The sequence below is a fragment of the Chaetodon trifascialis genome, chromosome 11 (assembly GCF_039877785.1).
Source record: "Chaetodon trifascialis isolate fChaTrf1 chromosome 11, fChaTrf1.hap1, whole genome shotgun sequence".
Taxonomy (NCBI): Eukaryota; Metazoa; Chordata; class Actinopteri; order Chaetodontiformes; family Chaetodontidae; genus Chaetodon; species Chaetodon trifascialis.
The window spans coordinates 2,628,037-2,767,500 of NC_092066.1; the positions used below are offsets into that span (position 1 = coordinate 2,628,037).

At 43.9% G+C, this 139,464-nt stretch overlaps 1 protein-coding gene across 1 annotated transcript; it reads right to left on the minus strand.

The window, feature by feature from the left end:
- Positions 1-22,253: 22,253 nt before the first annotated feature.
- On the minus strand, positions 22,254-111,152 carry LOC139338528 (contactin-associated protein-like 4). Its single transcript, XM_070973644.1, has 24 exons — positions 110,970-111,152; positions 86,658-86,768; positions 76,770-76,963; positions 73,138-73,285; positions 71,140-71,343; positions 65,473-65,648; positions 65,194-65,340; positions 63,302-63,569; positions 61,584-61,733; positions 61,084-61,255; positions 55,160-55,266; positions 52,765-52,884; positions 51,806-52,006; positions 50,349-50,511; positions 49,058-49,185; positions 48,485-48,655; positions 45,352-45,570; positions 39,832-40,071; positions 36,314-36,538; positions 34,448-34,581; positions 30,338-30,425; positions 27,499-27,717; positions 26,197-26,268; positions 22,254-25,410 (listed from the first exon to the last, which is right to left on the minus strand). The coding sequence occupies exons 1-24, from the start codon at positions 111,052-111,054 to the stop codon at positions 25,214-25,216; spliced, it is 3,939 nt and encodes a 1,312-aa protein (XP_070829745.1). The 5' UTR covers positions 111,055-111,152; the 3' UTR covers positions 22,254-25,213.
- Positions 111,153-139,464: the final 28,312 nt, after the last annotated feature.

A 139,464-nucleotide genomic window follows, 5' to 3' on the forward strand; every position in this document is an offset into this window, starting at 1 on the left:
TGATCTTCTTGTCGAACTCTCACTAAGAAAGTGAATTTGCACATTTCCTCTCCTGTTGTTAGTCAGAAAAATATTATAGTTCGACAAAAGTGCTGCTGAAAATGATCAAAGTGCCCTGAAAATCAGACCAAAAGAGGTTCACCTGGAAAATAATTAACAGTCCAGAGACACAGACTCCTCTCAGACACATCGGTTTGGCTTCAATAAGAGAACAAAGCCTTAACCTAAAACCTCATCCTGGCCTTTCCAGGCTCCAGACGAAGGCGCTCACCTCCAGTCCTGATCCCAGCTCAACCTCATCCTGCACCCGTGGCCTCAGAGTCCTGCACCGTCCCGGCCAGCGAACAAACCCTCCCACCTGATCCGCCCTCTGCCCGGCCTCCTGCTCCAGTCTGAGCTCCATCGTTCAGCCCTCAGCTGTCAATCACCTGCAGCTGCAGCCGTGGATCCAGCAGACCGGTCGCTCTGTTTTCCACCTCAGGCAGCAAAACCAATTAGTGTCTCTGACAGCCGGCCACAGAGCTTCCCCTCAACTTTCCAAACTCTGTTTTCATTTTCTTCTCCCTGTGACCACAAAACAATCTCGTCCATTGACCCGTGTCAGCGCAGGTCAGGCGGGGAGGAGACGCTGCAGGATACCTCAGTGTTGTTGTGATTCATTTGTTTCCAGACTGTCCACATCAGATCCCGTTCGCCTGCGTGTTTGTGCCTCAGGAGGGGCTGGTCTGAGTCTCTGTTGTGGTTTATCTCCATGCAGAAAGCTTTTTTTCTGCATTTACTGACTATATTTTCTCACAGAAGAAATCCCACAGAGGACATAACAATCACAGCTGAATTACCAGCCGAGTTTGTGCGAGCTTCCTAATCTGAGATGAGGCCAGACACAAACGACCTCGGCATAGCTGATGATTCCCTGAGCAGCATGTGTCTGCTTTGTTTGGCTGTGAAATGTTTCTTATTGTTTTCTAATCAGTCTTCCAGATCTGTGGCATTTAGAAAACACATGCTTCCACTATGGTTTCCATCTGGCAAGTGTTAGCATAGCGCGTGTGACCATGAGACAGAAATATGACGGCATCCATCGTTCCTTTGAATCACTTCATCAGCACTTCTCTTATTGTGGGGAACGACAGTAATTAAGTTAAATCTCTCTCTGTGCTTTGTTAAATGTTTCTGATTACAAAAGTCTGAGAGAAGCTCTGAAGGGATTTGTCTTATTTAAAGAGTTTTGTCCTGTAATGAGTTACCCAGTGTCTGAAACAACTACGCAAACAAACTGATTTTGCGGCGGCACGGTGGGGCAGCAGGTAGTACGTGTGTCTCACAGCAAGAAGGTCGCCCGTTTGATCCCCGGGTCGGGCAGGGCCTTTCTGTGTGAAGTTTGCATGTTCTTCCCGTGCATGCGTGGGTTCTCTCCGGCTTCCTCCCACAGACCAAAAACATGCTCATTAGGTTAATTGGTGACCTTAGGTGTGAGTGTGAGCGTGAATGGTTGTCTGTCTCTATACAGTATGTTGCCCTGCGATCGGCTGGTGACCGGTTCAGGGTGTACCCCGCCCTTCGCCCAATGACAGCTGGGATAGGCTCCAGCCCCCCGCAACCCCGGAAAGGGATAGTCAGTATAGAAAATGGATGGATGGAAATTGATTTTACATAAAAATCCTTAAATGACAAAACGACGAGGCTCGTATGTTTAATATTTTCCAACAGTTTTGGAAATGTGCATTTCCATCAAAAACGTCCTTTTTACCTGCTTTCCATTCAGACAGGGTTGCAGCTTTGAAGGGCGCTCTGATTGCATTGTACATCAGCAAGTGAAATGACAAAGAACAGAACGAAAAAACCCAGATGTTTTCACAGAGAACAAAAAAAAACATAAGTGCAGAAGTAAACTTTTGAGCAAGTCCTTGGGCATAAAACAAAAGTTGGACAAATTGGAGAAAAATCCAAAGTGGGGAAGGTGAAGGAGAGATGGATGCCGAGATACTTTCAGGAAGACAAGGTATAATTTAAGATGATTTCACCTTGAGTGCCTTTCACCAGCTTTCTCATTATGACTTCTTTTCTTCCCCTCACCTCTAATACATCCACTCAGCTACCTCTCAAACTTTTCTTCCCATGTTTTCTCTCCCTCGCCTGCAGACCTTCTTCTCTTCGAGTCCCACCTGAGTGGTCATCATCACCATCAGAAGTGCTCTTAAATACTTTTATTATCTCCAGCCTCTCCTACGCTGTACATGAAGCAGGATTTCAGCATTTTAAGTTTTTCACTTTCTGAATCATTTCCACTCCTTCCTGTCAGCCCACTCAGTTAACTGGCAAATTAATATGCACGATATTAAGAAGAAAACAAACTATTCACTGGCATTTTGACTCTAGCCATAGTTATTATACATCATATGCTAATTATTCATTAATTATTTGTTCTTGTGTTTCCTTTCTAATTTGAATTTTAAATCATTTTCGACCAGTTAAATGTTTTGTTCAATATTCGTCCTTTTTTTACCAAACATGTTCAGAACATGGACGATGGTTTCGATCAGACAGCTCAAATAGTTTCATTCCCACACAACGTCCAATTAATTAATTCATGTTTTTATTGATAAACCAAGATTTTCAACTCAGTAAAGCACACAGTCTTTTGTGATCAGTCAAATTATCTCTTGGATTTTAGTTGAAAATGTGCATAAAAACAGGCAGATGGAAACACTTTATGTATGAACAGATTGCTTAGATGCTCAGTTTGGCCTTGAAAGGCTCCCAGAACAGAACCATGTTTATACTGCAATCTGCATAAAGAAGCGTTTTTCCTTTTTATCGAGCTTTCTTCGCCCTCTCTTTCTTGGCTTCAAAAGAAAACTCAACAGGACAGCAGGTAGAAGAAAGAAAAGGTGAGCTCTAATACGAAAAAGCTAAAACTGCAAGCAGCAAAAACTGAGGGAGCAGACTGAGGCAAATCCAGGAACAACACTGAACTCCGAACAGACTGGGACGAACAGGCAGGAGTGCTGATGAGAACACAGGACTAGAAAGAGACGCAGAAGCCCTCAGGTGCGTTTCTGATCTCCTCGTTCCAGATCTCGGGCAGCAAAAAGACAAAATCAGGAAATAAAGCAAAACACGGCGCATGAGGGGATTGAACTTTCAAAACAGAACAGGAAGCAGACTACAAGCAAAGCCCAGGACCACGGCCCCTCGCAGGCTGCAGCCGGCTGATAGCAGGCCTTCAGTCAGAGAGGACGGCGCTGTGATGCTTCTATCAGCAGGCCGATCGTCCAGCGGCGCCTCTGAAACTCTCCCCCACTCTGCCCTCTCACCTCCGTCCTTTTCTCTGTCCTCTCCATGCCTGTCCATTTGTCCCGTTGTCTTCCTATATCACTCTGCGACTCCTTTCCATCTTCTATCCAAACTGCTGTCACTCCTAGAATGTGCTTTATTCGTCCATCGGCCACTTCAGCTTTGTCTTTGCGTGCTCCAGGAGCTGTGCAACCTTTCTCTGTGGAAACACCAGAGTCTCGTTAATCTTTTCAGAGTCGTCTGTCCTGATCGGGCGTTTGAACGGCTGACGAGGTTTGGACTGGTGGTTGGTGTTTGGGTGGCGCGGTGCCTTCGACTCCTCAGTGGGAGTTCATCCAGAAGCTGCTGTTGAAGCCGAGATCAGAGCTGCTGCTGCTCAACAGCCTGACGCTGTTTGTCCGATCATTAGCTCACCAGATGTTTTTTAACATTTTGCTTAAATCTCACATGATGTGTAACGCAACATTAGTTAATTTAAGGAGAAAGTAAGTACAAGTGATTGCTATTAATGACTTAGAGTCTGATTTGGATCTGAGAGCAGCTAATCAACAGTTTCTTGAAAATCATTCCTGGTGAAATAATCTCTTCCGAGACAAAGTTGCTCTGTACAATTTGCAGGAAATTTGGTCGCGCTGTGATGAGAAACAACTCAAAATGATGCTTCTGGTAATGAATGCAAAGAGAGAAACGCAAATGTTGACATGCTAAAGTCCCTGAAAGTAATGAATTTACAGAAGTCCTAAAACTCTGAGCTTTGTGCTGCACATTTATTCATTTTTATGCTCAGCGTTTGGATAGAAAGCACTTGAATTGATGTGCTTTCTGTCAGGCGGACGTGAGGCGTGTGAACATGGGGAAACACTGCAGGTAGATCAGACAATATCCACTTAAAGGCCTGACTGAACAGATCCAGTACCTCTCAGCTCTGAGCCTCTGCTGCTCAATGTGACCAAACCAGGCTGCCTTCATCTAGACCTGGTCCAGAGGCCCCTCTCTGGATCCATGTTGGAGAGAAACTGGACTTCCTGAGCTTTTATTTGTGTCACCTTTGTGTTAAAACTGGAAACCAATAGGCTGCTTTGAGGTGATTCAGTCAGTTTTCACCTGTTTCCAGAATTCATTTGCGGACTCTGTGTCGGCGCCGACCTGCCACGTTTCCTCCAGGAATCACAGATTTTATTCTCATCACAGAAAAGACAATGTTATCACGTCATCTGTTTTAGTTGATCCTCATTCTGCTCTGATGACGAAGTGTTTGTGGAAAACACTCGGCCGAATTGATTAGGATCACTTCAAGCTGCTCGCATTCATTTGCACTCACAGCAGTACAAAGACCCAATCTTCCTGTTTTCTGCAGCTGGGGTAAACATGGGGCTCAGGAGATTGGAAAGCGGTGATTAGATTCTCCTGAAATCTAATGTGGGTTTCAAAAGTGAAGACGTGAACCGAGAGATGCGGTTTTGGGGTTTGCCTCAGAATGAATCAGAGTGAAACAGCGTGTTTTACAACAGTGTGTGTGATTGATCATTGCATTTCCACGACAGTCCAATTACAACCCCGGTTTCAAAAAAGCTGTGACTCCGAGAAACATAAATAAAAACAGGACACAGAATTAAAAAGTGCCCCTGAGTCCATGCAGTAACACCCTTTGTGCCTGTGCATGAACCAGCTGATGTGCATAAAGAACCATCGAAACATCATTTATGGCCACTGACATCACTTACCTTCACAGTGAAAGTAATCATCAGAATTTGCTATCAGCGGTGCATTTTTACATTTATTTTATATTATTGAACCGTCGTCATCATCATTAAACACATTAAAGTAGAGGTGAAGTGAAAGCAGCTTCAGTGTCTGCACATGATGCGTTCAAGCACAGTGCAGCCTGTAGGTCACGTGCACATTGCAGCAGTCAGAGCCAAATACACAAATCAACTGTGGCTATGAGCATAAAACAGAAGCAGATTGACTCGAGGCATGAAAAGACACTTCAGACGGCAGGTGGCTGTAATGTGTTCCCAAACTGTGGATCAAAAAGAAGCGTACCTGAGCTGTGACAGACAGGTGGAAAACGTGGCTAAAGATGGCGGCTATCATCACATTTGAAGATGACTCACTTTAATCACTTTCTTGCTTCAGGAAACAACTTTTTACTAATCATTCTGGACAAATGGAGGAATAATTATATCAACAGTAATTGTTTTCTCTGATTGTGCGCAGTTAATTAAGAGTCAGTGGGAGTGGATTTGGGGTCTAAGCCAGCGAGGCTGAAACATCAAACAATGGATAATGACACTTGTGTTTACACAGACACTGGATGAACAATTACCCATAAGCCTCTGGGGCCAGGCTGATGCATGCAGACAGAGTCGTGGGTGGTCAGCGAGTTGGCACAGTAACAAGCTGTGAGCCAGCGGCCTTCTGGGAAGAGGCGGCCATGACAGACTGCAGGCTGCGTGAGAAGCAAACAGCGGATGATTAATGGCTGCTGGTGGTTTTACAGCGTGAGGAATATAAAAGTAAATGATATTAGAGGAGAAGCAGAGAAGTGGCTGCTATCAGAACAGAAGAATAACAGGTATTACAGGCCGTCAACGGAGCTGCACAATCATTTGTTGATCCATGTTTTGGTGTCGGGCTGCAGAGTAATGAGAAGGTCTGAGAAACGGAGCAGAAACAAGCCAACAAAGGGCCGTACCGAGGAGATGTGAGGCTCCTGGGAAATCAACATAATGAAACCTTCTCACCTGAAAACACAGACCGCCGGCCGCAGAGAGATTGCCTTTCATCTGGCCGTCTGGATCAGATGGAAAAATGAGCCGACGACGGCGTGGACAAACAGAGGCTTCTGAGTGAGGAGGATAACGGCCTGTAAAGATCTGCCACCGCTGTTATAGACTGTGTGTTAGCCTCTAACCGCCCTGTTGCTTTATAAAACTGAATACACCGACACACAGAGAGAAACATTTGCTTTCTGCAGAACGGAGCGAGTGTCCCAGCAGAGGCACTGCAGCAATGTGATGCTGTGGATCTACAAACATAATGAAACAAGCGTCCTAACAGAGTGAGGACAGCCAGCAGGACGAGACACTGAAACAGACCAAATCAAGTGGCAGAACATGGATGGAAACTCTGAAATCTGAAGTTTTGCTGTTTCAAAAGGAGTTATAGTATTACAGGTTAAGACCTGTGATACTAAATGAAATAAATAACTATATCTACCAATTTCCTGAGTTAATTACTAAACACATGCGGCTCTAGCTGGGAGCAACAGTTCAGAACAAAGCAGCAGAGCGGCACACTTCTGCTCCTCAGAGTTTCCAAATCGTCTCCATCTAATGAGTATAAATGTTTGCCTCAGTCACTTTAAACAGAGCTCGGGTCTTCAGTTTTATCTTTAAATCTCAGCCAACATTGACAAACTATCAACACAATACAGGCTGCAGCCACACTGAGAGCTAATGAGAGCTATGACTATTGCTAACACGCTAATCGCAATTAGCATCTATAGACTGCAATGTCCATTAATCGTTAATCTTCGATTAAAAAAATTTGAATTCAATGTCCTCCTCTAGTCAAATGTGCATTTATTAAATATGTATTTTCTTCTTGTTTCCGCAGTTGAATGTTTGAGCTTTGCTGTGCAGACTGATGTGTGTGGGTGCAGGTCTATCATGCAGGTAATGGAAAGAGCCACCATCTCCAACGGCAGCAAACGCGAATTAACAACCAAATGATGCTGAAATTAATATGGATCAGATCTCGTTACGTCTGCAGGTGTTTTCTTTCAGCCATGCGTGAGTTTATTCCCTCTCATTAACTGTGTGTGTGTGTGTGTGTGTGTGTGTGTGTGTGCGTGATGAGGCGATTCCAGTGTTAAATACATGACACTTTTCATCTGGGTAGAGAAAGCGGTTTGGTGTCACGGCCGGTTTTTCTGCTGTTTGTGATTAGGAAATTATGTAAATCTAGATCTCTGTCATCTGCTCCGGTGGTTTCATTGGTTTTTAATGGGTCATCACACCAGAATCGAATCCGTGGATGCAACATACTGTGATGAATTCGTGGAGGCGTGTGCGTCCATTTGTCATCGCAGGTTAAGAAACTGATAAATTTCCCTCTAAGCTGTCAGTTTCTTGCACTGAGGGAGCTCGAGCAAAAGTTATTGCGGCTTAATGAAGGTCAATCAACAGAAGACCTCAGAGGAACGTCTCTGGAAGTGGTTTCAAGAAGAAATCCACGTTCCAGCAGTGTGTGCATGTAGAAGGAGAAGCAGAGTTTTCCTCCGAGATAAGTGAAAATCCCCCATGATTCCCCGCACAGAGCTGTCTGGGAGCCCAATGTTTCTGATGCTGCAGTCATTTCTTTGCTCCCATCAAACAGCTGTGGCTGTGAAAGCCTTGAGGAGCGCTGAGCCGTGCCAGCACTTATCAAAACTCCTGAGACTGGAGCTGAAAACCAGTCAGATGGCAGCAGGCCTGTTGAACACGGAGACACAGCGAGGCTTGATTTGTCGGGGCTGTAACAAACTGTGTGGGTGCGTTCAGTCGAACCGTGACTGAACATGAAAGCCCACAGCGAGACCAGGTTGTTGTTTCCTTCCCAGGTGGATCCCCAGAGATCCCTTTTCCCCGCTTATCAAACAAAACAACACTGAACTGATTGTGCAGTTGAGAGCAAAGAGCGAACACGAGCTGAAGTCGATTTTTAGATTTAAAATTAAGTGGTGGGAGAAGGTAAAACAAAGTTAAAGCAGTCTGGATGAGCTGCATCGGCGCATCGAGTGCCTGAGCGCTACACACAAACTCCTGTATAACTTCACTGATATGATATCAATTATTTTCCTGCAGCGTGTTGAAATCTCTTCACCAGGAATGAAAATATTTTTCACACTGTCATTGTGATCACTTCATTCCTCTAAAACCGCTCTCTCGTTTCATTTTGATGAATCCAAAGTTACCTTTTATATCACTGACAGTGACACAGTGCAGGCAGTGTTTTAGCTTCAGGCTTGTTTTTGTTCTCTTATTTCGTGCATCCATGTGGAGCTAAACAGTGCTGTAACAGTGAACTATGGCCGCCATCTTTGCACATGGATTGTTTGTTTGGCTCTACTGACCTTTCCCAGAGACAAACAGAGCACAACTGCCACACTTCCTGTTTCTTCCGTATGTGGTCATATTAGGGCATACCTGTCAGCATTGGGTTATGCTGGGATCAGACTACAACGCCCACTGATAACAGCTCATCTTAAAGGTCTGTGTAAGGCAGCCCTGGCCTGCTTAAACCATGACAACAAAACTGTGAGGACAGTATCACAGGTGCTGTGCAGAAACACAAGTCCATTAAATACAAACAGGGAAGAAGATCCAAAAGAACGTCTTTGAATTTTCATTAACAGCTTTAATACACATATTCTGATCAGCTGGGCTCCACAAAGTGTTGCAGAATTGTTCACTTTCTCCGGCCTTGTTTCCTCCTCTGGATCGGCACAGCTGAGCTGCTTTGTTAATTCTCTGAGCAGTCTTTATGTTTACGCATCAGAGCCACTGTGTGACAGACAGATCAGGTCAATCACTCACAAAGTTCAGACAGGTGCAGCTGCAGGTGCCACAGATGACAGCATGATTGCTGAAGGATGCATCATCCAATAGGACGCTTTGATTGCGTCTGATTGAACAGTATAAAGAGAGGTTTCTGACCATTGTTTCAGTTCAGTATAGCTGCAACAGAAATATTTGGATTAGACTCAGCTTAGTGTGGTTTGCCTGAAGATGACAATGTAAACAGAATGGAGTCTGTGATCCTTCTTCTTCTCTGTTGGGGTTGAGCTGCTTCATCTTTCGACGGTCTGAACAAATAAGCACATGCTCGACATGCTCCTTTTACAGCTGTTTACTCTCTGTTTAAACATGAAAGTATGACCATCCCATAAATACTCAACTTTCAGATAACTTCATTTCACTTTGTCCAACAACTGGGTCACTAAGACAAAGAGAGACCAGAATACAGACTGCATAAAAGGGATTTTCATTGCTGTTAGTGGCACATGAATTCTGTCTCAAGGCTTTTTAAACAGAACAAGATAATTAGTTTTTAAGTTAACTGTCCTGCTAACCTTCGCTTTCTAAAAACTGCATTTTAATGCACTTTTTAACGCTTTTTTGTGTGATGTGGGCTTATGTACATTCAGTAAAATGTACTTTTCTAATTAATCATAATCATCATGCAATGGTCACCAGAGAATGTAGAAATATGATTTTTGGACCAGATACACTAAGACTGAAAAGGTGTTGCTGTCTAAAATCAAACTCAGCAGCCTCTCCAGCACCTCTTTAAACAACAGAGACTGAAACTGTGAGATCCCACAGAAAGCTGCCTTTTCCTGTTTGAGTCTCGTAAACTAATAATCCATCACTGCGCTCTGACCTTGTGCCATAAACAGCATCACTGTGCTGTGACAGGACACACAGTCAGTGACGGCGCCGAGCTGTGGACGAGCTTCAACACCCGCTCCGATTGGCTCAATATGGACGAGCGGAAACATGGATCCAGGTGGGATCTGAAGACGGATGTGATCACAGCTCTGATTACAAACTGTAAGAGTTAATGAGATGGAACGAGGACGGCAGCATTGACTCGATGATGAAATCACACAGAGAGCGTTTAATACGGTGCAGTCTGTTTGTGGTCGACTGTGACAAATCTGATATGGAAAAACTGTGACAGTGAGGAAGCTGGAGCACATCAGGACAGATGTTGTACATCCTGATGCACTGATGAAAAACATGACTGGATTTATGATCATATGTTTGTCAGATACTCTCATAGATGCTTATTTAGTTTACTAAGAGACCATCCATGAGGCGATGCACTGGGCCGCCCGCCTGCTGCCTCTGAGGCTGCTTCTGGCTGGAGCCTGGCCATTCACAGACTGCACTCATCAACACTGCACATTACAAATGATTTGCACATGGGCATGATCGAAAGGCCTCCTGTTTACATGTCAGTTCACCCCACCGACTGTCTGCTGTCAGTTGCTGCCATTTGTTTGGGAAACTGGACGTTGATGCAAATTGCACTTTCACTCCATCTGAAAACAATCATGCTGCACAACGATGGCAAGGTGTTCAATTTAAACTTTCAGTTTTGAGGACACCTCTCCAAAATGAAAAAGTGATGCTCAAGTCTAACTTCAATGCTGTAAACTGTCTCATCTGTGTATATTTTTTGACGACATTGACAAATAATGCAACTAAACACAATCGTTCTACCTGCACATGTGGTATTTGTTGCTAATTGTGTAATAAGAGGTAAAATTAAGCAGCTCTTCATCATCCACAATCTCAGTGGCCCGTGCAAAGTGTGGGACCTCAAAGCGTATAGAAGCTTATAGAAGTGTATTGAAATGGTTGATATTCCAAAAAATAAAGCCCAAAATCACCAAGAAACCTGCTGTTGACCAGTCCAAACTGGCATATTACCATTCATCGCTTTGGCAAAGATGATGGACTTCTGAGATATGTATTAATTACTATTTATCACAAGCCATTTGATGGATATATCATGGTGTTTTACGCTAAGTCCCTCAAATTTCCATGTAAATATTGTGGATCTGTAACCTCAAACAAACAGGTCCCATCTCACTTTCTTTTGAGAAAAATTGGGCGCAGTGAACTGTCAACATTTTGGCAGCTTACATAAATTTGTTTCCGGATCAAAGACTTGCAAACATTTTTAAAACTGAGTTTGGAAGAACATCGTTTCAACACTGTTCGGTCTTAAACCGTGTCCACACACTGGACCTCATGATTTCATCTGTGATGGCAGACGTGTCATAAGCCTGGACCGGACATGATTTCAGTGAGTAACAGCCACAACAGGAGCAGATCATATCGCTATAATCTCCATTAGCTCAGTTATTAATTGTACATATGTAGAGCTTTCCACACACACTCCACACAAAACAAATGGCACCATCCTTAGCAGGACAAGCATTTGTCCAGAAGACTGTTTAAGTTAATATAATGACACCTGACATGACAGAAACTGGCTGAACTCGAACATCTGGAGGCGAAAAAAGAAAACGGCAGAATTCACTGAGTCCAGATCAGTCTGTCTTCACTGAACAAGATGACTCAAGACACATCTGATTTCCAGTGGGGCTCCAGGATTTCATGCACGCTGTCCTGTGGAGTTAGTTGAATTTCCAGCCTTTAATATGAAACAACAAACGTGCTCCTTCTATTGACGCCGTCTGCTTTCAGGCTGCTGCAAAGCAAGCCCGTCTCTGCCTTTTCCATCTCATCACACTGTCTGTCGCGCTGCTAAAATGTCCTTTTAGTTCCACTGAAGTGAGACCGCGTGTCCTCAGAAGGACACAGTGTGTGCTCTCACTGCAGGCAGAGTCCACCCCTCTTTGAACCCTGTCAGCTCATGTTGTGCCGGGCGTCCCCACAGAGAGGCCAGGGCGCCATATCTCATTTTCTCTCTGTTAATAGTTCATAACAGATCTCATTTCATCTGCGTACAGAAAAACGTGGAATGCACTGAGTTTCTCTTAAAATAAGGGATGTAATTTTAGAAGAACATCATCAATGATGTCATGAAAAACCTTCCCTCCACCTCTGGAGTCCCTCTTCGACCACAGGTAAAATCCTTGGGTCTGATAAGAACTTTTGACTGATGGGACATAATGAAATCATTTGTCTCCACATTTCCTCTTGATGTGGTTCCTGTAAACCAGGAAGTGGTGAAGAGGGGTGGTGTAATTCCTCCATGTAAGTGTTTTCCACGTGCCACATCAGTACGAACACCAAAAGATGACACAAACTAAAGCATTGGTTTATTGTACAGACTGGTGACCTCATGCACAAGATTTAAGATTTAAGATCCATACTTCATTAATCACCACACAACATGTAAACAACAACACACACAACATGCACGTGTCATGCTTTTTGGTGAAATTATTCTTCCGCGTTTGACCCATCCTTGGTCCGTCCTTCCTCCGCGGCAGACCAGGAGCAGTGGGCTGCCAGTCGACAGCGGCGCCCGGGGACCAGTTCCTCTGTCGCCCCCGTCAGTCAGGTGGTTCTTCTTGCATGTTTTTAGTGGGTTTTTTAATGGAGGATGCCCCAGGTGAACACGGGGAGAACATGCAAACTCCACACAGAAAAGCCCTTTTTCCTAAAGGGCAGCATGCACCGAAGACATGGTGGAGGACACGCCCCCCAGCGCCCCAGGCGGGAATCGAATACGGGACCTTCTAGCTGTAAGGTGACAGTGTTACCACTTGTGCCACTGTGCCACCTAAAAAAAGGTGTCCTCTTTAATCAAAACTCAGTACGTTGTTGTAGTGGGCCTGACGGGAATGACGTTTGTGGAAAATAGCCGATAAAATCTCATTTATAAGTTTCAGCTTGTTTTGCCAAATTATTTGTTTCCTCGTGGCCTGTTAGCAAATGCGTGTGTGGCGTGGACATCTGTTATACGTAACCTGTGCGATGGGAGCAGCTCTCCAAAGGCCTCATGTTGAGAGAACCAAATCTCCCCGAAGCTGAAATTGAATTGCATCCGTCACTTTCACGACCCCCTCGGCAGCCGCCCGCTGCTGATGGTTCTCGTTGTGATTGGCGTCTTTGAGCATTAGACATGGCATTCTCTTTGCTGAACGACTGACAATCAGCAGCTGACAAGAAGTGACTGATACTGTCACCATATTCGATTTGGGGCAAACAGACGCTTGCAACGACGTGACGTCCATTCAGCTCGACGTTTTCTTTACACATGCTGTATGTCCTGCTGAGATGGAGCGCTTTCTAAAACCCTCATTTCAACAGGGCCAAATCTGCCCAGTGGGGAAATTAAACTGTAGCCGTCAGCTCCACCTCAGCTGTGCTGCTCTCGGCGTGAACACACAAACCAGCAGAGAAAACCTCATCTCAGTTTAAATAGGTCCATTTGCAAATACATTATTCATGCTTCCCCTGTAAACATTAATGTATCTTTACCTGCTGCTATGTTTAATTCATTACCCGGAGACATTCTCCTGCCTCCAAACTGGCTGAATAAATTGCAAGATATGTTGTGTGATATTTCTCAGAGGCTGTTGCGTCCGCTCAGACTGCATGCCCCGGATGGCGCTAATGATTCCCACAGCACCAAAACTGGCCTGACTTTAGCAGTAAATATTTCTCTAGGGGTTACCAAATTGGAAGGAATGGCAGGTGCTACAAGTGCCAGTTGGTCGCAAAACTGTAATTATTTTCCCCGAACAACACGACCCCGTCGCACTTTACAGCAACTGTCTGGCACTTTCTGAATGTGCAACTTTTTTTGCTGCACTTTTTCAGTTCACTGCTGCAACAATTTGCAATTCAGAGTTTCACAAGATGGAAGAAAAAGAGTTTCCGTATTGATTTTTAATTCCTAAAAATGCTGACATGATATTGCAAATGTCCACACAGCTATCAGCAGAAAAAAGAAATTAAGATCTGTTCCAGTCAGGAAAAGGCTGAATACAGTGAACTAACTCAAACTTACAGAGCAGCTTTTCTAAAAACGTCTTAACTGCCAGCACAGGACAGATGTTTCTGTTCAGCTGTTAATTCATCAAGTTGATAATATACAATAAAATAAGACTCAATTCAGAGTCTCCATGTGTTTTATCTCTACTAAACACACGGCATATTGATCAGCATTCAAGCATCATGCAGAAAAACTGCAGATTACAAGCAGCAATGGGCGAAAAAGTCGACAACAGAGCAAGACACAAAAAAACTAAGCCAGAAAGAAACAAGAGGTTGGGCGAAGAGAACGGGAAGAAGGAGCCGGCTGAACTGAAAACAGCTTCATTGCGTCTGTGTGTGAGGTAACAACAAAATACCACTCCAGTGTAAATGTCAGGATGTAGGTGTGTGTAATTGGAAAGGAGCAGTCGGGTAAATGAGACACTTTAGCAAGCGAATGCCTGAAGGTACCGATGACAGCGGAGCACCTCGCAGAAGATCTACAGAGAAATGAGAGCTTTCAGCGCATGATTCAAATCAGAAGTCTCAGATGACTTTTTAAAATCAGACTGTTCTTGCTAATGAAACTCCCAGCGGTAAGCGTTGGCGCAGAGAGCGCGGGGCACTTTGTCTTGTTAGCTCTATCGACAAATCCCATGAAAATACAAAAAACAACAATGAAGTTGTTGAAGAGCATTTAGCTATCAAGCTCCTCTCCTGTGGAACCATCTTCCAGTCTTTGTCCGGGAGGCAGACACTGTCTCTACATTTAAGAGTAGGCTTAAAACTTTCCTCTTTGATAAAGCTTATAGTTAGGGCTGGCTCAGGCTGGTCCTGGACCAGCCCCTAGTTATGCTGCTATAGGATTAGACTGTCGGGGGACATCCAAAGATACACCGAGCTCCTCCGTCCTTCCCCGGAGTCTCTGTGCTTTGTCGTCTTGCAGGTTCCCATGGACAGTGGCTGAATCTGGATTGTGGATTTCAGCTGCGTCTCCTGCCTTGGCCCTGCCTGACATCCACTGAAACTGCTACTGCTGTTATTACATCCACTGTCACTGTTACTGTGACTGCATGTCTGTCTCTCTGTCTCTGTCTCTGTCTCTGTCTCTGTCTCTGTCTCTGTCTCTGTCTCTCTCTCTCTGACTGCTTTTCTGTCTGTCTGTCTGTCTGTCTGTCTGTCTGTCTGTCTGTCTGTCTGTCTGTCTGTCTGTCTGTCTGTCTGTCTGTCTGTCTGTCTGTCTGTCTGTCTGTCTGTTAAAAGGAAGTTTTTCCTCGCCACTGTCGCCAAGTGCTTGCTCATGGGGGAATTGTTGGTTTCTTTGTAGATAAAAGAGCTTGGTCTGTACCAGCTCTATATGAAAAGTGTCCTGAGACAACTTCTGTTGTGATTTGGCGCTATACAAATAAAATTGAATTGAATTGAATTGAATTGAATTGAATTGAACTGAAGTTATCTGACAAGCATTCGTCTTGATACAACATAGACCTCAGCGCCTCCTCGCAGCGTAAGTCCACAGTGGCTGAAGCTTTTTGTCAGGATGCCTCTCATGATCAGGCTGTGAGATGCCTCAAAGGCTGTTGTCTTTAATGCTTTTGTACTGGAAGCTTACATGTTGGTTTATGTTGAGACCTCAGGCCCATAACAAGAGCTAAAGCGGAGCAGAAGGAGGCTGATAGAAAAAACATGAGGTGTGATCACTTTATTTATGGAGCCTGAAGATTTAATCAACAGAGCTTCAACTGCAAATGATCTACGTCTTTACTCTCTGTCAGATTTAAGTGTTTGCTGCTTATCAGAGGGATTTAAAGCTGGCAGACAAAAAAATCTTAATTAATAGTGGAGGTCGTCTGGATTCCACCGTGTCGCCCTCCTCCTCTTCCTCACATCTCTCCACCTGCCTGATAAGAGCACGCTGAGGTGAAGCTGAAGAACGCTTTTTGGTGAAAGTCAATTTATTATTGGACAGCGGTGCTGCGAGGTGGCTGATATGTATCAGGGTGAACGCTGACTCCTCTGTGAGGAGGCAGACAGAGAGGAGGAGCTGGAAATGTTTGGGAGGGAGAAGATGAGGATAATCCTTTAGAAGTGAGCGTCGTCTGCAGACGGCCATGTTGAAAAAGTTGTCCTCCGCTGTTATTCTGTCACAGATTAGCTCCTTTTCTCCAGGGACTGTTATTTTCCCATCAGAGATTAGACCAGTGTTATCTCCCATTAAGAAGGAAAGGTGGGAAGAGTCAAGGTGCTCTTAAACCTGTAAACTGTAGAGCAATCTGATAAATATCCTCTGCAGACATACACATAAAGCCCTCTTTCAGCTCTCATTGCCTCTCCTCAGACGTCAGGTAACAGGTGACAGCCATCAGACACGGAGGCGTGAAGTAATTCACTGAGAACAAAGAGGGTGGAAAGAACTGTCAGACAGAAGCATCTAGGTAGAAACACGCAGAACCTGTTTTGTTCTCCAGTCTGATTGGCTGACAGGAAAGCCTTAGACTTCTTTTAGTTACTGCGCCAGACAAGACAAGACCTGGACGAGGACGAGGACTGAGCTGTTGGTTTGGCTAATGTACATCAGGTTAACTTCCCCTCCCCGTGACAGAAGCAACACATGGCTGTTTCTTAACTGGTGGCACGGTGGGACAAGTGGTAACACTGTCGCCTCACAGCCAGAAGGTCCCATTTCGATACCCACCGTGGACGCTGGTGGCGTGTCCTCCACCATGCCTTCGGCACCTGCTGCTCGAGGAAGAAGGGCCTTTCTGTGTGGAGTCTGCATGTTCTCCCTGTGTTCACCTGGGGTTTCCTCCTTAAAAAACCCCCACCAAAAACATGCAAGAAGATCACCACCTGACCAATGGTGACAGGAGAGATTGGGTCCCCGGGCGCCGGTCGGATGGCAGCCCACCACTCCTGGTCTGCCGCAGAGCAGGAGTGGACCAGGATGGGTTAAAGGCGGAGGACAAATTTCACCAAATTGAATGGCGTGTGTTGCATGTATGTAATTGTGTGACAAATAAAGGGGATTGTCCCTCTGATTCTTCTTCTTCTTCTTCTAAAAGGCTTTTCAGGGGGAAACTTTGAACTTCCCCAACCAGTGGATGAGAAAGTCCCAAACAAGCTGACCAACCCATAGACGAGTGTGGCCATATCAGCTAATGCTGCCATGAGGGATCTGTTTTTCCTGTATTTCCTCATGCATTATTTTTCCAAACTGAAAACATGTTCCTTCAAACCTGTAATTAACCTCCTTAATTGTAACCCCAACCGTCTTCATCCTGGAGCAGCATCATGTGTACTCTTATTGCAACTTCTGTCAATGGATAACGAATCCTTTTTTTCCTAAACACGATGCTGCAGGTCCATCAGAGATGATTGCATGTACTCTCTCACATCAGGATTAGTTCTTGATGAATACTTTCAGGGTCTCGGACGTCACGTTCATCATTGTTTATAGATTTTAATGAGCTGTTCGGTCGAGGCGGGCACAAATCTAGCAGATGCTCTGAATTAATCAGCCCACACGTGAATGAAGGGTTTGTTAGATCATTTGTTAGATAAGAGAAATGAGGATTGAAGGGGAGTGATAGTGGACTGACTCCGCTCTCTCCGTCTGTGGGCGGTTTCATAATTAGCAGGACAAACTCCGCCGTCTCATCACTCGTCTGTTTGAGTTCGAGCTCCACAGTGAGAGACGCTGGGATTATAAACTGTGGGTGGGCTGGATAACTGCTGGCAGAGATCCTTTCCCTCCAGCAGAGTGTCATGACAAAACACTGGGGGCTTCAAGTCGAAGGAGAGAGAAACTCCTCTGTTACTCAGCTGCTGTGTAATGAGATCCTCCTTTAACTCCCCATCAGCGTCTCCCCATCTCCATTGACAGTGATGACACAGCAAGTCAAATCTGAAGGAAGCAAGTTTCCAGGAGCTTTCAACCGTATCTCATGGCTTTCGTGAGTGGATGGAGTTTGCTCTGAGAAAGTTCTGGAAAACTGTCATTTAGTCGCCTAAACGTAGCCACAGAGACTGGAGACCAGACAGTATTACAGAAAGCGTATCACGAAGCGCGTTCAGCCATCGGCAGCCGGTATCTGTCACAGCCTGTCTGCTCCTCTTCTCCGGCCGCGTTCCATTTCATTGCCATTTTCCAGCCATCACCTGACTGCTCATGCGTTCACACACCTGTTCCCACTTCGCTCATCTCCAGTTGCCTGGCTTACCCGCCCTCCTCTTCACCTGCATCTCATTTCCTCGTCGGCCCAGCAGGTATTTGAGTGGCCCGTTCCAGCTCGTCATGCTCGCTCTTTTTTTTTTTGCTTTGTGTTTTTGTGTTCATGCTTCAGTTTCCTTGATGTTAATCTGAACTTGCACCTGCCTGTGCAAACGAGCTATTTAATTTTCCTGCTCTCAGTTTAGCCATTAAACATTAAACTCAAACTTACTGCTGGGCTGTTACCTATTTTACTTATTTGCCTTTATTTTTGAGATATATTTTTCTGCGTGACTTTTATTGTTGTTCTACAATACTTTTGGTCTAACTCTCTTATTGTAAGTATAGTTGGGTCGCTGCAGAAGGTGCTCAAGCTTTATTACACCACCAGCTCTGCTGACTGACACAAGATAAGTTGAACTTTCCAGATATTAAGTTGCAGACCGTATCGCCTGATCCACCTATCAATCATCTTAAAGCCTAAAAATCCCTCCCCAACTCGTCTGCCTCTGTTTGCATCTTCTCCTTTGTGGACTTAGATTCGATAAGAGAAATCAATACGAGGAAATGGCTTTTACCCACATTCATCTTATCAGTGCATGTAATAAAAAGAGCAAGTATCCCTGGATTTTTTTGTACTTGCAGTGTGCATCTCTAACAGCCCTGATGCAGCCGGTGCTGGTGGGCTGTTTGGTGTCTGCACAAGGAGCAGTCACGCTGCAGTCTGTAAACTTTGGGTAATGTCATCATAACCTTCTGGATGACTGAAATAGATCCAGACTGATGGGACACTGGAAATCTGAGAGCTGAGAGTGTGAGCTAGTGAGTTCATGAAACTGGTTTGCCAAATGTCATTATTCAGCTCAATTACAGCAACACATTCAGCCAAATCACCCACCCTATGCCAACATTTCCTTATGTTTTAATTCAAATTAGAGACATTATTCGTTAATAAAACTTGACTTATTCATGGACTTTGCAACAGATCAAACTCAATTGCTATTCTAGAGGGGAGCAATAGATGTGCACAGTGTCCACACCTGCATGTCAGAAGTAATATGATGTTATGACTGTGCGACTTGTGTGAAAGCAGCAATTATCCTGAAATGATGATAGGTCGGTCCGTTAAAAGACGCTGAAGATGCTGCAAACAGGAACCACCTGAAAGCAATAGCAGGAAGAGAGGATACTGAGTTACGCCCCAAAATGTTTGTGCACTGCAAACGGATGAAAAGCTGCTAAGGGAGAGATATTAGCACTTGAATTTAAAGAGTGTTTGGAAGATGATGTTAATCTATAAATTACTTCTAAAGGGAAAATGAGTTATCCACCTCATTATTAATCAGAATCTTTACAGCTCCTGCAGTAAATGTTGGCAGTGTTATTCTGCTTTATTCATATGATTCAATGAATTTTCTTCTCCTGCCTCAATGAATAAAATAACAGCTGATCTTAATCTTTAAATTACCTTCATTTTAAGCCCCACAAATGAGAAGGTGCTGCAGTGAATGAGCAGGTGTCAGTCAGTGTGAGTTCCTCTGTGCTGAGCTGCCGTTGAGGGGATCCACCTCCTCCAGAGGGACAACAACATCTGCATCGCGTGGAGCGCTGGAGACGAGTGGCTGTTCAGGATTAGATGGAGGGAAATGCGTATGAAAGGAACAGAGAGAGGCAGAGGAACGACTTTCCACTCTGCTTCATTACCACTAAGCCATCGACACAGCTGTTTACTGCATTATCGGCAGGCTGACGTTAGAACAGCTCTTGAGGAAGAAATAATCTCCTGGAGTGAGCTAATCAGTCGGGGCCAGTGTTGTTTCTTTCTACCGAATTTAAGTGTATAAACCAGACACTCACACCTCTCGGCTTGAAAGGCGGCTGTTAAAAATCTGCTTCTTCTCAAAACCTGGCCCAAATTACTTGGCCGAAGATGCTTTCATGGCTGGAAATTAGAATTTCCACAGAATCTTTCTAAATTCGCTTCATCTCCGTCCGTCTGCTCGTGAACTTTAACACAACACTAAATGCAATCAGATGATGAAAGTTTCACAATCTGCACGGCACAAATAATGAAAACTAAACCATCCCTATGACAACTGATCAAGGCCCATTCATAGACGGCCAGGAGGTTGTGGCAAAAAGCCCGTAAGACATCTGCAACATGAGTTAAGAATATTTTGTTGGTGGTAAAAAGGCAGTTTCCATTTTTAACCACCTTCCTCAAAGTTTCAAAGTACAACCAGATTTAACGTATTTATTCATGTTTAAATTAAACTCAGTGTGCGACGTGTTCGGTGGCACTGTGGTAACACTGTCGCCTCACAGCTAGAAGGTCCCGGGTTCGATTCCCGCTGTGGGCGCTCGACCATGCCTTCAGTCTGCATGTTCTCCCCGTCTTCACCTGGGGTTTCCTCCTTAAAAAAAAAAACACTAAAAACATGCATGAAGATCACCACCTGACCAATGGTGATGACAAAGGAAACTGGGTCCCCGGGCGCCGGTCGGACGGCAGCCCACCGCTCCTGGTCTGCCGCAGAGGAAGGACGACCAGGATGGGTCAAACGCGGAGGACAAATTTCACCAATGCATGGCGTGTGTTGCATGTCCGTTGTAGTGTGTGTGTGTGTGTGTGTAGTGTCTGATTCTTCTTCTTCTACTGAGGATATTCATGGAAAGATGGTAGCAGAGTCTCTGTGTGACTTTCACATGTCTACTGTACATCTCTGAAGGCCAGCCTGCTTCCTTTATACAGCACATTTCAAACAGAGGCAGTTCAAAGTGTTTTACATAGACAGAGAAAAGCGTTAGAATGACATTTAAAAACAATAAGCAATAAAAACCATGTGGAAAAAATACAGAAAATGGAACAAAATACAGAAAATGAAATAAAACCAACCAGAAATAAAGTTGGAGCCGAGCGCAGTAATAAGCAGTAAGATGCCCCAAATGAAATAAAAGTGCAGCAGAGAAACCAATCAATCAAAAGTACAGAAGAAGAGTTTTTCATTTAGAGCGAGAGTGCTTTTGAGATCATCATCTGTGTGCAGCGTCGTCGCTCAAAGCAGTTTCATCCTGGGAGCCTTCGAGGAGATCAGAGATGTATGTTGGCCTTCGATCGAGTGATTCATCAACCAGCAGCACCGTTTCAAAAACTGTTCTGCGAGTGACTGGAAGCCAGTTAAAAGCTGTAGGAACAGGAGCACTGTGGTTACTCCCTTGGTTCTCATTAGACCTCTGGCTCGTTCACTCGTTCCGAGCGAGCTGAAGATGTCTGACAGCCTTTTTGGGAAGTCCAGACAAGAGACCTTTACAGTGATCCACCCTGCTGGAAATGAAGCCAGGATGAGCGTCTCTAAATCTTGTCTGACATGAGACCTCTCACTCTTGGTCTTGCTGGTTTCGTACCACCAGTTTCACTTCCACTATAGTACGTTAGCACTGGTCAGTAAGTTGGCGGCCCCCTGCTGTAAGCCTGGTGCCCCCTGTGGATATTTGTTCTAGCACTGACGCTGCCAGAGCATGAAATGAAGTAACTTTAATGTCCTGTTCAGTGGAAAATAGACTTATGGTGTAGTGCAAAACCCTCAGCCGGTTCAGGAAGATGAGAGTTGGGATAGTTAAGCAGGGAGGCTTCATGTAATGGGAAGAAATCCATGTTTCACACAAACCAATCATTTCCACATTATGTTCAAGAATCAAATCATTCATCAGGAATGTTTTGGTCCACAGTGATCCGATATTTAGAACAAATTAAAGGGACTTTAAGGCAGCAATGGGACAATCAGCAGGCCACTATGATATGCAGTGAGGATCCTTGACTCAGGAGACCCCAGGTGGCGAGGGGGGGCGGACACATCTCCTCCACCCTCATCCTTAACACCGGAGCACCCCAGGGCTGCGTTTTAAGGCCCCGGCTTTCCTCCACGCACACACGACTGTTTAGCCACTTTCAACACCATCAAGTTTGCTGTCAGGACAACAACCTACTCCGCAGGGAAGGAACTACGCCCCCCGAAGTATAACCGAGGGCGGCAGTGGGTGGACAGCTTCAACGTGTCCACGTCACTGAGGGCCTGATGTGGGTGCTGCATACTGGCAGAGACTGTTTCACCTGAGACGCTTGAAGAGCTTCTGTGAATCGTGAACATACTGAAGGTGCGTGGAGTGTGTAACTTTTCATACGTGTATATTTCTGGATTCAAATCCACCAAATGAAATGAAATTCATTCTCAATCTCTGAAAAAAAAAACAACTTTATTGTCATCAAACAGGATTTTGTCTGTAACCAAACAACCAGAATATGGTTAAAATCTTCTTTTTCTATGGCATGTCACTCAAACTCACTGACATCACTGTTATTCACCAATCACCAATACTAAGTACCGTTACATGACTACAGTTACACTGAGAACCATTCAGCTTCACGACAAACCTCGCCAGGAAATAAACCAAACCAAGATCAGCAAAACCTGATGGCTCAAATTTAATGCCAAACATGATTTTAGTGATGCAAGTCTAAACCGACACTACGGGGAGACAGCGGGACTACGGGGAGACAGCGGGACTCACAGCCGACTGCCCAGTTTTCTTTGCGTGTCATGGACGATGCAGTCCATTGAGACTTTTTGTCCTCTGCATGACGACGTGACGCAGCTTCATAACAAAAAGCTCAGTGTTTATCATCATTTCTGTGTGGAGAACCCCTTTCAGAGGACAACAAAGGCAGAGATAATGGTTCATTAGCTGAATTTGTTGCCACTCACTCGCACTGTTACCTGTGTAGACATGATTATGTCTTCAGTTTTAAAGTTCGGAGCGATGCAGCAGAGATGCACTGGCAGCTACTTGTTAACGCCAGTGGCAGAAACACGGCAGTTAATGTCTGCAGTAAGCTGTTCACTCAATGAAAATTTAAAAACAACTATTGTCATTAAAATCCCATCTGCGTTTTGGGGTCTTTGCAGAGACACAGACCAACAGCTGCTGTCTTCCTGCTCCTCACCTCCCTCAACCAGCAGCGCTCTGCACACATGGAGGGATCTGCTTCATTTACGGTGTTAATATCAGAATAGCTGTTTTCATCACATCCGAGCCCGCTTGACTCAGTCTCTCGGATTATCTTCCCATCTCATTCTGATCATCTCCCTGCTTTCCGTCGAGTCACAGTCCACCTGTTGTTGGAGCAGATTAGCATTTCAGAAACACATTAAGCGTCTCTGCGTGCAGCGAACGAGGTGACAGACAGCCACAGCGTCGCAGCGTCTGTGCTGCTGTCAGTGTTAAAAGCTTTGCTGTTCAGAGACATTTAGAGAGCTGGGAGAGGAAGCTCCCAGCAGGCGGCATTCAGCAGGGACGAGAAAACTTTCAGTGGGGGTAGAAAGAGAAAGCAAAGTGAACACGGTGTGAAGGAGAAGTGCTCTTGTGACAGAAGCGATCAAAGTTCATGGATGAGGTTGGGGGTCCCGCCAAAGCCTCCTTGTTTAGGAAAGAAAGAATGAGCATCCTGAAAGCCACCGTTGGCCTCATTATGGCTCAGACGTCTCAGACCTTCACTGCAAGAAGCATTCACATACAAAAGCTCTGAGAAATGAATCCAGGCGACAGACTAGGCTCCTAGTCTCAGTAGTTGTTTGAAGCACGGGAGTCACACTTTCTGTGGAGAAACTGAACGACTTCCCCTCATGAAAATCTGGAAAAGCCTTCTCAGGCTGCGTTACATAAGAGGCCCCTCCGATAAGCTGCAGATAAACCTTTTGTAGCTGCAGCTTTAACCAAGCTTTTGGTGGTACTGTGTGCGGGGTAAAGGTTAATTAACAGATTCACAGCTTTCTTACTCAGATTTTTTCTAGCTTCAAGCAACATTTTCAAGAGTCTGTGGACCCTGCTTGGCTTGTAAATTAGCTGATTGTGTGTGTGACTGATCGTGGATAAGTCATTTATGTCTTTATAAGCTTGTGTGCTTTGTATTCCTAAAGACATTCATTAAATGATTTTTTTATGGTGGCTTTTTTTCAGTAATAACCTTTCAATTCATTTACTTTGTGTAATTACCTTTCTTTAAATCAGCTGGTGGCAGAGTCCGCCTTTCCCGCCCTGGCTTCAAACTGCCTCCCTACGCTTACCTACGCTGTAAATACGACAGAGCAGCGGCAGTATCTGTTTTCAAAGCAGAGTGTCAACATGCAATAACTGATTTTTCTGGCCAGCGGATACAAGTTCTGATCACCTTTTAAGTCAATACAGCTGACTTGTTAGCAAACGATTGCTTATTTACGCATCCAGCAGTGACAGAGCAACATTATAATTCATTTAGAGTCCTGTGTTTCTGGCCATCAGGGCAGTTTTCACTGTCTTTTAGCTTCTGATTAAGTCTTGCTGGGGGAAATATTCAGTAGTATTAAGCTAATGTGCAGTGGGTTAGCTTCTGTGCTCTCCAGCGATGGCTGAAAATGACGCTATGAGAGTGATAATACTGATTACACTGCAGCTGCTTTAAGGATTGCAATGTTAAATCTTGGTAAATCATGAATAAGCTCATGAATTTGGAGTCGTTTTTGGAATATGGTGAAAGAAAATTCTCCTTCATGTACATATTTTTACTGAATTTAAGCGAAACGTTAAAACGTGAAAGCTTAAACCTTCAAACATGAGTTAAAAACTGCAAGAAAGTGGAAGGATGGTGGAAAGAAAAGAAAAATCAGGGGGTTTAAAACAACATCCTGTTATTTTCAAGTTCTCTCCTGTCCCTGCCCATCAATCCCCGAGAGAAACCCAACCACAAGAGGGCGCAGCTTCACATTTTTCCCACCAGTCCGCCATAAAAATACCAATACCTCCATTATTTCCAACATTTCAATATGACAAAGTGACATTAGCCAGAGATTGTTACAAAGACGTGAATTAAACATTTACATTTTTTTGAGTATTTACAGTTGAAACAAGGATATCAACACCTCATAAGTCCAACACTGCTGCCTGTTTGTGTCGGCATATCCACAATTTATAGTAAAGCAACAAAAAGACAACACTGTGTGAATTGTTCTTTTTGGCCTCCACATGCTGTGGAGCCACTTCTGCCAGCAAAGTCTCTGTGTGGCTCTGAGTGCAGTTTCAAGTCCTGAGGCGTAACAGGACGCCCCCCGTCTGCACCCTCCGCTCCAAAACCCAGCAGTTCATCAGCTCTTCAGGCCTCCGCTTAAATGAAATACTCCTTCGGGTTTTCACCGGAGACGTTCTGCGAGTCGGCCTGGTTGTTGAAAGGGAAGTCTTGGCTGTCCTCCTGTTTGACTCCCTTCACTTCCTGGTTTCGATACGTCTCTTTTCTCCGGTAGAGGAATCTGGCGGTTATCGCCAGGCCGGTCACGATCACAAAGATCACCACTGCTATGACACCTGCACGGCACAGGAGTTTCAAGATGTAAGAGGCTGAAATTGTAGATCGTCGTCTTTTCTTTTCAATGCTTGAAAAATGTGCCAGTTACTCCAAATTCAAAGCAAAACATAAGCCTGTTTTTCCCACTGCAGCGTCATTCTCGCTAATCTGACTTTCAGGTACATTAAACAGCATTTTAAATCTGTTGAATCTATCGAGCACACTTGGGAATATGAGGACAGGTTTCATTTAATTGGAATTCCAAAATACATCTGAAATCGATTCAACACCACATCACATTATAAAGAGACCAGACTTTTTATAGATAACAGCAGAAAGTTTTCCCATCAGCAAGTCATTCCTGCATCGGTTTAATTAGGTGAGCCGCCCTTTGTGCACTGAGACGCGGTCAGGCCACTTTAATGGACAGTTTTAAATGACTTTTCTCTGTCTCTCACCTTTTCTATCTACACGATTATAGATTGAACCTTTTCAGTCTTCACTTTGAATCAATCTGTGCTGGCAGAGCAACAAAGTTTTAAATGAGTTTTAAATGGACTCTTGTCTGGCACTTCACTCTGTCCTGGAGCTCAACATCTGTACACAACTTTGTTTACTCCAGCAAAAGTGATGTGCAACCTTTAAAACTAATCTATTTTAAAATGCACTCAACAAATAGATTAATTACTAATATTTGATTGGTGAAAATCAGATTGACTTGACAATGACTGTGCACCAAAAACCGAAGATCCTGGTGTTATACCAGTAAAACCGTTCCAGTTTAACACAGTGAAAAGGGTCAGTACCTCCAATCAGAGCAGAGTCGGTCCTGATGGCATTGACTAAAGGTTGACCTGAACCCATTGAACCAGACTGGTCTACAGCAGAGAGAGAGAAGAGAATAGTGGTGGAGGAAAGCAGGCAGTCAGAGGGGAAAAAGATAAGAACGAAGAAACAAAATAATAATAATAATAAGCAGATCAGATCAGAAAGAGACAGACAAAACCCCAGAGACAAGATCAGAACATCATCATTCAGAGCAGACAGGGAATCCCACATCAGCTCCCCAAAGGCCTCTAATAAAGCACCACAAACCGGATGAGAACAAGCCCAGAGGACAGAAATCCCAACGGAGGCTTTCCCCTCTGTGGTCCAAATTAATTAAAGCATTGATCACACTGTCACCAGTCTCCAAAAAACAAGGAGGGGAGCGTGTGCGATTAATGAGCTGGGAAAGCAGCTTTCATGCGATTTCGACACACAGGAAGGAAAAGACAACAGCAGAGGCAGAAGGCGAGCTGGAACATTATGTGTTAACCATCTGTGATTTAAAGCTATCAGTCATAATTAAGCAGCGTCACCAAGAGAGTGCATCATGTACGGGAAAGTGTTGCAGAGCCATTAACTGCAGCGGATTTCAACATCTGCGCAAAGAAAAATGCTTTCTCGTTTCATCCTTTTTAGCCATTGTGATTTCCGTGACAACTCTAAAAGCTGCACTGCAAGGCGGGGACCAATAGCGCGGCCGGATGAACTCTTTCAGCCACGAGACTGAGGAATGACACAAAGTGCTATCAGAAGGAAAGTCTGAATGAGTGGAGCCGTGTAGCTCGTCATGCTACATGATTAGGACTTCAGGCTTGACGAGTTAGACCAAGGACGCTTTAATGACTCTCAGTACGCCAAACAAACCGCACCATTGTTGTCACTGTCGGCCGGCTGTGGCTTCTTCTCTAGTGCTTAAAGACGTAGAATCTTTATCCTTTGTTATTGTCAACAAATCCGACAAAAGGCCAAATACTTAACGCCGTCAGACTCGCCTGCCCAGCTCCATTCATCCATACCGAAGGAAAGCTGCTCAGAGACACAGTTTCATCTCTTCAAAAGCCTCACTGAGATTCTAAAACAGCTGCGCACGGCGGTTTTTCAGAAATCAAGTGAAACAGATGTGTTTTTTATAGCTTTGAGTGGCGCAGAGGAAGAAGCTCTCTCAGGCTTTGGCTACACAGGTGATGCTTGTTAGTAGGATCAATTCATTGTTGGTGTTGGTCTGTCATGAAATATGACACGAGAGCAAAATCAGACCAAGACCAACTCCTCCCTCTTACCTGACAGGTGGTGTGTGTTCTCTGCCGCGTAGGGATTGGCCGAAGCCGAGGAGCCGCAGTTGGACTGAAGCAGAGGTCCGGTGATGACGACGGGGCTGGTGTCCGGGTGGAGCAGAGCAGCTTTCAGGGGGCTGATGGAGTTAAAGCAGACCACCGACAGACAGCCGGTAAAGCCGAGAGACGCCAGCCTGGCCAGGTCTGGATCCAGATCATCAGAGCCTGGAGAGAGAAATGAAAAGACAGAGAGCTGAGTATGTGTCACTGTGGGAAAACTGCATCAATTACACAAATTACAGAACGTGAAAAGGACATTTAAACGCTTTCATAACGTTTATCTCAGCAGGGTCCAAACACTGAACCAGCTGGTGATTGACTTCTATTTTAAGCTCGGCCATCATCTCTGTAAATAACAGCAATTTCACGCAATTTGTTTAGGATTATGTGAAATAGATCTGTTTGGACTGAGACGTGTTCACTGCAAGTGCAAGAAACTGACTACATACTCGACCACCCGCAGTACTTACCTGCTAGAAACACTCTTTTTGTCAGCTATGAGTTGAATACCACTCAGTTGTATTAAAATACTTTATTTTTCTAATAAGGCATGTGTTTCCTTGGATGGAAATGGTGCAACTACTGCATCAGATTTAAGAAACAGATGAATTAAATTAACATTAATCAACAAAAATCAAACGTACAGGTGCTGGAAGGCAGCTGTGGCCACACACTGAAGGACAAATGGGAACACTTCCTCCACATCCTGACATCACTTCCTGTTACTCTGCAAGGGGTTTCAGCCTGGAAGAGCTTCAGTGACTTCAGTGTATGATCCTTCTGCCTGAGTCAGGATCCATAATGCTCATCGCCATCCAATCAGAAAGCCAAACACACACACTCACCAGCCTCAACAGGCTGTTGATGGCTCCAGTCTGCATCTATCACTGCTGCAGACAGATGTGCACTCCCGCTCTATCTGTTCACTTTATTGGCTGAAATCCCTCCATCATTCACCTGCACTCCTGCACAGCAGCGTAAACAGCAGCTGCGAAGGCCGACATCACCGCCGTAAACAGCTGCATCAGCGTCCGTTCAGATGACTGAGAGGTGACTGCGGCTTCACCACAACACATCTGCATGTTGATGAGAGCAGCAGGAAGCGTTACTGCAGCCTGTAAGCGCCTCTCAGCCCAAACACTCGTTACTCCATCACCCCTCTCTCCCTCCCCGACTCTCTGCACTCCTTCCAGGTCCATTAGTTAGGCTGATGGATGACGGGGTGGACAGGAAACGACAGAAAATCCACTTTCCTGCCGCTTTTCTGATCCTGATCTGACTCTCTGCTTCCTCTGGTTTGACAGAGGGGAGGACCGGTCACATGCTGACATGACGGGGTTAAAGCACACTGAGCGGAGTGACACCACACTGCAGCTTTACATCCAACGGGACGAAAGATCCTGAGAGTCTGCGCTCGTTACTGCATCAGATGAGCGCTGTGAGTGCCTCACATAAAGATTTATTTACTTCTATTATGAAATGTAGTTAAATTAAGATTTGTCAGATGTGGATGTTTGAAGGCCAAAACTGAAAACCAAATTGTTTTGAAGTTAACTGATAATTTTGAATCAATTTCATGCCTAAAAATACAAGTAATTACAGTTTCTGAGCACTCACAGAGTTTAAGAAAAAAAAACAAAACATCAATTACAGCCTGAGAGAATTTAACCAAAAGAAAAATAGTGCTTGTGTGGGATCCAGTGAAAACCATGGCAACGCTGAGCAGAGAAATATACACCTAAACAAACTGCATCATATCTGTGAAAATGGGTAAAAATTACCATTTGATCCACGTGATGCGGTGCAACACAACAACAACAAACTTCTGTTTCCTCAAACTGCACTTTTCCACATGATTCTACTAAAGGTCCGCTTGAATAAGAAACTACTAAATGGCAGAAATTAAAAAGAGACATGCATTTTCTTCATCGGTTTAACCTGATGGTGCTGTGAGCCGTTCAAACAGCTCCTCTGCTTCACCATGTTTCCGTCCTATCAGAGCGCTGTGGCTGCAGCCTCCAGCCCCTCACGTTATTAACAGCTCATGTCTCAGTCCGTCTCTGATGGAGCCATGACGGAGCCAATTAGTCTCCACCCGACTCTGTTACAGGTCCCTGTGCAGGACTACACAGCTAAATGGATAAAGAACGGCTCTGAACCAACTCGGGTTTGGTGACACTTTGCAATAAAGCATCCATTAAATGGACTCCTGGTCACTTTAGGGGAGATCGATTGGACGAGATGAGTCCATTGCCGGTTGGTTTGTTGGCCGATTGTTATCAATTCACTTTCCTATTTTAATGGTCTGACGCCAAAGAACGAGTGAGAGCCGCTGCTCAGCGTCGCACTGTTCAGCGAGCCCAGCAGAACAAAGAGGCCACAGAGAGGTGGTGATCGTTAGAGCGAGGAAGAGCTGCGACGCGAAGGTGAGAAGCTACAGTGAAGGTCAGGTTTCTTACACGTTTTACCCTGTTTGAGTTAACTCTGCACGTTTTCTGCTTTCTTTTATTCACAAAGATTTAAAGTTAAGACTTTTGGATGAGAAATGAAATTTAAGTATGAAGTTTAAGTGACCAAATATGTTTGAATGGTAGTATTTCATCAATCTGTATGTCCTTAACATTTATTTAACAGGGTGATCTGGCGAGAGCACGACCAGGTCCAGGATGTGCCTCCTGCCGTGAACAAGCAGATGTCTGACAGCATCAGCTTCAACTCTCCACCTGCTCACAGCAACGTCGAGCGAAAAAGGCCTTGCGTCTGCTTTTACTGCCTCCTCACTTACCCTGCATTTTACCCAACACCAGGGACTTGATGGCGCTGAATTCTCCGTCAGATGTCAGGTTGAAGTCCTCTCTGGCATTCTGGTCGATCTGAAACAAGCAACATATTTCTCTAATTAAAATGTGGGTAAAACTTTTTAGTCAATAAAAACAGAAACTTTAAAACGACTCAGTGAGTTTGACCTTCGTGCCGTTGTTTTCCGTTACCGTTCATTGTTTAGGAGTTAAAAACTGTGTGATGTCTGAATTTGGAACTCCGTTGGTGTATTGTTGAATTTTAGGAACAGCGTTCAGCTTTCGCTTCGTGTTTCATCTCAGCAGCTCAGTGGGAGACGTGAGCGACAGGGTCCATACTTTGAGTGAAAAACGTTCAGTCATCCGGGGTGAAAGTCTCCACTGGAGATTATTTTAATGAGGGCTTCTCCTCAGTCTCACCATGTGGCTGCGGAGAGAAAAGCCAGCTGGAGCCCAAACTGAAGCTTCACACTGAACCTCAGCTTTGATGTTAAATGGCCTTTAAATGCTGAAGAGGTGCTTAATTTTAATCTAGATTTAAAGTCTGTGTTAAAGTCCATTTCACTTTTAGCCCCATTTGACTTTTTAAGGAAGAGTTTTAAATACTGATTACTTCATTGAGGAATCACTTGACTTGAAATTCTGGTTCAAATAAATCAGCTCTTTTTAGCTGATGACATAATATTGAGTGCTGCACATTTCAAGCATGAATTCTTTAAATCTGTTGCTGAACACAGCCAGGCTTTGAGCAACAATGCTAACACTAGCATGCTAAACTGCTCACAGGGCTAACATGGTGATATTATGATGGTATTTTATCACAAGTCAAAGTATTTAACAGATTAAACTTTGACCTGATGATGGATCAACATTAATTCATCCTGAAATTAATCTACAAAATTTGAACCAAACTTCATAGCAAAACATCCAACAGCTGTTACGACATTTCACGACGAAACACAAGCGTCAACCCGTTGTTGGTTCAACAGGAAAAGTCAGGAGGACACATCCATGAAGACTGCCCAGTCTGGTGCACTGACGGACCCTCGAACTGCAGTTTCTAAACACTGCAATGAGCTTTAACAGCTTATGTCTCCATCAAAGCAGTGCGTGTCTGTACAGTGAACACAGACTGCAGCCCAGCACTCAAAGCAATGTGTAAAAGGGAAAACAGTGTTGCATTGCACCTGAACGCACCTTAAAGAAGGTGACTCCAGTCAAATTTCCGCTGACCTCCAGTGGTTTGAGGTCTCACCTTGCTGCAGCGACGCAGACGTGTCCTCTGGGTTGAAACTCTTCACCAGAGAGGGCAGTGAAACGCTGCGTTTCAGCCCAGATGCTCTTGAAGAGCGTGGTTGAAAGTCGGCTGAATGCACATTTAGAAGAACCAAATGAAGTTTAATTTTAAACATTTCTGCTATTAAAAAAACACATACACCTAAAAATAAAACAGCACAAATGAGGACAGGAAGTGGTTTCACTCCTGTGCTGCTGATACTGAAAAATAAGCTCCAGGTAAAGTTTTGTTTTCGCTTTTAATTGATTTATTTTATTTTCCAAACGTCATAAATGTGAGTGCTTCTCCTCTGGTGTCTGAACAGAGTGGACTAACTGGAGCGTGCTGTGAGATCAACAGGAAACCCCTGGAGGACAAACACTGGACACTCGAACAGTGAGACAAACAGAGGACACAGTGTTTTGGTAGCCCAGAGTGATTTCGGCTTCAGTGAGTCATTTTTCAACAGGACGTTTGCTCAGGGGAGAGGGGACCGTACTGTCCACTGGTGAGACGAGTATGGAGACTGTAGGCCGCTGGCCATCAGGAAACAGCCCGCCGACACTCTCGTCGAGGTTCGCCTGACGTCTCCGGAGTACGTTGTTAACGATATAATGATTCAAAGTGATGGAAAGTGGCAATGTGAGATGCACCTCATATTTCAGCGGAGCCTCACAACAAGGTGAATCAGAAAGCTGCATCCATGCACGACGAGGTCACCTTGCATTTCATCTCCGATTGCTGATAATTACGAGACGTTCATGCGTCTGGCTTCTGCTTAGATGAAGTAATCCTCGTATATCATCCAATGGTGTTAACAAATACGACGTTCAGTCGAGTCAGATACGATTAAGACGCTTCATATTTCATCTGAAGCGCTTCTTAATGTGAAGTTTGTCCCTGCTGTCCTGCCGTAGCTGAGAGCACGAACACAGGACTGTAGAAAAATGAGTGATTGTTTCCTACTTTTTACTGATTTTAATAATACGACCACGTGTTGATCATTTGTTCCCATATTCTAACATTTTAGCATCGTTAGCGGTGGCCGACGACAGAAAAAATTCCGAAATTGTCTTTTTTTTGGAGAGGAATTGGTCAAATCCTGACAAATAGGAGACCATCAGTCATCATAATGTTTGTTAAAGTGTTTGCATGGAGACAAAAATCTACTGACACGGTATGAATCTATGTCAAAATAAGTAAGAATACACAGCTTTCATTCGTCACCGGTGTTTCTGTTCAACCTGTGTCCATCGACCAGCCTGGTTTTGTGCAGCAAACATTAACAGCCCTCTGAGTGACAACAGGAAGATTTGCAATATTTCAGCCTTTGGAATATAGTGAGCGTGGAAGGAGAACTGGATTCTGCTTTTCATCTTGCAAACCAGTGGAAATTGTTGGAATCTACTGCAGCTGACATGAAGTCAACCTGACTGCAGCTGCTGTTCTCCACGAGGAGCGAGGCTTCGAGCGAGCCGGTTAAAGCTGGATTTTACACCTCACAGGTACTCCTGCCAGTGCATCTTCACCCTTTTGCTCGCTTGTTATTGAGTCTGTGACCATTTCTGACAAGCAAGCTGCGACAGGATGCGGCGACAGCTGGTCTTTAGGGTCGTGTCTTCTTGAATGGTAAGAGCTTTTATCCGAAGCTTTGCAAGGTTTTTGCAGCTCACACGTGGCAGTGAGCTCCCACACAGGGTGCTGGCCTGACCATCATCCCGCCGACACTGCGATGAGCGGACGACACGCTCTACCTCCGCAGCTGCCCGGAGTTTTGCTTTCGCTTTTTGTCTCAGTGCGGTTGTTAAAAATATCACAGCTTTTATTTTGAAAGTAGGACAAGGAGTCGAACAAAGCGTCCCTTCAAATCTAAATCTCCTCTCACAGATCTGCGTTCTCTTGCACATGATTATTATTGTGCTCTCTCAAGTCTTTCGTCATCTACATGCGTCAATGCGCCAATTTCCCAAAACACAGTATTACACATTCATACGACTGTCTGAGCCAACAGACACACGGTGTAAACACTGTGTGTGATTGTGTGCGTTGTTACCTGCACAGACACACGGTGTAAACACTGTGTGTGTGATTGTGTGCGTTGTTACCTGCACAGACACACGGTGTAAACACGGTGTGTGTGATTGTGTGCGTTGTTACCTGCACAGACACGCACGGTGTAAACACTGTGTGTGTGATTGTGTGCGTTGTTACCTGCACAGACGCACGGTGTAAACACGGTGTGTGTGATTGTGTGCGTTGTTACCTGCACAGACACACGGTGTAAACACTGTGTGTGATTGTGTGCGTTGTTACCTGCACAGACGCACGGTGTAAACACTGTGTGTGATTGTGTGCGTTGTTACCTGCACAGACGCACGGTGTAAACACTGTGTGTGATTGTGTGCGTTGTTACCTGCACAGACGCACGGTGTAAACACTGTGTGTGATTGTGTGCGTTGTTACCTGCACAGACGCACGGTGTAAACACTGTGTGTGATTGTGTGCGTTGTTACCTGCACAGACGCACGGTGTAAACACTGTGTGTGATTGTGTGCGTTGTTACCTGCACAGACACACGGTGTAAACACGGTGTGTGTGATTGTGTGCGTTGTTACCTGCACAGACACACGGTGTAAACACTGTGTGTGATTGTGTGCGTTGTTACCTGCACAGACACACGGTGTAAACACGGTGTGTGTGATTGTGTGTGTTGTTACCTGCACAGACACACGGTGTAAACACGGTGTGTGTGATTGTGTGTGTTGTTACCTGCACAGACACACGGTGTAAACACGGTGTGTGTGATTGTGTGTGTTGTTACCTGCACAGACACACTGTCCGTCAGCCTCCTGATGGTAACGCTGTGGAGCTGTCCGTTGGCCAGGCTCCTCGCTCTGCTTCTCAACACTTCAGCCTCTCTGCTGCTGTCCAGCTTGTATCTCACCTCCAGCTTATCTTCACACACACACACACACACACGCACACACACACACACACACACACAAACACACACACACAGACAAAGTTTTTCCAATTGAAACTTTTTCCTCCTGACGTAAACATGTAGGTCATCCTCTCTAATCTTCGCTTATCTTCTTTAAGGATGCATTTTTCACTTCAGTGATGAATCTGAATGATGAGTATCTGAGTCAATAATGCTTTCCATATTAAGAGGATTAGCAGTTAATTCCCTATCAATACCACAACTCCAAATCTAATTAATTTTACTAATATTCGGAGGATTAAGAGCAGATTTAATTAAAGCCCTGTGATGTTTTCGGGCTTTTCACATTGAAATTACACGTTGTCCTTCAAATGCATACACATTAACATATATTGTACTTTTCAAGTATGGAAATTAATCCCATAAAGAACATTTCATGAGTATGATTATGTCCTTTTTATTACAAAGCTGCGTCTACCAAGAAGGGATAATTACTGGGTGTAAGAGCTCATTCAGTTAGCCGTTGCTTCTGATAATAAATGTATGTATTCTTGCAAACAGGCCTTAAGTGATTGACAAGGATTTTCTGCGTTTTAGCTGAGGAGGTTTAACTGCAGCTGAGTGGGAAAAGAAATAAGAAATGAGCCGAACAGGAGAAAAGCTCTCAGGGATTTAATTGGACACTTCAGTATAAGTGCGTTTACCTGACGACTCCAGGGCCAGCGTGAACACCTTAATGCCCTGCTGTCCATCAGCCTTCTCTGACTCATTAACACCAAAAACAAATCCACTTACAGCTAATCTAGCAGCAAAGTGCTGATTTTATTAGACTCCTGGATGCCGAAAATGACATTTTAAATTCAAAGTGCCTCCTACTACTCTTACAGGCCAAACTCACAGCATAACTATTTAACACAGAAGTTTATAAACCCACATCAGCAAGTTTTCTGCCGCTTTATTCAGCAGCACACTGACCTGCCGCCCATTAGCAGCCCACCAAACTTTCATTCCCTCAGCATCACTCATCGGGTCTCAGCGATAAGACCGGCCAACACTTATTTTTCAGCCTGAGACAAAACATAATAGCCGGCCGGGCTGGACGGATTAAAAGGCAGCAGAGGCTGACGGGGAGAATCCAGAGAGAGGAAAGATCTGACAGATCCTGATAGATCTGGTAAAGCTGCAGAGCACTGCAGAGGAGGAGGAGGAGGAGGAGGAGGAGAGAGGAAGAGGAGCGCAGGAGAGGTCGATACCAGGAGATGTCAGGAATGAGGGAGGATGAGAGGAAGAGGAGAGGTAAGATAAGAGGCAGGGAGGAGAGAGAGGTAATTGAAAAAAGTTGAGGGAGGGAGATGAAGGAAAAGTCTTGACAAGATTTTTGATTTGAGGTTTGAAAATGTGGACAGAATAATATCAAAGAGGGGAGAGGAAGAACCGAGGAAGGGAGAGACTGAGAGGACGTAATTAAGGAGGAGGTGGGGTGGGGAGAGAAGGAATTTGGAAAGGTGTTAAAGTGGGTGAAAGAAGACTGCAAGTGAGAATGAGGCAAACAGGAAAAGAAGCTTATGTGCTGCTTTTCGTAAATAGCATTCAACCTCAGGTCTGAATGACCTGGAGGAGACAGAAAAAGGGATGAGAGAGAGGGGGACATGATCAGGAGAGGTGTTTAAGGAGCTTTTTATAAAAGGTGATACCCCTAATTATTGTTGTTGTCCTTCAAAATAAAAGCCTGGTCCTCCTCACCGTGCTTGTTGATGAGCAGGGCCAGGTACTCTCTGTAGTAGGAGCTGACGTAGAACAGCACAGCCGGACTCTGGTTGGTCCTGAAGCTCAGGGAGACGTTCTCTCCTCTCAGCGTCATGTCCGAGTAGATGGAGGACGGCAGGGCGCTGCTGTTCCTGCTCAGCTCGTACGGCTCCTTGAAGGTGTAGCTGACGGACGTCCCCGACTTGAAGCTGGCCGACACGGCTGGAGGAGGAGAGGCGGCCACAGAGAGGTTACAGTGAGGACTTCTACTTGATACTACTGGAAGTGGAAAGAAAAACATCTGATTTTAGAGGCCATATGCAGTGTTCTTTGAAAACAGACATCAAAGATATTTCCAGAAAAACGGACAGTCTCATAAAGCATTCAGCTCTGGCCAGCGACTCATCAGATCCTTAAAAGATAAATGGAGGCTTTTTGATGTTTTCAGAGTATGGCCATTGATTTTTCATCAAGGAGGTAGACTCGAGGACTTCCTCTTTCTTGTTTCGACATTATATTTTCATTCAAGGGATTTTATGCCCTCTTACTCATAATGAAGTCATTGTGGATTGTACCCACAACACAAACAAACACCACCCGAGTCCAAATGGCACTGGACCAAGACCTTCATCTGAGAGTTCATCTGAACCCTAATAAACAGGTCAGGCATGAAAGCGCCTTCAAAAATGTCAAGATAGACCAGAAGATCAGATCAAACAATTTAAGTATATTAACTAGAAAGGTTGAGAAAGTCAGTCAGGCCAATGGTCCACTCCTCTATGACATGCACTGGTACCCATGAGTGTGTCCAGTGATCTGGACTCATCGCATTTCTACCTGTTTGGTCATTACTGAACTTCACAACCATCTACTGGATTTTAACAGCCATTTTGGTATGTGTACCAGGCTAAATGTTCCATCTCTGTGTATCCACCCTGTGATTGGATCCAAATGCAGTGGGCTCTTCCTCGGCACATGCTTCACCCTTGCACCAAGTTTTATGGAAATCAGGCGGGTAGTTTTTCTATAATCACGCTGACAAACAAACCAAAAGGCAAAGGGAGTCGAGAACACGACCTCCTTGGTGGAGGTAACTGCTGAGCTGACTTCCACAGCCTCTAAAAGTGGGATCAATGCTTCATTTTCCTCCCAGCAAGGAAACAAAAGAGTGCATTTGTGAAAATTTAGAGCTATTCCCTTAAAAGGACCCACACATAAAACAATCAAGAAAATGTCGTGAGCAGCAGCAACACCTGTTATCAAAATTTTACCAGTGAATGTATGTGTGGCTCAGCCTGAGGAAGACTGTTGGTCCAAAAATGAAGAGTTTTAATGACCTTTTCAGCATTCGTGTCTGCAGGTGAGCAGCTTTCTCTGGAATGAGTGAGGCACCGACTGTTACTGACACAGAGGGGAACCATTGCATGAGCGCTATGATGCAGAACACCTTCAACGTTCAAAGCGTTTCAAATCAGCACCTCCAATATGATCTCAACAAAAACTGAACATTGGAAACTCGCCACCTCGTTTTGCATGTGTTGGATAAGCGTTCATAATATTGAGTTCAACCCTCGTAATGATAACTCTAAGGAATCATGTCTGAACAAATAGTGAAGCTCTGCAGGATTGAAACGCTGCTGTGATTCACAGCCCTAAAAGCAGCAGAGTGTTTGGCTGCTGCTGATTACTTCAGTTGTATTGATAGATTTCTTGGAGGTGGAATGCATCGACTTTTTATCCTGCACGACCACCATTATTTTTCATTTACTGCATCTCTTTTGTTTTTCCTCTAGTCAAATAATTATTCAATACTACCGGGAAGAGAATAATTATTTCTCTAGCAGAGCAGGTTTCATATATTTACAGTAACTTTTCACTTTCAATATTATCATTAATTGCTCAGTTATTTAGCTCAATAAGATATTTAGGGCACCTCAACAACTTGCAGCACAAGACTGTTCTCAAAACACCAGCAAACAAAGCGTTTATGCTGATTACAGAAAACAATATTTAACAAGTTCAACTGCATTCCTGACAACTTTAAACACAGCTGTATCCACGCAGTATTTCACCGGCGCACCAAATCAATTAAAATTCCCTTTCTGTGCCTCTGCCTGCTGACACGAACGCAGAAAAGTACAGTGGATACCAGCCGCTGTTCGGGAGGACAAAGAGAGTCCACGTAGTTCCTGCACTAAGACATAAAGTTACTGTGATGACACACTGGCAGCGCCGTGAATTTAACATCAAACAAGCGACTTAACCGGACTCCAACGCATCAAACGCATGCCCTTTGCATGAAACCTTTGATGTCACATGGCGGCTAAGTACGTCCTGATGACTGTTAAGTGCAGTAAAAGGTTCACTGGGATGCTATAGACTCTTAATACTTTACGCAGCGGCAGAGAAACACCCACACATGAACGCTCTGAACGGCCGCGTCTGTCTGTTCGTCTTATCTCGTGTTTGCTTGCGTTTGAATCCTTTGAGTTTTGTTGAGTGCCTTATGAGAATACATCCAACGATAATAAGTGCCTACATGCACTAAATGACTTATCAGACATCATCTTTATGGAGATGCAGACGTTCAGGGTTCATCTGCAGAGTGAAGGACTCTTTCACTCTCATTACATCACAACAGCTTTAACCTTAGATGCTGAAATATACGAGTCGACTGTATTAAATGTAAAGCGGGGGGGGTGAAGTGACACTGTGCATTATGCTGTGAAGTGGTTAGACAGGTGTCATAGACAGAGTTCAAGGTAGGTGGCACCATTAATGCTGTTTGAGCTAAAGAGAAATATATGATAAAAGAAACAGCTTCAGTGGCATCAGCTTCAAGAATCCTCTGACAACTTTGTCCACAGAAGTTAAAGAGCTAGAAGCGCTGTCGAGCTACACGCCTGTGCGAACCTGCTGACACACAAGTTTTATGCTCTTCCACTCAAAAAAACTTCAGTAGAAAAGTTATTTTTAGCAAATGTTTCTCCAAACTAGACTTCAAAATAATAATACATTTTATTTGGAGGCGCGTAACAGAAAATAAAAGCATAAAAGATCACAAACATCACTAAAACAAAACAGCAACATAAAAACCAGTGAAGTTCAAAGTGTCCAGTTAGAGTTTGAGCAGCTGAGTTTTGAGTGAGCTGAGCAGCTGAAGGCTCGAGCACCCATGGTCCTGGGGCGTGACGTGGGGATGGTTAGCAGTCCAGCAGAGGATGAGCGGAGGGTGCAGGGGGGGGGTGTTCATGAAGGAGGTCACAGAGGTAAGTGGGGTTGGTTGTGGAGAGCTTTATAGGTGAGGACAAGGTTGTTTTAGTGGATGGGGTATTGTACAGGGAGCCAGTGAAGCTGGATGAGAACAGGGGTGATGTGGTCAGATGATTTGGTGCGGGTGATGATCAATAATAGAAACCTCAAAATTAGCTCCAAACTGAGAAAATTCTCCAGCCATTAGACGCCGGCTAGCATGACAGCATGACTTCATCTCCGCAGTGTGTACATGCGTGTACCTGTGTGGCAGAAGACCCCCGTGTACGCCGACAGGCTGCAGTCGCAGTGGAAGCCGGTGGCTCTCTCCACGCAGCGACCCTGGTTCTGGCAGAACGAGCCGTAGCTGCTGCAGTGACCCGGGCAGCCGGGTCGAACCCCGGGCGTGATCCTCGCCCTCTCCTCCAGGTCCAGAGTGACGCCGTTCAGCTGCAGAGAGCGAATGCAGCCCTGGAAGCCCTTCTGCCTGGACGCTGTGCCTCCTGCAGACATATACACATTGCATGGCATTCAGATTTTTCCAGCACAAGTTTGATGGCTTGTAATATTCGCGATGCAGCATTCAGAGTCAAAGCACGAAGAAGTCAAAGCAAACGCTCCCAGAACAAAGTGCACGTCCTCTCTGTCCCAACCTTTCTGTTACTTCTTTGTGTGTCAACAAGTCTCTGTTTTCCTTCTCCTCCTCATGTCATCTACAGCAGATCCACATGTCGCCTCTGCTCTCTCAGAAGCTTCAAACTGTCAACACTCTTCTTATGAAGTGACACAACACTGGCACAGGATGAGGCAACAAGCTGTGGGTGGAAAACAGAATCGGGGGCATAACTTTCATCAGCTGTCTTTAGGTTTGTCTGTATAGCTTCGTTCTAGCTGCTGACTGCCTGGCTGACTTACTGTCTGCCTGTGTCTCTGGTCATATGTCTGTCTGTGTGCAGCACAGAGGTACATTTCCTTCCCTTTCAATCACCTTCCCTCACACTATATGTCAGGTCTTTTTTTAAAAAATGCTGCAAACCTGAGGATGGCGCAACGACGTGAAAAATGTATGTGCACCTTTTCACACACACATACTGAGACCACATACGAGGTGACACAGCGACAGTTCAGACCTGACAAACTGTCATTTCTGCAAAGATCACAGGTTGAAATTGTTATTGTCGTCAGAGTTCAGACATGCCAGCACTTTGCTCTAAGCCTTCAAAGCTGACAGCTTCCCACTGTTCAGCGGCGGCAGCTTTTCACACCAATAAATCACCGAGCTCGGCTCGGTCCCTCTCTGCTGCGACACACTGTGCGAGCCGCATGCTGTAAGTAGTTGGAAGCAGGGAGGCGTCGCAAAAGCAGCAGCAGCGCAGAGGTAAACACTGGAAAATGACCCAATGAGAAGAGAACTTTAATGAAGCTAAGAGCTAAGAGTTAGCATTTTATATATATGAAGAGCTGTGTGTAGATAACTCACTGGGAGCTCATGACTGCAGTCAGTCAGAGATCAGAGGGCAGTTTTATAAATCCTCATGCATTTTTAATAATCTACAAATAGTTCAAAATAAAAGGCGTTAAGGGTTATGAAATAGAACCAAAAGAACTGAAAATGTTTATGTAATAATATAAATATCGCACTACAAATTTGTACATTTATACCTCGTACAGTCACAATATTTGGTATGTATGCGCTTTCTGTAACGCTGTGTTTGTGACACCAGAAACTGTCGCTGCTGTCTCGTCCTTTGTTATAGCACAGAGACCATTTAATTAACTAAATGCAGCTCTTCACTGCAACATGTGAGCGACAGCGGTTTCTAATACTGAGCAAAGCAAAATAAGAAAAAGTGAGTGAAGCGTCGGCTGCTGCTCGTCTTTAAATGACAGACCACGCACACGCTCTTTTAATCCACTGAAAAGAGTCTTTTCAATGATAATCAAAAGAACCGATGACTGACTGCAGCTTTGGCAAAACGTGTAAAAAAAAGGCCTACGTTTGGTTTGTTCAAGTCTGTGCATGTTTCAGACTGAATTGTTGTTTTCAGAAATGAGAAAAACCGCTGAAAATAGACTTCATTCTTACTGCTTTACGAAGCAAACTTCGCTCATGAAAGGTTGACTGACGACAACCACTTTGTACTGTTCATTCGAGATCGTACAGTGTCTTCATCCGTGGATAAAGATAAAGCCGTCTGGAAAGTTTGAACAGCTACACAAACAGTACGGCTCTCCAGCCTCATATCCAGCAGCACAGACAAGGACGACAGAGTGAAGTCACGTCTCGGAAGATCATTTCTAAAAAAGCATAATGTGGAGCAAAGATTAAAGAAAAGATCAAACAGTCTGACCGCAGGTAAACTCCACCTCTGACCAAATGAGCAAAGCAATCAGCGAGACCTTCAAAATCATGGGAATTTCAGGCTCCCACACAAGCTCAGCCTTAACAAGACGATCCCAGTCTCTCATACTGTGGGAGCACACGGGTGAAGCATACAGTATGAGAGTGAATGGAAAAACAATTAGTGAAATGGAGATCAAAGCAACCGTCACAGAGCGTGGCTCAAAATACAAAGAGCCTCGACCTGCAGCCCCAGAGAGCGACGTGGAGAAAGACAGGAAGAAGTCAAAACTGGACTCTGGAGCAGCAGCATGAGGGGAGAGGAGCAGCGGCATGAAAACCACACATCATGGGATACAACGCACAGCGGACAGAATTAATTATCAAAGACTGCTGCAACGAACTGTCATTTCTCGTCATCGTTTAAGCTAAAACATGAAGCAGCGTCTGCCAGCCGTCAGCCAGCTCGAAGCTATGCAATAACAGCTATTCTTCAAGCTAATTAGTGAATGTTAGCATGCTAACACGCTAAACTACCTGCTTAACCTCAGCACGTGAGCATGTTTGCATGCTGATGTTAGCATTTAGCATTAATATAGCATCACAGAGCCGTTACTGTGGCGAGAGACTCTTCTTATCAAATAACTGATAATTAAATAATAATAATAATAAAATAAATAACTACGAAATGGTGAAAAGTTGAAGAATCCAAGGCAACATTTTCAAAAGGCTTCTTTTGTCCGACCAACAGTCCAATTTACAGTGATAGGCTATTTAACAGATAAAAGCGGGAAACCTATGAATGACAGAGCACCAAACGACCACACAGACAAGCAAAGCAAATTTCAAGGTCAGGAACAAACAGCAAGCTGTCGGAGCGCTGCTTATTCTGGCCGTTGCACCGCCAGTAAAATAAATATGAAGATTTGATTTTGCCTCTGCAGTAACATTGAGGACTCATGACGCTGAAGGCAAACAATGGCTCAAAAGCAGTCTCATAACAGCAGGTTTTATTTCAAATTAAATGGAAATGCTGCGTCTTATGGCACCGCTCGCTGGATGCAGAAAACAAATATCTCAGCGCGCCGGGTGACGGGGAGGCCAATGAAGCACCAATAAACTACAGCTTATCTTTGCAAAGCAGGCAACACAAGAAGTAATGTGAAACGCTGCTCGCAATGAATGCAAAAGTCTTAAATTCAAACTGCTGCGTGCGGATGTTTTACACCTACAAGCATCAGGCAATAAAGAAACTGGAAAAGCAATCCGACTGTTTATAAATCCATGCGAGGCAATAAAACGGGTTATTAATTGAAACAACGTAATTCATTGTCTTATAAATCTGAACAAGGAATAATTGAGGCTCATAAATACGCTGGTTTTGAATTCTGACTTATGAATTCACAAAGCACAACGCTGCTCCTTATTAAGGTCTCATAAATGCACCACATCTGATAACATATTTATTCAAAATGCATACATGGATTAGAAATCCAAACAGAAGTCAACATTTTTCTGTATGAATTTGTCAAAGGCAGGATTAGGGCTCAGGAATAAGACGCACGCAGCTCGTACAGCAGTGCTGTGGTTTCCGATTGTGTACAAGCTGAGCTGCTCTCAATTCTTATTCATACATACACATTGTGTGCTTTACATTTGCATTTCAGGAAAGCAGCCGATGCCCTGAATAATATTCTCAAGGACACTTTAACAGAAAATATGTTGTCACTATTCTGAAATTCTTCACATCTGCACATCAAATTAAGATCATTAACTGATCAAAAATCAAATCAATGCGAATAAAAACCAGCGCATTTCCATTCAAACACATAAATCTACTGGTCTGATTCCAGTGAACTGTCCTGATCAGTCTGAGGTAAACATGCACAGGTTTAGGCTGATGGCGGTGACCTCAGAGCGGATTATCAGCGATTCAGCCAATCAATATTCACCTCGATCTGCCTCCAGCCGCCGCTGCCTCCATCCAATCTCATCAGTTTGTTGCTTTGTTTTCCCTCCACGCCGTGTGTTTACTGATATGAAGTGACGTGCATAATGTTTGCAGAATGATAAAACCTGATGATAAATGTTGGATTTGGTCTGCAGACGGGCTGAGGGGTCAAACGGAGGCTCTGAACCGCAGAAGCGATGAAGCTGAGACGAACACGGCTGCAGCGCTGATGAAGTTTGTGTTAGAGAAGGCTAATTATGTGACTGTCTAATGAATCAGGTTCAGCTTCATTTACAGATTATTTAAAGACCCTCTCTGCAAGAAGTCACACCACACGTTAGCGCTCCCTGATGCATGCTTTAATTATTAAACATGATGACTGTTTAGTGGTCACGAACCATCGACTCAGCACTTTCATATTCAGTAGCACTGAGCAGCTGATGGCGTTTAGCCAGCAGCTGTTTAGCACTTTGAAAGAAGAAATATTGTGTTTCACAGTATGTAGGACTGTGTAGGAAGAGGTCAGACTTGCTATTATCTTGGGGCTTGGACCTCAGTCTATTACGAGTTTATGCTGTAGGCTTGTGGATAGAGAAGCCCTGAAGTGCTGACTCAGCACTTTTTACATCCAATACAGCTGAGCAGGCAACGCAAGTCAGCCAGTAGTAGAGTAAAATGTGAAAAAGACATTATCTGTACAGCAGCCCTTTTCTGGGGGTTTAATCCCAGTCTGACACACAACACTGTGTGCGATCGCGTCCTGAACCACCTGCTCAAGATCTCACAACTTTATCTTTAGTGCTGAGATCAATTTTTTGAGATGTGCCCATTGAAGTTTTTTGATCTCTAGTAGCGACATGGAGCAATGTTTTTAAGAGTGGGTCCCCTTTTTGTTGGCATCACATGTGCTCGGGTGACGTGACACAGTCCTGGTTGCGTGCTGTTCCAGTGATCGACAGCTGGTGGCAGTAATGCGTTAGAAAGCACGGCAATGCCTCAACAAAGGCGGGTGAGACGGAGGCTGCTACCAACACAACACAACGTAGATGCACACAATGTAGCTTTCAAATTCTTACAAAAATTGGCTCTGCAAATGTTTTTTGAACTTGAGAGAGAAACACATTTTGCTGCCAGGAGAGACAAAAAAAAATATTTGACTAAAAGTTCTGTGATCAGGCTGCTGAGCTTGAGGAGCTGCAGGCAGAGAAACACTGAACTACTGAATCTCCAGAGAGCAACGAGGATACGAGAAACAAGGCGAGTGTGTGCGGAAGTTAGTCTCTGAGAGATGTGGAGACAGACAGAGACTGTCTGTCATGGAGAGAGGGCGCTGAACCCAGCAGCACTGAGACTACTGACGCCACATGTTGCTCACACAGATTTGTACTGTGAGAAGTTTCTGTTTCATAGGAGTCCCTTAAAGAAGCAGCAAAATAACCAGACTATGGAGGATTTTGTCTGAAAAACAAAGGAGTGCATGCTTCTCCTCACCTATGAACAGCTGGCTGTTGAGCTGCAGGTGGAAGTGTCCGTCTGCAGGCGCCTCCTGCGTGGCCGCGGGAAGTTCATCCAATCGCAGCGAGGCCTCCTTGACGTTCCGCTCGGCTCGGACTCGGTGCCACCTGTTGTCGTTCAGCGGGACGCTGGACTCCACGCGGACCTCCAGCGGCCCGTTACCCACGTCAAAGGAGAAAACCACCTGAGTGGAGGCTGACGGGAGGGAGGAGAAAAGCAGTGACAGGGAAGGATGATTGATGAAGTGATGGAAGAACAGAGGGAGAAGGGAAAAGGGGGGCATAAAAAACATAATTAATTAATAATTAATTGTCATATCAGCCCACAGACACCCACCATCTGTTTGCCAAACGTAACGCTATAAACTCTGTTGCCTGATGAAGCAGATTTCATTTCGTAAAGATATTTTTGAATAATTCTCCAAATGAAGCTTAAAGTTCTGATAACACAGTGCTTTCTTTAAACTGTCACCACAAATGTTTTTTCTTTTCTTCCAAAGAACCAAATTTAATCAAGGGGGTAAATTCAAGTCCGTCAGTCAACTAAAATCCTTCTTCACAAAAAGTTCTCCTTGGATTAAGCAACGCCAGATCCTAAAAATAACAGCTGAACTTTAAACTTTGCACAAAACAAAACGCGATGGCTTCAAATGGCAACCTGATAATGATTCGATACCGGTCTTGTTGGACTGCTGCTTCTGGACAAAGGAGCCCACAGACTGGACACCAGCACTCTGTGCAAACAGGGTCAGGACGAATGGGACACGCTGAACCCTCACTGTGATTCAGCAGTATTTTACATAAAAAGCTGGTACAAATCTTCACTTCAGAGCTGCATATTTTCACACAGCTCCTGCAGTCTGCCTGAGACCTGCCAACGCCACAAATGGGAAAAGAAACGAGGAGCTTTAACAAGCAGGTAGGTTGGACTCAAGTGTGCGGAGACCAAACAAGCAGATGGGGGGAAAGTAGGGCTCCCTGGAATGTGGATTAATTACCCTTCCACAGCAAAACAACAAGCACGAGCGCCAGCAGAGCTCCTAACTAAGCAGACTGGGTACAGTTCTCACAGGATAACAACAAACAAAAGACTAGAGAGTCTGGCAAGAAGTCGTGTACTGATTGTGTGGAAGAACTTACAGCGCGAAAAGAAAAATGTCATGCAGGCAAACCTCCCAGGTTGGTGCAGAGTCTATTCTGGGCCTCTCACTCTCAGCCAGCACATTCATTCCAGTAAATGTACTTGTTACTTCTAACTAGTACAGTTTTGAGATACCTGTTCTTTCAAAATTTCCAATTTATACTTCTTTATATTCATACTGCACTACATGTCAGAGGGGATTCTTCAACTACTACTGCTAACGGTAGTTACAATGTACAGCAGACAGAGATTTTATACACAGAGTAGAAGTATAATAGTAAAAGCTGTTAGATTAGCCGCACAATAAAATGCTGCAAAATGTTTTCTAACACTTTGAAGTATCCTGATGTGCAAAATAAGTCTCTGCATGTGGCATCACGCTGTTCTGGGTACATCAAATATCAAGCCAACTCTGTGCATGCTGACACACAAAACATTTAATATGCTCATTTATTGTGACACGTTGCCATGATTGCACTACCTAACTCTGCAGTACATAAAGAGATATAACGTCACTAAACTCTATAATCATGGTGATAGCAGGTGCCAAGCACTATGCACAGCTTGGACAATGGAAAACCAAAGAAGAGCAAGCTGAGCCGAGCCGAGCCGAGCCGAGCCGAGCCAGGCAGTGGAAACAGATTTAGTGACGTTTCCCTCTGAGCTCCAGCATCATGATTCAGGACCACGGCCAGCTCTTCGGCCCCGTTGGCGCTGCCCTGCGTCAGCACCATGGACAGCGGCTCAGAGCTGAAGGTCTGCGCTCGTCTCAGGCTGCTCGGCTCTCTGCTCTCTCCAGCATCAGCTGAACACGTAGGAGAGTGCCGCCAAGCTCACCGTCATCCTTCACGCTGAGCCGATGGAGGGCGAGGATGTATTACTATGAGGGCGCAGAACAAGATGAAACAATATCCCAGCGTCCTCCAGTAACTTCATTTTTGAAATTGGTCTCGGGCTCAGCCGCAGAGTTACACCGCGACCTGAGGACGCTGGCAGCAGAGCAGCAGTATTCAGAGCTGGAACAACCACACTGACAATGATTTCCCCGAGGAGAGACGCTGTTGGTGCAGCGGCGTCCCTGTATTAGGTTCTCTGTGTGTCCCTTCAAATCCCATTTCTAAAGCAACGTCCTCCAAAATGCAACACAAGAGGAACCAAGAAAACAGCAAATTACACCAAACTCAGTCACATGAAGTGAAAGAGCCTCAAAAGGACTCTAATAACTGATCCATGCCACTTATATAACCCGCTCTGAATGACCACTGCTGCCCTAAATGTGCACCTCATATCATCCACAATATTGTTAGAACCACTTGAGCACAAGGACACCTTGTTGGGTATTACTGATATCTTTTAAATGGCACAATATACGGTAGGCCATAAACATACATCTCGCACGCAGCCACATTTCCATGGAAGCCATAAACTACATTCCACCCTGCTGGTTATGACTGTCATCATCTAAATGACAGTCTATGGTGACCATTAAATTTTGAATTACACAAGAGACAAGAATTAAAGGCAGGGTCACGGCGAAGATGTCCCTGAGAGTTCATAAAACCGTAAAATTAAAAACAAGAGCGCAAAAAATGAAAGCTGTAATATTATGAGTTCCCTTTAGTATTGATTTGGGCTTGGATAGATGTTATTTGTGCTGTGAATACAGTGTTGTCCCATGCAGGCCAGCAGCGTACGACAGTGCAGTGCATTCAGCTGAGGTCTGTGGGGGAAGAAAATTGATCGGAAAACAGCAAACAATGCAACCTAAAACAAACCAAGCAGCACCAGAAGAAAGCACAGTCCACACAAACCAGCCTGTCAATAAGCACTTTAACTACCAGCTCCAAACTTCTTCAGGTTCACAGTGATAAAAAGATAGAAAATAAAAGTCTATTAGCAGATTAAAAGGCACTCATATCGCCTTTAACTTTGATTTGGAGTTATCCTCCGTCCTCCAGCTCGTACTCACAGCTCAGTTCGATCCGGATGAAGTCTCTGATGCCCAGGTTTTCCAGGAACACGCCGGAGGACGCCGTGGTTTTAAACAGGAAGGAGATGTCTGCGCTCAGCTCTCCGTGGAAGGTGGGAAAGTGGAGGTACGACGTCTCCTTGTCGAAAAACGCAGCGTTCCAGAAGCTCTCTGAGAAACAGGAGGAAAATCTTCAAATCACGTCAGAAACAAATGAGCCAACTTTGTGTGGTAACTCTGCGAAGGTGTACAGCAAATCTGGCTGCTTCCAGCCTCCCTGTGATGCTAAGCTAACCAGCTGCTAACTGTAGCTTCACATCAGATGGACAAACAGGAGAGTGGTATCGATCTTGTCATCTAAGTCTGCACCGAAAGAGCACGTAAGTGTATTTCCTGAAAGGTCAAAATATTGTTTTAAAAGCATTTCTTGGCCAGATGTCTTTGAATTAGAAGGTCACTGTGTGGAGAAAGATGAAGACTGATTTGTTGGACCTACATTAGTTGGGCCTCAGCTCTTTCTATAACAGCAACATTTCTGTCATCTCAGCATCATGTGTAACTAGGCAAACTTACTGTCTCCATGACAACGGAGCGGCCCGACCCTGTAGGCGGCCTCCGACCCCGGCCTCTGCACGTCGCCCAGCACCACAGAGCGGACGGGGAGGCTCTCCTTGTGGGTGAGCAGGCCCGAGTCTTCAGCCCTGCAGGCAAAGAGCAGAAGAAGAGAGGATGTAAACTTGAGTGGATGAGGAGGAGAAGCAGGAGGAGGAGAGGAGGAGGAAGACAAAGCTGAAGAAGACGAAGAAGTAGGAGGATGACCAAAGGAACACTGATGAGTAGAAGAAGCAAAAAGGTGGATGTGGCGAATTGTCAAATGCGCTAATCACAAAAAGCTTGAGTGCACAAATGAAATGTGTTTGCTTTCAGGTGTTTCATCACCCGTGTGACCAAATCACATGTTGTAACTGGCTGATGTAAACATTACAGCGTGGAGCTGCATCTCGTAACGCCTATTGATTCCAAAAGTGAATTCTAACCATCCTGACAGTCAACATCCACCCCGTCACTTCCTGGAGCAGCTACTCCCAAAACAGACACCTCCTGTCCATCTACGCCCACACGCGGCTTCACGCGCTCGACATAATCCGCCCGTCAGCCTCGTTTCTGAGGAAAGTTGTGTGTAAAAATACATCCAGGACTGGAAGCGAGGAGTGTAAACAGCACTTTGTGAATCTGATGAAATATTGAAGAGCAGCTGCGGCCTGTAAAAATAGAGTCGTCACTGCACAAACAGTTTGAACTGAGAAAAGACGGAGTGAAGGAAGTGGAGCGCAGGCAGGACGGCCTACACCACCAGGAAAGGTTGAAGCGGCTTTGTTTTTTCCTCTGCTCGATTCGTCCCGGTCGATTTGGTGTTTGCTTAACTGCCGAAGCTCCGAGTCAAATGAGGAGCGTTTGCAGGTTCTAACGAAAGGTCAGAAAGAGTTCAACCTCTGAGACCACCTCTCTGTCTGAAGCCTCTTTTCCTGTATTCTGTAAAAGAGGACCTCTCTTTATCAATTATCGTGCTCAGTTAGCTTCACAGAGCAGTTTCTTTGATTGTCTCCAGATCGGCCTGACAGCACAACGTCCAGCGACCAGGAGAAATGCTTCCTTTAGCGCTGAGATGAAAGCCAGATTTGCCTCTTTGTATACCTTTAAGTTAGTTTCTCCTGATTAAATTACCGCACACAAAAAATCCATTTTTAGCTCTCTTATCTGTTTTTTCATGCAAAGACACCAACAAGGGACCTCTTCTGTTTTCTTTCCATGACACATGGTGGAAAGCTGATGCAGAGCAGTATGCATGTGTTCGTTTCAGTACCACTCCAGGCGGTCAGCGTCACAGTTGCAGTAGTGTTGAGGGTCCACGCAGTCGCCCTGCAGGCCGCAGGCGCACTGCTGGCTGCCCGGCTGAGCTCCGCCCCAGTAAGTCTGGACACGACCGGGACCGGGACCACCGAGCCACCAGCTGAACGGAGAGCCCTCTGAAACACACACACAGATGAATGTATATATGAGAAGACATATTAATGAAGCGAATGGCTGTTTAACCCTCTCCATATCAGACGACTCATAATCACCCACGATGCTCCTGTTCTTGCCCGCCTGCTTTCCTCTGTCAGCAGCTTGTGTGAGTAACCTTAAATTGACCTTACAGTAATGTTGGTCTGGCTCCAAAAGGCCACAAAGAGAACACAGAGTCGGACGACCACACAACAGAGCTTCAACGTTGGCGCCACTGCTAGCAACAAAGACTGTTGAGCTAATGTTAGCATCAGTGGCGGCTACCGCTACTACGACAACACGGCGCTGGCACTTGTTTTTTCCACTTCAAGCGCTGCTTCCAATTAAAGTGAAAGACAAAAAAACCTGAGGATATAAAAATGTCTCCTCTTATGAGTTGGGAGCATCATTAATATTTGAACATTGTGAGTTAAGGTCAGGAAAGGTCGACCCATTCCCTCATTCTTACCAAAAAAAACCCCAAAACAAATCAATAATATCCCTCCATACTGCTTTTATTTCATGTATATTGCTGGAACCTCTGCTGTACCACAGCACTCCAACATGTCTATAAATACTGCTTTTACATTGCTGTCAGCATGTGCTGCTCTTTTCTTGTCATTTTGATGTACAGACTGAAGATTTTTCAGCCATAACACTTGATTATAAACCACTAAAGGCCAAGAAAATAAAACACTGCCTCCCTCTATCCATTTGTTCTTCGCCATTCTCGTGTTTTCCTGCCAACTGTCTTCAGTGCAACCACAGGGTGGAAAAAGGATGCAAATGTGTAAGATAAATGTTGAATTAGAAAAAAGCCAGTATGAACATTTGTTCTTGGTTGTTTAACTGACTCTCAGCATCATGGTCAATGAATGACTTCTCCCTGGAGCCTGATTAAGTTTGAGGCAATGAGCGGAACAATCATTTTGCTTTGTCTGGTGGAGCGAGAAAGTGTGGAGCCGCAGGGAGTTAGATTGTTTTCTCCAGAGCTTTTGTTTTTGAACAAAATGATCTGTGCCTCATAACTCACTCTGCTAAAAATTAAATTCAAAGGCAGCACAAAATGTAGAACAAATGTTTGTACCATTCAGTGTTTACAACTTGAGTAAATCAAGTCCCTGATGGAAAGAAAAGCAGTGTTTCGCTGAGCTGAAGATGATCATTTCGTGTGAGTTAAAGTTAAATGAAGCAGAGACGATCTTTCACCTGAAATGCAAACGCAGGCTGCACCGCCAGCTTTGTGTTTGGAGACACCAAACAAACAGGCTTTACCTGGAGTGTTGAGGAGGCGGGACTTCCTGCAGTGGTAGGACAGTTCCTGTTCGCAGTGTTCTGATTGGCTGATGGCGGCTAGTAGCTGCTCTTCTTCAGCGGAGTATTCAAAGTGGACCGAATGCGGGTTTCCAGCCGGAGACGGTCGGACTCTGCTGAGCTCTGTGTTGTTGTGCTGGATCTCCATCCATGTGGTGTCCTCTGCAGACGGACAGACAGACACAAGAACAAAAGCACTGCAGTCATGCAAATCACTCCATGAGGAAGCAGTACAGAGTAACTAGTTACATGTAATGGTGCTAAATTACAGTTGCTGAGAAAAGATTCTGTTTCTTTGCATCTTTTCATGCACAAATGCTTCTTTTGGAATATTTCTGCACAGTGCAGCTCAGCAAAGCCGTTGGGACAAATCTGAGTGTAAATGTTTTTAGGACTTCTCGGCGTTATTGTCCAGTTTAAAACATTCGTCAGCAAAGTAACAAAAAGCGATCAAATGTAATAAGTTACATGACTTTGATGAAGTAATTAAAACAGACTACTTGTTACATTTTTAATAGAGCAAATCAGCCTTTGCACAGTTCTATGGGGTCAAAGGTGTTTTGGTTTCTGCTTGCAACTGGTCTCACAGAGAGAGAGAGAGAGAACAAACTGCAGAACGGAGAAAAGAAGCATCACTATTCAAATTTGGACAATTATTTAAATAATGTGGAAGACTGATATAGATGGAGAGAAAGATGGATGTGATGAAAGTGGGAAAATAAAATCAACAAAGTTCTACATCATCATTACACAAATAGTGTAAAGCACTGAGACACGCACAGACGGGATGAATGAGGGAGAGAGACACTGAAGTCGAACAGGGAGCAGAAAGAGAGAGAGAGCATCACTTACAACTATGTAGATGTTAATCTTACAAAACGTTGAGTGATGATTGGAGGATGACTGCGTGTGTGTGTCACCTGTCATGTTGCAGTAGACCAGCTGCGGCTTGATTGGCCCGCTGCCGTCCACGTCGATGTAAAAATGTCCCGACGTGTTGCCGTTGTGTTTGTACGCCTCGCAGGACTGCTCGTACACAGCTGGGAGGAAAATAATGAGATCAGCTCCAGCGTGAATCACATCAACATCAACACATCAGCTGGCAGACGCACACAGGGGCTGCGAGGGGATGCAGACTGCTCACAGCGGAGGATTATGGGTACCGCTTCATTCGTATGTATCGCCACTGAATCACCGTCTCATCAGCAGAGCGAAGGCGATCATCTTAAGTTTGATTTCTGCCGCGGCGTCCCATAAAGTAAAGATTAATCCAACTGGAGGGGACAGCAGTGACTGATGGGAGCACAAAGACTCCATAAATAAAACTTTAGACCTTTATCGGCCCCGCGTCCTCCTCTCTGTCTCCACATGTCCTCCTCTGCCGCCTCTGTCTCGCACACCGGTGCAATCAGAGAATCGAGCCCTTCGAGTCAAGTCCGTCTCTAAAGGTTCCCACACTCTGCTCACCTGTTTGTCTTTCTTCTCAGCAGCCAAAGACCCTTTATTCATGGCGTTCCCTCAGCGTGGTTAGAAAAAGGCTTTCACAGAAACATCAGCGATAAAAATGAGAGCAGAGGTGAACCGTGGGAGAAACTCTCCTCTTTTGGTCTCCAGGATTTGACTGGAGAGAATGGGCTCACCTCAGCGCTGCGGCTCCATTCATTCACTCAGTATCTGCTGCATCTCATTAGCTTCCATCATCTCACTCTTCCACAAACAGGCTTCATAAATACTCCACTAATACTGCACCACATGAGCTCACAAAGGGGTCAGTTTGTTTGAAAACCAAACGCTCTTTTTTAGCTCACAGTGTGCAGCAGCCACGCTAAAGAGGAGAAACCTGCACGACTGTAATTACTGAACAATTCGGCTGGTGAATGCATCTGTGATTGGCAACCCTGGAGTTACAGATTTTCTGTATCCTGAGCTGTAAACTAAGCCTCATGAATACCTTTGACATGGCGGAGCAGAACATTAGCAGTCTCCAGCTGCTTTCGTCATTCATTTCTCACTCTTCTCATGCGTCTCTACTGCTGTCACTTTAAGTCATATTTGTTGGTGAAATTAGCAACAGTAAAACTGTAACAGGAAATTCATTACCTGCCTTTCTTGCGCTGTTCCTCTCACACTTCTCTCACTTGATTGAAATTTCCATTCTCTTTCTTTCTTTCTTGCTCTCTCCCTTTCTGAATCTGTATCCAAGCGTGTCTGCTAGAAATTACATCCACGTACCACAAAAGTGCAACAGGAAGCACATTTAGGAGGAATAGTAATGCTGCCGGAATTACATTTCATATCAACAGAATTAGGAAACATTTTTGGAAAACGTGTATTTCATTTATCCACTCAGGCGTTACAGCATCCACTCATAGTGACTAAAGCATGACTCATGCTTTTTATGGCTATGGTTAGCATCTGGCTACGTTAGGGAAAGACTGTGGACACAACATGTTGACTGGAACCACATCCTCCTCCACTGCTGTGTGTTTCCTGCTGTTTCCCCGTCCCTCTGTCCCTACGTTTACACGTAACAGGGTATTTTGGCCCCTCCGTTTTCAAAAATAACACCGTGCACACAACATCGCTTTCAAAAATGTTGTCGTTTACATGAATGGGATAAATACGCCATCCAGCCATCATAACTATGCCAAACCTATGGGCGTGAGTAAAACGCTGTTTAACCCTGTTTACAAATAGCAAATTTCATTTTCAGAAATCTCCACTCTGGCCAGAGTTTTTAAAAATGATCGTTTTCTGTGAAAAAAACTCTGTTTGCGTGTAAACGAGAGGCCAAACCACACCACACACAACCACACCTTCACCTGATCCCCAGCTGCAGCCAATCAACAAATCACCACCTACAGGATAAATGCCTGGTTCTCCTCACCTGTTTTTGCCAGATTCTCTTACTTTCCAGCCTGACAATAAGTCTCAAAATGATTTTGGAAAGCCAAACTAGTTGAAGAAAGCTTTTTTGTTCCTGTCAAATGTTGATGGCCTGCCTCGTGCCAAAATCTGCTTTTAATAGCTTTCTTACTTCAGTTGACGTTCTGCTTCTTCAGAGCATATTTCTGCAGTAATTAATCTGATGTCAAAAAGAATTACTGCACAGCAAACCTGGAAGCTAAACAGTGTTTCAGCAGAGGAGTGCTGGTATGGAGCCACTGCCTTCTGCTGAGTGCTCTGGACCTGATGTGCGCTTCAAGGCAACAGGACACAAAGCAAGGACAGCGGGAGGACCTGGTGGGTCCCTCGGGGGCTGACAGCGCTCTAATGGTTCAGTCTGTGCTGCCAGGTGACTGACAGGTGACTTACAGCTGTGGCAGGTCGCGCCGCTGTAGCCGCTGTCGGAGCAGTTACAGTGGAAGCCGGTCCAGGACTGACTGCAGAGGCTGCCGTGTTCGCAGCGGCTGGGAGAACACCTGAGAGAGAGAACAAAGTTCATCACAAAGTTCCTCAAAGATTTGGTTTTGCTCAGTCTGCAACAGGATCTTGATAGACACATGCATGGGAGGATCTTCAAGGATATACTTTGGCTGTCAAGACGACAGAAAAAAGGGAAAAGTGCATAATTATATATTCTTTATGTGCAGTGAGACAGCAGATTTGAAAAATCCATTTGCTTGTTTTGGCAGCTCGAACATTTGGAAACATTTCTGCAGATTTTACAGCAGAATAGAACAAAAGCAATAGAATTGAAGAGAATAGGACAAAAGCAGACAACAGCAATGAACACCTTTCATCCGTTATTGTCAAGAGAAGTTAACTTTTCTTTGTTAGTTTGTTTGGAAAAGCAGCTGAAGCATCTTTTGTGCTGCGGCTGACTCATTCATCTCACAGTGAGCGAGCAGGCTCCGTCGTTCGTGGAAACTTGTGGCCGCGATGGTCAAACGTTGACCTTCTTGGTTACTTTACAGATGATACTGGATCGTGATGATTGGCAGAAAAAGCTGTCAAACTCTCGTTAACATCACAAAAACAAAAGTGTGCTTGAATGTGCAAAATGAGTCTGTTACATAAAGCCATTTAATGGGCAGTGGGCATTTCAAATTATGTTTACTCAAGCTTGTTATTTGTTTCATGGCCAAAAGTGTGTGGGAGGGTCAGGAATAATGAAACCAGCTGAAAGAGAAAATATTCATTTTTAATATTTGGAGAGGTCATACTTTCCATTTAGGCAACATGTTGTGGGAGGTTGTTGAAAAAAATTTCTCTGAAACCTTTAATTTCTGCTGTTGACTGGAGAGAAAATTCAGCTCTCCAGCCTTCTTCAGTCAGCAGTAGAAATCATTTTACTTTCTCATAACTTTCTCTCGATGCTTTAAAGAGAAAACTTTCCTCCTGACAGAGAACATTAAAAATAATTTGTCTTTCTTGATTCCAGTTTCTGAGACTTTGAGGTTCCTCTTTAAAATACGCTCCTGCGGTGTTTGAAGCTGGGCTCTTCATCCACATGTAGGTTAAGAACACTGCACCCTGTGCTTCTGTCAGTTTACCTGATTAAACAAAGCTTAGACAGAAGATATATGACGACAGATAAGAAGATAAGAACAAACATGCAGAGAGGATGGAAAGATAATTAACGGCTGGACGCGCTTCTCTGCCTGAGAAAACATGTCACATTACAGCCTCTTCATCTTTCACTCTGCGCGCACTTCGGCGGACTCGTGGGCACCAGGAGTCGAATAAATGTGACATTATTTTGCAAGCAATGCGCTTCAAACTGTCTTTATATTGATCCTCTTTTCAAAGCGCTTTTCTCTCGAGGCATCTGGCTCAGATAACATTATTTTTGTCCGTGTGTGTGTGTGTGTGTTGCTTCCATGTCCTTCAGCAAGGTTTGATTCACACACACGTAAAAACAAATTACAACAACCCCTTCAATCATCATTTGTCAGTGAGTACGGTGCATTTGTGTGTTGCTATTTGTGGGGCTGTTAAGCTGCATGTTTCTGTTTAGACCGTAATATTCAGAAATGGATGTTTTTAGCACCAAATGTGAGCGTATGTGTTTGAGTGTGTGTTTGCAAAGCCAGGCGGGAGTATGGAAGAGGAAAAAGATGATCGCACAGAACCTGCAGCTCCCCCCTCTACCTCAGAAAAAGCCCCGAATCAGCAGCCTGTCAGTCTGTTTTACTTCCGTTTATCTCAATACTGCTTTGATCTAAAGTGAGCTATTTAGCATTTACGTTTACGTCTATTTATTGGCAGCGTGAGCAGATGCAGTTCTGGAGGTGGTGTTTATTCGTTTGTTCAGCCATGACGATGATGACAATGATAGCAAAGATGAAGAAGGTGCATTTGAAGGAAAAAGAAAAGGAGAGGAAGAGTTGGAGACCTCCCTTGAATAAAACAAGAAAAATCAGTCACAACATGGTGCCACACAGAAACAGAAGAAACAAAGAGCCATCCACCCTCCACCCAAAACAATCCCCTCCCACGCATGTATCATGGAAACAGAACGCTGACAGCTTCTGACAGCCTGACTCTCCTGCAGAGACAAAACAACGCAGTGTCACAGATGGACAGCCAGCTGAGTCCCTCTCAGGCTGCGAACAGCCTCATCGAGCCCACTGAAACGTCATTCACACAAACACAATGTTCACATTTGGCTCTGAGGCAGCCAACGACCACCCAGCCTCTAAACACTGACTGTTTGCAGTCTGCTTTTCGCTGCGTGTCATGTGTTTCCTGCACACTCGGCGGATTGGCTCCGTCGACCCACGCCTCCTCCTCGTCCCCTGATCACACCTGACGCTCATCTTCCAATCAAGAATCACCTGCTCAGCAGTATTTAAGCGCCGGGTCTCCACCCCGTATTCATCAAATCATCTCTTACTTCTCTGTTTGCTCACCTGCCGTCCTGATACCTGTGTGTCAGGTTGATCTCCAGCCACATGCTGGAGTGCAAAGCCTGCTTTCTCTACCTGCCGTCGGATCATCTTTACTCTTTTGTTGCACGTCGGAAATTGAACTGTCCATTAAAGACATTGTTCTTCACAACCTCCCCGTCTCTGAGTCTGAGTGCAGCCTCCGCCCTCCGACCTGCAGCGCCTTATGAGCTTCACGGTCAGTTAAACCCGACCAAACCCAAAATTCAGAGTTGATTCCAGGATGAGAGAACGACAGACTCTGCATTTTGTTCACAGCCAATAAAAACCCAGAGGTGAACGATATATTCAGGTCCACACTGTGCTGTTAAGTTCAGCAGTAAAAGCCCTGCATTTAAAAACTCAGTATCACGTATTTAAAGCATGTATAAAAATGTTTTATACCTGATGTTTATGTCTGTGCATGGTGCCTGTAGATATTTAAGGTTGAGCTCATTTTACTTACTTTATATACTGCTGCATATTTTAATCCACAGCAGCATCTAAATCTCTACAATCTTTAAAAAGTAAGCAGCTTTCAGCTTTGTGACGATGCATTTTCCAGCTAATCCAAGAGGCTTTTTCAAGAGTTCGCATTCACATTCAAAATCACCAAACTCAGAGATACGTGGTTTTCACAGGATGGGAAGGGGATGAAATATTGTAATCTGAGTGGTGTAACTGATGTAATTAGACAAATGCAAAAAGTCAGTCAGTGCAAAGACGGTAAACAGAGCGTAAAAATAACGATTACTGTCATGATGCTGACAGCACACGCGCACCCTGACGTGCCTCCTCACAGTCACTTCCTCGTGTGTGTTCACGTGCTCACACTTTGATCAGGTGACCTAAAACGAGCAGGCGGCTTCGATGCAGCACAAGGTGCTGAAGTGAAGCGGTTTGAGCTCCATTTGTGCTTTTAATGGAGTGTTTGCTTTGGCTAATAGTACTCTTTTGCTACTGGCAACAATCATAAAACACACACACACACACACACACACACACACACACACACACACACACACACACACACACACACACACACACACACTGCAGCTACAGTATAATAACCTGCTCTGAAGTACGACCACAACACTGAAGCTGTGTGGGTGAGTCCATTTTACAGTATATCCCATGGGCTGAAATTCAATCAGCAGGATTACAGTGAGAGCATGTGCTAGATGTTTTTCTCTCTTTCCTTGAAAACAGGATTTTTTTTTTCTTTTTTTGGGGGGGGGGTCAGATCTGTGCAGGAACTGTATTCTGCTGAACATAATAATCTGATGAACGCAGAAACACGGACACATTAATTAAAAGCAGTCGAGCAGATTCTTCTTATCTGGCAAAGATACATGGGGTGCAATATTTGTGTGTACGTGTATGTGCAGGTTACTGTGTTTGTGGCGCGTGTGTGTGTGTGTGTGTTTGTTTGTGTGTGGTATACCCCAGAGGGGGCTTTATAATTGCTGTAATTGTCTCATTAATTGTGCTCCTGTTTGGCACGACACCAAAGCAGCAAACGATTTCTCCTGCGCTCCCTCGTCTTCCTCCTCTCTCCCTCTGCCTCGTCCAGTCCTGAGGTCGAATTTCTCACACTGTCATTGATGATGTATTTATACTTCTGTTTATCATCTTACCAGCAGTGACAAACATTGGAAACATTTACCACTGAGTCCAAAAAGACTCAGTTCAACTTCCGATCCTTTATTTTGCTGGCAGTGTCACACAAGTTACAGCTGTGCCTCTGAAACCTAATCGATATTGACAGATCGCAAATATTCTCTTGCTTCCATTGGAGTTGGTTTTCACCATTTCTGTTCTTCAAATCGTCGTCTTTTTCCTCAAAGTGTTTCTGAGTTCGTCTCTGTTTCTGCCTCACACGGCAGCCAATAAGCTCGTTAACCCTCTTTCTTTTTCTCGCCACTTAATCGTCTTTTCTCTCTCTCCCTGTGCCTGTCATACATAACTGTATCGCCAGACGTTGACATGGTGATGGTTGTGCAATCCAAACCCACCCTTGATTTACCTTCATCTCTGGAGATACGTGGGGGCTCCATTGGAAATGACATTTATATAATGTAACTTGCCATTTGTGCCACCCACTCATTACTATAATTGCATTTGATACTGATGTTCGGCCTGATGTGCCAATCAACGACACAAAAGAACCAAAAATGGAAAAGAAGCAGATAATAGAATCTTATATTACACTCAAATGTGATTGCTGAACGTCTCTTTTCAGAATCATGCTCATTATTCTGCAGTTTCTATTAAAATAAGGCTAAAAAAAAGCCCAACAGCTGACTGGTACGAGCACAGCTGTAACACCACTGAGCAATAACGATGAGCGTCACTGTGGAGATGCTGAGTGTGTGTGCAGGCTGAGGATTGTTTGCAGCAGCTGAGTGTGTCCTGGACGCTGCAGCCTCCTTCTAAAACGCTTCACCTCACAAATACATTATACAGAGAAAAAGACAGAAAAATGATGTTTCAATACAAGAAAAGCTGCTTCTTAAAAAAAAGGTGCACAATAAAACAATCAAGGGCACAAAGAACATCTCAGAAAACACACGAGCGTTTGACGGAAACAATGCTGATATTCTTCTGTCACAATCAAGTTTTGTTTTACCACAACACGTCTGGAGACCTTCATTAAATTCTGCTTAGAGGCTGCAGGAGAAAGAGTTTTCACCAGTTTTCTGTCTAAATGAGAAACAGGTGAAAGACAAAAAAATGCTTTGAAGATGCTTGACAACAAAACGACACTTGTGGTGAAAAAACAATCTTTTAACCGCCACTCATGATGACAGGGACTCATGAATTATGACTAATTCCCAACTGACTTTATTTATCCTCAGACGACAGCAAAAGCAAAGGCCTGTCGGATGTATAAGGACGTATTTACCCACACGCGATGCAGTAATTGGACATCATGTAATGACGTTCCCACTGAAGCCTTGGGATAGTTTCAGAAGACAACGTCAGTCACGGTTAGATATGAGCGGCCGAGTAGTTAAAGCGCTCGACTTTAGGTCCAATGAGCAAATTCCTTTTGGGTTGAAGCCTCACAGCTGGTTTTTGATTACAGGAAGTGAACTGAAGATAATGCACTGAATTTAATTTAAAAATAGACACTTTAATGGGTCCGAGCAGGAAGTGGAACAGGCCCTGCTGGTAGCTTTGTGACACTGCTTCTTCTTCTTTTACTTTGGATGAAATAATATCTCCTTCCATGCTAGATTCTCAAAATAAGACAAAACCCTGCGCTCGTTTACTTCACCTCTGCAAGCAAATGCATTGATCATGGCCGCTGAATTCTGCCCAAACAAAGCTACAAAAATGACGAAGAACATTTCACTGGCGGCTGACCTGTCGATGATTCCACACATGTCGATCTGCAGGTCGCTGTAGATTCCCAGCTGCTTCTGCTGCACCGTGATCAGGTCCACGATTTGGTCGTCCAGAGTCAGGAGACGCATGCAGCCCTGGAAGACATTAAAGGGGTTTCTGCATTCCTGCGCGTCGTCTTCAGCGGGACAACCTGAAAAGAAGAGAGTCCACGAGAGCTATTACACATCACGTCACATAAAATGAGTTTCCAGGGACAAGCATTGGAACATCATCACTCTCGAGCAGAAATCTAACGAGAAAAGTGAGATTAAAAATCCTGAAAGACGTATAGATAGATAGCAGATGTACCTTTTTGTTTAATTTCACCATAACTTTCCAAAATATAACACTGCATTACGGTCTGTCAGTTACACTGATTACAGTTTCATTCAGGTCCTTACATCAGTCTGCGTCCACATGGCTGTTTCACACTTGGTCTAATTTCTAAGAAAGATGCAGCTGATCTGTTCCACTCTTACCACCAAAGAAGAGGTGGCTGTCGACGGTGACTGGAAATGAGGGGCTGGCATGAGCGCTGCCTCCTTCTTCTTTATCCACAGTGATGCTCAGACGACCACGTCTGGCGTTCAGCTCCACCGAATGCCACTGGCCGTCGTTTAGAGCGGACCCTGGGAATGAAATACACATTAATTGTTTTCTTATTTATTGTTTGTTCGGTGTCCATGGCTGCACATCGAGCCATTAGGACCTGCAGCACATGCTGACCAAGCATGATTTTTCTCTAAGGCTGCAGCCAAGCACGAGCACTGACGCAGTAATGACTAAATTAGATATTGTGTCACATCACCACCTGCCAAAATGCACCAAACGGACTGTTTGCAAACAGCTTGCTTTCTCTCAGAATATCAGTCAGGACTAACAAACGATTTGGGTAAGGAGTAAATTAGTGCCTGCTGGTGGGTAGACGTGGTACAAATGGATTGAGAAGCCATCGCGAGCAGGTGAGTGCAGATCACACGCGGCCATCTTCTTTATTTCCTGCATCGTCTGTGATTGACCTGCAACAAGTACCAGCCGGGCGATGGCTGCCCTGTGAATCTGTGTGTGGTTAGGAGTTGAGGGAATGAATCAATATCTCATTATCTCCTCTATTTTTCTTACTGACAATACTTTGCTCAAGAACACACCCCAGTCGTCTTACAGTGCCATCGACTGCACTGCCATCCGCCAGACTGATGCGCATGTGTGACCAGAGCTTTGGCTGCAAGGACAAGACAGACGATTAGTTAAACACTGGACGTCTAAGTGGAATTGTTGGAGACTTTGTTAGAGAAAGAAGTGCTTAAGTGTCCTTGTTGGCTCAATCTTTATCCCCAGATTATTAGAGAAACATTAGAAGTGATCAGTTACTAAACCAATATCTGACCTGCAATTGTCCAATCACAGCTATGCAACTGGAACTAGTCATGGCAAATCTGTCAAGATTTCTCTGTGCTGAAGTGGCCTGCATGGGGTTTGTGAGAGTCATATAAAGAGATTTGATGGTTTTAATCGCCTGTCCAAAACCAAACCATGTGACCAAAAGTGTAAGGAATGGATCAACTAGTGTTTTCATCTGCTTTAACATTAGCTGTAAATGTTAGCATGCCCAGCTAAGTAGTTTATTACCTACAGGAGTAATCAAGAGCTGCGTTCAAAGCCATCATTAACAGATTGTTGGATTAGTTTGTGGGGTGACAGGTTTAAAATAGCCATGTCCAGCACATACTGTGTATTATTTCCCCTCTCCATGGAAGCTGGTCCACGATGCTATCAGAGTTGAAGGTAGCAGCTTTTTCCTGCTCTGTACTCGATTCATCCTCAGTCTTTTCGCATGCTATTATGAATGTTGCTATCACATGCATTTCTGAAAGCCCTTTTATAGGATCCTAGCTTCGACAGCTGGAAACCAGTCATCCAGAGACAGCGTTATCAACCACGCTAATATTAGCTTAATTAGCTTGCTCGCTATAGTTGATAAAATCACCTGCTAGAAGTGAGAAACCTCATTGCCTTGGCCAGAATTAAGCTGAAGAGAAGCAGCTCCAGCCATCAGATTAGAGGTTAGTGTGATATATGTGTTTAATAATTTAGCATGGCCCTCGAAGGATGTTATAAAAATTGAAATGGCCCTTGAAAAGGTTCCCAACCTCTGGTGTAGCAGGTGTAGCAGGTGAGCGTTTGGCGTCAGACTGACCTGCGCTGAGCTCCAGCAGCGCTCTGCCAGCTTTATGGACCTGCAGCCGCAGCCTGGCCTCACTCAGGTACAGCCAGGCCACGCCCCCATCCTGAGGCAGGGCAAAGGTGAGCAGAAGCCCCGCCTTGTTCCACGTCCTGAACTGGAACCCCACGGACACGCCCCCGAGGAAGGACGCCGTCGCCCCCGGCAGCCGGAGGAAGCTCTGGGGGCCGGGGAACGTGACGGCGACGGAAACTGGCTCAGCACAAGAGAAGGTCACATTGCCCTAAGAGAGAGACAGAGGAGGTGGGACAGAAAAAGTGATTACTAGAGAGATAAAACAACACAAAACATGAATATTAATCAGCTGCAGAGGGCGTGTCGCTGTGACCTCTGTCGCAGTGATCTCATCAGCAAGTCTCCTTAAAGAGGACGTCGATATTACCATAATGATAACAGCAAGCCTTAGAATAAGATCAGGAAGCAAGCTGAAAATACCAAAGTCACCCAGCTTGAAGGTAAAAGAGATAAAGATTGAAAATGAAAGAGAGCATACAGTAAGCCCAGCACTACAATATCTTGACATCTCTGTTACAGTCCATTGTTTTGAGTAGTGGTAATGACAGCGGGTCCACCGCTGCAGCCGCAGGGGTAATACGTTACAGTCCCGGCTCTCTGCTGGGAATATCAGTCTGCTATCTTTATAATGCTCCGGAAACACAGATGACATCTAAAAGCCCTTTGTGGTGCAGTTAAAGTGATGTACAATAACTCATGTTGGAGTGCCTTAACACCCTCGAAAGTCTGCAGCACTGACGCGAAAGTCTTCCTTCATCCACGCTCTTCTTTTCTTTGCATCAGGGCCCCTAACAGAGCCACATGAAGCACCGTTTAGTCTCTGGGCTAAATTGGACCATAACATGTGGCTAACACCTCAAGAGCCACAGTACCAATATAAAATCGCCTCCATTAGCTCTTCAGCCATGCATGTGAAATCTCTTAATCTCTTTACCAAGAATTCACGCTTTTCCCCTCTCTGCTGCCTGGGCCTGCGCTGTAATGAGATAGCATTTATTACTCGGCAGAAACGCTTCGCAGCCTCTCTCTGATAAGCTTGCTCCACTCGGCGTGAATGTAGAAACATCTGAAGGTCCTAATGGCCACGATGAGGAGGCATTAGTGACAGTCTAACCACCGTCGACGCTCCTTTGTCCTGCCTTCATTTAGCGTCAGCAGAAGCATCCAGAATAACAAGCCAGTATTTCACCACTATGACTGAATGCCAGTGGGGACAAAGGGGATCACACACACACATAGACACACAAATGGCTGACCAATAAAACACTGCTGGAAAAAACAAACAATCCGATTACTTAAAACAAAATAAAATATAACCCACAAGAACAATAAAAGATATACATGCATACTCCGCGCTTATGTATGCACTGTGCTGAATTATTGATCACAAAGTCACAAAAAAAAAAAACACCAAGCAGAATATTTTATCAACGTCTGAACGACCAAAAGGAATTTCATGGAGGCAGCTTGGGTAGATTTCGGTTTCGGTGGCCCTGGTCCAGTGATTGATGCTGTAACCTCCCACATAAAAGCATAAAAGCACAAAAAGAGTCCAGAGAGTTAGAAGAAACTGAACTTTAAAAGAGCAAAGCTGAATTCTGCTCAGCTAAACATCCATGCTGTGCCCGTCCTGTAAACTCTCAGGGTCTACGGATCAATGATAAATACAGAAATGTTGCAGCCTGACATGCGGTAGACTAACATGCTGGTTGATCCGGTCTTTGGTTTGCTGGAAAGCTGACCTTTCTTCCAGATTACCACAGTGCTGTGTCCACCTCACTCCATGACCACAGAAGATCTAAGCAGGAGCAGGAGATTGTGTTTTAACTTACCACCACAGTAACCTGGTGGTCTTTGTGTTTCACTCGTTGTATCAGATTGAGGCCGTTGTACAGCAGGTTTTCCAGGCAGCCGTGGAAGTTTCTGCTGGAGACGACTGGTTTCTGAGAACCGAGGCTGTGGACGGCCCCGACACTCAACTGTATGTGGACGAAGACACACACACACAGAGGGTTGCACATTAAACAATACATTCAGTGGTTGTACACTGAGTGTGTGTGTGTGTGTGTGTGTGTGTGTGTGTGTGTGTGTGTGTGTGTGTGTCTTCCCACCTGTTCCATGTCCCAGCGGCTGAACTCTGCAGGGATCTGAACCCTCTCGGTGTGTTTGTCCACAGTGAGGTTGAGCTGAGAGCTGCGCCGCTCCACCGCCAAACGGTGCCAATGCTGATCGTCCAACAGGCTGCCGAGAGAGGCGAGACGCCGGGGCTCATGGGAGGAAGTCTTACCTGGAAGAGATGACGAAGAGGAGGAGGAGGAGGAAGGGGGGCGACGAGAGGAAGTATAAAGATGTGATTCTCTGATCTCAGGAGGAAGATCGTTTTACATTAGCTGACCGGGGCAAAGAAATGAACACCAGCCCAATACAAGCTTCTTCAATGTAAATAATATTTTAATTTCCCCAGCATCCCACAGAGAGGAGCGCGCCGAGGTCAGCCTCTGTCATCTCATCAGGGACGACGGGACATCTGCATATGTGCGCCGAGAACTGAAGCCAAATATGTGATAATCCCTAATTTGAAAAACTGCAGAGGAAACATGGAGAGGCATCATTAATGATAGATGAGCAGCAGCCGGTCCAAATTAGTGGATCCATTTCTGCATCCCCCAAAGTATGGGGAGAGAAAGTTTGTATTTCTGCTGAGAGACAAGCTGAACAGTCGGCCATTAAAAATGTATTAGATATTCTTCGGGGAGACACAATGCCAACTTCAGAGAAAACCAGAGACAGTTCGGAGGATGATGGACAAATGTATTTTGGATTCTTCAGCCCATTTTGTGGGATGATATATTTGATTACAGCTCGGATGAGAAATACAACTTTATGTGCAGAGAGAAGGTTGGGATGTGGACCTCTGATGCAGAGGAAGTCTGTCCTGTCAACAGCTATTGTGATGAGTTATTTGATTATAGTCTGGATGAGCGAGAGAAAGAGAAAGACAGAGAGATCAATATGAGAGGCACCAGGACAAGACTTAAAAACAAATCAGATGTTGTTGAAGGGAGAGAAGAGGTGCAGAGGACCTTATGATTGAGAGTTTCACTGAATGGATGATTTAATTACTGGCTGAATGTCTGCAAAGAGAAAGCAGGAATCAATAGAGAGGTCCAAGGGCAAACAAATAGAAAGTTATTATTATTATTATTATTATTATTATTATTATTATTATTATTATTATTATTATTATTATTATTATTATTATTATAAGGAGCCCTCTCTTTCCTTTTCTCTGTCGTTGTCATCAGGGAGAAGAAATTTTTAATTGGGAAAAATCTTGACGTGGAACAACAACAACAACAAAAAATAACGCTGTATTTCTGTGTGAAACCAACCGTCAGTGAGCCCTTCAGCAAGACTGTGATGTGAATTGAGATGAGGGTCATCAAGAATCAATAGGTTACTTCCTGATGGGAGCGTGAATGTGCATGGAAAATATTAACAAGCAGCGGGTCAGCAGATATGAAAAATTTAAAGATCAGGGTGATGGTAGCGCAGAAGAAAGGTCGCGAGGGCTCAAAAGTCCAAACATTTTCCTCTTTGGAGCGTGAGCGTGCGCTGTACATTTCAATGTGCTTCGTTAGCTGAGGTACGCTGGTCATATATGCAGCTGGCTGAAGCAGACTGTGAATCTGGAGACTGTAGCAGAAAGTCCACACACTGTTACTCCAAACTGCTCACATGCAGACGTTTGGTCGGGATGCTTTGTGTCACTTTTTAGGGCACTGGTTCCCCCTTTAGCATCATTTTATGCAGAGCTCCGCGGTCAAGCTAGCAATAACAATTACATCCGTTTAGCAACATCCAATTACACTTTCAAAATAAAGCTAGCTGAGAACAGTGATAAAGCTGTCGCACCTTGTTAGGTTTAGGCAACAAAACACGTGACGTTAAATAATAACAAATAAAACTTCACTTTTGGTTTCACACGGAACACAAACGTCGGCTGGTTGAAGGTCCTGTGCTTGACCCGTCCAACCACCCAAACCTCCTCCACAGGTGGACTTTTCTACATTATTCGAGGCATTGGGGTGAGAACACGCTGTTTATAGAAGGCAATCAGGCTATCCTGCTCAAATTTATGCTCAAAGGGACCCCCTGCCTTAAAAAGGGAAACCAAGAGGTCCCGACTAAGTGTCCATACGTGATGAGTTGCGAGTGAGAGCAGTTTGGAGCAAACATGCTTCACAAAGTCTTTGGATAAACACCACGTAAGAAACTGCTATTAGCTACAGAATTTCCTGTAAATGTCGAGGAGGGTCCGGCTGGATGTGTTTGCTTCTCTCGTGCAGCGTCTGCTGAACATGCTGTCAGCAAAATCATTACAGCTGTTCACTCCAAACATGATTACACAGGAAGACTACGACAGACGTATCAGGAACTGCTGCCACTGTAATCAGCTCCAAACATAATTTTGAAACTGTAAACACACTTTGGGAAAGCAAATATGTCTGCACACTAACTTTGTATCTCATAAGGAAAGTGTCAAGCTACATCCACTGTGTCTGCATGTTCATGTCTGCTGATGAGGGAACTCTGTATTACGTCTTTTACACAAGGCCTTTAAAAATCTGCGCTATAGTGGTGGACAAGTATCCCAGCATGCATTCTGCATCAACTAAAGGCAGAGGACACGAGCAAGACTGATACAGAAGTTGTCCCACAATGGTTATCATGTCAGTTTTGATATTTTTCTAAGATATGCGCTGGCACAGGATGCACCCACCTAAACTCAAAGTAACAGGAAAGGACTGCGCTGAGTTATGAGCCGACAGAGACACAATATACTAACCTGACATGTTGATGAATGTAAAGCAGAGGGGAATGGTTTCGGATAGCAGACATTAATCTTGTCAAACCACCACGTTCATTTCAGCGGTTTGGACAGCAGCTAGCGGACGTCAGAGCTCTCTGCCCTCACACAGCCTGACAGGACTGAATGTGAGCTGACCAACAACACTGAAATCAGACTCTTCAACACTACTCAGCGAACAGCTTAAGACAAGATATTACTTTTTTTTTAATATGTACAGTCATCACTCACTCATTTCAGTCTATATATTGTGTATTGCCTCACCATTCTTTGTATATATTGTTTATTTTATACTGATTTCCTGCTTCACTTTGTTTTTGTCTTTTTGTCCTCGTTGAGCTGTCAGTGTTTTTTTCAAACTACATGTTTAAACCGGAGTCAAAGTCTTCATATGTGACAAAAACATCATTATGTGACCATAAAAACAAACAAACCCAAATCTGCCATCACTTTGTGGAGCATGGCGTTTTGTTTCCTGTTATCCAGGACAGAGTTGCTGGGCTGTTACGCACAGTTGCCTCATAAAGCGAACTGCTTCTGCTCCGGGGGGTCAGACCTGGATGCGTTAGTGTTGTTAACAGAGCAGAGCGGACCATGCATGAGCTCAGGGTCAATGCACACAGCAGATGACCTGAATTACACAATCTGTAACCTAAAAAGCCTACGCAGAGACAGAGAGAGGGTGGAAAGGAAGCAGAGGAAGAAAAGATTGAAAGGAAGGCAGGGACAGAAATAATGAGAGACAGAACGATGAAGAGCAGCAAAAAAAGATCAAAAAAGTGGAAAACATAGAGGAGTTGTAAGAGGGACCGAGACGGAGGAAGACAAGAAGAAGAGGATGCTAACTGCTGTTTTCATCGCTGGTCTGAAGCAGCAGATGCAGAGCTGCTCTTACTCTCTTCTATCGTTCAATGGACGGCTTTAGTTTTCTCTCACTGAGCTGCAGTCTCTCTTTACGGCGACCGTCTTTCTTTAGGGTGGAACAGTCTGTCTGTAAAGATTCATAATGACACCAAGGTCGCCGGGCCATTAAAGTCACAGTGAAACGACAGATTTCAACGTGAGTCAAATCATCAAAAAGCATCAAAATACGCTGAAAGTACCAAAGGTTCATGTCCTCAGTTACTTCCACCACCGTGGCAATGACATATTCAATATGACAAAGTGCTCCTTTCCTTTCCCCGTCTTTGTCGGACTCTGTCTTTCCTGAAGAGTTAGAGAGAACCTGGAGACTGACGGAGAAAAGGATGGATGAAAGATGGATGGATGAAGAAACAGAAGGAGAGACGCGAGGGTAAAGATGGAGGGGATGGAGGAGGCAAAGAGAAGGACGTGATAGAGGGAGGTAGAGGTAGATGAAGCAGGCGACGGATGGATGGATGGATGGATGCATGGATGGATGGATGGATGGATGGATGATGGATGGATGGATGGATGGATGCATGGATGGATGGATGGATGGACGGATGATGGATGGATGGATGGATGGATGGATGGATGGATGGATGGATGGATGCATGGATGGATGGATGGATGGATGGATGGATGGATGGATGATGGATGGATGGATGGATGGATGGATGGATGGATGGATGCATGGATGCATGGATGGATGGATGGATGGATGGATGGATGGACAGACAGACGGTTGGATGGATGATGGATGGATGGATGGACGGATGATGGATGGACGGATGATGGATGGATGGATGGATGGACGGATGATGGATGGATGGATGGACAGACAGACGGTTGGATGGATGGATGGATGGATGGATGCATGGATGGATGGATGGATGGATGGATGATGGATGGATGGATGGATGGATGCATGGATGGATGGATGGATGGACGGATGATGGATGGATGGATGGATGGATGGATGGATGGATGGATGGATGGATGATGGATGGATGGATGGATGGATGGATGGATGGATGCATGGATGCATGGATGGATGGATGGATGGATGGATGGATGGACAGACGGTTGGATGGATGATGGATGGATGGATGGATGGACGGATGATGGATGGATGGATGGATGGACGGATGATGGATGGATGGATGGACAGACAGACGGTTGGATGGATGGATGGATGGATGGATGGATGGATGGATGGATGGATGGATGGATGGATGGATGGATGGATGGATGGATGGAAAAAGTCTTCCAGCAGCCAGATGGGGCTCCTGATGAGAGGTGAGCCATATGGTGATGATTCAGCATGGCAGCCTGACAACCTCTGGTTTAACCCCGTTTACACACACACACACACACACACACACACACACACACACACACACACAGCTCCGTACAGTAAGCCGTGCATCACGTCTCGCTCAGTCCGGCCCTAACACATGCTACAGTGAACGGGAACCATCCATCATGGCTGTAACGAGACAGAGATGCAGCAGCGGAGCGTGAGCCAAGATTTAAACCAATCAGACGACAGCGTGCGCGTTGCCCATCTCACCCAACCACAACCAATCTAAAGTTATTTCAGAGTGGATTATACCGTCCTGCACTTTATGCAGACGTTCTGCACCAGTGCAGCCATGAAGTCCTCCATGAAGAACAAAACGTCTCTTTGCTGATCAAACTGTTTCAGCTGCTATTATTATTTTTTTATTTTTGTTTAATGGAAACAGTCGTTTCTGTGTCTGTCTGATGGTACAGATGGAAACATCATGTTCTTTGTTGGAAGAAATGGGTTTACTGCTGCATTTTCACTTCACTGGGGATGAACAAAATAAGCTTCTTAAGGCTCCCGTCTCTAAAGGTAGATTTGGTTGCGGTGCCTTTATCCGCTATCATTCCCCAGCAGATTGTCGTGTCGTACTCCAGCACGCGTATCAGCGTGAATAGATGTTGGTATCAGTAGATATCAGGATCTGCTGCGTTGTACCTCGTCTGAGCAGCAGCTGTAGCTTTCCTCTCTCGAGCTCCAGGCTGAGGCTGAGTCCTCCCTCTCCCTCTGCGTGCAGCAGTATCCCAGAATTCCTCAGGGTTTTAAACTTCAGGGAGACGACGTCCCGGGACGTCCGCCTCAGTCCGGGACTCAACCTGTACACCAGACTGCCGCCGCCGTCCAGACTCACAACGTCAGAGGCTGGAAGACAAAGCAGAGAGCAGTGAGGACTTCACAGTGAGCATGTTACAGAGGAAAAGGACAGCGAAGCATTCAGACCAATCCTGAGTTCGTCCAACGTCGTCTCCGTGTAATCAGGTTTGTATACAACTAACATGCCACAGCGAATATTGTAATGCAATGAGTTAACGCTGGTGTAAAGCAGACATCTCACAATACACTGAATCTATCAGTGAAATGTTGACTGACAACGTGTTTCATATGTTTTCCACAAAATTGTCCAATCATGTGTTCGTAGTGACGACTTCTTGTGGCTATGCTACGATTTAACACAGAAAAAGTTTTTGTTGCCTAAACTGAACAACAGACGGGACTCAGGATGCAAACCACAGTCTCTGGTGTCACAGTCCTCCTCTGTCCACCCACCCCCACCCCCACCCCCACCGCGTCCCTGTGGCTGTGCTGCGGTACATAAATGTGACCATTCATTCACTCAGAAAACTGCTCCGAACATAATCCAGGCAGCGATTACATGTGCCAGCACAGAGTAATTGGAAAACCATTTAGTGATATATAAACCTATTTCCGAGGAGACGGGGCTGCTTTGACACAACCTGCGTCTCTATAGATTTTATGACATTGGACTGGAACACATACTCAGCATCGTCTTGCAGTGCGGACGCTGTCTTAAACGCAGTAGATCTTATTTTTGTGCAGTTCACTTGTGATGCTCTCTGTTGAAAAAGCTCTTTAATCAGCTAACAGCTAATTAAACTGATAATGTGTTTTCATGGTGAAATTAGGTGATAGGAGATGTGTTAATTATTCCTTTAAAATAAAAGGTAGATGAATACAATTAAGAAGAAACTGGGATATTTCCCTCATAAGAGTAGCAAGAATATTGAAAATCTGTTGGAAAACAGACGGTGAATGAGTCAGATGTTGTTTTAACGTCTGTAAAAACACTTTGTGGTTTCTTTATTGCGCTGATAGCAGAGTTAATACCGCAAATCTGCTGTGAGGCACACAAAGCGCAAATGAAAGCAGTTATTTAAACTGTGAACAAAATATGTTTTCCTGCCGTCTCAGAGAAAAGTGTGAAACACGATGGTCATCAGTGTGGAGGTGAGAATGGAAACGTGCGGCGGGAGACGACAGCTGGCAGGACGCCTTCGTCTGTCTCGATGTATGAAGGATGAAAAACTTAGCAGGAAGAAAAGGTGTGATGTGATGTGTTGGTAACAGCATGTAAAGCAGTAACACAACAGGTGTACACACAGAATAATAAGAGAAAGCATAAGTCACTTTAAATGATTATTAAGTGTTCAGAGGAAACAGTTCATCATTATCATAATGAAACCAACTGAAAGTCGACCAGATGAAGAAGAAAGCGCCTGCACACAGCACTTTCCCACAGGTCTGCCTTAAAGCTTAACATTACAAAGGTATTTTTGGATTAGTCGCCTTTATTAAAACATGTAGTTATCTTAGCAAAGTGCTGAAGCTGTCCACACTTTGCTCAGGATTATTCATATGCCTTAAAACAAGAGCAAAAATCTGCTTTTACTGTGAAATAAACTGTTTTAACAGAAGCCAATCTAACGCTGCGATGCCCGGCCAATCAGATCCTTTCCTGCTCTCCCGTTTCACTCCCCTCACCTGAGCTTCTCCGCCAATCTCTCCACCTGCACCGCCTCCCCTCGTCAGTTTCTTTGTGAAAATATCGATGTCTACAGTTACACAGCACTCTGATCAGTTAAGTATTTGAAGTATTTTCAGGCTCTAAGCTGCAGACTGCCGGTGAAACAGACTTACTGTACGGACACCCGTAGGTCTCCAGCCGGAGTCCGATCCTCCCGCTGGGGTTCCAGTCCAGAGGAATGAGGCGGAGGAAGCGAGCGATGGCCGGCTGCTGCAGTTTGTACTGAACCACGCTGTCTGCATTACTGTTACCTGGAAAAGACTGAAAACACACAGACACAATGAAAACTGAGTGCACTTTACTTTTAAGCTTACTTCTGAAGTCAGATTCTCCAGTTAAACCACTGTAGATGACGTAATGGAAAAACTGGTTCATGTATTTATTTGGTGGACATTTAAGAGTTTAAAGTACATCATGATTTATTCTCTGTTTGTTCTCATTGTGCTTTGTTTTTTAGCGGTACGCTGTTTCCTCCTCAGCCAGGCCAAGCTTTTTGTGATCTCTTCAGTTTTTTTAATTTCAAATTTCCAACATCTTTAATGCGCAAACTGAAAATGTGCATCAGAAGAAGTGGAGGTTTTTTAAATCTTACATATACGAAATGCCTTATTTTTATATGACTTCGTTCTGGATTAACAAACATTTTCTGCCAAAAGCGAAATCTAAATATTGAACGGATCGCTCTGTCTCCTTCCTGACTCTTGGCTGACTGCCTGATGGATAGCTCTTCTCATCTCTCTCCATCTCTCCCATCTGGACATCTATCCTAATTACATCCCCCCCTTGAAGTTGACATGCTGGTTAACTGACTCTCCCACTGCTGAATAAGAGCTTAGACACATAATTAACTTATTAATTCCTCTGTAATCATGAGAGAGTGAAGCCAGATCTCCTCATATGATGAGGAGAGACGTGTTGTAATATAACATAGTGGTCTGAGCATAGTGTGTTATGGTGAGTGTGTGTGTGTGTGTGCATGTGTGTGTTTGTATCTGGATCCCAAATTGCTTTAATGAACCTGAGTTATTCTTCCAGCTGAAAGGAACAAATTCACTTTCTGGATACACAAATAACGCACACACAGAGCAGCAAATACACAGCAGCGTATTAAAATCATAAAACCAGCAAATATTTGGTGTGTGTGTGTGTGTGTGTGTGTGTGTGTGTGTGTGTGTGTGTGTGTGTGTGTGTGTGTGTGTGTGTGTGTACTGTATATACTGCATATATGTGAATATACTGTACAGCTGAGAGTCATCCATTAGACTCACGCATCAGCTTTTTTTCAGACCAAGCCGCTGAACGCAGCTTTTCCTCAAAGCTGATGAACCAGAGGAGCCGTCAGCTCAGCAAATTGGCGAGAAAACAGCATCGTGTCTATTTCTAGAAAAATGACCTGAGTCTCTCAAAGTGTTCGAAAGACAGAGAGCAGGAGAAACAGGAAGTGTGTTCACACTGAGGAGGCTAAACATCTCCCACGGCGCTCAGCTTCCTGTCTTCACACCTGCGTTTACTGCCATCCATACGGTCTCAGCATGGTGAATTCACACGGCAGACGCACTGGAGGGCTGAAGTTGGATGGTGTTGTGCAAAGGAAAACAGCTGGTGTTAACGGCAGGTGAGAAGTTCTGGTTTTCCTCCTGTTGATATTTATGTGCATCTCATCCTGCACTCAAGACGGCTCCTTTGTTTCAAAGTTTACGAGACAGTTTGCAAGATATTTACTTTGTATTATTCCTATCCTAAGTACCTCCCCCTCAAAGCTAACAAAAAGACTGAATGTAATGAAATGAGGATGTAAAGAAAAGAGTAAAAGAGAAAACTCCTGGTCTCCTTTGTAGGTTGATCCAGCAGCTCCGTCCTCTGACGGACTCTGAGCTCGGAGGTTGAGGAACACTTTGAAATGTGACTGGGATTGGGCTCAGTTTATGCCGAGCGTCAGATCAACCTGTTTTTAAGCTGTGAGAAGCCTCTCTGCTCTTCCAGTGCTGAGATTAGCTGGATTCCCTCCGCTTCTAATCCAAAGCTCCTCTCTGCTCGCTGTAACAAAGGTGGTTTTACCCTGCCGAGCGTCCGTGCTCGCTGTTGGTAAACTGGCTGTTTTCCATATTAGTTGCACTGTTTGAATTGGTATGAGGCCCACGAGGAGCACGCAGGAGAGAAACTCAGACAGATTCTGAACTGGCTGACACGATCCATCGCTGTGTTTGCTTCCTACACAAACAAGATCCAAACTGCTTATTATTCCTGTGGCTGCAGACTGAAGCATGTACCATCACCACAGCGGGACAAACACAACACAGGCGCGATGGGGAAACGCTGAAGGGGAGTGTGTGTACCAGGAGGTGGGAGGTGAAGCCTCACCGCCTCTGCTGTGCATCTGACTGACTTCTTCATTAATCAGCTCGACACATACGAGCTTCTGACGGTACAGTTTACAGTCTGGAGTAAGGCCAAAGTGCATCTCTGTTAGCTCACATGATGTCTGAAACCCTGAGCGTTTTTCTATGTGTGACTTCTGTTTATGCTATCATAGGCTAGCTTTATATCGTTCTTTATGTTATTTATATGAAGAATAAATTAAACCAGAGAAGAGATGACCGCACTGCAAGCCTCCTGTCTTTACTGTCACTCTCTGCTCCATACTGTTTTTGGAAATACCAAAATAAGAAGATGAACACGCGTGTGAAAGCACCAAAGACACTGGCATTTCTCCTCCTTGATGGCAGCTCTGCAGGCTGCAGTGCACGCTCTCAGCCCCGAAAAGTGGCGCTCGGCTGCCTCTCTGCTCCGCTCTGTGTCCATCAACAGCAGCTTAAGTGTTTTGGCAACAGGTCCGCGCCGTCAGCAGAGCCCTTTCATTGGTTCATCCATTATTAATGAAGAGTCAAAGGCTCCTGATGACTGTGATTATCTCCTCAGGATGGACTGATCCCTGCAGACCAGTGCTGCTAAACACCATGTCCACTGTAAATATGACTGTGGTCGTCCAGGAAAATTAGTCGTAATGAAGCTCAGAGGTGTTTGTTCACACTGACTCCATGATACTGTGCCTACAGTACTGTTGGCTGTAAGGTGGCACTGTGTCGCACCACTGGGGCCTTTGCTCTGCTTGTTTTTAATGGTTTAATTGTCTTCCATTTGGCCCGTCTACATTGTGCTGTGAAAACATATTGTTTAAAAGGGAATCACACACCTATAATGTCTTCCACATGCATTCATGGACTGTAATAAGATCATAGATTCATGATTTGCACGTCACAGTGGCAAAGGAAAGCCATGTTTTGTTTTAATATATTAGCAGTGCATTATGTTCAAAATGCTAAAAACACATTCAGTTGTCAGTGTTTTCTTTGTTTTTGTTCTTTTTTCTTTGTTTTTGTTCTTTTTTCTTTTCTTTCTTTTTCTTTTTTCTTTCTTTCTTTTTTTTTTGTAATTTTACACTTCAGATATTCTACATGATTTGACAACATCACTCTGTTTGGGACGGTCTATTGTAGCTGAACAGCCCCTGTGTTAGATTATATTTAGACGGACAACAGCATGAAGGTAAAAAATTCAGCCTGTTCATCCATTTGGAGGAAAGGACTGCTGTAGCCCTCAAGCAGATGCTTCCAACAACAAAAAAAATGCAGCGTCGTTGAGTTTTGTCACTGACCGGTGCTGTTTTCAGTCTGAGCGCTCAGCTGATGTCCTCCAACAACACTGGCTGCAATAATCAGACTTCCTTTATTCAGCGTGGACTCACCCCGATACTGTCCTCCTGTCTGTACTGTTTCCAGTTGTGTCCCGTGTCGCTGAACATCAGCAGGTACGACGTCAGCCAATCAGAGCTGCCGTAGCGACCCTGAGTAGCGACGGCGGTGATCTTGGTCCGCTCGCCCAGGTCGACCTCCAACCACTGGTACCTGTCTGAGGTGAGAGGGGACCAACCTCCAGCTCCTGAGGGAGAGAAAATTAAAGATTGGTTTATTACAATCCAACCTTTGAGGTAAAAGATGTAATAAGCCTCTGAGTCATTGCTGCGTGTGTGTGCTGCGTGTGTGTGAGGAATGAACTGCTTGACCCTTGAGTTTTACCTGACATCACACTTGCTAAAACGAGCTAAAATAAAGCACCTGTTTGTGAAATACATGCAAAAATTAAAACCCTTTTCAGTGCAATAGTTGAACACAGTGTGGTGCGTTTTGCCAGTTTTGTTGAAACTGCTGGTGAGTGTAGTTTCCTGGAAACCATTATAGACACAGTGCATGTTGGCGTCCATTCATCTTTAGACGAGGTGCAGTAATTCTTTACTAACACCATCACGCTAACATGCTTATCAAGATAATGCTAACATCTTTAGTCACTATAACATCTAGCTTGGTTACCCTAAGTGTTTTAGCATGCTAGCACGCTATCATTCACCAATAAACCCTAAACTCAAAGTACAAGTGAGGCTTATTTTACACTTGAATTTTCATTATTTGCATTAATCAGGTCACGGACAAATAAAATTTTGGCCTGATTCATGCTGAGGTGGATGTCTGTACCAAAGGACCAGAGGAAGCATGCAGTGTTTTTAGTCCTGCATGAATTCAATCAGCGAAGCATTTTCTTTTCACGTCAGTGTCCTGACATGCTCATGGCGAGATCCCACGCTTCGCATCTTCTTTGACCTCCACGCTGAGAGGTTTTACTGGATTTAGCTCATGACAAACCACCACACACCACTGCGCTGCCCCTTATTCCATTTCCAAAAGAAAACATCATCAATAAGAAGCTGCATTGATCTGCTTCACAGAGCAGCAGTCCATTTACATCCCTTCCCAAACATAGCATCGCTAAGAGGCTGTGCTGTGATCTATTGATTAGTTGAACAGTTTGCTTTCAAGTCTGGATCTTTTGCTATATTGAATATCATCAATAGGAGCTGGTGGTGCCAAGCATTGATTAGTTTTGCTGTGGCCCTGCAGGTCTGTATCCTTTCCCGTATTACATTTCACGAATAAAGAGCAGTGTTGTGACATATTGATCGGTTGAATTCTAGGTCAATAGGCTGAGAAAATGAAAAGTGGGTTTGGTGAAACATGCTGATAATTTATTTAAAAAGTAGGCTTTTCCTATCTATAGCATCGTCTTGCTGTTAATTATGCCAGTAACGATGTGTCTTCCAATAAACACTGTGGTGTTATTGATTAGCCACGTACAAGCTCATCGCCATTACATTTGTTTGTGTTTTTAGATACAGAGACAACTGCTACAAGAGGAAGAAAGAGCCAGAAACTGTGTGTGTGCATGTGTGTGTGTGTGTGTGTGTGTGTGTGTGTGTGTGTGTGTGTGTGTGTGTGTGTGTGTGTGTGTGTGTGCGTGCTCAGTGGGACGCTGGTCAGCAGCCTCCTCCTTCAGAGTCGTCCATCTGGCGTTTGAGCTCTGAGGCGTTGCTTTGGCCTGACAAAGCACTTTCCAACAAGCACACACACACACACACACACACACACACACACACACACACACACACACACACACACACACACACACACACAAATAAAGAGAAATGGCACAAACGTACACAATGAGGACGAGAGAGAGGAATCGAGACACACACACCGACGCTGGGAGTCGATGAGTTCTTGGAAAGCATTAAATGCTTTGCAAGACAACAAAACAACAAACACAGTGTAAATGTCAATTGTCCTCATGATACCACTCTGTTGTCTGCTTTTTGCTGCAGCAGCAGTTAGTATTTTGAAACAAAGCTACAAACTGTTCATTTTTTGGGATAAGAACTGAAGTCAGAGCTGATGCCTGCGAGCCTATAAATCCTCTTTGACACACAAATCCATCGAAAAGCGTTGGCTGTAAAACAGAGAGCACACTTTGTGTTATTTGTTGGGTCCAGCAGTCAGCCAGACTGCTGATGTCATACTGGCCCGACAAGCAGGTGGTCCTGGGAAGTGGGCGTGTTTCTCAGAGGATGCACCGAACATCAATCAACTGGTAAATAAGAGAGTTTCACCTTCTAGCTCAACGTCTTCTTCTACATGATTCTCTGTTGAAATGCCTCAATCAGTACAGATACTGAAGCAGTCTGTCAGCTGCATCACGCAGGGCTGCCTCTCACTCCCAACCTGCAGGGGGCGTACCACCATCACAGCTGATTCACATTCTGTGACAAAATAAGAGATGGAAGCCAAAAAGCATTCGATTGGCAAAAAGCAGAACTGGTGACGTCACACGTTTGATGAGGAGCGACATCCTCCACGATCTGAGCGGTGCGAGTAAAGAGAACAGCTCCGTCTCCTGTAAAACTAGCACAGGATGGCTCTTAATTAACCACCCTGGCACAGCATCTTGTTAACTGTCCAAGTACGCCAAGAGAAGCAGCCATGAGCCTTATCCAAGGCTTTGAACAGATTGGGCAAACTTCCATGACCCTGCAGTGTTCCCTGGATTCAAGAGTTTCGTCGTTGTGCCGCGAACAGAACAAAGCTTCAACAGATATCTGTCAAGTCTGACGTTGTCAAGCGACTCATCCAGCACTGTGACGAGCGAGCACGGCTCTGAGGAGTGTAGCAGACTATACATAGTCCAGTCAGGAATCTGTCTACGAAGACACGTTTCACATGTGCTAGAAAACAAGGTGGCGACCTCCCAACAGCAAACCAAAGAGCTTCTTTGTTCTATTTGGCTCAAGAAGAAGAGGAAGAAGAAAAATGAGAATAGGACCAAAGATGGAGATTACATAAAGCAAAGCCACAGATTCTGGTTCACAACAAAGGCAAAAAAGCAAATAAAATTACATTTAAGAAACTCAGGAGGGAACGGTTTAAACTTCAGGGAGAAATATTCGGTTCACTTCACCTCTGGAATCTAACAACAGCAAAAGATCAGCTTTGTTGCACAAGCACCTGCAGAAAATGTCCCCGTGATCGAAGTTAAGTTTGGTTTTCTGATTAAGGTTGAATAGATCTTATCTCTGTGTTCGTGGGTTGAAGTAATACCAGTTTCTTTGCACCTTGGAAAACAAACACGTTGCGTACTTCCTGTGAAAACGAATGAGGGCGGTCTGGTGGCTGGTGGAGCCTGATCTTTAACGAGCTAAAGGCCAAAGCTAATAAACACTGGCTAACAGATGTGTGCAGTGACAGAAGAAGAGAAAAGAGCAGACACTCTGACCTTTCACTCATGAAGATTATAGAAGAAGAAAAGACAAAGAGATCAGAGGGAAACGACCAAGAGAGGCACGGGGCGTCCCGAAGATTTACTGTGTCCACCCTGTCAGATATAATTGAAACAGCAGCCGACTGATGGCTAATGGTCCGAACACTTCCTGTCATGGCTGTCACTTTAAATCAAAGAGATCTCCCTGCTTTCTTTCTCCCCTGGTGCCTGTCAAGAAACCGACTCTAACCATCCGCTGACAAACTTAGTTAACAGCCAATTAGAAGATCAAACTCTCCTCCGCTTTGACTTTACCAGTCAGGGAACGGTTTCTAACTCTAACTTTGGCCGCACAGGCTGCTGTTGCTTAAAGGCTTAGTCACGTCTGATTTTACCGACAATAATGTCACTACTGCATGATTGATACCTAGCAGCTTTGTTAAGGTACCAAACATGTCACGCAAGTCCATCAGGCCCCAAAGATCTGGAACAAACTACCTACAGATGTGAGGGAAACAGCTCGCTGAATATCTTCAAAAGAAACCGAAAGCTCATCCCTTTGAGCTGCGATTCCTGTATGAAAGGTGCTCTGCAAACAACCTTTATTATGATTATTAGGATGTCTGGGAAGAAAGACCACTTAGACCCCTAAACCGGATCTATACTGGAGTGGTTTATGCCATAGCAATATATGTGGTCACAGCATACGTGTCTATTCCCCTGCATCTATAATGGATCTCTCAAATCTTATCATTGCACACCAGATGTCCTCAGAGTTTCATTGGCCATCACCTGCACACCTGTTTCCTCTTTGAGCCACACCTGTGCTTTGTTACCTCGTTACGTCTCAGTACAAATCCCAGGCTCCTTTGCTGTCCCCTCTGTCCCTGCTGCTGTGCTGCTATCATACGGAGCCATTTCTGCACGTTCTCCTGCCTGTTTCACAAAAACCTGCCTGTTGCCTTCAGCCGTGTTCAAAGACCTTCTGCCTATCTTTGACCAGCCTTCCAGCTTCTTCCCTGTCAGACTTTGTTTACCTCTTCATACTGTCGCCTTGCCAACTTGCTGACAGCCTAAAGGCTCATATGCATTGAGCATGCATATCCCTCGAACATGTAATTAAAGGTCCAGCCAACAGCAGCTACAGAAATGCCATCTGGAGGCTTGCACTGCTTGTGTTGTCCTCAGCAAGTCTCTGATGCCAGTGGACAGCATCATCAGCATAAAGCTTCAGTGCTCAGTAATCCTCTCTGTTTTCAGGAATAGACATAGTTTCTGCGCTCATCTCTCTGTATCAGTGGATGAAAGACTATAAAGACTGCTCTGCTTTTGGTGCATATAGTTAAAGCATGATCCAACATGGTAATGTACAACACATCCATCCAGTGAAATCCAACACTGCACAACAAATCACTCCCTGCACCACAGGCACAGCGGCACAATCACAATGATATTATCCTCACAAACGATCCATTTTACTTCAAATGCTTCACGTAAAACGATGTGTGCTCATACTTGCGGGCATCTTGTAAATAAGCTCATAGCCACTGACTTCCTGTTGCTAACTCAGCCTGCTATTCTGCGGCTCAAACACCCGCGGCAGCAGCTTTTGAAGGATGCTGGAAAATGAGGGCAAATTCTGTTTCAACAGTATAACCCAGCTTGAGATAGGCTTCCTCATACCTGATACTTCAGTGCTGCACTTCACCTTTAAGGACTGTGACACCTGAAACTAACTCAGTTTGCCTCTCTCTCTCTTGTCTCTGGTTATTAGAGCAGCACAGGTACAGTAGTGTAGGTAACAGGTGAGCATGAGAGCTGGTCGGGCTGCACAGCTCTGCTTCTGCTCTACTGCTGAAGGGAAACCGAGCTTGACGCGAGTCCACTCTGGACAGCAGCTTCACAGTAAGAAACAGATGGACGGACGAGTGAAGAAAGGACCACTGAGTCATTAATAATGCACCGATATTCCACCTGACAGGTACGGAGGACTGACACGAACAAACAGAGTCCGAGGAGTGAAATGAAGAGTCAAGTCGAATTGAAAAGGCCGGGCGGGCAGAGGAAGAGGTGAGCCCTTAAAGTGAGACGCAGATGAAGAGTGACCAGGCGGAATAGAGACAGGTAACAGGCCGACGATTTAAAGCAGGCCTGCAGTGACAGCTCAGCATCTGCATGAGAAAAGCAAGCCTGGATGGAATAACGACAGACGAACAGACAGCCCAATGGATACGAGGAAGAGGGAGGATGGAAAACAACGGATGTCTCCTGTCAATAAAACACACACCGAACACACACATGTAAATCAATACTGGGATCCACGGAGACAACCACAACAGGTTCCAGTCAAAGCTTAGCTCCACTTCTAAACCTCATTAATTTACAAAGTGGCTCCTGTGGCACAATAATTCTTTTTAAAGTCTGTTCCAGCACAGTTGCAGCAGCACTCATATGTAATTGTCCACGTTGCCTGAGAAAAGATAACATTTAAGCAAGAAGACGGCTATTAACATTTGGCAAGAAGACAGAGTTGGTTAATTAGTTGTCACCAGTGAAAATGTGACCGTGGATGGAGCGAGTAATGATGACAACGCCACACTGGACAGAGGAGCAGACGATCATTTAAAGTTGATCATTTAAAGGAAGGGCGAAAGAGAAGGGAAGGAACCAAAATGCAGAATAAGACCTCAGACTGAGGATCAAAACAGAGCTGTGAGCCCAGAACAGTGAGTCATCCATCCTGCAGGTCCTCGCTGAAAGAGACATTCATCTCCAATCAGCTGCCTGACACAGCTTCTCGGCCAATTCTGGCTCCCAGATGTAAAAATGATGCGCATGCACAAAATATTGAGTGTGCAACCTCTCAAAAGAAACCGCCGTATATAACAAAGAGCGTGTGTGTGTCGCGCTTTACGCCACACACAAACACATTTATCACGGCGGAGCTGCGTGTCGCAAAACAATGTGGCAAAAAAAACAACCTCAAAGAGGGAATCTCTGGACATTTGAGCCAAAGCCGCTATCTGTTCAGCATATTGTGATGCGTTCAGTATAATGTAGAGCGTAGCTCTGCACAGTGGCAGACACTGTATCAACCTGCTGCACAAAGGCCAGTTAGACGAGGGAACAACAGCGCTGCTTTGCATCAGCAAGACTAAGAAGGAGTGAATTACCGTTTGTTTGAGGGTAGGAAATACTCTCCAGTGAAACAAAAGCCATATTTTATTGAACCTGGAAGTAAAAGTAAAGTCCAGGTGACTTTCAACTCGACGACTGAGAATCTTCAGATGTATTTTCTTGTAAATATCTGCCAGCAGAGTTCGAATAAATCAACATTTTGTCAAAGTCAAGTCTTTCCTGACTTCTCTTTCTTGATTCATGTGCAGCCACCTGAATTATTATGTTGTCTTGAGCAAAACAAAACTATTTCAACTATTTGAAACTGGTGGGAATACTGTCGCTGCACTGCCAGCTTATGTTTAGACTCAGACTGAGACGGTTTCTTTATCGATCGAAAATTGGGAAATTATTTTGTTGCAGTAGCAATTAAACATACAGCAAACACAGGATGTATACACAATTATTTAGAAAAAGTAACAAAAAATACGAACAGGAATAAAAATAAAAATATAACAAAGTAAAACTAAATATAGTTATATAATATCTATTATACCATATATAGTATATAGTATATAAACAGTATTTACAGCAAAAAACAGCAAAAAAAATTTGTGCAAGTAGACCGAATCTTAAAATCTTTTAAAGATGATGAGGCAGATTTTTAAGATGCTGATGAAATGATCATATTAGGCCTCCTACGGACATGCTACCGTCGCTGTTGGCGCTCCTGACGCTGACATTTGACTAATGCGCCGCTGAAACAAATAATTTTCTGCTGACTAACCTTCAACACACAATATGTCTCTTTGTGTAAACACATGGCAACACAACACCATCATTTGCTTTAATCAGGGACACCTTTTCAGTCTGTTAGCGTCAGCAGTGTTAATTCATGTCAGACCTGTGAAACACAGTGCGGTGCTGCAGATAATAAGGTAGAGTTTAGCATAATCTCAGTAGAGGTCTTTGTCTAAATCTACATATAGTTTTACTGCATGCATCAGGCTCTTTATACAGTCTATGGTCAGACTGCACATGTTTTAAGTCTCTCAGAAGAAGAGATCCATCACCTAATGTTGCACATAAACATCTACAATGAAGTAAAGGACTTCATTTTGATCGCAGTCCAGTGCCCGTGTATAAAATACCTGTTTATCCTGCGCTGGTATTCTAGGGCTCTGATAATCTGCTCATTTAGTGAGTAAATGAACTGAAAGCAAAGCTGCTCCTCTGAGAACAACTGGAGGAGGCAGAGAGTCAGCAGCAGCAGCAGGAGATGGAAATGAGATGGATACGTTCATTTATTCATCGATTTCCTCAGCAAACAGCTGGAATCGTGTCGGCTTTGCACCCTGAGTGCAGCCGGGGAGGAAGATGTGACACAAACAGCTCTAATCTACCGACGACGAGAGCTAGATTTGAGAAATGCTGATCTGATGCTAATCCCTGCATTTTCTCATATTGACGTGATAACTATTAATGCCAGAAAGCCTGCTCTCAGCACAGGAGGATGAGGATGTACAGCACCTCCACCAACAGCCGCAGGTTAGAAAGACACAGCACAGCTTTGCTTAGAAAGGGTGAAGCTGTTACGGTGGGATGACATGACTGGAAGCTCACGACTCTGATTTTAAATTGAATTTTTTGGCCACTTGGGGGCGACATGATAACCTGTTCACATGCACACTGTTACATTATACTGTAAGGCTGATACAGTGAACATAGTAGCGAACAGATGCTTATCTACACATCCAGCAGGACAACATTAGCTTCATCTGAAGGTGTGTGACATGATGAATGCATGACTCAGCATCTTTTTTAACAGTGTGGCCACTGTGAGTGCCCTTTTCAGGCAACCAATGGGGCGAGACTTGACATCATAATGGAGACACACACACACACACACACACACACACACACACACACACACACACACACACACACACACAAACAGGTGGGAGTAGCCTGGAACATCTAATGTCAATCAAAACCCATGTGCTTATATGTTTCTTGTGCTTCTGTGTTTATGGAGATGACAGGAAGTCCATTAAACACGCTGACTGGCTTTTCAGAGCCCGGTTGTTCAAAGACAGCTGACTGGCAGCATCTCGCAGCAAAAACATTGTTTGCTTAAAGTCTCGCCCATCAAACTGAGGACTGAGCAGCGTTGTGCAGGCTCGGCCGCCTTCGCTCTCCCAGGTGGTGAAAATCATTCAGATCCAGATTAAACCCATCCCAGCCTCCCAGCTGATTCTCAGCTTTGATGTCGGGATAAAGCGGCGAAGCTCGTTCCCTGCAGAAAGCGCCACAACAAACCATGATCTTCATTTTGTCAAAGCCTCACATCAGCATCCAGCACAGGACTCCCTGCTGGCTTTTCATGTCGGATGAACAAACAACATTCGCATTTATCCAATACATACAGCATCTATAGAGAATAAGAGGAGACAAAGCAGCTCTGGCTTGTTCTCTCTTATTCTGCCGTGCCTCTTAGAAACTTTTCTGATCCTCTGTCTCCCTCTAAAGTAGTCACTGGTGAGATGTCTGATAGTCTTTGTGAATCCATTAAAAACTTTCCTGTTTTCTAGCTTTTGTGCTGTGTGTCCTGAGCTTAAACAGAGTCTCACTGGTGCTGCACAGGAACTCCTCAGTAACAGACGACTGCCCCTCTCCTGATTAAAAACTTTTGATACAGACAAAACAACATTTAGATAACCTTTAATCTGCATTTAGCTGCATGCATAACTGTCTGAAACAACAGCAAGAATTCTCCTAAATACCTGTCAGAGGAAAACAAGCTGCAAAGCCAGACAAAGATTTCATCTCAGAGGCTGACGGTTTCAGGGTTTCCTGGTAAACTATATAATTGCAGTCACAGTCCCCACTTTCCTCACCTTTCTCTGCAATGTCATCTTGAATAAAGGCACAAAATGGCAAAGAAATGACCTATCATTGAGGCATTAGCATGAAAAGCACACTGGATGCACAGATCATAACAAACACTTTTGGTGGCATTCAGAAAGACCACTTCAGGCCTCATTGACCAATTATCCTTATGTGAGAAGTGCCATAAGCAGAACACAGGCATACTGCAAATGACACTACAGTGGGTGATTGTTTGAAACCCATAAACCAGCTACGCTTCAGCCATATTAGCAACAGAACTCAGTCTTTTCATACAAAGCAGATGATGTCAGTCATCTGTTTTCTATAACCAGCTATCCTTTTGGAGGGTCGCGGGGTCGCTGGAGCTGATTCCAGCTGACAAAACCGCTGCACCACCATCCTATTAAGCCAAATCAGAGCGAGTCAAATCCAGTGTTTGGGACACACTCATCAGTCCATAATTCACTCTCAGCAGCTGAAACCTCACCGTCTCTCCGGTTGAGTTTGGCGAAGACCGGCGCGTGACTGCTGGACAGCTGGGAGGAGCTCCGGAAGGACGACGGCGGCAGATTGGACACCAGCGTGCTGTCACACAACTCTGTCAACCAATCACAAAGCAGAAAAAGAGCACAGGTTAGGGCTTCACACGTCAAATCCATTTTGGTTTGCTGTTTGTTGGCCAAAAAGCTTCGTGTTTCATTCAAGAAAAGAAGATGGAAATGAAACCTTTATTGGCTGTTCATGATAATCAATGCATTTCCTCTAATATACTGTATGATTGTTGGCGCTGTCACACAACAGAGGCTCGGAGCTTTCTTACGCGGCTGTTGCAGAAGGAGCTGAATATAGTGGTGCAGCTGACATTGATGAGACGCTCCAGATGTTAATCTGTATGTAAATCACATGCAGATTTCCGTTGCATGATTATTAAATTGTTTGACGATTTTTGTCCAAAGCAATCAGCAAATAACAGCGTGCATTATGGGAACACACAGATGTTGTGTAAAGGCGCATGTTACAAATGTGACGTCACCATTACAGCTGACAAATTACACGCAGTTCTGCTGCACAAATCAACAACCAATCAGTGTTTCAGAGACATGTTAGCCCCGAAAGAGCTGCAGTAAAGTTTGAGGATGAAGAAGTCTGAATGAAAAAAGGAAATTTCACCAAACTTCCAGCTTTTTAATTAATCTAATTCAACTTTAATTAATCAAAACTTTAATTATTAAATTTATGTGGCATTGAGTGAGTGTGCAAGCGTCACCTTTTTTCATGTACACTATTTTCTGATAGGCTTGCACCTACAATAAATGAAGTGCTTGTTACTGCTCTTCTTCAGCTCAGTAATATGTTTTCTCCCAGCGTCCATTCATCTTTGCAGAGGCTCAGAATAGTGGGGACGGCTGAAAGGAGGTACCACAACACTTATCCTGAGTGATGCGGCACTTGGAGGTTCAGAAAAACAGAATACTCGAGGTAACGGGGCAGGAGCTTCACATTTTTTTAGCCTCGATGAACACCATTGAGCAGCTGAAGAGCAGTGGAGTTTTATCACTGAGCTGCTGCTTTAATGTCAGCTGAGTGGAAACAGGCCTTTGACATTACGCTCCAGACTCTCAGTGAACAGAAAGTAGTTCATAACAGCAGGCTGATCCAGGAATATCTCCCCTCAGCACGAGTATAAATAGTTTTTTGTGGTTGAAAATCATAAAAGCAGCAGGCAGGAAGCGTCCAAACTTTTCTTCAGAGCGACATCACAAAATCAGACACACGACGGATTATTCTCCACCTTTCAGGCTGAGTGAAAAACCGTATCTTTGTTAAAATAACAGCAGGGTGGCAGCTCGCTGGCGCTGAGAGGTGAAAGCTTTGCACCTCAAAATCACATGCAGAGCTGCTGATAACTTGACCATCACACATTTCAGACACACAGAGAAGCAAATGCCTTTAAATCAAAACCCCAAACTCAGTTATGAGTTTTTGTATGACAACAGCTTCATCATCATTTGTACTGAGTGCGTGAATATTCACAGGAGGGTCAGAGTGGAGTCCAATCACTGAGGAGCAGCAGTCTAATGTTCCCCAGGTGGAAACAGGGCTTTCGGCTCTAATGGCACCTTATTAGATGAATGAACAGAGTAATAATGTCCAGTTGGATGAATGAATGATGTAATTGTACGAAGAGCGTTAAATGAACGCTGTAATCATGTCGCGCTGTGGAGATGAATGGCGTCCTGACTGGCTCGTTACAGGCTGGATGCTGATGGAGACGAATCAGCGTTGTCAGAAGCAAAATGTTTCACCCTTTAATGGTTTATGGATGATCGCCTGCAATAAAAGATGTCATATACTGTGCATAATGTGCAATAATTATCCTTTTAATTGGCTTATCTCTCCAGAGAGCACATCTTCTGTCACCATCCTAAAGCTGCTCCAACCTTCACTTTGCACGATGCTTTTTTTATTTTTATTTTATTTTACTGTAGTTCTGCTTTGTGGCAAGATGCAGAATAAAGTTAAAAAATAAAGAATGAATATTTTGCCCAAAATTGATGATTGCGATCCTGCGATTCATTCATTTTTCTGCACGTTACATTGAAAAGGTGGCAGCCGTCTGATATTTGTTCTGTTTGAATGGACAGATTATCAGCGTAACACCGGCTCCTGCAAACAGTGTTGCAGTACAGGTCGTTGTAGTGAGGCTAGTGAGTATCTCCAAGGCTGCTCATGGTGTTTCCCTTGGAGTTAATCCTTCCTAAAAGCGCTTCTTTAGCCCAGTTTAACTTACAGGAGTTTCTGATGGCTCACATAACGTGTTTTGCTGCCATGGAGGAATTAACAGGAGGAGGAGGAGGAGCTGAAACAGACATTAAAAAAAACTCTAACAGCCTGAGAAAATAATATTAAGCACTTCCAAGAGCCTGACAGGAGTGTGTGAGTGTGTGCGTGATAGAAAAGCCACACAAATGTGGGATTTACGTGAGGCTTTAACGGTATTATGACAAGAGAAAAGGCTTCAAAGAGAAGGACTCTCTCCCTCTTCAGGGAACCTTTCCCAACAGGGCTTGTGTGAAACTGTGTCCTTTTCCCAAAAGCAAGTGTTTTAAAGGAGGACGGTCTTATGTTTACTCTACATGGTATTATTAGTATATTAACAATTAAGTTTGGAATTGGTGTTTTCAGAGCCCATCTTAAATTCTTCTGTGAAACATGATGTTCAGCCGCCGTCCCCGTGCAGTCCTTTAATTATCTTTAAATAGAAACATATTAAATAAATACAAGAAACTTGTATAATGAAGCACTGCATCTCTACATAGCTGCATAAATCATTTGTCATTATAAACACTATGCTAAACAGCAGAAATGCAGCCTGTAGTGTAAGTGTATCCCACATATACACACACTCAGACTCGTGAACATCAGCTCAGTAAATATTCATAGCTTTCCTGTAACTGTAAGCCAAAGCCAAACTGACGCTGCCTCCATCTAAAGCCTCTCTGTTAATGGATGTTGTTCTCCACCGCCGAGACAAGAGCCAATTACCATGATTCACGCTACAGTCCGATCCCGGCCCACAACTCTCACGCCGAGGCTTCAGCTTTGATTACTCTGTCAACATCAGCGTACTTCATCTGAACAACGCGAGGTCTTCATCAGCCTCTTGATATCCACCGCGGCCTGCTGGTTTCACTTTTTAAAGCGGAGCAACGCTGCATTTGAAGACATGCAGATTTCACAGCAGTGTCATTTATTTACCCTGAATGGAAAACTTGTGTCACATGAAATGAAGAGAAGCACATGTGCTAATTTGTAGGTGAACTGTGATACTTGGAGGATTACAATTAAAAAATGAGACACTTGTTGAGCTGCCTCAGTGCACAAATATCTACAACTACAACTCCCTAAATACCTAAGGGATCAAATATTTGGCTGGCCCAAAGAGGATAAATGTTTAGGTGATGTCAGAATGGGTCATTTGCTGATGACTCCCAAACAACGTATGTGAGTGTTGGAGAGTATCAGCAACAGCTGGTTCAAATAATAAGGACGTTCGTAAAGTTTATTAAGTTGAATATCTCAGTTATGTACATTATGTAATCTCAAATAAGACAATGTTGACTTTGGGTTTCACATGAGACACAGATAATCGTGTCCTGGGCGAAAGTCCTGTGTTTGTTTGACCCATCCATCCACCCCACCTCCTCCATGAGTGGTCTCTCTTTGAGCTACATCACCTGACTTCCTCCTTTGCTCCCACCATAATTACGGTGGATAGTAGCGGTCGATTAATAAGCATAAATATGGGCCGTAAGTAGCTGCCTGCACAGAGGACCTACGCGGCTATTTCTCAGGGAGGAAGACAATCTGGTTTAATCACTTTAATGTAAACATATGTCATGTTGAGGCAACTGCTTGAATGACTGATGCTCTTGTTTATATTGGGAGGGCAGACCTGAATTATTCTCTTTTTTTTTTCAGTGACATTTCTGGACTCTGATTGGCTGTGATAGAAACACCACGTCACAGTCAAGCAGTCACCTGAAGCTTTTTCAGCGAGTAACCTCAATGACGTCAGTACCGAGGAAAGGTCACTTCCTTTTACTGTTTTTCCACCTCTTCTCTTTTGGTTGGTAAATAATTGGAATATAAAAAGCAATATCATTAAATTAATTTCCCACCCCTATTAATCACATGGTGTCCCAGTGTAGTTGGTAATGATTTGATGTTTTGATCTGATGTTAAATGTTGCACTTGGCTCCCTTTAAGGTGTCATATACAGTATGCATATACTGAGTTTTAAATTCGATGAATATTTAATGCACCAACATCAGAACGCCTCGAGCTTGGCCTCAGTGACGCCGCGGCTCTGAGTAGTTTCTCTTTGATGATGAAATTATCTGATATTAACTGAGTCTGAAGTCAATTTCGGTCAGCTTGTTACAGCAGTTATCACTGAGCATCCTTAAGTACAGTTATATTCCACTTACAAGTAAATCTTTAATAATTCAATTGTGAGTAACAGAGTGGCTTTGAGCTTCATGCATATTTAATTCCACTGTTTTAAATGCCGTCTGGCTCTGAAGTCCTCTGGAGCTCCTCCTGATAGTCTTCACCCCCTGTTACTGTGGGTGGTGGGGGAGCCCTCGGCGTGAAAAGCAGGTGAATTACAGTAGTCTGAAGAGGCGAAACGAGAGGGACAGCTCTCCAATACCGAGTGCTGTAATCCCTGAGGAGATAATGTGTGGTGAGAGCACATCCTCGCTGAGGTAACACTCAGCGGAGTGAGAGGCTTTAAAAACACCGGGCCTCTTTTCCTCAGCCGAGCTTTGGCATTTAAGAGTGGACGTCCCTGACAGCGTGACCAGCGGAGCACAAACACAGACGGCTCAGACGAAAACGGAGCTAAATGTTGAATACCTGCTGGACTCTGCAGCCACTGAACCCTGAAACTGACCCTGGCTGTGTAGAACAGAGAGCTTTCCTGAATATTAAACCACCGCGCCGTCCTCCTCGGCACGGAAACAAACTTTCTGTCAGCCTCGACGTCTCACGGAGGGTAAATGTAGAAAAAACTGTCTTCCTCTGCTTTTTATATTCTAGGCATCCAGGTGAACACAAGGGGAAAAAAGCTGACATTTCTGAATCAGCAGCATTGTTTGCCATCGACAATGAGGACTTCTAGATGTCAGTCCTATAACACACTTAGAGCAGAACATTTCCATGAAATGGAGAATAGGAATAGGAAAACAAGAGCAGCTCTGCTTCAAGATATGAAATTTCAGGAGGAAAAATGGGAGAAGAGGTTACTGAGGACACAGAAGTAACTGGGGTAAGACTTCTGGGCCTATAACAGAATATAGGAAATGATTCTGCTGTCTTAAATCTGCTATGGTAGAAAATAACAGTTAACTGAAGTAATACTTCACCAAAATATGATGCTGTTTGCTCCTCAGGTGAAAAATAAAAGGAGGGAAGTTCCAGGGTAATGCAGAACTTCAGCGACCATGATATTCACATTTGAGTGATGGGATATAGGTTTTCATCTCAATAAAATATCCTCCCATCAAATGAATGTTTAATCGTTTCTGCTTCCTGAGAAGGATTTAGAGGGAGAGAAGGAGTCAAAGCTCTCTCCCACAGCCCATCCATCCACCCACAGTGTCAGTTTTATCATTCAGGGTGAATAAACTGTGAATCTGATGGCAGTAAAAAGTCTCAAAAGCTTTTTAAAAAAAAGGTCTCTGGAGTGCCGAGGCCTTGGCACTGTCAAGCACAATTAATCACCACTGACATGATAGGCAGACTAATACTTGGCACAGGAAAGACAGAGAGGGAGACCACGGCTCATTCACCTGCATTGTCCACTTCTTTACTGTTTTGTTGAATAGCAAAGTGCCCACAGAGTCCATGACAGAGCTGGAGACCCTGAATACCGATGAGCTCCATCCATCACCTCAACAAACAGCAGTGAACAGAAGGTCCTGCACTTCAGAGCTCTGTAAGCCCCACAAACCCAGAGTTCAGTGCTGCTCAGTATGAGCCGGGCCGACTTGTTTAGCTATTCAGAGCGTGTAGCGGTAAGCAGGATAATGAGGCTCCGGCGACGGTTGTTTTTGCTCCGGAGCACTAACAATCATCCTCCAGCAGAAAATGTCAATGTTCATTTTACTAATCCGCCCAACTTCTACCTCGAGTTTGACCCGAAGAGATCCGGCCTGAAAGTAGAGAGGAAATACAAAAATGCGTTTGTTTTGATGCTGCACAATGAGGTATTTTAACAAGGCAACTTCAACTTTGGAGTTCACGTAGTCAAGATTGTAAGATTGTAAGATTGAGTCTGAGAGCAGGAGCAACTATCACCATAACTAGGATGGCCAAGTCTTATCTGTTTACATCATTTCATTTCAGCTGTCAGACACAAATACTGGCAGAATGTTTTCTCCAGACATACTGTAAGGTTTCCATAACTCATTAATCTGTTGATTCTTTGAACAGTAAATTAGTCTATAAAATGTTGGAAGATGGTGAAAAACATCTCTCAAATTTGGATTTTTCTGCTTTTTTGTTGAGCAATTTATCCTCAACAGAGCAGCTTTATATGCTTAAGAGTAAGATGCAACACAGCTAATAACCAACCAACAGTCTACTCCACTTTGGACTCCTTCAGAAGTCACCACTGTCAGGGTGGCTATGCTCCGGTTGCACAATGTATGGTTACATTTATCATTTTAGGAACTGGACGTCACTTCCTGTCACCTCTACAGTAACATTACCTTTGCTAAACGTCGTGATCACACTGTTTTTTTTTTTTTCCTTTACTTCACTTTTTGCAGTTAGCTTGTGCATAGTGTTAATATTGTTAATAGTAGCTTATCCAGTCAGTTAGCCTAACTGGCTACTTCAGTGAAGACAAGCATGAAGTTAAAGAGGAGAGCAATCAGCTCAGCGGAGATTTGCTCAGTCCCTCTTTGCTCTTTATCGGCTAAGTTCTCCTCCGTGAGCTGGCTTCCAAACCTTTACAGCTGATGCTGAGCTTTGGGCATACAATTTACTTACTTATCTAGCTTCACAGCTCGCTTTCGCAAGACAGTGTAAGTCAGTCACTTTAATTTTTGGCAGCTCTTCCAAACACCAAGTGTAAAAAAGCGACCTAACGTTAGTGAAGCAGTGAAGGGTAAGGTTGGTGCCACACTGAGGGACTAGCTAACGTCGCTAACGGTTGTCTCTGAGACTGAGGTCAAATGATCAAAAACAGTCAATACAAAGAGGGACGGTAAGTATGATTAAGAATACGCGCAATGCTAACTTAACAAGGATGAAAAAGCACTTTAACGTGATCACTAAGATTGGAAGCAACGGTGTCGTTACTGTGGACTTAACTGATAAAAACAAAAATAATGATCTCATTAAAGAATCTGTGATGACATGCATCAGCTGTGAAGATGAACAGTAAACCAAAAATAACAGTAATACCATATTTTGATTTGATTTATACTCCATGTTAGATTTATATTCCGGCCGTGACAGATAGAACAAGCTGATTAAAACTGCTGAATTATTCAACAGCAGCCAGTATCTGTTCTAAAGCTGCCTGTGGCCCGACTTGTTAATTGATTAATTGAAATGCAGAGCAGCGTACTGTGCTAACTAATACCCTGAAGGTAAGGACATGGCAGGAGCTCTCCTCTCCTAGTTTAATTAGCATTGCTTTGACACATAATTAATAGCAGTGGATGAGAGAATCTGATCAGGCTTCACACCAGCATATGGCACAGCCACACTGCTAAGGCCTACAAAGGCCTCACCGAGGCACTTAATGCAGTTTATTCTAACATGTGCACGGTTGTGCTGCAATTTAAGCAGGAAAAGCAAAGAAACAGACCTGAGGAATAACACAAAACATGGCTGAAATAAGTGCAGCCAGGACTGTAAACTGCACTGAAACATAAAATATCCTCAGGAGTGACACACAGCACTCTGAACTTTGACAGTTGTTAAAAGTATAATATTATATTATAGAAAATTGTAATAACTAAACTGTAACTGAAAAAGTGGATTTTGTATTATGTTACACTGAGTACAATTATATTATTTTTTGCGGACAGATGAGAAGATTGATGCCACTTTCAAGCTACAGTCAGCAGTCAATTAGCTTAGCTTAGCTTAGCTTAGCATAAGAGCTGGAAACAGGAGAAAACAGCTGGCCTGGCTCTGTCCAAAGGTAATTAATTCACCTTTTAGCTCCTCTAAATGCTAAATGCTAAATTATTGTCTTTTACTGGCTTCTGTTTTTAATTTTCCTTTAAACATATTTTTTTTTTATTTTTCTATTCTCTTCTAATGTCGTTCTTTCTTTCTTTGAAATCTATGATTTTAATGTATTTTCATGCTTCTGTATGAGGTGCCTTGTGTATGAATTGTGCTGTACAAATAAATTTGCCTTAGCTTGCCTCTAAATATCAATAATGAATACATTTTATCTTATTTGTGTAACAAATGAAAGCAACACTGCTTTTTCATGTTTCCCTTCATAGAGTGACATATGCAGCAGTGTAGTTATTTGTCTTTTTCCAGAGAAAAATAAATAATTTCTGCCTTATGGACCAGAAGAAATCCATGACTTTACCTCATCATATTCCCAGACTACAAGGCGATGTCTGGTTGACCACATGTTGGTTTTTTTTAAGAATTAAACCTTTATTTGAATAGACTGAGATCACACAAAATATTTTTCAAGGGGCCCAGGCCAAGACAGCAGCATTACAGTGTTTCATCAGCATTCATGCAAAGAATAAAAACACCAAAACAAGACACACAGTATGAACTGGCATCAAAGTGGCTCAGACCACATGCATGCAAGCGTAAGAAGCATAAGCACAGTGAGGATTTTGAGAGCCAGTCTTCAAACTCTGGAGCCAAACAAACAATTAAAAGCTGACACGTCTCACAGGACAAACAGACACTGAGACGTGCGCTGCCATCTTGGATTTGCACTAAAGCTTTAAAAGGGAGTACTGACGTCTTGTTACGCTAATCTCAAGCAAATCCAGCTCTGAAATCCAGTGTGTGTGTGTGTGCGTGCGTGTGTGTATTACTCACACTGCGGGGACAAATCTGTTTTACATTCACACTGTGGGGACTCGCCTTACTTGTGGGGACAAAATGCAGGTCCCCATAATGTAAACCATTGAATTCATGGGGGATGACTGGGGTTAAGGTTAGCGTCAGCAGTGGTTTTGGTTGAGGTAAGTCTCCAGGAAATAACTGTAAGTCTATGTAATGTCCCAAAAAGTGATGAAAACCTAACGTGCGTGTGTGTGTCTGTTTTTTGAATTTGCAAAGTGGGTTTATTCAAGCTAAAAATTGGTGTCAAGTTGCTGTTTGAACACCACCGCATCATTTTAGCACCAGCTCACCCAGACTGGAACAGACTCGGTCCAATTTGGTCCGATCACTCATGGGGTGGTGACAATAATCGCACCAGCAGTGGCAACGTGTCCCCACCTTTAAGCAGTGCAATGAAGATGAAATCAGTGGACAGAGGGTCATTTTTCTGCTGTGGAAGCGCTGCCTTCTGGAGAGAAAGTCTACTGAAAGTTTTTCTCTTTGGTGTCAAAAGATCCATCAGCATCACATGGTTCACAAAGGCAAATGTACAGTGAACAGCCCACACAAACAGCATCCTAATGCACACACCACTCTGCATTACATTAATCTATAGCCGCCTTTGAAAGGTTGGAACAATCATCCTCATTGAAGCGCGTCACACTGAGCAGCGACGTGGGCGTCTGTGTGGGAGATAGACATCAACCAAATGGAGTGATCAAAACAGCGCCGAGCCACATCACGGCAGCATTTAAAACCTCTTCATCTTTAAACCGCCAGGTTCAACTCACACAAACGCAGACAGAGCTGAAACGAGCTGCCAACAAACACGGATTCAGTTCATTCACTGTCAGTCTGAATGCCAGAAATATGCAGATTTAGAGGGAACGCTGCAGGCTACATCACTGCGACTAATTGCTCCAGGGGGAGATATGTATCATAAAATATCTACTAATTCACCAGCTGCAGTAAGTAAGTGATTTGAATACATTTGCCTCTTAATTGAAAATATCAGCACATATCCGTAGAAAAAAAGTTAATTTCGTTCTGTCATTCAGGCAAAAAGCACATAGATATTCACATCACCATGGCAAAATTAATTTCTCTCAAAAGTGAGACATTAAATTCAATGGGACACAGAGGACTCATAACACGGGGAGGAAAGCAGCACTGCCTCAGCTGCTGGAGTTATAATGCAGAAAACACCGATGCAAGAACAGCATATTACAAAGCTTTTCTCCTGCAATCCACTGGTCTAAGTGCAGCAAGTGGGGATTTATGCAAAGGTTGTTGAAACAAGACACAGTGCAATGCACAGCCTGTTTCCACCTTCACTGAAGCACAACAGGAGCAGCATCACAGCATCTACTTAGTTAGACTCCCTCTGGAGACATTAGAAGTGTTCCTTAAAGAAACTTCTCTGCAGATGATGTGATGTTCTCCATCTTCTCCTGCATCTCACACACTCAGAGCTCAGCTTTCCTGAGGATGGAAACACAAAGACACTTGGATTTCTGTAACGAAGAGTTTCTGTTTTTTCACGCGACGGGGTAACCGGATGACGCTGAGGTCAAAACCCTGACAGACTCCAATTAGAGCTCCAGTCAGAAATGTACGATATGGTGGTGAGGGTCTCCTGTCAGAGCGTGTGGGAACGGTCACATCCCCCTGAACAGGCTGATCTTCAGAAACAGAGGCTTCAGTCCACAGAGAGGCTTTTTCCAGAGGAGGACATTCACACCAGATAACGCATAAACTAACAAACTTCACACCAAAGAGACTCTCCTCGTCCTGTTCAGAGCGACGCTGCTGATGGTGGCGGTGAGGGAGCAGAGGACCATATTACACACATTTGTTCTCTGCCTGCCTTTAATTTAATCTTTTGCTGAAGCTTGAGGTCAGGTTTATCTCTGAGTTGATAATGCACTTCTCAGAAATTCAATTTTTTGCTGTTCGGTTCTCTGGGTTAGAATTTATCATCCTGTGGTGATGTGACTGATCAAGGCCTGGAAAGCTCCAGCAGCTGCTCTCCTGCTGCAGCAGCATCAGACTGCTCTGAGAGTCCACTTAGAAAACATCACACAGGTCGAGATTGTTTTTCCATTCTATGATAACTGATGCGGTATATAATCCCTATAGGAGCATTATCTTTTCTCCTGCCTCCATAAAGGAAGGTTTAAGATCAGGTACAGAATGTAGTTGGTGGGGATTTAGTGTCATTATGGACCTCTCTAATGGCCCCATGTAATAACTTAATATACTGTACTGAATGGAACATAATGTCATGTAAACCCCTTAAGCATGAGATGATATAACCATATGATATAACTCTCTTGAGTCTGATGCAAATTATTTTTTCATTAAACTCGAGGCATAATTTAAAAGAAATACGCTTGAGCGATGAATCATACTATAGCGAAGTCATGATATATCCTAGTTAGCAACGTAGCCTGCAGCAGGTCTCTATGTAGCCTTGTAAGTGTTTCATGGAAAACATTTTGACTTGAGGAAAAGCACATGTGTAAATAATGAAATTACCGCTGGCTGAATTGCATATAGCTGCTTCAGCTTGGAGGTCCTGGTATTGAGCATGCTGACTCACTGTCACACTGTCATGCTTACTGGGACACTCATATGAAACAGAGCCAATGCTAATGGTAGTAACACCTGTGCTTTTCCTAGTAAAACGCTATACGTAGAATATTTTTTCACTGCTCTCAAACAGCCCTCTCTGATGGGAAACTGAAGCTTTCTTCACAACCACCAGACTCCTTTGACAAAAACAACAATTTCACCTCGTAGAACTGTTGCTTGTCTACCGTTGCCTCGATGGGTTAGTTTGTTTCTGTTATTGGGAGACTTTGGTGTTTTAACATGTTTAGAGCAAACCCTTTCAAACTCCAAAGTCACACAATAACACAAACGAACCAATCAAGGCAGCCGTCACCAACAGCTCCCGTGTTCTGTGAGATAAAATTACTGCTTTTGTCAAAGGAGTCTGGTTCAAGAGAGCAGCGCAGCAGCTTCAGTTTCCCATTGGGAAGAGAGGGCTAATTCTTAATATAGTGGACACTTAAACTGATATTGATTTTTTAAGTGGGCCTTTTGTAGAGAGCTAAATGATGTTTTGCTGCTGCCCCCGACCACAGTGTGACTACAGAGACCAATGTCGCCTCTTTTACGTCCACTAGCATGGCGATGGAAGTAGCAACGAGATGCTGAGTACAACTTTAAGACATAAAATAAGTCTAAATCTAAAATCTAATCTAAACTCATCACCTGTTAATGCCTTAAATATTTACTTTAATTAATTGATTTGAATACGTTTAATAATAGCATGTGCAGTACATTTCTTCTTGATGTTATGATTACTTACATGGGAGGTACAACACCTCATCATCGCTACAGATATAGTTGGAAAGGACAAATATTCAATGTAAAGCACTGTATTATTTACTGAAATAGAGAGCAGAGTGTGAGGAACACAGAGGAAATCCCAGTCTGGAACAGGCTCCTTCTTCAAATTTCAGATATCACTGGAATCCCTTTTTTTTGGCCAGACATTAATATTTATACCAGTGCAGCCTTGCAAAAAGCCATGACTTGCAGGCCTCTGCAAAACTGAGAGCTGAACATGAAAACACAGATACACATAAATGCATACACACACACACACACACACACACACACACACACACACACACACACACACACACACACACACACTCCGAAGCCAGCGGGGGGTGAAATTGTAGAGGCGGTTGAGAGTGTCACTGCAGGGAAACAGCCAGGAGGAAACTGCTATATTCTCTGAGCAGAACTATCTGTTCATCCCTCCAATATCTTCTTTTCCTCACTTCACCTCTATTGACCCGTCTACTCTCGCTACTCGCATTCATCCTTTTCCAGCGTCCCCCTCCTTTGTGTCCTCTTACTGTCCTAATTCCTCTTTCATTCTCTGCTCACTTTCCTTCGTACCTGCTGTCCGTCCTGTCATCATCCTCCTCCTCCCTGTCTGCCTCCTGCTTCATCTTATGAAGTCAAATCATCTCAAAGATGTGATGCGGTGCATCCAGAAAACAGATGGTGGCCAGTAGACACACACACACACACACACACACACACACACACACACACACACACACACACACACACACACACACACACACACACACACACACACACACACACAGGAAAGCCATTGAGGGATGAAATGGGAAATGCAGTAGAAATGTCACTGCAGTTGTGAGAAACACAGAGGGAATACTCCTACAGACAGCCTGCAGATCTGACCCCTAAAGTTTATCCTCTCATTCATTATATTGCTCCTCCTATTATTATTCTTTCCTCCCCTTATCCCCCCTCAATCCTGCCACCCTCCTCTTCCTCCTCTGTTTCACCTCAGCGTATTAGCTCTGATGAAGCTCTGTCTCGTCGTGTTGAGACTCAGCCTGCCTCGTCCATCTTTAATGGCCACTGACTCAGCTCTGTCCTCCTCTCTAATCCAAACTGACCGGCCCTGCTTCTTCTCATCAGCAGTCACTCCAGAGGCAGGCGGCCGAGCTGTGGTCACACAGTCCTGACTTCATAAAAAATACACAGCAGTCACAGCATTAAGCTGCAATCAGCTATTTCAGAGTGTAACGAGGACACATTAGAGCCTGGACGGAGAGGTATGAAGTTATGGAGACGCACTGATGCCGAGGACAGATATCAGCCAATTAGCCTTGTGAATTTAGAGCAATGCAGGGTTTATAAGTAACACATAAGGGGCAACTTTTCAAGGTGAGGCTTATTATTCTAATGTAGAGAGGGCATATGAAAATGTGACATTAAAATTCCCACAGCAGTCTCCAGAGCTCGGCAACACCACCTGTCTCTCTCTGTGGCTTGATGCACAGCCTGTATTTCATCATTTTAGTGGGTTCAAGTGAGAGTAAAGGCAACGTCAAAGTCATAGCAGCAGCTTGCTGGTTGTTGAAGTCTAACATAAAACACGTCAACAGATGCCTCTTCAGTGATATGGTGTAACTTCTGGGTTTGCTCCTGTAACAAAGTAATTGTTGTTTTATCAGTAACACTTCACAAAAAGACCAACAACATCCTGAGCAAGTCAACTTCGTTAACATTTAATGCACAGCTAAATGAATAATGGTGAATCGATGGGAATGTAACTCATAGTGATGAATTCCACAGGTGTGAACGCTGCATTGTAATAAAAGCCAAATAATTTATGACCACATCAAGGTGAAGTTGTAACAAATAACTGAAGCAATAAGATTCAGGGTGAAACAAGGCCGCGACAACGAACAGAAGAATCCATCTCAGAGAGCGCTGACTGACCCAAGGTTACCCAAACAGACAGAGGCATTCGCTGAACTCCCCGAGATGAAACGTGACAACAAGCGGATCGTTAATCAGTTTACAGAATGTACACAGATACATCTCACTGAACAACGACGGCACAAGGCAAACAGCGTCTCACAGATTTAACATAAAAACAAACACAAAAGCTGCGTGAGAGCATTTAGTTGATGAAATGTTCTTAACTGACTGTCATATTCTCACTGGTAAGTAAGCATAAAGTTGCTGTTCCTTTGTTTTTAAACTGGTGTTTATGTACATATTAATTACAACCTCCTTATATTCCTCATGCAGAATTTTTGAATACATCATTAATTCATCATCACTGTAGCTTTACTTCAAGTAAATTAACGAACTGGCAAGTTTTCACTGGGAGTTTCCAATAAAATGACTACAGGCAGACATATTCTCTGTTACACTCGTGCATTTTGACGTTAATGTTCAGATCCACACATCAGTGAGTGTCAGTGCTTATTGCATGCTGCTGGACGGGCAGGTGTGGACTTACAGGAGGCCAGTGTTTGTCACAGACCTGAGTTGACTTTGGTATTATGTTTTAACCATAATTGTGCAGCCGTTTGTACGTCCTTTTGTCCATATTGAGTGCAGCATCTAAACTGGAGTCACATTCCTTGTCTGTGCACACATACTTCTTTGAACGGGTTTCAAAAAGTCACACCTGAAACTGAACCACACAGGAAAGACGAAGGCGTCCCCAGCGTCGTCCCTCAACATGAGTGACAGAGCACCACGACCTCCGCGGGTGGAGCAGATCCAGCATCTGAGGCGACAGCAAGTCATCCCAAGTTATGACAGTCTCACATGACAAACGGCTTCATTTTTTGGAGGCAGACTTCTTCTGGGGACGGCCTTGAACAAATACAGCAGAGCAGCAGGTCCTGATATCAAATGGATGGACAGCGGTCCTCTGTCAGCTCCATCACTTAACTACCTGTTCCTGGGTCAGTAAATCCAGATTCATGACTGGTGGCCCCACATTCGTTCTGTAACCTTGACTTCATCAGATCTCATTCATGGCTCCACTATGCCTGCACACATTTCCATAAATGACACTAAAGAAGAAATATGACAGGGATTTAAGCTCAGCTGCTTTCCTTTCTCCTCATCCTGGCTCGAGCTGATGCCCCCTCATGAATCACAAAGGACCGGGAGGTTTACATTTCACCGTATTCACACACAGTGTTTTTTTTTTTATTATTCACAGGTTTATGTTCTTCTCAGCACAAACAACCAGCTCACTGAAAAGCAATAAATTCATACGAGATAGGGCAGTACCACACCTGAGATAGGCTGCTGAATTCACCCCAACCTCAGCATTTCCTTTACCAGATTAATCCTGGAGAAGACGAGGATAGTCAGAGGTTTAATCAAGCACCCCTAATTTTCCCCTGGAGCCTCCACAGCTTAAATACCCAGCTCTTTTAGAGGAGCCCGATAGCCTTCATTGGTGGTAATAACACCCCTGAGTTTGCCATTCAACTGCCAGCATCTCCATAACTCCCTTCAGCTTCAAATATGTGAATAACGGCACTGCTCTGTCTTTAATTAGCAGAAACACGAGTGACAAGATCAAGGCTAAAGGTTTCACGATCAGCTGCCTCTTACAGACGTGATCACACATTAAAGACGGCAGCGAGAAATTTGAAAGCCCGTCTGGATGTGAATGAATTTCACCTCCACTTTCAAAACATCTGACTTCCAAACAATTGACGGGACGGGATGCCTTTCTTTCTCTCCGCAGGCTGAAAATAAAGACCTCTAACAGCGTTTCAGGTTCAAAACTTCTCTCCTGAAGGGCGACTGGGAATCTCGTGACTCCGGCGGGCCGCCATCATCTTAACACCCAGCAAATCAGCATACACACACACACAGTGGGAGTGTAGGGGAATTATCTGTCATTAGACTCAGATTAAAGTCATTTAGTGTTCTTGAGATTATCTGTCATTAGGCTATGATTATAGCACACACTCCAGCGGCTCTAAATCAGCTCAGAGGGGAGATAAAAACCTCAGGGAAGACTGATGAGACCGAGAGAGAGCGAGACAGAGGAAGACAGAGAGCATACCTGCAGATTTCAGTTTGGAAAGTGAGTGCAACCATCTATCCTTCATGTGTGGATGATGAGTATCATGATTAATGACTTCAACACCAAAAAACACTTCATTTCTGCCACTGCAGAGCCTGCTACAGAAGACAGTAGTGTTATATGAATAAATGATAGGCTGTGTGTGCATGTGGATCATAGCTCGTCATGTATTGAACGTAACGTGACCCTGTTTTTACTCACAACTCGCCCAGAACATGATCTGAAGATGAAGAGGAAGGAGCCATCTCTGCCCACGATTTCCAGCTGTAACTGCGAGATACAGCGAACATGTGTTTTCATTTATACGCCTGTGATGTCCGAGTCACTGATGTTACAGAAACAGCCTCAGCTGTGTTCAAAGGGAGCAACACAGCACCGGATCACAGGAAGGTTTAAGGCCTCTATATGTTTGTGACTGTTTTAATGAGTTCTGTGATGATTGGTTCATGTGACTGACTCGCCCTGTTGTGATCTTGTATGTCATTTCCTCTCAGATCTCTCTTGAGACAGAGATCTTGAAGTCAATGAGACTTCCTGGATAATTAACAAACTAGCTAACAGCTAGCGTAATCAGCTGGAGACTAAGGAGGGGATAGCCAAAGGGAACTGCTAGGCCTTCTTCATGCAAGGTGAGGGTCATGTGACCAGCTAGTCTCCAGTTTGAATGCAATGGGTGGAAGCTTCTCATGGTGACAGAGAAGAGCCTAAACAAAGGAAAACCAATGGGGATTTTCAATGCTGTGAAAAGCAGTTGGCATTTCGCTGTTTTAAACTTCAAGGACAGCTACAATAATCTGCCTCTCTGCTTGTAACTTTTGTCAGTACAAGCATCCATGCTAGCTCGGCTATCGACAAACAGCCCGGCTGCCTCCGTCGGTCACATGTGCTGCTGAAGAGGACCAGGGACCACAGGCTTTCTTCTGGTGCTCGTACAAATGCACGTCTTTACTTACAGGACAGGATGTTCCCCTGCAAAACTGCTCTGCAGGGTTTTGGAATAAAACTGTCCACGTGTTTGCCTCACTGATAAGTCAATATATCATCTATCTTCCAGTGGCTGTCATTAGGCACTGAAACAAGCGCCACGCCGCACAGATGCTGAATTATTCTGAGGGAAGAAACACAAACATCGTAATCTCTCAGGACGGATTTTAGCTCGTTCCGTTCACTCTGACAAACAGCTTCGGACAGACCTTGCCCCTGGCGCTGGCAGCGCAGCGAAGTAAACGACGTGTGGAGAGAAGTCAGGACGATTATTAAGTGAATGATGAACAATAGGTGGGCTCTGTGGAATAAACGGCTGAAGGACGACATACTGGTTTGAGCGAGCTCTATTCTCTTTTGGCTGTGGCTCTTAAATGGCAGATTCTTCTCGCTTTCCAAAGGAATTTCTTTTGAGGAACTAAATTCTTTAATCCAGCTGTCGATACTAACGTCATGCTTGTCTTTATCATATTTTCTGTCCTTCACTCTTTGCCTTCATTTGTCCATCCAGCTCTTTTGGTCTGCTGCCTCAATAGTAATTTGCTTATCAAAATATTATAAAGCGCCTCTTATCTGTTGTGATATCTATTATTCATTCCTTACTTTTATACTGTTGATCCATCCTTCTGACACTGACCTCTAACCCTTATTTAACCAGACGTGTTTAAAAATGTGCTTAAATTATGTCGTCATCCTAAAATTTGCATGTATAAGTAATAATATACACAGCATAACTCTTTCATGAATTTAACTGTAACTAAATTTCCATCAGTATAAATTTTATCTCATCTTTTTCCAAACATCCGGCCTGACTTCTTCTCTGTTTTACACCCTGTAATTGTTCTGCCTAAACACACACTGAGGGGTTTTAATATACCTTACGTCCTCTGCTTTCAGACCACTGCCGCACTGAAGCGAGCGTTTCCACTGCAACTTCCTGGTCCACCGCCTCAGCCTGAGGAGGCAGAGGAGAGGCAGGGAGAGTCTTCTCTGCAGGGGTGGACTCGTTACTGTGTTTAGCAGCAGGTCAGATGTGCCTCTTTCACTCAAGGTGGCCACATCTTCATATCAATGTGTTTACATAAACTTTAACCTCGTGTTTGCTTTGAACACTCAGGGCCAATCCAATTAATGTAAACCCACAGTGGGGAGAGTAACACACATGAATTTATTACTCCTACACACCAGTCCGCCCATTAGCACCTGTGCACATGTGGTTTGTACCATGTTCAACACAGAGGTAATGACAGCTCTCTGTGGTCTTAAAAGGCTGATTTTACACATGGAGTTCTGTTTACGTGCCTGTGTTATAACTGAAGGTGTGGAGTTTTAAAGGTGTTGGCGTTTACAGACAGCATAGGATAAAACCAGTGTTTCCCAACCAGGGGTACGTGAGCACATTGCAGGGGGGTACATGGAGAAATTAAGAATTTATTTCCAAGATAATAAAAAATATTCTCAGTCCGTCATAAGTCCGTCAATAAAATGGTACGTGTGCGCTATGACTTGTTTCCCTGGGGAGACAATAACCTGTGGCGCAGCCATACCAAAATCAAAACAGCGGGAACCAGTTTACCTGCAAGTAAATATGGATAAATGGCTGAAACGTCCAGTTGCTGTGGATCCAGGAGCCAATCCAAACCTAAACCAAGGCAGTATAGTGAAAACTATATTTTATATGGATTCACTTCTACGTCTGCGGACCCACCGCAGCCTCAGTGCTACGTTTGCGGTGAAGTCCTGGCAAATAACTCCATGAAGCCAGTCCATTTACAGCGACAGCAGAGCACCAAACACTCGGAAAGTGTCGGTAAAACTGAGGAATTTTACAAACGTAAGCTGTCGGAATTTAAGTCAAGACAGACTGTAATGAGAAAAGCCACGAGTGTGTCAAGCAAGGCACTGGAGGCATCTTAAGCCGTATCTCTGCTCGTGGCGAAATCAAAAAAGCCTCACTCGGTTGTTGAAGAGCTCATTCTCCCTGCAGCAGCGGTTATGGCTGAAATTATGATTGACAAGAAAGCAGCCGATATTTCATTTAATGTTTGTGCGTTGAATATTCAGTTGTATTATGTTCTGCTTTTGGAGAATCATGAACACGTATGAATGAGGGGGTACTCATGGTATGACAAAAAGGCTCAAGGGTTACACAAGACAAAGAAGGTTGGGAACCACTGGGCTAACCAAAGACAGCTTGAGTTGCATGGTGGGAAATGTAGGATCCACTGGTTTTGGAGCTTGACCCATATTAGGGACAACAAGTTAAATATCTTGGTCTGCTACTTTGATTTTTATTCGTCTGTCTCTTGTGCCTCCTTCAGCTTTCTGGAAGTACGATACTAAACTGCTGCCTCTTTAAAACTGAAACTTTTATCTTTTTTTCAATGAAAACTTATGCACTGATAGTAAAAATGGCTTGTTTTATGGTTTATGTAAACACTGACCACATCACAGCATTGTTACAGCAAAAACAATGATGGTGAAATACAGCAAGAAAAAAACAGATGTGAAAACTAAATTTGCTAAATAAATAAATACCTTTTGTTTTCATTGCAGTTAGAAAACATGAGCGTGTATCCCAAAAAGAGTCAAGTGAATTGTTCTGTGGGGATTCCCAAGAAACATTATGGAAATCACAGGAATCAACAAAGTGAAAGAGACAAAGTAAAAGATTAAAAAAAGCAAAACTTCTTGACATAATAGCTGCTGGAATTAACTGGACATCACACGTCAAAGTGTATCCAACTCTTTAATTAGGCAGTTTGTGCTCACCCTCCGCTTCAATCCACTTTGCATAATGGAGGCCTTTGTGTATTTTATTGTAAGGGCACAATAGTCATGAGGAAATCCAGCTCTGTCAATCAATAATAGAGTTTGTCCCCCAAAGCTGGTATTAACTGCTGCATATGAGGCCTTCATGTATAATTACAGCGAATAATTAACAAGAGGAGTGCTGAATAACATAACCAGGCCTGACATGTCTTCAGTGCTCTGAATTTATGCTTTGAGAAACAGTTGAATTACCCAGAAAAATAACTAGTGCAAGAATCAGGAGAATTTCTGAAGGCAACAAAGGAAACCACAGCCGAACAATACAGAAAAACTAATTAAATAATCCACTAATTAATGTAGAAATACATCCAAGGCAGTGTTGTACTTAGTCAAATTATGCTTGAAGAAACACTAAAATGAACCAGAACAAAATAACTCACAAGAGATCAAAACTTTCTGAGGGCACAATTAGAGACTCAGCAGAACACCAATAAACACGAGACGAGCGGCCTCTGCTCGTGTCCGTCTGCGCTGGAAGAATAATAGAGCAGCTTTTATTGTTGTTCACATCCATGTGATTCAGGGGAGGTCAGCAAAAAATGTGCCGTTTTTCAGCTGCATTCTGCATCAATGGCACACGTTCACATTTTCAGTCATGCTGGCTCTATCGAAGGCAACACTGGAAACATCTCACAGACTGAAATAATGGATGTTCCCGAAGGATGAATCCTGCTGACTTCAGCCATCACCTGACTTTTCCTCTTCAACCACTAGAAGCAGGACCCACTTTGAATTTGTTCAGTACTTTGCTTTGTTACATCAAGCTTCAATTGTCCTTTGAGTTTACTGATAATTGGCTACTGTGAGCATGCTATATTTTAACCAACACATACATGCACGTGTATGTGTATTTTCATCCCAAATAATGACAAGTTGCTACTAAAAAGTGCTAATTTATATTGAAATTGTGCAAAATTTCCAGAATTCTCAGTAAACCCGGACTTCCCTTGGAAAATTTCCAAAAAATACCTGAAAATTTACCAACTCTTTGCAACCGTATAGACTTACCTCCATCAGAAACACAACTCCAATATCACTCCATATGAACCAAATGTGTAACAGAAAAAGGTTCATCACAGCTTTATGAAGTAACGATGTGTTAATGATGCTTACAGCTTGTTCTGCTGCCCCCAAGTGGCCAGAAGGATCCATTCATGCCCCTTTAACACCATCACCTGAACTAAGCACAGTTTTCTCTGTATTCCCATGAGAAACAGTGGCTCCAGTCCGATCACATCTTTTGGTTAAACTACATCCTCTGCAAGGCCGACCCGCCCCATTCCACTACCTTCATGTAAGAAGCTATTTGAAAACACACAGTGACTTTATCCTGCTGTTAATATCAGAAGGCGATTAAACGCACAGTGACTTTACTGCCCTGCGGGTAGCTGTTTCACACGCTGACTTCCTTGAATCTCATCACATAAACCCCAGCGCTTCACTCCTCCGGCTAACAAGTCATCGGAGTGCCATCTGCGGCTGTTAAAATATGTATTTCTACTTTGTTGTCATTTAGTACCACCTCCATAATGAACAGTGAACTGTCTACAGGGGGGCAGGAGATGTAAAGCTGAGTCTGAAACCTGCGGCTGGGATCCCTCCACCTCTGCAGTCTTAACTTATTATGCTGCTGTGGTTTATGGTCCGTGCATGATGAGTGTGCCGCTGGGTCGGGCCGGCGAGATAAACAGAGATAGACAGAGGAGGGGGAGGGCTGGGTGAATGGATAAGGCACAAAAGCCAAAACCAAAGAGGAAGAATGAACGATAGAAGCACATAACTGCATGAGAACAAACTGTAAAACATACCTTAACTGCTTATTCACAAATGCCCCAAATTATGTATCCAAATGCATCCGAGACTTTCTCAATCACTGACAGGTGTGGTGGCTAAACCTGCTTTGAAGAGCTGCACACCCTGAATCAGTGTCATCACTCTGAGCCTCAGTGGAGGGTTTTAGTGTCTCTTTGTGGTCTGAATGCTGTTTCAGAGGCTTTAAACACTGACAGCAATCAGGCTGAGGGGAGAGCAGAAGCATTCATGTTGGTTTGGATGCTGAAATCCCCTTATGGGTGAAGCTCAGCTCAGAACAGCTGTACAGTAGGAGGTGATGGCAGAAACATTAAATCACCTGAAAAATGAGCAGGAGCACAGAGTACAGAGAGAGAATTGATGAGATTTAGCCAAGAAACAGGGGGAAAACATGCAGGAGGGGGGAAGGTAAAGAGGAGGGATTAGGGAGGAAAGATCCGGCGACACAGCAGCAGGGCAGAGATTCGGGTGGAGGAGACGGAAAGACGCAGAGAGACAGGACAAACAAGGAGGGAGAGATCTGTGGACATGAGAGAGGAAGAGGACAGAAGCTGACAGGAAACAGCAGAGAACACAGAAAGAAAAGAGCAATGAGCGGAGGAGGAGGAGGAGACGAAGAGTTAGCAGCAGACCTGAGTCAGACACAGCCAACTGGAGGAGAGGAACAGCAGGAGGTGAAGAGACAGAAAGGAGACGAAAAGACGAAGGAGGAACTCCTCCTCATGTCATCTCTTTCCTCATCTGTCCAACTGCAGAAGAAGCGATCAGTCTCATGTCACTCTCTAACTGTCTCACAGCCCACTGCCTTTCCATTAAACTGCAGCACAACCATCAGACCTCACTCATCACTGTGCTCGATGCTTCATGTGACATCTTCGTGATGATGTGTTGCGGGGAGAGGACCACAGAGGGGATGAAAGCTGAAGAGGAAGCCAGAGAGGGAGGTGGGAGAGGTTGGTCTAGGAAAAGGAAAGGAAGCTAGTAAAAACACACAAAAAAGAGATCAAACGAAACAGAAAAGAGGAATGAACAGAGGATCAGCTGGCATATCAATGAAAGTGAAAGAGAAGCAGAAAACCGAGGAGAGATGGAGGAAATTTACAGCCATCTGCTTCAATTACATACAGGCATGTCTCATTACACACTGAGATTCATCTCAATTCATCTCTAACCTCCCTTCATCCCCTTCTCTCCATCAGTTCTCTTTGTTTCACCTCCTCTCAAACATACCTGCACATGAACAGCTGAGCTGATCTGCCTGTTCACAGGATCATGCACTGGCCTGAAATAACTTAACGCACATCATCCAACCTGCAGCCTCTCAGTTCCGTGCTAACCTCTCCAACCTGCAGAGGCTGCCACCTTTTTCTCTCACACACACCTTCCCACCCCGGCGGCTCTCTGGAGTGCGTGAGCACAAACGTGGCTCAGTTCCAGGCTGCACATCACGCTGCGCCGAGCGCCAAATTAAGCAGAGAACAAAGCGACAGCGCTGCTTTACGCGCACGGTGGATGAACTGGCTTCCAACACGTTCAGGTGACAGTCGCATGTTTCTGCTGGCTCTGAATGCGTCTTTGAACATTTCTATCCAGAGCAACAGCATCCTTAGATTATGCAAAGCTGCCCATAGGGGAATATAACCATGCAAAGCCTCGAAGTAAAACAGCTGAACAAAATGCGACAAAACAGCCTGAATTAAGGACGCTATAAACTACATGTAACTACAACAGCTGTCTACTTTTTAAACTGCTGCTGTTCTGATAAATAACAGAACATTAAACCATCATCACTGACATCAAACCACTTAAACTCTCCTTAATTCTCTTATACAATCAAGCGCTGATGCGTAACTGAGACGCGCAAAATCCCAGTTTTAAAAAAAGAAAACCTGCACTTTGTCCAAATTAACATAACAATTAAACACGAGAAACTGCTGAATTTCCCTGAATGCGAGCACCAGAATCCCTGTATTTTTCCAGGCGGTATGACAGAGGAATGGAGCCCCGCTTCAAACCGCCTCTCCGGGTCTGCGCTGCCCGGACTCGCTCCGTCTCCTCCGGGAAAAGTGACAGCGCGCACGGCCTGCTCACCTTCTCCGGCCGTCCCGCGCGAGCTGGAGAGAAGCAGGGCGACCTGAACGATAATCCCAGCGACTCCTTTAGTCCCCAGATCCATGATGAAGCGGCGGGAGGCTGCAGAGAAGCCCGGCGGCTGCTGGAGGAGAGAGACGGCCGACCTCTCCTCTCCAGCTCCAAGAGAGATCTCCTCCACCCGGACTGAGGGAGGAGAGAGAGAGAGAGAGAGAGAGAGAGAGAGAGAGAGAGAGAGAGAGAGAGAGAGAGAGAGAGAGAGAGGCAGTGAAGTGCTCTGTGGTTGGAGGCAGGCTCTCTCACTCACTTATGCATAAATTGTCACTTGAAGGGGTCTACATGGGAACTTTATTACCCGCAAAGTGTCTTAAGTTTCACCGCATGGTGTTAATTAAAAGGAAACAATTAGCCGACACTGGGACAGAAACCACATCAACAAAGAGCAGGACTTCACATGTCAGGAACAAAATAAAGCCGAGTAATTATTATTATCATTATATCAGCTGACTGCTAATAGCAGTGTGCTAACCTGCTCACAATGCTAATTATCAGTTGCTAATTTCCAGTATGCCCGGTTAAGTCAGCCGTCTGGTTCCAGTGGGGAACTAAATGCATTTACTCAAGTACTCTACTGAAGTAGGCTGCAGTTTTGACATACTCGAGTATTTCTAATGTCACTTTATACCTTTACGTCACTGTATTTCAGAGGGACATACTGGACTTTTTTACTCCATTTCTTAGCACTTAGTTACTAGTTACTTTTTTCATAATAAAAAAAACCACATATTCCTACAGTAAGTCTATATCTGATATGAGGCAGTAGCTCCACAGCGATCAGTGCTGGAGAACAGCTTAAACCCAAAGGCTACTATACCACTAATGTATTTTACAAACATTTGTTCAGGATATAATCTGAAAAATAAGAGAAATAATAACATAACACTGTGATAGGAGCCATTCTGCCCTGTGAGTACTTTTACTTTGATATCTTAAACACATTTTACTGTTAATACCTCTGTACTTTTACTTCAAAACATTTTGAATTCAGGACTTTTACTTTTAATGGAGTATTTTCAGATTATGGTGTTTATAGTTTTACTCAGGTAGAGGATCTGAGTGCTTCTTCCTCCACTGCTTAGTTGTAATTCTGAGTTGGAGGCAGTGAGAGTTTCTGACAGCCGTCATAGCTCCCACATGGTGAAAAGAAGTGGCGTTAAAGATGCAAAACGGCTGCAAAGCCACTGTTACTGCCATGCATTTAATGAAAATACAACAGAAACACTGATACAGTTTAGTTAATTCAAAATGCATTTTTAGAATGAGGTTTATTAACTAAACTATCAGCATCCACAAAGAGCTCACAACAACAGCAGTGGCTCATATTTGATATGTCTGACTACAAAGCTGCAGTGGAGGTGAACCTCTTGGAGTAACTGGTTCTTCTCAGTCTCCCACATGCCAGATGCATTTACTAGATATACTGGATGACTGAAGACTGACGCCTGATGAACAGTCAGGGCATCTCCAGGGCCATTGTGATTCATCCTCTGTGGACATCTGCACAAAATTTCCTAGCATCCATCCAATATTTGCTAAGATATTTCAGTCTGGACCAAAGTGGTGCACCGACCGACCAACCAGTGCTGCCATCCTGATAGACTCACTACTGTGGCTTAATATCATTATATGGAAATGAAAGAGGAGGCCTGGGTGCAGAATTTTGACACTGAAGGTGGCATAAGGACGCTATGTATTCAGCAACAACTTGATTGATTAAAATTAAAAACCACCCTGATTAAGGCAAAGTAGCCGAAGACAACCGGAGAGTAAAGCACTGTATGAGTGACGAGCTGTGCCACAATTTCAGTGGACAAATGTAACATGTAGAGGAATCATATCCAGCACGGGCGGAGAGGAGGTGGATCAGCGCTGAGCAGATATGAGTGACAGTAACATCGTTAGGAAGTAGAAGTCTGCAGTGTTTCAGAACAGATAGCAGAGGGAGTACATGCCTACTCTGCCCCAGGGGGCTCAAAAATCAGGTACCGAACAGATTGTTAGCTGTGAACAGAAATAAATGAGTCAGACAGAGCGAAAGATGACAAACAAAGAACAGAAATCAGTAGGAGGCAGATCGCACAGACCCCACAGGAAATAACGTGAGCACATACAGACGAGAAGACTTATGTGATCCCGTCCAGGCCACGAGAGCGTCGAGGAGTCCTATCATACTGTACATGACACTGAATCAAATGACTGGAAATCAAACAAAACACACCGGACCGGCAACCAACTTTGCAGTTAAACCACATTTATGGGCGGTACGTTTCTGAGGAGGACTGTGGGAATTCAAGCACCAATTATTTTCAGCAGGGACGAGGTTTGAAGTCAACTTGAAGCAGACTTTCTTCTCTCCTTCAGTCTCTCTTTGGTCGACACGAATCCCCTACCTGCTTCTTCACAGACACTTCAGTGAGAGGAGTTGAATCGTGGCTTCAGTGGCAGAATTTTCCCCACTGGCTTGAAGAAATCTAAATTTGACTTTACATTATTCATGCTGAGACCATCATGGATAACGTGAGTGTCTGACAGGTGTCCATTAAGATCGTATCACCTCAAAAATATGTTAACAGGCGCTGCTTTGTCTATGTTAGGTATTTTAAAAAGATGCTCCACCTGAAATCCAAGTGGCTGTTAAAAGCTTTTGGCTTCCACATGAACAGAGAAAAGTGGTTGTGATCAGCTTGAATTGGTTTGATTTTAACAGTGCGACTTTTCACAGTGGAAAAATAATATCAAAACACACAAAGGAACCACTGCTGAGGCGAAGCCCGCTTCTCCACCGTCCATCTGCAGGCTCAATGTGCTCTAAACTCTCACGGCTTCGAGATCATGTGGATGTGTATGTTTCGAGCTGGCCCACAGATCTTGTCAGCACTGGAATCCATTGTGACCTCTGTTAGTTAACTCTTCCTGCTGCTTTCGTGGTATTTTGGGAATTCAAGGTCAGCTAATGGTCAGCGAGCTGCAGTCTCTTTGCAGCCTGCAGGAGGCGAGGGGACCTTTTTAATGATTTACAGGAAACTATAGGAGGAATTCTTATAACCCGCACTTGAAAAATACTAACACTTAAAAGATAATTTGCTTTGGTAAGTGGCTATTTTATAAGCACATGAAGGCACTCTGAGATTTCCCTCAAAAGAAAATAATGGACTCCACATAAGAAACACTGCTGTGCTTTACATTAAGGCTTCCATTAAGGCCACCATGTTTTACTCTTTTGCTTATATAACTCATTCAAAAAGGGTCGTATATCCAATTTAGAATAAAAGAGAGGTGCAGTCCCCAGCATTAAAATGAATAGCAGTGGGCATTCAGTGCAAGAAAAAAGGCATGCAAAACACAAACTGTTTTCCATTCGCCTCACGTAGCTGACCATGAAAACCTGGCTGAGACTGCCCTGTGATAGCTCAGATGCACATCCCTGTGAGTGGACAAGAGGAGTAACTGTGAACCCACATGGGAGGGGAGCTCTTGGTCGCATTCAGCAGGGATTGTACGTTAAAAGGAAAAGCCCTGAAAACAGAGAGCAGAGGGGGAGGCGAGCAGAGAGTCAGCAGGGGAATCTGATAATGGAAACCTACTGAGAGTGTAGACAGCAGGGGAATCGGATGATAAAAAACCTGTTGAGAGCAAACACAATGGGGGAATCAAGATAACACTGAAGTCAGTGTCTGCCAGAAATAAGGGATCACACCGTGCACTGACACACACACTCAACGCAAGCGTCACACACCTCAGTGGCCCACGGACACACCTCACGCAGAGGAAGCAGCTGGATGTTTAATGTTCAGATCCGATGGGTGACAAACTGTAAAAATTAGCAAGCCTGAGAGGCGCAACGGGCTATTTAATGCTCACAATGAAGATTTTTCTGTCAGCTTTATTGTCTGCAGCTCAGAGCTCCCAAAAACCCTCCATTTCAGGAAAGATGCTTCATGATGGAGCGATGACACAATGTGGCTTTTGTTAAGACTCCCATTGTTGGAAAAACCATCTTCAGCTTTGCCTCCTGTGAGAAAGCAGATTAATACTATTTCAGTTTTGTTAAGGGAAGATTGCTTGTTGCTGGCCCCAGAGCTCAGATAAAATCTCTTGGCTGTCGTGAGTGAAACTGGGCCACAATGGGAAGTGTGGGAAAAGCAATTTGTTTGGTTTGAAAGAGAAATGTGCTTTACCTTGTAGCTAATCACACTTTCACAGCAATGTGTGTAAAACCGCATGGTAACCAGAAGACTTGAGAGTTTTTGCCACCATTTTGGATAATGACTTTATTAAAAAAAATTCCCAGGAATCTGATTCCCTCTCGCTTCCCAAATGAAGGAGTTTAATTATCGTGCAGTCCTGCTCATACGGCATGAGTGTCACGGGTGCATCAGTCTTAGCGGACTGTTGAGGGAGGGGCTTTGACTTTCAGAGTGTCAATTTTAAGGTCGTGAGCTTTGAGCGGTGACAGAAACCATAAGACCACAGATCCAAGCAGTCAAATAAATTTCCATCATTGAGCGTCCGGGCACATCCTTCAGGACGGGGTGGAGAGATTGGATATCCAGGAGGAGTGAAAGGAGCCTAATGAGCCGTTTATTCAAGCATCTCATCAGCATGTCTCCTTGCAACCCCATGTCCAATGATCACAGTGGCTAATGAGTATTGGTTATTACCCCTTTTTGGGAGGAGATGTGGCTTCACCCAGATTATGCCAACCGGTACTTGGAATTACTTTCATGGAGCTGTTTTTTATGGAGTACATTTTGATATGTAACAGTCGGAAAAGCACAAGTAATAAATGATGTACGTCCTGATCTAAAAAAAAAAAAACTCCTCTTCAGGATCCCAGAAACATACAACAAATACTCGGTTTGAGACTCAACACAACAGTGGGCTGAAATAAAAAAAAATAATAATAAATCAAAGTGACACTTCTTGCATCCAATAGACAAGCTTTGAGATTCTCTTCTAATTGCCGTGAGCTGGCAAGCTAAAATATGAACTGGGCCTCTTCCACTGGCGAGTAAAGTTGCACGCATTTTCAAATTCATTTATGTTTTGCGGGCAGAATGGGAAGTTTGATTATTATGTGATTATGTGTAGCAAACTTCATGGCAATCCAATCAATAACAGCTGAGACATTTGACTCAGAGCTACAAACGTCAGCCTCGTGGTGGGAGAGCAAACGTCAGAGGATCGTCAAACTTATTGGCTTTCATCGTCTGGGATCCTGCACGTCTGCACCAAATCGTGCTCCCATGCTTTCTGTAGTTGAGATACTTCACTCGACACATGAACATCGATACCTCTCCAAGAAAACACGTTAAATATTTACATTTTGTTACTATTTGCCAACTTTTTCACCCTCAGTTCACTTTGTTCTGGTCAGACGTCGAAGCTGCTGGCCGGCCGGTATCCTGACCTGCCTCTGGACTGAGACTCCTGACAAACCATGCAGCAGTTCTCTTAGAAAAGGGAAATTAACTTGGATTTTCAGGTGTTTCTGTTAATTAGCTCCCCCCGAGTCAGTCCAAACGACTTCACTCTCACTTTGCCAAATGGACCACACTAAATGAGGAAAGGACTCAGAGATTGAACACACTGTTGCAAACAATTATGTGATTCAGCGCTTACTCAGTAATTGACTCCTTACAGCTAAATAAACATACTGAATGGACCTGTGAGGAGAAGGGACAGCAGTGGGAGCAGGCTGGAGAGGCGGCTTTTTCTGCAATATGATCAGAGTGTCATCTGGACAACGTGTCATCCTCAACTCATCATCTTTCATGTGTCTGCTCGCTGTGTTTTCACACTTCAACAGTGAGTCTGAAAACACCTTTTTCACTCATAATGAGTATTAGCTGAATATTCATGTGCAAACATTTGAGAAAACATTGGCTCAGGATTTATTAGCGATTCTGTTTGATTCAGTGGATAAATATTGATCAGAAACAGAAGCTTTTCGTTGGAGTCCGTTAGCGTCCTCAGTGATCTGAATGGTGTCAGTAATCATATCTGTGGTTACGTTCGTGTCTAATAATGACGATCTGAGATTTCCTTTAACATACACACAGCATGGAGGAGGGATGTGTGTATTCGTTACAGCAAACCATTATTCTTTTCTGCATAAATCATTTCAAATACCTTCGACTGAGCTGATACTCAAAGTGGGCAGGCAAAGCCACTGAGAGCTGTCAGTAAACAGTTATTAGTAGATAATGGAGCAAAGTGAAGCACTAAAGGCTCAAAGTGTCTCTGAAACGATGAGCGAGCTGTTCCTGAGCCGCTGCCTCATCTTTTTGTCCGGGCTCGTATTCATGTTGAATACCAGATGGAGCGAGCTGGTGATCGATGCACTCTGACTGTACTTTATATTCACGGCAGCAGCTGCAGGCTGTTGGAGGCCTGCTGCCCGACCGGCCGGCCAGTTGGCTGAAACAGAAAAGACATTCAGAGTTTCTTTGAGAGCGGAGCAGAGATCAAGCTGCTGGAAGCCAGAAGAGAGGGAGGGAAATCATTGTTTCAGAGACGAGTCAGCTCCTCTGTGAACTGTACACTGATGTATTATAGTTTAGGTAGTGAGGCCTGACACTCTTTCCACTGTGCGTCTAGTACAATAGGTCTCTGCCATGTGCAGGAAATGCAGGTCTTGTTGTAAGTTTGTTCCAGTGCACTGGAGGTGATGAGGTCTGAAGATTGTTTCGGGTGTTTCGGTCCCTCAGTCAGGCCTGGCGGGCACTGACCTCCTCCCAGGCTGACATCCTGGACTACCTTGTCCTTCTGCTCCACGAGCCTCCGAACTCTTTCTGCTCTCGCTGTGCAGCAGGATAAACATAAATTGGTAAATACCAAACAACAAACTCAGTCATAATAAGAAGAAATCAGACCAAATGGCTAAAATAAAGTAGCACGGCAGCAAGAGAAATGTTTCACAATCAGATAACTGTCAGATTATATGACTGTCCTTCATCCCAGGAAGAAACTATTATCACCAGTGACAGAACAACATTTCCCACGATGGCAGAAAATGTAGGGTAACGCTTGAAGGAATGTGTGCACTGACATGACACCATCACAACACGAACATGAAAAAGTCTTTTTAATGGTTAAGTGTCATTTGATTTAATTATGTAATGTTCAATGCAAAGTTGACATTGCCTCAGATGTCTTTAGTATGATGTAAATCATGACAGGCTAACCTAATTAGCTCATAAACATGCCATAGCAGGCGTAATTATCAAGCTTAAAGAAACAATTTAGCTTTATGTGCGAACATTACGCTGAGCTGTGATCTGTGGTTGGTTTTGACATTGAAACAGTTGTCTCATGAATAATTTCTTTGACCTCAGCTACATTGGTACAATTTGGACTTTTCATTAAGACGCCTTTAAACCGAGGTGATTTACAGTTTCCTGACAGACAGCTAGCTCTGTTGCTAAAGTAACTTCTAATTGCTGCTAACTGTAGCTGCTATTAGCTGGTCAGCTCGGTTAATCGTGCAGTTCACAAAACACTGGAAAAAGAAACCTCTGCATAGTGAAAGTTAGCGATAATATGTTAAAGTGGAGGCGGTGGTTGGTGTTTGAAGCTGCATTCAGCCTAAACTGGAAACCATTGTTGCTGCTCAAGACTTCCTGCTGTACTCCACAAATAAACTACAGTACTGAATGAGACTGTAACTGTAGGCTCTAAATAAAACATGGCGACAAAGATATATGTTTTATGCTGTTTTAGCCGGGCGGAGACTAAACGACATTTGTCATCAGTGGAGTGAAGTCCTGTTTGCTTGCTGGTCAGCCAGCTCAGCTCGTAACTGATGCTTTGGCTTCCCTCACATGTTTTCATCTGCTGTATCACACAGCGGTGATGGAGACACCTGCACACCCTCAAGGCTTTTCTGCTCTTGCTGAAATATTAAGGGGAGACCTCTAAATGTACAGTGGCCTGCCGGAGTGCATTTCACAGTCCCTTCAAGGCATCAGGAACAAGGTGATGCTAACTACAGGCTGCCAAGCATACAAGCAGTGACACTGCAGCAGAGTGACGAGTTAAACCTCCCAGTAAGACGGTGAACAGCAGCAGGCGTCCTAAAGAGGGCCAGAAAATGACACCTGTGACGTGATTTGAGGAGATGCGAGTGGAGTGTGTGAGGCACTTACATGTGGTTTTAGCCGTGACCGAGAAGAGGATGGCACAAACACTTTACCTGCATTATCTGATGTACGACCACAGCCACATTTCAGGAGTATCTGTGGGTAAATCCTCACATGTTAAACTGACAATAGACACGTTTTTTTGCTTTACTGCGTCCTCATGAAGTAAATGTTGATTGCACGTTGTAATGGCTGCTGAGCGGTGACACTTTCATTATCCAGATCCGTCTGCTACTGGTTCAACCTCCCAGGAAAAGTAAGGCTGACTGGTGATTCAGTCCGGCTGGCACCGTCTCTACCTGCTTCATGTCGCCATTAAAGACTAAATGAATGAATGAACTCACTACTTAAAGGAATGTCAGTTAATACAAGCGTTGCAGTGCGAGTTTTTTTGTATTTACCCACCCACACTCGCTTTCTCTCAGTGTGTTTCTGAAGCTTCAAACCCTCTTGCTTTTGTTTTATTTAGAGTTGATTAATTTATTAATGTAACAGATTTTATTTTGGCGGAGCAGCTCCCCACCAGGCATCATTGTCCCAGAGTCATGTTTTTGGCTGCCAGCACGCTTTGATAAAATCACATTCTGTTTCACGTTAGGAAAACATTTCAGCTTGTTTGCCAGAAATAAACTGTTTTATTTCCAGAGTGTTTAGTCGTTTCGCTCAGCTCTGTGGAACAAAGCTCAGAGAGCAAACCCGCAGAGCGACACGTCTCCCCCGGCTCTCAGGCCTCCCACTGGTTTGTGGGAGGAGGTTCAGGTTCACAGCGGAGGCCTGATAAACGCCCACTGGACCCGGCTGAGGTCGGCACTACACTCCAAACTTGATCAAATTGAGCATGTTCACAGTTTAATGTATTATTTGTGGTGTCCTATATGGGAGGAATGCCAGCATGGTTTAATGAAGCAGGTTGGCAGCATAACACTCAGAATTCAACGCACTGCTTCAGGACAATGTGTGATTTGTTGGGCTTATTAGCTTCATAGCTCTTTTGCTTTTCAGGCAGAGGCTACGCACGACTGTCGAGGGAAATTAAATTATGTTGACTTTAAAACCTCCGAATGTTAAACTGAAAAGAGTCAGAATTAAATTCATGTGCTTTTATCCTCTGCTGACACCCCACTGCTTCTCAACACAACAGTACATAAAGGACGGCAATAAAAGCAGTCAGATTCTACATCGTCCAAAGTTCCTAAAGGAAATACTGAATCAATCCTGCAGGCTTTTGTCTGATCATTGCTATCTCCAGATTTAATGACCGCATTCTGTGCAACACTTAAAATTCACTCTGCTTCTGGAAATTATTGCACTTTTCATCTGTAAGCACAAAAATAAGAAAAACTATGAATGTTTGTGGCCCATTTCTGTCCAATATGTCCAACTCTGATGATGCTATCAGATCTGTAGAAATTGTTCTACAGGACTTTTAGGGGTTGTATATTATATTTAAAAATACTAAAAGGCGCTCCAACAAAACATGGCCAACAGCGGCTCCCTCTGTGCGACTCACTGGCGATAGAAAACATGTAGCAGAGACCTCTTGCTCCAGACTTTGCCTTTAAATGTCAGATGCCTGCCAAGTCTTACATTTGGTTTGTTTACTTTGCAGAGTAAATAGCAAAGCAATAATGGCATCAATGCTGCAGTGATTCAGTCATATTACTCATTTATGTGTAGCCAGCAACAGGATTATGTTGGCTATAATCAGACTGAATGTCAGCTGTCACTGTCAGCACGGAAGGCTGAGCACTTTTATTACTGCAGTCCTCTGAAATGAACTGGGATTCCATCACTTTTTCAAACCTGAGAGTCACCCGTCATTCAAATCTCTGCAGCCCCGTGTCCTCTATGTATTGTATTAGCTGTTAGCATGCTAACAGACTAAACCAAGATGGTGGACATGCTGCACCTGTAAAACATCAGCTTGTCTTACATTTGTCAATAAAGCTGTTGAAGTGTTTCTTCTCCTGCTTGCAGAAAACAATAAAGCAAAATGTTTCTCATGTGTTAGGGTGCAGATCATTAGTTAGATGACTCAGGTGAGACCGTCACTGTGCTGGATGAGGGTGAAACTGGCCAAATCTCTGTGTGAGGCTGAGCTATCGTGTCTGACCTTCCCTCACCTGGCAGCCTCTCCTCCTGGCAGATGCTATAAATATAAATGCTGTTTTTACCCCACACAACTGGCTCAATAACAGTTAAAACAACCTCAAGGTGTTTTATAAGCCTGGATTTATGGAGGAAGGTCAGAGAAGAAAAGACATGCAAATACAAGTTTAACTTCCCCGTTTTATCCTTGAAACATTTATGTTAGAAAACATTACACAGCACCTTCACTAATCCTCTCGGTTTGTCTTTTGGAGCAGCTCAGGTTTTTTGTTGTTTTGGAACAAAGCTGATCAGACTGGCAGGAGCCTCCTGGAAGCTGCAGAGAGTCGAGCTGCTGCAGCTCATCTCTTCCAGGAATTAACACGCTTACCGCTGGATTACACAGCGGCAGAAAGCATCTCCACATCCACATCACAGTCCAAACTTTTCAGCAGCGCCTCATGAAAGGAGAATGTTGCAGTGTAATCCTTTAACAATCAAACATTAAAATATCAAAGCAGAAAGAACAGGCCAAGCGGAAGCAGATCTCTCAATTCATGACGTTTAACAACATTCATCTGCAGAACAAAGATGATTTCTACAAAAACATCAGTGAAATGTCTCTGCAATGTCCTTTTTATTTATCACCAGTCAGACGTCTCAGATGCATCAGTGTTTAATGTTTCCTCACCAGCAACTTTGCTTCAGTACACTACATTTTAATCCAGCAGCATCTTTTCAAAGGGCAAATAACAAAACTAAACATTTACTGCTGTGAGACAGGAGCTTTATAGCAGTGACACTGTTTGTATTTACATTACTAATCCATAAAACCGAGCCTGCACAGAGATCTGTTCATATTATGCCACTGTATGATCCCAGGACTTTGACTCCAGTCCCTTTAGGATTCAAATCGCTGTGGACTTTTTCTGTCTTAAACCAAGACCATGACCTTTCTCTCAACCTGTCCAGGTGCTGCCAGAGCCAGACCAGTGCTGCAGTCACTACAGGCAGATACTTCACTGCAGGATTGGCTGTTTTGCATGTAGATGCTTGCAGATGACTTTTTCTGGGACGCATTAGCTGCAAAATGCAATGGGACTGCAGCATGAAGCCCAAGTTCAATAAAGTTCAATAAAAACTGATAAAAACACCACAGAAACTGAATGTTTCCATGTGTTCTCTGATGGTTTATCTAGGCAGCCTCCAAAAAAGGAGATTTGCTGCATAGTAAACAAAATTAAGCCGTTCATCACAAGGCAGTAGTTTTTATCATCTTTGTATATAATCGACAGAGCTTCTGTAGTTTATTGTTGTTTTTCCTGTTGTACTTCTCCATTGCAGGTTAAAAAAAATCTTATCTTGTCTTATGTTATAGTTACATACATAAATATCTACATTTATATTGGTGAAATCTACATTTTGTCCATCCATATTCATATTTAAGGTATCTTATACTTTTATTTTGGCTATGTATCATTTTACATTGAGGCCGTTTACTGTTTTCATCACTTCAAATTGTGTGTAATACCCCTATTAGCACTAAAACCTTGATTTTAAGTGATCCAAACTGTAAATAGCCCATTTACGTGGCTCATCGGCATGTTGCTTTCAGCCGTTGGTTGACAGGAAGTAATTGTTTACGTTCGCTGGGTGACTTGATGCCGGCAGAGCTCGTTGATGACGCTGCGGCTGAGAACACAATGGTTGCTGTTGTTGTTGTTGTCACACTTGTATATTCAGTTGGCAGCCCCTCATTAATTAAAACATCCTCTCGTGCCTCAGTGCTGGTTTGACTGCTCTGTAATTTAGCCAGCACCCGAATGTTCAGTCAGCTTTAGTTTAGCTGCAGATTTTTAGCAGACAGAATTGATGGTGACATGGCTCCAAAGCAGATTTCATTTCTTTTATTCTTTTTTTTTTTGCAGTGTTAATTATAGATGTGCTGTCAGTGTCAGTGACTCATATAACAGCCATTTACCACAGTGAGACAATATCCTCCCTGCTAATCCATCGATCATCACTGTGCAGAACACATATGGATTTACCTCGACTGAAATATTATTTATCAACCTCTATTTTTTGTGTTACTGGGAAAAAGGAGTGAGTATTTGATTCTGATGAAGGAAATCTATTGATTGGGACCATATGTGTTTTATTACTATCATTACATGTATGGATTTTACTTTGACTGAAAGCACAATTTTTTCTATTGGGGCATAAATACTCCAGCAATCAATATTTGAAGATACCTCTTAGAAATACTTCATAACGCGCTGAATCCAATCATTGATCAGAGCAGATAACTGGAGTGTACATTCATTCCACCTGAGCTTCACTATTAATATCCATTAATGACCTCATTTGAGGAAAAGAGGGAACTAGGCTTTCATTAAAACTGAAAATAGCATTTCAATTCACCTTCTTCATTAAAAATGTTGTTGAAAGGAAATTCATCAGAGCCAAAATCATCCGTTATTGGAGAGCAGCTCAACTGGTGAGGGAATTAATCAAGCGGATCATAATTACCACCCTGAATATTGGCTCGATGTGTCTGTCTCCAACCTTCAGTCCGGAGAAGGAAACTAGTGGGTGATTATTTCTAATGATGCACAACTTTAATATGGATTTACTTGGATTTATTTTGTTGTAATGTGATGTTGCTGAATGTGCTCATTCTGCTGCCACAGCGCAGTTCTTCAACTGTGCTGCAGCGCAGAGAAGAAGAGGAGCTTTATCCAAAATAGCTCAATTACTCAGAATATTGGCTGGTGAACACGATGTGCAGACAGGCAGGATGGATGGATGGTCAGCCAGCAGAGTCGCTGGAAGATGAAATTATTGTGGAGGAATTCATTCGACAGTTTCACTTCCCGACGAGATCTCATCATTACACACACAGCAGAGTGTTACAAATAAAATGCTGTGTCCAGACAGAGAGGCGGCCACCCACACACACACACCGGAGAGCCAGACTCACGGAGCAGTGGCTTCTGGGTATCAGCCAGTCACAAATGCAGTTATAGGGTTGGGAATTTATTCATTCAGTTTAATTGTGGATGAGCACATAAGCAGCAGGTCATCACGACTTTCAACCTCTGACACTGTACGACAGATTAACTCCTCTTCAGACATGTTTCTGACGTGCGTTTGAAAGCATCTGCCCACAACACAATGGCACATTTATGCTTGAACGTTTTAAAAAGGGACTCAGAGCACACCTAAACGCTTCAGATCACAGGTAGGACAGTGTTGTTGATGACGGATAAAGACACAGCTGTGTTGTACCTGGTTTTAGCTGAAGTCTTTGTGTCCGATGATGGGACGTTGAGACGGTTTGATCTGAGAAACACAGTCTGAAACTTGTTTAGTTGTTTTACAATGTTAACTTTGGAGGTTTGGAAATGTATCTGTACTGGTTTGTGTATTTTTGAAGTATAGAATTGAAGTGGAGAGCAAACCAGAGCTACAAAGATACCAGAACCATATCAACTTAAAAGGTGATAAAATGTCAGTTTCAGGTCACAGCTTGTTTCCGCTGCCCCCAAGTGGTCAAAAAAAAAAACAGTTATTGCAGGTTTAAAGAAGATAAAGAACCAGTTAAAAGGACACAAAGCATCTTCTGCAAACGATTAACGCTGCACAACCAGGTTTTAAAATATCAACGCACACCCGTCTCCTGAGTAAAAGTCTCGTGTTTTACCCACAAGGCCGTGTTTCTCTTGTCTTCCCTTCCAGAAATGTATCTGATTCACACTGAACGGCCTCAGAAGTGGAAATGTTCCTTCTTTCATTTCTTAAAGTTGTGCTTCAGATCTTTATTCTCTACTCAGATGAGATTTATTCACACAATGTCAGGCAGGGGTGAAAATATACATGAAAATAAAGAGTGAACTGACTAAATCTATGAAGCCGTGTTTGGCTTATCTCGCCTGACGCCTCAGAAGTGGAAACATCTCTTTCAAGATAAGAGACAGCAGAGCTCCTGAACCTTTCTCACATATATGAAGGATGCACAATTACTGTTTATCTGAGATCAGGCGGTGAGACGCTGTGACAGAGTGTGTGGTAAATGCCTTTTGGTTGAAATGTCATGTTGATCTTAAAGCTTATCTCTGTTATTCATTTTTCCTGCTATGAAAGGAAAGTATCCTGAATTGAGTTTTAACCAATACAAACTCAAAATGTGCGTCTGCAAACAAAACAGGACGTCCCAAAGTCCTGTCCTCGTCATCCTATCACGGACTGACTGACTTCTTACAGAATATATCTCTATGGACGAGAATGTTTCTGTTGATTAGCTCTCCTTTGAAGCGATAACAGGATCAAACAGACATGATGTTTACTGAGAGACACTCAGAGAGTCAGCGAGGTACTCCGGTGTTTACCTGCAGAAACTGTTCAACAAGATGTTGCAATAATTTCACAGAATTTTTCATGACATTGAGAAAGTCAGTAGAGATGTGTTTACCGACCGCTGAATCTTTGAGCACTTTTGGCAGTTTGATCAGACACACTGCAGAAATTCAAGTGATATAAATGATGTGCAGAGCAAAAACATGAATACGGATACAATGATGTTTTGTTCTCCACAGTAATGTTAATTTAGCAAGTAATTTACCATTCCCCTGGAACAGATGATCTCCTGGCATGATTATTGAATATAGATAGATTAGATTTCCAGGTAACATTTAGTCTTCATTATCATTTATTGTTTTACATCAGTCCTGGAGATCATGTGACATCTGTTTTGGGGTTGCGCAAGGTAGCTGCTTCAGTCCACTACTGTTCCCACTATACATGTTGCCATCATTAGAGTGCACAATGTTTGCTTCTACAGTTACGCAGATGACAAACAACTGTACATCTGTGCCAAACCAAACGATGCTTCAGCTGCAGACTCCATTACTAACTGTGTTTTGGCAATAAATAAATGGATGAGCAATGATTTCTTGAAGTTAAATGAGGACAAATAATTCAGGATTGGTTTTAAGGTCCTCCTCCTCGGACACAAAGCCCTGAAAGGACCAAGCTACATCACTAACTCCGTCGTTTATTATTTGCCTTCAAGAACAAGGCGATCACCTGCTGCTGGTCCACTGGAGGTTTCCAGCAAAGGCAAAAGAAAACTGGGGACGCAGCCTGTGTCCATTACACCCCAACGCTCTGGAACACACTACCTACAGACATCAGGGAAGCAGCTCGCCGAATATTTTCTAGAGAAAGATAAAAACTCATCTCTTCACTTTGTGACTTCCTGATACATGCCTGAGATTTTTGTGCTTCGCCTGCTGCTCCTCTTTTAAAATGCTGTATTTTACTTGGTTTTATGCGTTCTATATAATCTATTTTTGCCATATTTTATCATTTCATTCTGTGGTTTTATGCATCCATCTCATTTTACATAATTTTTTTTATGTTTTTATGTCCATTCTGTCTGTTTTTTATGTGAAGTACTCATTTGATGCATGTGATTTCTTCCTTGTAAAGCACTTTGAGCTGCAACTCCTGTATGAAATGTGCTGTACAAATAAAATTTATTGTTCTGATTGTTCTAGGCATAATGACAGTGACTGAACATAGATGTTCATGCAACTACAGCGGTATATTTCTTGCCTCTGATCAAACTCTCTCTCCTCTGCCTGATTCGCCAACAGTGCTCAGAGATTCAACAGTCCGTAAACACATCTCTATTGACTTTTTCAATGTCCTTAGCAAAAACTCTGTGAAATTATTGCAACACCTTGTTGGACAGTTTCTGCAGGTAAACACTGGAGTACCTCGCTGACTCTATCTGAGTGTCTCTCAGTAAACAAGATGTTTGTTTGATCCTGTAATCCCTTCAGAAGAGAGAGCTAATCAACAAAAACAGCGTGATGGATTGGTAGTGAATTCTCTTGTATGGAGGCGTATCAGTGCCAGAATGATCACTAATGCTTGGAAAGGGATGTTGCTGCTCGCAGAGGGATGTGCTGGATTCACTCCTGCATGCCACACTTTCCTCTACATCACTGCTCTGTGCCTGCCAAGCATTGTCAGCCTGCATATCATGCTTTTATCACACGATCATAATCAGTCCTATGGGAGGAAGTCAGTTTTAGGTGACTGGCTTTATAACACTGTGTTTATGTGTGAAAACAAAGCAAATTGTCTTACACTTTGGTATGAGGTGATGCACTTATGGTTGATAGTTTCAGCACATGGGCTGAGTGTATCGGTTACTGACTGATGAACTGACTCTCTGTTTTCATGGCTTCAGGGCACTGAGTGTTGTGGAGCATGACATTAGCCCAGAGCTTCACTGCAGGACTGAATGAATGACTGAGCGGGCGAGTGTCTGTTTGACTGATTTTTGAGGTTTGTATCCAGCTGGGGATCCCTGAGGAGTGTTGTGAAGCGTGATATTAGACCCTGAGCTTCACAACGGGAGGCTTCAGAGTCCTAACAACCTCTGAGCATCTCTGACCCGTCAGCTGTGACTGACAGCTGCTATCATCTGGAACAAAACGCTGCTAGAAGAGAGAAACTGCCTCAATAGTGTGAAATGACGGGCAGAGGGTCAGCAGGCTCAACCTGCTATTAGGACAGACTCACTGTCCACTGATTACTGGACACTTTGAGATTTCCAGATTTGGACGAGACAAAGAAGTAGACCTGCTAATATGAGAGCGAACCAGCCACAGATCGCTGGAGAACATGGTCACACTATTAAAAGTCTAAGCTCACTGCCCAGTCACACCAGAAAGTGGCAAGAAAGGGAGAAATTCATCACTACTGGCCTTGCAAAAAAGGTGATGCTGGAAGCTTTGCAGCATAGTGACAAAGGCTGTGGCAAAATGGATACGAAGAGGAGGCAGCGTTTGGGTGCAACACAGCCTTTATTGTAGCGTCCTCCATCTTGGACCTTCAAGGTCTCTCTTCACTGCAAGATCAGAACCTTCAAGATATTCTACAATGTGGTCAAAGGTACGAATTCACATATTCACTGAAATGAAATTACTTTAAAGAATTGCTAATTGCTTCTCTTCCACTGCAAATCCTCTGCTCAAATCTATTGATTTTGTTGTGAATTTGTTCCATATGTCGGTCTGACCGAGCCCTTAGACAGAGAAACTATTCAGTGAATTTCACCCTTTCTGTTTGACAGAGCAGGGCTTGAAATGTGTTTACTTCCTCTTACAAATCTCTACCTGCACTTTGACCTCCAAAAAAAAAGAGACTTTGCCAATAAAGCCCAGCCAATGAAAGAGGCGCTTTGAGACTCCTCAATTCTAAAGGTGTGGATTGTGGCTGTTTCAGTGCATCTTTGTTTGTGGACCTGAATACAAAAAGACTGCGAGCAGCGGTAAAGAGTATGAGGGATGTTACAGGCCGAGCAGAGGCTGCCAGGATGAAGATACAGAGAAGGTAATGCAGTAACTGATTTAAAAAATGGCCAGAAAATGGAAAATGGTCCAGATGAACACTTGCAGATGATTACAACCCTGATTCCAAAAAGTTGGGAATGCTCTGTAACTAATGCCAAATTGTTTACTACTGTAGGTATTGATAAAGCCATTTCTCATTACTTGTAAACCCTTTCTAAACTATCCTGTATTAAAAATCCCCCATTGTTTTTTCCCACATTGTATGAGTAAATTCTCCAAAGGAACTCGAGGTGTCAGAGAGGACTGAGGTCTGACTGCTCTGTGGCTTTTCAAACATGTTGGTTGAACTTGGACTCATTTTCTAAAATACTGCACTGCTGCTGTTCTGGTTTGGGGCCTCAAACCTATAAAAAGGAAATTGCCCACATATACATTTGGACAATAATTCATTTCTAATAACCTGCTTCACGCTCCTCGGTAATCACATAATTTCCTGCTCTTCACTAACTCTTAATGCATTTAGCGCAGCCTTAGGCGACACTCTCCATTTAGATTAAGTTTCTCCTTCACATATGTAATTTCCTCCTCTTCCTCTCCGCCTGTCTTACTGAATATAGGCTGTCATCGTCCTGTCTGTCTCTCTCCATCTGTTTGTCCACCTCTCATCAGCTCATCGTCTCTCTTTCGTCTCTCCCTCCTCCTCTGTCTCTCTTCCCGTCAGTGTCGGTCATTTTTCTCTGCAGGGCTTCTTCCCGTCACAGCTGACACTTGTTTCCCCTCCACCAATCTCCTGCTGACAGCAGCGTGGCTGATCGGAGCAAACTATTTCTCCTCCCATGTAAACATCCATTACTGACCACAGAGAGAGGGAGAGGGGACGTAAGATGCCACAAGGTGTTCGTGCACACACAGCTGATGTGTTTCAAACGTCTTGAGCAAAACAAACCTTGTGAAGGCTTTGACCTCAATTCCACAGCAGGTGAAGACATTTCCATGCAGCAGTCTGCCTCCATTACAAAAACTCCACCAGCATCAGATGTTCCCAACAGCAGCTCGCTTCAGGAGAGGACATCAGCAAGTGAGGAGACGAGAAAACACTGCTGTGATCACGACAATCACAGCTGAAAAATAACAGCGTTTGTACTTAGAATAGACACAACAACCTTATAAAGTTAATATGGTGAATTTGTTTGGGTGGACATGGAGCGACATTAGCATTCATTTGGAACCGTGTTTCTGTCCACTGTTCAATATTAAGTCAAATATTCACTCTCTTTTCAGCTCTGGTTTGGTTTCCACCATCTCCTGAGAAAAATATCTGCGTCTTTAGCTGTAAAACGCTTACAGCTAGCAAACACATGAGAGCTGTGAGAGTGAACAAAGGTTAGAAAGGTACAATTCATAAAACCAAAACAATAAGCTGAAAGAGGCTAAAACTCGTTTTCTCTTGGGTTTGTTGCAACAAGCAAACTCCACCACATTACACATCATGTGAGCCATTGTTAAGATAAAAACACTGATTAGATCAGCTTTGTGTGACGACTGCTTCATTTCCTGTTTTATTTTGTAGTAATTTACCTTCATGCACTCCATTATGTTTGACTTCCTGCCATTGTTCATTTTCCCGCCCGTTTCACTCGTCACCTGTTCTCTATTGTCCAATCAGTCGTCCTGGTACTTATACTCCTCGCTGTTTGTTACCTGTTTGCCACATTCTTGACTTTTATTACTGTTTTTGTTCTCTGCTCTGCTTTGTTTGTGGGTTTCGTGTGTGTGTGATCCTTGCATTTCAGTGTCTTTGGGTTTTCGCCTTCCCTCTTCACATTACATCGAACACAGAGCAACATGAGACTGATTTGGCTGGAGTCGAGTTTCTGGCCACGTCAGCTCAATATTACCTCTTCTTTTATCTCTGGCTTGATGTCCACCATCTCTTTAAAGCTGCTTCTGGAAATGGGGTTTATGAGAGCAGCGAGGCTGAACTAAACAATAAATATGCCATAAAACTAAAACAGCTGGTTAAAGGAGACTAAAATGATCTGTAGCTCTGAGTTAGATGATAAATCTCTTCAGGTTCATCACTGTGAGCACACCTTTCACATTATGAGTCATTTTGATTAATTATTAAAACAAATATCGATTAAAAATGAATTAAAATGGTCCAAGTAGAACATTAAAGGTTATGCAACAACATAAAGAATCAAAGTTGGATGTCCAACCCCAATTAGCACAATCGTAAGAGATAATGTTAACATTGTTGTGATGATCTGGAGACAAAAAGTTTGTCCTTCTCTGCTTCATGTTCACCTTAAACAGTTCCTGAAGTATCATCCATCATTATGGATGAAACATCAACTGAAGAAACTGAAGATTTAACGAAGCCTTGGATGATGAAACCTTGTACGGCAGCTTCCTTGCAGGAGAACATGGACAATGCTCTTGAAACGTCAACACCTGAGCGTAAAACTGTCAGATCCTTTTTTATCTGGTGTCAGACTGTTGCTCGGTCCTGTCAGAGGTCAGACTCCATCTACACTGACGCTCACGGTCGGACTGACGCAGAATAACTTAAACACCTCATTTCCCATCAGCTCTTTGCTGCAGAAGGTCAAGTGATCATATGATAATTCAGCTGTTTTATGAGCAAGCTGCACTGCTCCTCAGAGCTCAGGACTGTCTCAGCGCTCGCCATCAAAATGTCACCGATCATCTGTTGATTCAGCATCGTGATGTTCGACCTGCGAAGCTACATTTGGATTTCCTCCAGCATTCAGAAGAACTGGTTCACTGTGCTGTAATGAGCGTCTTCTCAGTAACTGCAGACATGCTTGTTTAGTCCACAGGCTGTTTGAATTGTTGTCTGCTGAGGATGAAGCGCTGAGTGTGGAATTAATGGAGACGCTAATGACTCTGAATCAGAGAGGAGCTGTTTGTGCTTCAGCGGCTGCAGGTTCAAACAGCTAATGGATCATTCCTCCTTGAGGGCCAGGAGGTCAAAGAATGTGATGATATGGTAATCTGAGGAGAGGAAACGAGAGCAGAGGATGTTTGATTATTTGTGTTTGGTCTTCCTTTATAGCTCCCATCCCTCTCTTTCTCTGTCGGAAGGTGCAAACCTGCAAACACATTGTAATTCTGCTCAGCAGTGTTAAATAGCAGCAGAGATTCAGCAGGTCATTTATTCATAGTTACACTCATTTATGTTCAGCCAAGACTAATTAGATGCTTAATATTCCCTTTTTGTCACAGTAGAATTAATTAATGCCCTGACCCGAGCAAAGAGAGGAGAATCTCACTGCATCGTCTGGGTTTTTTCTCTGTCTGCAATGAATAAATACTGAAATGAAAACTGACACTGTTACGCTGACAATCGTAATTTTAATGAAGGCTGTCGACAGTCCTAAAAAAAAATTAAGGTGATTGTCAAATAAACTGCACCCACCTGCAAACCAGGGCTGCTTGACAAGAAAGCTTTGTGCGCTTTTATTTTGAAATACATCTTCTAATCAATAAGGCTGAATACGCAGCGTCTTCCTGATCCTGTCTTCAGACTAATGTGTTTTTTTAACTGCTGCACAGAATGTGTCTCCTTTTCTCTAATACATCACTTCTACATCGAGTGCAGATGCAGCTGTAAGAATATGTGAGTCAGAAATAAATATGGATTAACTGTCTGCGCTGTGTCTGCCTTGGTTTCATGCTGGTCCAATCACAAGAGACGTGACACAGTTAATTGATGAAATGTTATTTTGTAATGGCCGACGGGTCCGCCCCTCTGACCCTGAATGAAAATCAGATGCAGACCTTTGAGTAATAAGTGTGAGAACCCCTGAACAACACAGAGGATTGTGGGCCGCGGCGTCTGACCATTCTTCCTACCAACAGCGCTGGACTGGGCTCAGTCACATCACACTGGCTGTACAAGTGAGACTCTCTCAGTGCTGTGTAATTATCACCCATTTGACACAGCCTGAGCGTCTCGTCTGGAATATGAATGAGGAAGATAAAAATACTGAGATCACAGCGAAGCAAAGCCTCGCACCTGAAAGAATTACCAACGCCTCGACTCCCATCAATGTCCTCGCTGAGCCCTCGCTAACAGACCACAATTATCTCGTTTGTGGCCGCTTTGCCTCCTCGCATCTTCAGGCTGGTGATTTACTTTCTTTGGGAGGTGAATTCCTGCTGTAAAGCCTGAATATCAGCCAGTGTGTCACAGGTTTGTGGAGGCTGCATGGCACGAAGCCCAGACCTGCTATTGATGTGTACAGCTTTTATTGATGCAGCTAATAAGAGCTTAATGACTTGTGTGCGCGTTTGTGTTTTTAATGCCTCGTCTCATGGGAATCCTCCTCCCTGATACCGGAGGTCAGGTCCAGGCAGTTTGTCATCACATCCTGTTTACTGAGCTCTGATAAAACAAAGTAGAAATCAGGCCTTTCAAACGTCCTCTTTAGCCTTGACCTTCCTAAAATATGTTAATCCCAAACACACAAAGACGTCCTTGTAAATTAAATCCACTCCTTTCGTTTCAGCTTCATGCAAAGGCTGATATGTGACAAAAGAAGCTAAATCCCTTTAAAGTAACTGACGGGAAGCGTGTTAATCGCTGAGGCTGTTTTGGCACTGAAGGATGAAAGACATGTCTGAGAAAAATGTCTTGTATCCTCAGAAAGGTGTTGATTAAATTTCCACTTCAGATGGAGAAGGCAGGCAGGAAGCTCCTTTTTCTGCTCTTTAAATGAAGACCTTTAAAAGACCACTGAAGGAAGAGGAAAATATCTCCTGTCACATCATCATCATCGACATGATCTGTCAGCTCTGACTGTAGTTTCAATAAAATACATCGTCTGGTTTTCCTCGTCAGCTGAGCTGCCCTCGGCTCTGAAAAGCCTCATTAGGCCCCGTGGTGAAAAAAACAGCCCAAAGGCTCCCGCTGACTCACCTCGTCAAGGCCTGACTGGCAGGCTAATGGCCCCGCTGGCTAATTATAAGATTCTCATTCAGAGCTTGAAAATCATAAGTTCATGATGTCGCACTTGGCTGGCAATAAAAACAAAAGGAACAGTGTAAAAAATGGACATTTGTTTTCAGGAATCTAAGCGTGCTGTGGAGGGAGAAAGATGTGGAGGTAATCCAGATGAAGCATGACCAAGTGACGAACACAGAGAGATAGAAAAGAATCCAGACTAAAGGTCCTCTTACTAGCTTTTCTCAGAGCTGTCACCTCAAGGCCTGCTGGGATGCAGGGTGCTTCACACCACAGCTCACACTGTCCATCACACACTGCGGTCACCAACCACAACATTACAGTTTCTGTAAAATCGGCGTCACCGCTGGCAGAGCTGCAGCAGACATCGCCGCTCATCGTTCTCACTGAGGGTTCAGTACCGACGCACGGAGGCAGGCGTTAACTGAATTACACTGAGCTGGCAGAAATTATACAGAGCGCATGCAGCTGAAGGACGTAAATACAGCACAGGTCTGACATAAACGCATTAAGCTGCATCAGGAATAAACGCTGAGTCGACAAGAAAAAACGTGATTATGCAACAGTTTGGATGCTGAACGTCATAAATGAATTTAACATAAAAGGAACTGAACACAAACTAATTAAGCTGACGCAAACACATTATACTGATACACACATGAACTTATTGAGTGAGATTAATTCAGGATTCTTTGAGACAGATTCATGTTTCTGTCTAATGAAGAGTTTGCAGCGCCACCGACAAGACATGAAACTGCTGCTGCAGGACGCATTAGAATAAGTAATTCTCAGATAAGCAGAATGTGGTACAGAAGCAAAGCAAAATCATTAATTCTTCATCTCAGCCGTGACCTTTCTCCACCTCCTCCAGCCCACACTGTCTGTCTGCCTGCGTGGAAGGAGAAGAGATTAAAACCAGACGCCAAAAGTTTTCCACGTGGCAGAAAGAAGAGCAGAACATGACCAGAGCAAAGAGCACAGAATCAATTTCAAGCCAGATTTCAAGATGGTTCCTTATTTTATGCTCAGGATGTCGGTTTCATACCTGCAGAGCGTTTTAGAGTCTGCGCATTATGTTAAAACTGAAGCTCTTTTTAGACCGGACTGGAGTGAGATGTACAGGTGTGATCATCCCGGGGTCAGTGGTCAGGGTCAAATTTTGAAATCTATTCAAGCATATTTGGTGTGTTTTCGTGTGTGTCGAGGTGCATCTCGTTACTACAACCCAATCAGGGCTGCAGCCACATCAGAGACACAACATTCAACCTGCTGTCAGCGACAGTCGTGTGTTTCAACCAATGAGGAATGAGAGAGGCTGAGAAAGAAGGGATGAAGGAAATAGTGGAAGGTAACGAGAGAAGGCAAAGATATGAGAGCAAACAGAGATGTTCGGACAGAATGAAAGAGCAGCAGAGACAGAGAGGAGCTGGATGGAGAGGGATAAAGGTAGTTTTTGTCAGCCTTCCAGGTGTCTGCGTGGAAATAAAAGAGCGAGCAGGTCCCATCAGCTGGCAGGAGGTCGATAAACTGGGACGGGACACTGGAGCTGTGTGTTCAGCTGCTGAATGGAGCTCCTCCGGGAGACCACCAACTTACTCTCTCTCACGTTTATCAAGGTCATCTAATCCTTTGATGAGCCGCTAATGAACCCGGGAGCAGAGCAGTCATTGTGTCGGGGTGGAAACACCTGAGATGTGATGCAGTCAGGACAACATCTGCTGTCAAGAAACAGTTAGAAAAACACAAATTCATTTTTCTTTTTCACAGTTACATAGCTGTTACTAGTCGGACTTAGATCCTTAAAAGTACCAATACCACAGTGTAAAAGTACTCGCAAGTCCTGCATCCAAAATCAGTAAAAGTATCAGAAAAATGTACTTCAAGTATCAAAGTATTCAAATGCAGAGAAGTGGCACCTGTGACTGATATACTGATATATATATCATTATTCATGCATTGATGTGTAAGCAGCATTTCACTGCTGTAATTCAGAGGAGGCGGGTTTGCAAAGTGACACCATCACAATCAAACCTAAAAATGATTAAGAATAAAAAAAGATAGAAGATGAAACAGAACTGAACTTCTGTGCCGAATGATTTAACGTCTGCCCAATAAAAGTGTGTTTTTCCTGCTTGGAGATGATGTGATTGACTTTCCTTCAGAGATCAGGCTGGTTTCTAAATCCCAGAATGCAAAACGCAAGGAGAATAATCAAATTCAGTGTGTTCAGAAAGCTGGAAATCAAACACGTTTCTTTCTATTTGTCACCATTATGAGCTGAATTCATACACGTGACAGAGAGTCTGTAAGAATAAAGACTTTTTGGTGGCTTTAAATCAGATTTTCCAGTCTGTATCTGCATTTCTGTGCTTAAAAAACAAGTTAAACATTCAAACAACAGCATTAGAAACGAAGGCTTGTTTCCAGTAATGATCTTTAGGTAATGCACTTTAACGGAAAGGACTCTCATGCTAAATGCTGCTAAAGATGCACTCTGACATTTTGTTCTTCACCCAGCACAGACATTAAAGCCCTAAATCCACCATAAAGAGCTCTAATTGGACTATTTATGTTCATTTGCTCACTATTAGCATGTGGTGACAAAGCCCTGCAGATTAAAGAGGAACATTTTGTCACAGTCACACTGATAACTGCCTGCTTAATGCGGTCTTCCTTTTTTCATCCTGTCGTATTTCAAGATGGTCACTTTCATATGACGATAAGGAAACTAAAAGAGCGAGGCTCGAATCTGTTCCTGCTTGTTTCTGAGATTTTTCTTTTTTTAGTTTAACTTTCGGTTTCTGCCTTCAGAGACGAGGAAGCTTCAAAAAGAGCTTTGATTACAGTTAGAAACAAAAAACTGCAGTTTGTCCGACTGAAAGAAGAGATGCTTTTAGTGGATATTAAATTTTTTCACACTCTAACTTTTTGAGTGTGATCATGAAAAGTCTTTCTCATCATCTTCATCACCTCCTTCTTGATTAAAGGGGCAATTGATGTTAAGTTTACTCATGATTGTCGCCCGAGGAAAGAGATGTGGTGTTTTCTGTGGCTTTGAAATGAGTTTTGTAAAGAAAATAACAAAGTTTGGATAGATAATGTATTTTAAATGCATTTGTGTTAAATTTGTTGAAATTCTCCATCTGAGATGATTGGATGTCCTACCTGCCTGTCTACCTACGCGCCTGCCTACCCTAACCTTTCCAGCCCCAGCTTTAATGTCATCATGGACCACAAACTTGTACCAGAAAGCTGCATTATGAACTGGGGCATGGAGTTTGGGAGACAAACAATGGCTAATTAAAGAAAAGACACTGCATTGAGTTTTTCAGTGGGAGAGAATGAGCAGAAGTCATTTTTAGCTGGTTAGGGAAACATCGTTTTTTGGCTTCAGTCGCCACAGACAGAGCTCGAACAATAGTCCGCTGTTTGGCCACCACCCTCCTCCTGATGAGGAACGCTGGGCTCAGATACATGTCCCCATGGACTGGACTGCATACAGTAAATCCTCCTTTTAGCCAGTTGTGATGGTGTGCAAGAGGACATCAGCAGCTGTAGATTTTACGTATCCATTATTACACCAAAGCTGTAATTAGCTGCCCGTTGTAGCTTCTCGCTCAGCACATTATCCACTCAGAGATGACAGCGAGACAGGCCGGGAGGGAGGGAGAGGGAGTTTTTGTATTGCTGTGTTGACAGATGTTGTCAGTTTGAGCTCTGCTTTACTGTCATGTTGACAGAATGTGTGTGTGTGGTCTGTTGAAGGGCAACGCTATCTATACGCAGCCAGTCAACACAGCGCCCAGGCTGCGAGGAGCAGACAAACCCTTCCTCATCCCAGAGGAGCGCATCTCTGATTCAGCTCCGGTGGCACGCTGTAACACTGTCAAACATTCACATTAACACATGTCCTGCTTTTTCCTCCCCTGTTAATTATCATGCGAACAGGTGACTGCTCGCGGTATCTGGAAATGCGAGGCTCTCTAAATTAAGCCTCCTTAGTGTCAGAGCTTCATTAACAAGGAAACAAGTTGGCAAAAGTTTGCTCAACAATCAGCTGCACTTCACAAACCGAACAAGCTGTTTTCTCTCAGGATTAGATCCAACATGTGGTTGATCTTATCCCCTCCTGTTTGCCACATTGGCTTCTGTCAGCGCCTGGACTTTAAATATCACAGTGCCTAAAACTCCACAGTCCTGATGAGTTGTCCATGACCAAAATAGACGTTTTTCACAGAAGAAAAATTTGATTTGTACTTACTGACAAAGCACAGGAGGAACTAATAGCATTAATCATGGCTTCATTCAGTTTCAGTGCCTCAGTGAGCCGGCATGCACAGTGACAGGGCAGTCATCCATTGTTAATGTTATTAATTAAACCTGATGTTTTCCTGCAATGAGCTGTCAAAAGACTGTGACCTATCCAGTTCAATTATTCTATTTTAAGCACAGGTGTTTCCAGTGTTGTGCCTGAACGCGTTCATTGAATGATAGTTCATGAACTCGTTCATATTTTGGGCGAACGTGAACTGAACGTACTGTATGACTGCCTGATGAACGTCACTGTGAACTTGTTCATTCTGGTGTCTGAACGGCACGCTCTCTCAGTTTACCTTCGTTCAATAGGGTGCCAGATTTCTATAGAAATCTGAAAACCCGGCTAAAACACGCCGTAAACAGGCCTTGATATGTAGCAGAAAAAACACCCAATCTAGCAACACCAGCCACCAGCGTCGCATCGCCGCATGCATCATCAAAACAAAAAGCAGCAAGGAGGCGTCGTATGATCATTTAAACGAGTTTTCTGACAAGGTCAGTGAGGATGGGAAAAATCTGACATTACTGTGCAAACTTTGCCCTTTTCAAAAAGAAAATCCGCACTTCAGTCACATGGGGTGAAAGCTGCAGCTGCGGCTGGTGTGGACTGAATGGACATCAACAAAGTGTTAAAGCAGCAATGGGGAAATGCTGTCCCCTCAGTGCTGATGTAAACCCTGGCTGGATAAGGATTCAAAACTGGATATGAAGATGAAATCTGACGCGTAGTTACAGTGTTAACGCTGATAACATGATTGCTGTCTGTGGGTCTTTATGGGCTGTGGCAATAATTTAGAAAAATAACTGCTCGCAGCAACAAATGGAAAAAAGAACTATGAACTAGTTCATTTTTAAATTTGTGACCTGAACTTTGAACTAGTTCATGTAGAAAGTGAACTTTCCCAACACTGGCTGTTTCAAGCCAGGTGACTTTGTTCATTTGTTTGTTGCAGGTTGTAACTTGCATTTATAATCAGGCTGAGGCAAACGTTGTATTAATGTTGTATTGTATTGTGTTAATTACAGTAACAGAAAAGGAGACAATTATTTTGTGCCTGATATATGTGGAATGTAAGTTACCAAAGGTGTAAAAATAAAATACATCAGATGGCATCAGATGGTATGTAATAGCATATATTCTGTTTCCAATAGGTCGAGGGATCAAAATTGGATGGAAAAAATAGAGAATTTCCTTCTTCCACAAATAGACGTTGACCATATCTGAATTTGTCTTACCAGGTGTCTCGTTTAAAAAAGAACCCGCCTGGTCAGCAATCAAACTTCTGTCACCTATTTTAATGAGCTGTGCTTCCTCCAGTGTCAACACAATATATATAGTGAAATGTAATATGGTGTTTTACATGCATACTTAAGTTAAACAAATTTTAACTCTGACAGTGTAAAGTCGTAAAAAAGAGCATGTCATCTGCAAAGAGTTAGATGCCAGACGGAAAGTGGAGCAGTTCCAATGCAAAATGTGAAAAACTTTCAATAATTAAGCAGTTTTGAGCACATCTTGTGGGTCATAAACT

Excerpts from the sequence above, each read along its gene's own strand:
- LOC139338528 (XM_070973644.1), bottom strand. The coding sequence starts at position 111,054 with ATGGATCTGGGGACTAAAGGAGTCGCTGGGATTATCGTTCAGGTCGCC. Across the intron at positions 50,512-51,805 it reads CCGCCTCCTCAACACTCCAG|AGGGCTCTCCGTTCAGCTGG; the intron begins GTAAAGCCTGTT and ends TGTGTGTTTCAG. Across the intron at positions 25,411-26,196 it reads CGACTCTGCTCTGATTGGAG|GTGTCATAGCAGTGGTGATC; the intron begins GTACTGACCCTT and ends TGTGCCGTGCAG.